We start from the raw sequence: 112,646 nt of genomic DNA, 5'->3' as shown, positions 1-112,646 counted from the left end.
AAGTTTTTTCCACCCTTTTTTGTTAACCTGGCATTTTTCTCCTCCGTGTTTGTTTTCGCTGCATTGTCTGCCCAGTTCTCTAAAAAAACAAAAACCAATCATTTCTCCCTACTTTTCCAGCCACGCATTTCTCTCTCTAAGCTCCCGCTGCCTCACTGGTGTAGCGCATGGTGCAGGTAATATTTCTGAAAATATTATCTGAAGAGATCCTTTCCCTAAGTTTGCCATCTAGTGCTGTGAAATCTTGTTAAGCATCCCCACGTGCCATTGACTTTGTTCTTGGTGCCAATGTGGACAATGACTGCTGCATCATCACCAGCCCTTCCCAACAATCTGTCCACCCAGTCCACAACATCATGCTAAAAACAAAGGCCGTTCCTCTTTAAGCAATTGGGAAACATGTCAGCCATATTACACATTAGCTATGGGGAATAGATTGGGGGTCCTATTTAATCTGTCCATGCTATGATGGAGCAGGGATAGGCAAAGTGGAGAAGAGCACCAGTGTTTGTGGCAAGGATTGTGAGGTCCACTGGACATCATTAAATTGTCCACCACAGACCCCAGTAAATGTCCACCATAAGCTATGTTGGTGCCTAACCCTGTGATGGGGGCTAATTTTGCACATTTAGATTTTTTTAGGGAGCGGCTGGGATGGCGGTTTTCAATTTCTAGATTAGAAAGGGTGGGATACATATTTTTTTGCAAATATCTGGTGCTGTTGCTTTCTGTCTCACATTTTTACAATGTATCATAATATTGCTGTTCCACAGTAAAAATTCCTGTAAATTAATTTGTATGTAAGCACATATTTTGTCTGTAGCTTCCCTATGTTAATCATGTTAGAACTGACAAGCAAAACCAAACCATGCGAATTTCTGTAAACTTTACAATTGTCTTTCTCTAGTAATTTTTCCCAATATCAAATTTAGGATGACGTTAATTTCCTATTAGTCCTCGTTCGCGGAGATCTGAGAACAAGGGCTTCTGGGAAACGAATGAATATTTTTAACTGAATATATGACATTTGTTAAGATGCTCTTTTGCAAGCAAGCGGCATTTTGGAAGGTCTGTTGCTATCATGTTATACTGTGAATATAGTAATCTCATGTAGCATGACATTAATTTAATAATTCCATTCTCTAGTGTCCGTGTCAGATGAAATAAATGTTTGATACGCTGATGACAGGTTCTCTGCTTGACAAAGTATTACAACTTCTGCACCAGACTAAGGTTTATCTGTTCTTCAAACATGTCAAAGATTGAGTAACTACCTTCACTCATCCTTCGTGTCGTTTTATCCACAGAGATGCAACATATTGAAAATAATTGTGCATGATTTTTTGTGTATTTCTTGCTAAAAAAAATATATAGGGTCCCTGGATGTTTAATTTTAGTCTTTGATAGGTACTTTGTACCATCTCCACCCAACAGCTTCCACATCCCTATACCTGAGATCCCACAACCTCCAGCCAATGCTTTAATATATGTCCCAAAGTGGCTTTGTTTACAATGAAGTCATCCTCACCCAAGAAGTCCCTTACCTTCTGTCCCACTCCACTCAAGCTCCTAATAGACTGTATACTTACAGCATGGTCCTCTTATTCTCCAGTACCAACACATCCTCTATACATACATACTGTATATGTTTATTGTTAATTTAAATATTATTGTTAATTTTGCATTCTCCACTCATTATAATTTGCTATAGAATCTGCTGATGATCTATAAATAAAATGTAGTGTAAAATGTGGCTGTGTATCCTCCTCCGTTGAGTGAGAACGTGACTAATGCTGACAGTCCAACAACAAGCTGAGCACTAACAAATTTATGTTTTTTTTCTATATTCATCTTCTTACACCATACAACCAGTTTATTGCACTAAAAAAAACCTCCTTCATGCTATAAATGACTTTTTGTGCGTCATTAGTTCCTTCAGTTGCCAGAGAAGCCTACAATTTATCATTATACCACTTCATTCAGTTCTGGCACCCAAGAGGTTAAGCCGAGATAATGCACGTAGCATTTCTAATTGTTGAATGGAGTCTTTTGTTAGGCAGATTTATTGATGCAGACAAATTTATTGGTATACATTATTGCATGCCTATAATCTACAAGACAACATATCGTTCTGCCAAGCTATCTGAGCGTGATGCCCTCTCTGAGTTTGTCATGTGAAAGCAGAACATCTGGAATCCAAGGTGGAACAGCTGATGTTTAATGACTCTTCTGTAAAAGAAATGGTGCTGGGCTGTGAAAATATAGGTTTACTGGTTTTAAGCAGGAGATTCCAGGTTCTGTTTGTCCTATTTAATGTCCACAAATCAAGAATTGAGGTCAAATAAAAGACTTTTGTACTGCACAACTTCGCCCTACAGAGTAAAAATCAATAGCATTGTTTTGTATAACCTCTCATAGCGTCATCTATTGTTCTACGTGATCATTCAATCTAAAACATGTTTACTTTATAATTCTCTCGAATTCAGAATCTTCTTTTCTATTGTTCCACACTTGTGTTACTGGGATCACCATACACAGGGCTGGAAAATGTGGCACATGGATCACCATTAATGGACTCCCCAAAGCTAAACGTCTTGGACTGGTAGAGAAGGTACTAAAAGTAATCCCTTAATCTTTTTTGGTACGTAAGGTCTGGTTTTGACACTATGAATGGCTGTACTTGCTAATTTCCTTTCTCTTCATTTTTTTATTTTATACATCCATGTTATCAATACTGTTTTTAAGTTCAGACTACAAATCACAAATAATAATTGCTCCTTTTGTTCACTTGCATTGTGTAAGACAGAGCTGCTCTGTCTCCCACCTGCCTCGTACACTCCTTCACCAGCCTGTGTATAACTAATCATCCTTCATTTCCACACCTAGGGAATTTGCTCTGCCAAACTGGGGCAGAGAACTGGGAGAAATGTTGACAATTTGCATTTTGTACACAGGTAGTCATTAAAACCAGTAACTCCTTCAGGACCAACCAGGTTTTCACTGAATCCAGAGGTTCCTCTGTGGAGGGTACCTCCTGAGCACACCTGCATGTTTCTTTAGAAAAACATATTGTGTAGGGAGGCATTGTCCCACTTTTTCCAATCTTGTCCCAGTTTTCTTTTTATGATCATTTATAATGGTAGAGATAGTTGGTTTGGTCTAATTACATTGGGTAAGAATAGGACAAAGCCACATCTTATGTGCAATTGTGTGCAGTTGATGTAAATAATTTGTTTTTTCCCTTTCCATCATCAAATCAAATAACTTGTATTAATAAAACTGTATATTGTAGGGCTCTTTTAAAGTACTGAGTGAATATAAAAGTGTGGTCCTCCCTTCTGCCTGGCTGATTCCTCCTTTTGGACAAACAACATTGAAGCCTAGCTATTTGAGGTTAAGCATTTACAAAGGACCCGCCATCTGTAAATGCTTAACCTCAAATAGCTAGGTTGGGCAACTGTTGAATTGCCCAACAATGATCACTCCAATTTTAAGGTTAATGTTTAGGTTAATCCTATACAAAATCAATATTAGCCCCCACCACTGTTCACGCTCTATCCAGTGACACACAAAGCCTCACCTACACTATATGGACAAAAGTATTGGGACACCTGATCATTAGGCCAGCAGGGACTTTTATGAAATCATATTCTAAATACATAGACGTTAATATGCAATTGGTCCCCTGTTACAGCTTCCACTCTTCTGGGAAGGCTTTTGCAGTGTTTTGGTGGGAACTAGTGTCCATTCATCCAGTAGAGCATTTATGAGGCCAGGCACTGATGTTGGCTCGCAATCTCCATTCCAGTTTATCCCAAAGGTGTTTGATGGGATTGAGGTCAGGGCTCTGTGCGGCCGGTCAAGTTCTTCACCACCATACTCATCCAACCATGCCTTTATGAACCTTGCTTTGTGCAAGTCGTGCTGGAATAGAAAAGAATAGAATAGAAAAGTGCCTTCCCCAAACTGTTGGAAGCATAGCATTGTCCAAAATGTCTTGGTATGCTAAATGGGTAGCAATAGTATAAGGCTATCTTGGATTATATGAAGAGAGAAAAAGCAATTGAGGCTGCCGAAATACACAGAACTGTGGTTAGTTTTCCAAGATTTTTGGAACAATCTACCTACTGAGTCCCTTAGAAACTGTATGTAGGAATTGATGCTGTTTTGAAGTCAAATGGTGGCCACACCAAATACTTATTTGACTTTTGTTAACTCACTTTGCATTTTGTGAAATGATAAAAATAAACTATTAACATGTCTACTTCTGAAAGCATTCTTACTTTACAGCATTGTTTTCATATGTGCCAAAAACACATACAATAACGACTTCCCAACATCACATAATTATCCACAGATCATATATTATATAATAATTGTGCTCTAAAGTAACCTTTAGTATCTGCTTATAATTTATCAGAACACCAATGTTATACCCTAATGCAAGGCATTCTGTATTATTTATTTATTTTTTCGTCTTTAAGGCTCTCTGTGAAAATTTTAATCCTAAAATACGCTTTATAAATCCCTACTAGGTTTTAAATAATATTTTAATTTAAAACTAATTGGCACAGAACATAATGTACAGCTTCATTTTTTTCTAATTTGTTTCACCGAATTACCTTAATTCCCCAATGATCCATTATTATTTTTTTTTTAAGAGCACAAAAAAAAAATCCCTAAAAGACTGGATTTGGAACTATTACTCTTGTTTGAGGCTGTTGACAGGTTGCGGTATCCAGCAACTCCAACTAATTAGTTTGGACCGACCAGTACTTAAGTCAAATGAGTTATTGCAGGAAAAGCTTTGTAATAAATATACAGCATTTACACTTAACATTGACCTCTGGTCCAAGCAAGCCGAGTTTCTTCAATGAGAACGGAGAGAAAGGTCAAAAGGTTGAGAAGCCAAATGTATAGGGATCTGCGAGCAATGCATTAAGATGACTTACTATACCCTGCCTGTGTTTATTATAGAAGCAATGGCGCACCGTTCCTCTCGTCCACTCCAATAACCGAGTGGTTACCTCGCAGCATTGACTTGGAGGATTAAGGCGTATTTATGGCAAATGTTTAATGGACATGGGAACTTGATACCAACTTCATATATTAAACCCTGGAAAAAAATAAAGACACAATGAACTTCAATTATGACCTAGTGAAAATGGAATTTTAACATCTGGATTTCATTAAGAGTATATTTTTTTTCGGTGTAAAATGAGTAAATTAACAAGGATTTGAAAGTGGAAACTGCTTCGTCTAAGACATGCAAAATGGATAAGGTGTGATCTGATTGCTTCCTTTCCAAGACTAAGATTGTTATTCTGCATTTAAAAAAATAGTCCACTTAACTAATGGCTTGTCGGTATGGTAACCTAACTCTGAAATACCTTCTATGGTCTTTATCTTAAAAAGAAATACTGCATACTCAGATAAAATTGTCCTTTTTATTTATTTTCCTAAGTAATCATAACTTCAGTATAATTGTCCAGAAAATATAGAAAAAAAAACTACCTAGAGTTTAAGAACCACATGTTTTCTGGTCACAAAGAGATCACTTTTTGTACCCGTTTAAAATTCAATCAAATTGATTATGAAATTCAATCTCATTGATGAGAACAGCAAAACGTGATAATTACAACAGAGGTGTCCTTGCACTCCAAAGAGTCATTAGCGCTGCTGAACAAAGACATATCAATGAAGATTAATAAGATGTAGATTCCAGAACGGTATCCATGTTTGAAGATGAAAATGAGGAATTTAATATATCGACATATTATCGTACTGTTACAATCAACATGTCCATAGGGCTATTCCATGGAAATGGGGAGCAAAAGGAAACTGGCAATCTGTGATAGTACTTTTGGGGCCACAAGGATCGGTTCTTTTAGGTTGAAAGAGGGTACAGGGCTTTAGAGCTAGTGGGTGATGGGTATGTCCTCTCTCTCCTAGTTTCTTGGCTATATACAGTATAGAGTAAGACTGGCCCTTGGTACCCCTTGAATATTGCCTTTTGCAGTTTTTCCGTTATTTTAAGGAAAATTATTTTATAATTATGTGGTTTATTCTGTAAGACAAAACAATAAGTTCTAAACAGCTCCAAACCAGTGGTTCTCAACTCATGGGTCCTGTCTTCAATGGGTCGCGGAGGGTCAGGGCCGGACTGGAGGCATACCAGGAAAATTGTACACATTCTAGCGGCAATCCGCGAGCCGCAGGCTGTCAGGACCGCAGCCGCAACAATCAGGGCCATCAGGCAGCCTCCTGTCTGGCATGTACTTTAGTATTACTCCCCGACCGCAAAGCAAGTTGCTTGACGGTCGCTGTCTGCTCCTAGTGGGAGCTGAATAAAGTTTTTCTCTTATTGCTCCTCCCCTCTTCCTGCTGCAGCCCGCGGGCAGCCTTTCCACTCCCTCATCTTTTCTGAGGTAAGTATATATTTTTTTAGTGTACTAATTATGTATATATATTTATATATTATATTCTGCTGTCCCTATTGCCTCTGTCCCCCACTAGGACACAGGCCCTGTTACCCCACCAAATCCCCTTTTACCCCCACTACAGCCCCAGTTACCACCATCACAGTCCCTGCCCCCAACACACTCCTTGTCCCCTACTCCCCACCACAGCCCCTATGCACCCCCTCAGCCCCAGTTACCCAGACACCACAACCCCTGTCCCCCCACCCCCTGTGATTACTGCATTATTCATTGTGCAAAGTATCTGTTTGTTTGTTTACTTTTTGTTTACAGTTTAAAAAGTGCATATACATATATATATATATATATATGTGGACTACTGCACAAGTTGTTTTATGGAATAAAATATAATGTTTCGGAAATTAAATTATTTGTGGGTCGCGACTTAATGACCAAAGACAAATGTGGGTCCTGAGGATACATGGGTTGAGAACCACTGCTCTAAACGATGTCCCTAAGAGAGTGTAAGGCAAGGTAGCGTGGGAATCTAGTAGGCCTCGCATTTCCATCTGTGGAGCACTGTCTCGCAGTGATTTGAACAAAGTCAAGTTTTGTTTTCACAAGAAAATGCTGAAAAGAGCTTTTCTTGTGGTGTTTACTGACATGAGTGAGAGTGCAGGGCCAGAGTGACTGCCGTGTTTCAGCTTTGTAGGAGAGACAGTCCTGACTATAGACGCTGGCTACTGCAACGAGTTGCTCCTCAGGTTTAGCGCAGTCAAAGTTTCTACAGCCAACCATAGAAACAGCTTTGCTTTTCAAGTATTTTTTCAACCCAATAAATACCACAATTTAGGAAATTATACAGTGACATAACCTTGGTTCCTCGTGTACACGTGAATGAATAAAATGAAAAAGAGACAACTGTACAATACCGCCATCAAATAAGGGTGCAAACCAGGTGAAAAAGGATGAAAATGGGGAAATAGATGACATTGCTTAAATTTTGTCTTTTCTCTCCATGCATTGAGAACTTTTATGTAAACTATAGCACTTAACAGAGGCACATAGTCAATCAACTGCATTGTTTGTACATAGCATATATAAACTACAAAGCACCCCAAACCTTTCATACAGTGCCCTTCATTTCTTTGGAGCAACCCCAATCACACATACCCAATATCTGCACATAATCCACAGGATATATTTTTTTATGCCTCATACCGCTACGGAGAATATCATTCAATACCATTTCTAAAATGATTAGCCCCTTTTCATTATACATTATTATCCCCAGGCTTCTCTTGTTCCTGTCGCTACATTACCTTTTTTTTTTTTGCAGTTATCGTGATACGTATAGATTTGGCTTTCCCAGAATAAAATGATTCATACATTAAAACTGTATTATAATTTTTTTTAGTGAAGAAACTTGTAAACATTTCTCATTTGGATGGCAGAAATCTTTTCAGCTGTCGTGCAAAATTAAAAAGCCAACGAGCACGCACTTTCTCTCTGACTTTTTTTTTTCCCCAGCATAATCTCTGCAGGTTGGGAAAGCCAGCATAACCTGATAAATTGCAGATTAAATGACTGCCACACAGCACTTCAGTCCCCCTGCTGTTAATTTCACACGCTGTACAATTCACCGCATCTCAGGCTCTGTCAATTCCGGCTAATGGCAGAAGGCAGTAAAATACTCTGGCCCTGACAGTCCCAGATCAGGGGCTCCTAACTCCTAACTCAGGTGGACTGCGCTCATCACTTATGCACAAATCAGCAATGTGCCAGGGAGAGGGATTATGTCAAATGACAGCGCAGACATGAGCTGCAGATAGAAGGCAGGCATGGTGTCGGGCTGCCCTGACAGATTACGCTGAGGTGCTGTGCAGTTTGTAAGGAGCGTGGCATCTCTCCCCCTCCTCGCTGAGTAACACCCCGCCTGGGGAAAGCTTTAAAATGCTGATTTCTCCCTTGGTTCCACTTGTAAATTCAACAATTCCCCTGAAGACTGAAGGGATGGAATAAAATGCTCCACATCAGCTTTTATATCAGCTCCTTATCTCTGTACAGTATCGTACTGCATAGAAATCTGTGCCTGCGTCCCATTATATATATATAGAGAGAGAGATAAATAGATAGAGAGGTAGATAGATAGATAGATAGATAGAGAGATAGATAGAGAGATAGAGAGGTAGATAGACAGAGATAGATAGATAGATAGATAGATAGATAGATAGATAGATAGATAGATAGATAGATATATAGATAGATAGATAGATAGATAGATAGATAGATAGATAGATAGAGAGAGAGAGAGAGAGAGAGAGAGATAGATAGATAGATAGATAGATAGATAGATAGATAGATAGATAGATAGATAGATAGATAGATAGATAGATAGATAGATATAGAGATGTCAGGGTTTTTCTGTTACAGTGAAATCTAATTGTGTTTTTTTCTATTATCTAGATATGTTACTTCTCTTTATACAAATAATCAAAGTCTGAGGATGTTAGTGATGGCTTTGAATGGACCAACATATTCACAGAGTAGGATGTAGAATCACAAAAGCCTTCAAGACCTCAGAAATCCCTTGGTTCAGATAAGGACAACCATGAGGGACCTCTAGGGTCTTGAAAGCTTAAGTGATTGCTTTACCTCAGGGAAGCCAATATCTCTGGTAAAAATTAGCATAACTAATCAATTTACATTCCTGAAGTCCTTTACTGTATCTTCAGCCCTCGTCTTGCAATGGCTTCCACCGTCCATTAAAGAGCAATAGTTACTTAGCAAATGAGAATAATGGAATAATCAAGCAGCCTTTCAGAACATGAAGTAAAAGGGACAAGCTACTGCTTTCAAACATCCTCACCTCTCACGCTCTCACACAATGAGTCACGCTCTCATCTCTTATGCTCTCTCAATATCTCCCTACCTTCTCCCCTAGTGCTTCCATGTTCCGTGTCTATTTATGCAGCTCTACTTCTTCTCTTGCCTCTTCTTGTTCTTCTGTCTTCTTTCTTCGTCTGCTTCTCCACAAACCAGGCCTTCTGGGTAACTTCGGCAAAAGGGTGAAACCTCCTAATCAAAAATGGGGAGACCCTGTCCCCATGGCTCCGCCCACTTGTAGAAGTACTCCAAGAGGCCTGTATAATGAAGACAGATTGGCGGAGGAAGAGAGGTCTGTCCTATCAAATATGATTTGGGACAGAATTTGAATAATCTAGGTAACTCTACAGATTTGCCCTAGAGTTTTCTTCTGGCGCAATGTCTTGTTCGGTTCCTGTCCCATTTTAACTAGACTTCTGCTTATTATGCTACAAATTGCATACTTGCCAGCCTTATCTTTCCTGAGGTAAAGTAATATCTCCCTTTATTCGTGATATCACAACAGATGCCATCAATACCCATACATGGGAACTTCATCGAGCAGGCTACCTGGGTTGCTCCCTCTTCTAGGCGTGGCTTCTTGTAGGGGTAAGGCTAGTCCTGTAAGTTCCTTTCATGGGGGTCAATCAGGGAGAGTGAGTAGGCACAACTTGGGAATGGATGTAGTCATTCACAGCCTCCCAGCCCAGAGAATTAGAGACCTGATTTAGAGGTCATTGATTTAGAGACCTGAGGAATAAGGACTTCCCCCAGAAACTCCCAAGTCAAACCCAAAGAGGTCCCAACTATGCCTGTGTTACATGAGCTGATCCTATCATACATTGCCCACATAACACTCTAGCACTGCATGTGTAAGCAGTGGCCCAGTTGCCAGCAGTTGTCAGACAACTGGCAGTCACATTGTTGGGACAAATGCAGTATTATCTATTAAGCAGTCTAGGCATATGTCTAGGGGTCCTAGAGCCCTGGTACTAAAACAGATAATCCTACAACCACACTGCCATCAGCTGCATAGTAGTATGCTTCCTACTGCGGGCAGGTACTCTTATATAACGTCGCCCCACACACTAATCCCCCGGCACGGCAGGAGGAGAGGAGCCACATGCCAAAAACATAAGAACATTCTGCATGTGTATGACAACAAATGGTTTGGGCAGTTGGTAACTATGTCTATACCATACACTAAAAACGTGAATCCATTGGGTCACAGATCTACTGGCGTAGAGGCTTAGGGTGTGCCACGATAAAGTGCGGTCATCTCTAACTACCCAACAATTTATCAATAGCCATCAATATATCAAAATTAGTGACACTTGATGAGGAACAAGAGTTTAATATGTTTACTTTAAAACTCAGTATATAAAATCTGGCATGTACATGTTTTGATGCTTCATGGTTCCACATGATTTTTATAGACGGCGTTTCTATTAATAATGTGCAACCATACTTTAAAAAATTGTGCAAAGATGATGTCTCCTTTCGTGCCATATGCTAGTGCTTTTTAAGAGTGAAGATTACAATGAGCGACGGAAAAATCAATGAGATTACTATAAGAAAAATAATTATCTTAAAGCAATTTAGGTGAAGTCTTAGGGAAAGAGTGTTATCTAAACAAGACACAGCGGTTTTTGATAGTATGAAAGATTGGCAAATAGGAGAAAAATTACCACTTCAGAAAATATGGCTTAGTTGGCAGTATTAGTCTCTGTTCATAATTTTTCATTTAAATTAAAAAAAAAAAAAAAAATGCGATGCAAATTTATTCAAGCAGCATGAAAAAAAAAACGTGGACATGTCTGATTAGGTATAATTTTAGCTCTTCGGCTCTTGTGTTAACACTAAGCGATGCCTTACTCTATGTTCGTTAAAAGTAAAATTAATGGCAGGCAGGCAGCTTCTCATTTATAATTGCTTCATTATGCTGTTGCATCCTCTAGACAATTATGACTTGCTGATATTGTACCGGTGCAACACACATGGTTCTCCGTGTATACACACACGTTTAGAGTGCTACACATGGAAAACACACACACATATGTATATACTCTATACTGTATATATGTACACAGACATATACATACAAACATACATTTTGAAACAATAACGTGTCTACATGTGATTGTTTTGTATATATATATATATATATATGTATATATATATATATATATATATATATATATATATATATATATATATATATATATATATATATATGTATATATATATATATATATATATATACATATATATATATATATATAGACTCACATACATACATCTCATATACATTTCCAATCTTTTTAATGTACACAGACACACTCCACGAGTGGTTGATCATATCATTGTTCATGTTCTCCATATCTACAAATTCTTGTGCACATAATCATCATTACCTATTCAGTACATGAATTATTTTTTATTATCACACAAACATATTCATACATGTTTTTTTTTTTTTTATCTTAACATAATTACGTGTATCGAGTAACTATAAACCCGCAGCCAGAATGCAACGCTCTGAGAGCGTAAGGGACGAGACCCCCGAAATATGCGATGGCGCTAGCTTGCAGAATAGGAGATACGATTCTGCACGCAACCACATCGAGTGTTTGCCGGAGAGGTTTTTTTTTTTTAACAAAAGCTTTGAGGAAAAGCCCCAAGAGACGCGAGGCTAGTTATAAAACAGAGACATAGCTCTCTCTCTCTCTCTCCTCTTTTCACATCTCAGCAGCAATGCCTAGGCTTTAACATTTCCCTCGCCATAGTCTCTGATCCTTAAAAAGTTTAAATTAATGACAACCTTGGAGTATCTCATTAATAATTGCTTCATTATGCAATTGCACACTCTTGACAATAACGGTGTTTGGTGGTGTATTTCTAATTATGTGGCATTTTCAGCTCGCTAATAAGGCCTGGATAATTCCATGATGAAAAAAGGGTTTTCTCCCCCGAGTGCCAATTTTCCTACTCAGCGCATTATGCAGCAGTGACGCTGTCCCCCCCGCTGGAAACATTTTTAGTCCCACTTTTACAACACAAGCAGATCTACTAAATAAAAGCTCCTTGAAAATTCTACACGTTTCTAATTTTTTTATATAAAATATACACCTTCCCACTGCTTTTGCACATATTTTCTAAGTTACAACCCAAATATATACTGTATTCTATATTGATATTATGGATTTGGTCTCTGCTGTTATATTTGAAAATAATTTTTTCAATATGAACTAACCTCATTCTTGCACTTAAAGAGAATTATGTATCACCTTCCGTATGCAGCTATGCATACCATACTTCACTTAAGTTCATTGAAACAAAAAAATACCAGATGTTGATTTTCTTATTTTGCCCAGACTAAACTTGTTTCCTTATTTCTTAACGTAGAATTGTGTGTTTAGCTTGATAGCTTAGTCTAAGGTCATCTCAAATACAGATCCCTCTTACTTTTTTATCTTAAAGACTGAATTTTTAAATAAATAAATAATAATAAAAAAAATATTTAATGGGAGTCGCACATTCTTGGTGATCTCAAGGACCATGCAATTCTCTGATGGATTCTCTGGCAGACAAAGGGTTCATGCAGTAATTGGAATAGTGGAAACAAAAAGATTAAAGAAGAGCTAATCACGGATGTGGGTCTTTTACCTATTGTATTGGAAAATGTAGCTTCAGTTATAATATCTGCTGGTTTATGGTCTTAGGGACTTAAATATCTATTAAGATCATTAATAAAACTGCCTTCTGGAGTGGGTTTAATTAAAATCTCTAACACTGTAATAATTTATTAAGGGGCATGAAATACGCCTACAAAACCTTTCTAGAAAGAGAGAAATTAAACTTCCACTGTACAATCCTATTATTTCATATTAATTAAATTGAGAATTTGCTATAATATGTGTATAATGAGATAGTTACTGAGTGATGACATCATATGTGCCTGATTGAACTTTTGAACAAAATTTTCACAATTATCTCAACATGAACACAACACAGCAGAAACACCTTCATATCTAGAGTCTAAATGTCTACATTTATGACAATTAGCCATTTTATTCGGAATTGTCACCTTATTTCTCCTTTGTCCCAATCCCGTATTTATCTTGAAAAGTTTCAGCAGACAGGCAGTTTGTGATACTCTTTTATTAATGGGACACCCCAGCCATATATATGATGTTTAATGCGTATGAAAGCCGAGGTCTAATGAGAAAGAAGTATTCCTTTACTGAGAGGGTCGTAGATAAATGGAACAGCCTCCCATTAGAAGTGGTAGAGGCTAATACAGTGAGAGAATTTAAACATGCATAGGGTAAGCATACGGATATCCTGAATCTAAGACAAGACCAAGAACAGATTACAGTCTAAGTCTTTACATCAGGAAAATTGGCAGACGAGATGAGCAGAATTTGTAGGTTTTTGCCATAGAAATTGAAAAAAAAGCTTCTTAAAAAAATCTGTTTTATGGGATTAAACTTTTTAAAGGAAATAATTCAATCACTGATCATAATGTTTTAATCTTTTTCCTGCCTGCACATGTACCTCGAAAATCAATATGGATCATTGTCAACAACTTGCATGGTATCACACCTAAATAAATAAAACATATATCTGCCTGGAAGGGTTACGAGGTGTCCTGGCATGCTGCATATATTACCTGCTTCTTAAAAAAAAGGTAAATGTCTTATTTTCATATTATTTGAAGTTATTCTGTGAATAATTGTTGAAAATGTATATTTTTTTTTTACATCGCCCTATGTGCGACCTATTTAAAGAAACCCAATCTGCAGTGTACTGTGATATGCACAAACTGAGACACACAGACTTGTTAAATTAAGTCCACTGCACGGTATAATAAGCACACGCTTTAAATGAATTTCAGTCTGTGGCGTATAATGTACACTCAATTTGGTCGCAAGGTAATGGTGCAGAACAGCTTCTGTGCACCAAACACCTTTAAAATAAATGAATCTATGGTCCAACTATCAGAATATACAGAATCATTTATCCATCAGGAGATAGTTCTTCTTCTCTAAGTCAGAGCTTGATAAATCCCAGGAAACAAGTAGCTGTTGCTCTTAGATTTTTAGATCTGACTCCAAACTTTTGTGCCATTTTATATTGACTTCCAGGGGTGGACTGAGACCATCCAGTCATGGGTTCCTCTGGTGATGTCACACCCTATCATGGCCATACCTCTTCTTGGTTAAGCCCTTCCCTTGTGGTTACACCCCCTCATATCTACTTTTCAGTATTTGTAGAAATAAAAATGATAACTTTTAAACAGTGTAAACTTATAATCATAAATATATAAATACAAAAAACTATAAAAGTAAATATATTTACGATTAAATAACTACCATCAATATATACTGTGCCAGACTTTAACAGTGGTACAGCATAACTGCCATCACTATATACTGAGCCAGACATTAACAGTGGTACAGCATAACTGCCATCACTATATACTGAGCCAGACATTGATGGTGGTACCGCATAACTGCTGTCACTATATACTGTGCCAGACATTGAAGGTGGTACAGCATAACTGTATCACTATATACTGAGCCAGGCACTGATGGTAGTACACAATCAGTGATGGGAGTTATTGTGTACCACCATCAGAGGGCCATCACACACATGATTCATGCATTCTCACAATGTTTCCTTATTTTTCCTGTTTTTTCCATACAGTGTATTTGTAGGTGCCATAAACAGATATACCCATAGAAATCAACAGGGGCGGACTGACCCATTGGGTACTCGAGGGTTGGGATGGGGTCTGCGGGAGCAGGGCCGGTCAGGGGGAGATAATGGATCTCTGCAGGAGAGGAGACAGAGACGCATTATCTCCCCCTAACCGGCTTTAAATAGGAAACATTTGGGTAATTTGCTCATCCTGCATCACAACCAGAAGTTACTTATGAGGCTCATTATTACAAGTCCCCTTCTTCTTCTTCTTCTGGTTTATATTTAACAATGTTTACTGCATTTTTGTATATTTAAAGTTTGAATTAATTAGATATTTTTCCAAGCATGTGTCATATGGGACACAAGTCTTAAACCGACCCATCCTCAATGTACAACTTGGACCTAAATTATGAATATTTACTATTTTATGTCATGTTGTTTATTCCTCAGTCATTTGGATGAATAAGCCCTACAGACCATATCGGGACCAAGTAATAACTCTCTTCCATCAGATAAATAAGAAGCTGTGATGTATATGCTCATATAGCATTTAGTTTTGTGTGCTTCAATTGACAGTAGAAAGTGATAACAACAGGTTAAGATGATGCATTCAAGGGCAAGTGGGCACTTACTTTGGTTTATTTCACGCATAGTGTGACACCAAATTATTGTCTTGCTTTTATAAGAAAGAAATAGATCTTCCAGTAGAAAAATGGGTTTCTGTAAAGAGGAATTGCAGATCAAATCCTAAAATAAATTAAATACATCAAGTAACTTAAATTTGAGTTAAAAATCCATTTTTTAATATATATATTTCCTATAGATTGATAAGACTAAGCAGCAAATCACTGTTCTGATCCGAGGAAGATACAGAAGAGACACATGTTGTGTTATAAGGTCCTAGTTCAGCTCCGATTCTCCGAGCCTTTGCCCCTTGCAGTTGGATTCGGCCACAAACCCAGTGTCTTACTGTCTCTACCACAACCCCTGAACCCTGACTGATTTAAAGAGAAGTGGACTAATATCAGCCATAATTCTGCATTCAACTCCACTTAAAGCAAATCTTGTTAAAAGTACGTTAACTAATTTCAGGTGTTTTCAGGGCTTAACTTGTATAAGCACTATCTATATACATCTCACTATCTTCATATAGATATGCCATTGGAAATTGACATTTAACAGCATCTACATACGTTTTAGGCATGCAGAGGGTGAATTTAGCTGCTGCTGTTCTGATTGGGTTAGCACTAGGAGCCCAATGGCATTGTGACATTGTGAGATGACAAGTGATGTAGCCTGTGTGTATATGTGTGCTTTGCTACCCACTACTCAGTGTATATATATATATATATATATATATATATATATATATATACACTGTATATATCTGCCTATAGGGATCATTGAAGTCCCTGTCCTCTAGGTGAAGTCTGTGGTGAGTGCTTCAGGGTCACGGTGATTGTGACAATAGGTAGGCAGAATATAAAGGAACACAGAAGAAGGTCCCCATGCAAGCATACGGAGTCCCGAGAATGTATATATCGTGGTATAGATCTATCCTTCTTTCTAGAGGGAGCTGTTGCCTTTGCACGTTGAAGTGTAACGAAATTAATAACTGAACTACCTATAACGTGTGCTTGTTTCTCACTCAGTGTATGGTATTTACCATTTGTCTAGAAGAAAACCTAAGAAGGTTGCAGAAGTGCTGATATTCCATTCTATGTAACACTCGTATCAGTGATGGAATGGGATAGAAAATGTGTGCAGTAGGTTTTGGCCAGGTCCTTACGCAGTGGTCCACTTGGGTCCCAGTGTCCTGTATGATTAGTTTGAGTTACGATCCCCAAGATCACCATTTCCGCATACTAGCTCAGAATAAAGATTACTGTGATCTGTTTTCACAATCTCCCTTCAAATGAAGTATGGTACAGACCATCTTATAACCCTGATTGGGTTTCCACATCCCGGGCTTCATTCAATACACATGTTTTTCCAAAGTGTAGAGACAGAATTACCCCAGGGGTGCTTGTGTTGTATTCTTTGGGTAAGTTCTGCTGTGAGAGCTGCTGTCTGAAGTCTTAATTAGTTGCACAGAGAAGTGTTGCGCTTAGTTAAGTTCCAGGTTTGCTAATTACCAGGTAGCAGTGTAATTTTGTTTTTTCCCCACGAGGGCAATGGGATACAGGGCTCTGCATTTAGCTGATTCTCAAGGATAACGGTGGTCTCCGGCACACTACGAACTGCATGTGTCAGACTAATTATCACTGCAAAAATGCATTCCCCTAAATTTACCTCTTCTTTATGAGTTTAAGATTACATTAGATGTCACCTGTACCTCTAGGACAGGTTCACAACTTGTACGTAGAAGCAGTCCTAGAAATTCAAGAACTCTGTTTAGAAACAGCAATGCTATTAATAAGCGAAGTCTCTTTGTATCGTTTGTTTTACGCTTCATTAGATATTAGTTATAACTTATTATGAGAAAAGGCTTTGACACTTGGCACCTTAGTCTGCCCCTTTATCCCAATGGTACAAGTACATGATGTACCCGCTTGGACTTACAGCCAGCAGACCCCAATCTCCCAGAAATCTCATTAGTTTGCTGAGCAATTCTTTACCGTAATGAAAACAATAGCTTGCAGTAAGTACTAAATCAATCCTAATCCCATTCATTTTTTTTTTGCATAACTCATGTCTTGTGCTTTATTCCGACCGTGTGTAAATGAACCCATTTATTTACAAAGGGGTTTATAGGCAGTTAACCCTATCAATGACAGATGTGCCAGTTAGTTTGTCATCAAGCGTTACATAAGGCAAACATGTGATTTTTGTTTTAGACTGCATTACTCCGCAGAACTCTCATCTTTATGCCAAGAGCAGATACGTTTTTCCGGGTTTATGCGGGAAATCTGAATTGTTTGCTGTGAGACCCACAAGAATGTTTATTGCTTTTCTATAACAAATCTACAATGTAATATTATAGTTATGTTTGGTGTTTTTCATTTTTTTCTCATATGGTACCAGACTAATTGACCCATTCTCCTCCACAAATGGCAAGATGGTGGTGAGATGTTCCTAAGGGATCCTCTGCAGGATTATATTACCTGAGTTACCCTGCTGGGAGGCTGTTTCACTCATCTACCATCCTCACAGTAAAGTAAGTAACTGAGAGACTATTTGTGAATATGCTAGAGGTGTGCAGGCTTCAATTGTCAGTTCTATGATGGCCAACCCTGGTGGATAAACTCCAAGGGGGTAATAGTTGCGGGATGGATTCCATTTCAGTGACCAAGGAACCTCATGCCAATACCAAAGTTTAAAGGCTCTTTCCAGGGGTCGGCACCAACATTTCTCATGGTGGACATTAATTGGGGTCTGTGGTGGCTAATTTAATGATGTTCTATGTACACACAAACCTTGCCATGGACACTGCTTTCCTTGTACAGACACTTTGCTTATCCCTGGCCTCTTTCCAATCGAGATGAGACACCTGATCAGTCAGTTTTAATTGAAGAGATAAATAGTTTACATGAGTGTGTGTGTTACGATTAGCTTTGGCATTACATTCCCTTAGAGGTTTGGTGTCTTTGTGGTCTACTCATATCTTGTTAATATTTATTTTCTGCTGTTCATTTTAGACTAGGCATCTGGCTATTAAGGCCGGTAGCCTGTCTCACATAAGGAGGTAGTTGACTGGTTCATATAGTACTGCGCAATGGCAGTCCTTGATAACTGCAAACAAGTCACAATGTTTGGACACAAGCATCTCAATTATATATATATTATATAGATACTAAACTACTTGTCTTCAGGCAGGGATACACAGAATACCCTTCCTGTTTGCAGCCCTTCTGGACTTGAGGGCATTCTTGATCTAATAAGTGTAATCCATGTAGAAGACTCATGGTTGGGTTAGAATAATTTGCATATCATTATTTCTCTGTTTTCTTATGCAACAAACCTCCAGCAGTGCCAGCATATGACCCATAAGGATGTTTGTGTGTTACTATTCATTGTAGATTTGGGTCCATGTAAAGTGGAGGAATGCAGTGCACTCTCTATCAACGTTCCCTCCCATCACTTGGGTATCTGCCCAACTTTACTACCACACAAAGGGGGCTATTCAATAACGAAAGAAACGTTGATCATTCCAACACCCTGATATACCTTAAGTATGCGTCTCCTGCATAAAGTGCTGAGTTAGCTCTGCATAATACGTAAGAAATGCAGGGAACCATGATTTAACCGTGCATTATTCAGATAGAAGCCCACTGGTGTTTGACCTTGATACTGTATAGTGTTGTCAAGGAGTTTCCTTTTGACTTTCCTACAAACTTCCTCTTTAGTTAATAGACCCCAAAGTATTACTACTCTACTTAACTTTAGTTAAGGACCGGGACGCTCTGGGGAGCGATCACGTGGGGCCCCTGGAGCATTACAGCAGCACTGTTCAAGCGAAGTAAGAGGCCTTTGATAGCTTTTTAAGCTCACTGAATGCCACGATGTGCCAGACATGTCAATGGTCGTTAATCGACCGTTTTTTGTGACATGCGTGACACTCATTAGTGGTTGAAGAGTTAAACCTAGAGTAAACTAAGATTATACCAACACTTATGATTTTCAAGTAGTACACAGCTGTGTAAGTTACATTTGATGCAATCTGCCCTTGAGAAGAATGATTCATACCAAGCATTTGACAATACACAATGTCACTTGGTACACGAAAGCAGTGTAGGAGTTTTCAGATAGTTTTGGAATGAATTGATGGGATCTCAGACAGGTACACGTTCCTACTTACTTTATTATAGAAATCCAATTCTATAACAGCCCAAGTCTTTACACCAGTTTCAATGGCTTACCAGTAAAAAAAAGTGTGGGTATGATGGGCTGAATTCCAGCATATCCACCTGTATACGATTATTCAGAGGCTGATCCTTTTGAGGCGACAGACGTAAGATTACCTGCGTATCACATCTGTGTGTGACAGCAGCAAGGAAAAGCAGTGGGATGTTTATTGGAAAAATCCTCAATACAGGAAAGGGTTAAAATTTGACTTTGGGTTGTACATGTCGCTCCGTCGCCATAATCAGATTCGTGACTGACGTTTCCGTGTGTCCTTAGAGAGCGCAGGTAGCATGAGACTACACTGCCTGAGGGGTCTGGAGTCCTGTATGCCCACCTCAGGGCCCAGCTTGTCCTTCTAGCCTGCCTTCTTCTCCTTTTGGAAGCTGAAGCTGGTTCTTCTAGTGAGTTTCCTTTGTTTCTGGGCAAAATAATCTGCTCGGGCTGTACTGGCCCGTGACTCCAGGATGTAATTAACCTATACAAGAGAAAAACAAATATGTCACAAGTACTCACATAAAAAGGGGGAGTAAGAGAAGTGCCATTTCATAAGAAGCTGAAGAAATGATGCATTGCAGTGTCGATGGAAAGTCAGATGTTCCGTTATGGGGACAGTAATACAAACGTCACTAAAATTGCACAAAATAACCAGTATGACTTCTTAAATGTAACAACCCAGTACTGCTTTATTTTTTATAGTAACAATTACCTTTTTGAGAACAGCAGGGCTTAGGATAATTCTACATAATTTGGAAGATCACAAATGGCTACATTTTAGAGAACATTTGCAAAATATCAAGCTAATGCATACATACTTCTAAGAAAGTTTGGTAAAGATGATACCTTTATTGGCTAACCGACATATAATGGATTGCAAGCTTATGAGACGATTTAGGTCTCTTCTTTAGGCATGCCAATAATAAGGTATCATCTTTACTAAATTTGCTTTCTCTCTTTCAAGGGCTAACACGGTACAAATCTATACCTATATGCATCCTATAAAAGAAAATATATCACAAGAACCCTTCAACCTGCCTTAGTTCCACTTCCTATGAATTGAAGATGTCTTTTTGTATCTACATGGAGGAGTGACTTTACCACCACTTCTACTCACCACCGCTGGCCTCCTCAATCCCAGAGGAGGAAAAAAAGAGCAGTAACTGAACCATTAACCGAAAATGTTAAACATTATCTCAAAAACCTTGCATCTTTCTCTGATATCAATAAACAAACCCAATGGGTGGCACCATCACTTATGATGCTGCCTGCATTTTCTGAAGACACCAACACCTTTTAACACATGGTTCAGTTGAATCGTGATATTAAGCGTCAGTCTCGTAGCTCATACATCTCCTTAAGGACAAAAATACATATTGGTATGGGATGTAATTTTAGGTCAATAAAACATAAAGACATCTAATAGACACTTATATTAGTTATAACGCTAACATACATTTAAGGGTACAATTTCCATGACAGATTCCCTTTAACTACACAGATAATGAAGGCAGTTTTATGCTGGCTATTAATATCGTCAGAGTGCATCTAAAAGCTGTAATTAACCATTCGATTAGGTCTGTTACTAATTATCCCGGCTGCTGTATACACATGAAGTTAACATTCCGCCTGCTTGGATCACATTAGCCGCTGAAAGACTTTCGATAACGAGTATCATTCCCCGTATTAGTCCAGGCAGCCTGTGCAATAATACTTTACATAGAATTCAGCTACAAGGACCAAGTTTGGCTTGTTAGAGAGAATAACTGTGAACTGTCTTCTTCATTTGCTTTTAGCAGAATGTAAGAAGAGGGCAAAGTAGTAAAGGTTCTTTTGAAATCGGCCACATTAATACCAACCTTTAGCACAATCTCGTTGACCGTGGCAGCATCAGACTCAAAGTATAGGTGTTTGTAGTCGTGGTTACTCAAGTAGGTGAGCTTGAACATTGCATGGCCTGGTGAAGACAACAAATTGTTAAACGAGTGCTCACTATCACAATAAATACTATTTGTGAGCGTTCTATCCACAGTACCAAAATGTAGCTGTTTACAGACATATTATCAGTGTTCACTATTTTCATCAATATACTGCAACATTAAATCTATATCGAAAAAAATGGAAAACCTTGATTGGTCAACACCCGGCAGTTCTCTTTTATCTTGACACTGAATGCAAGTCAAAGCAATCGTCTAATAAAAGGCGTGAAATATGCACTTTGTAATTCTTAACAAATTCTGGGCCTCAACCACCAAACATTATCGCAACAAAATGTGCTGGTTTCCTGGGTGTACTTTATCCCCATATACGGAAGGTACTTTGGTTACCCCCCAAGCCCACAATTCTTCTTAAAATTAGTTCATCTCAATCTTCTTCTCTTCATAGTGGCTTCTCAAGAGTCCCTCCACCCTCTCTCCAATCCTTGATTTTCTCTCTCAGATGATGATGGGGATACACTCTCTGCAAATCCATTGAAAATTTAGCCAGGCAAAGTCGCCATGGGTCTATGATGGATCATTAAGATTAAATAACCCCACAATGGCATTAATATGCTTAAGAATGGAACCTGTAGACACATCACCAATGGCCACTTGTCTAAAAACCAAAAATAGTGGCACTGTTGGTCAGAAGGAACTGCTGCTGTTTTAGTCTCCTGTTTTTTCAGGGACTTGGGGAGCATTCCCTTCTGCTCTTCAGTAACCCTGTTCCTTTCTACTGTATAATTACTTGCCCTGATTACACAAGCCAGTACTCATTATCAGCGTATAGATATTTCTTGTGCTTGTACAAAGCTTTATATTCTTTTTCAGCATTATAATGATTTATATGTTAACTTGAGCTGGAAAAGTTGGAATTTCTGCAAACACAATCCCCCACCCCCTCCCCACTATGTTTTATTATATTTTGCAATCTCTGAACACAGTACATTTTTCCCAGAATAGTAATTAAACATCTTTAGAACACATTAATCTTTATCCATTAATATGCCTAATGATTTAAAGAGGGGGGAACAAATATATAACTTCTTTAAATCATTCCACAAATTAAACTTTGGTTGCTTCATATTTTTTCGGCTGCCTGAAGCAGGCTAATCTGTTTCTGCTGCGTAGTGTAATCAGGAGGATATGTGAGGGTTTACCGCGAACAAACTCTGTGCATTGAACGTCCTTCACAAATATCTATATATTCGCCCTGTCTTTTCCACTTTAATGCTAAATCGTGTTCCCAAGCAGAAACTGAAGCTAGATTATATATCAGAGTAAGGCTTGACACGTCTGCTGTACATGCAAGAGACAGCCACACAACGCAGGAGGTTCCATACTACTACCTCAGAATCACATGGCACTGGGATCCACCTTGCGCCAGCGCATACTAGGGAAGAAACCAGTTGCTGGCCACACGAACCAGTTAAGTATAGAGCCAGTTTGTGCGATCAGCAACTGTAAGACACCATGATGCAATTGATAGTCAACATGGTGGCCTGGCTGTTATGTTTCCTCAAGCATTAATGGCTTCACTATGCATTATGAAGAACATACACTAACAAGCTTCTGGGTAAGACATCTTGCTAATTTACCTAAGCATTATACAAGACCAGGCAAGCAGAAGCTCACTTGGGTTGGACCTTCATAATGTATATTGAAATCACGGTGCTGAAACACAATACTTCTCCAACATGGAGTCTCTACTCTACTCTACTCATCAAGACTTATAGGTTTCTCGAACATACGCAGCGACATAATTTAACACACTTCATTGTTTAGGCCTTCTTTACGACTGAGAATACACTGAGCGCATCACGAACACCGTGGCAGCTCTGTTGAAATATTTCACGATTTATAAGAAATCCACACCTCTCCTGGACAGTACAGAGATTATCTCGTCACATTACTGCACAGTTATAAAATCACTGCCTATTTTATCAGCTGTTGTGACAGACTGACAGCTGGAGCCACATTGCAGCACATCTTACGTGTCAGGGCCCAAACCTGCTAACACATCCCATTATCTTAATAAGGACGAGTTGTGACTTTCCTCATGGTTTATCCTAAATGTTTGTTTCAGTGAAGGACCGTTTCACTGGATTCAACCTGAGGCAATAGAGGACAGATGGGGTGAAAGGAGGACAAGTAATAAAACTTAGATGAGGGTAGAAGGAAACCAATAATGAAGAAAAAATGAGAAAGGTGGAAAGCACCAGAAATTAAAGAGGCAGACAAGTGTCTGACAAGGGGTAGAGGAGTATTTTGATACAATAGCATCGAAGAAAATGGGGAGACGCAGTAAAATAAAAGTGCGTAGACTGGAAAATAGTTCATGGGCAACATCACCTTTATATAGCATGTTTCCAGTCCTTATTGTCACCAGATGGGCACAAATCTATGTCATTCTTATCCAAGCATGATCGCCTTGCAACACTCATAGTATGCAATTGTTGTGATATGGAAACTACAATAGCATACATAAATCCGAGGTAATGCACTTTGGAGAAAACGGAGGAGGCATTACAATTTTCCAAAAAATGGCCATTTCATGGAAAACTTTTGCGGCTGAGATGGTGGAAACCAAATTCAACAACATTTATGCATGTTCTTAAATGGGAAAAAAAATCCCCCCAAAAAAATCAAGCTTGAGAAAAAAAATGTAAATATAGCAGAGGTCCCTCTAGCAGAAAAAAGTCTAAATGTTCCAAACTTAGAATGTACTTGAGAACTGCAAGATATTACTAGGTTACACTATAACTGCTGCTCAGTTTGATGCAACATGAAAAGATTCAATTTGCAAAAGGGCACCACTCGTATTTACATGATAGCAATTCAGACTGAGACTGTGATGTGGTGCAAACGGATCTGGCTGCGGAGACATGCCAGGAAATCCTCTGACCTTTTACATATAGCTAATTAAAAATAAATTACCGCCATTCACATGTGAGACACCAGAACAGCTAGTTTTATACATGAATACTTCAAATGCTTTTGATAACTGTTTTTAAACTTTTCCTGTACCTGGAAGATTATCCTTATCTTGAAAATGTGTTTGGGAAATGCAAAGAAAAAAACCCTGGGTCTTGGGGAGAAGATAAAAAGAGCCTTATACACAAAGTAGTTTAATATGGCATTGGAGGCATACATGCCAATATATAATTATATATATACACACACATACACCAATCAGCCATAAAATGATGACCACCTGCCTATTATTGTGCCCTTTTTGCCAGCAAAACAGCCCTGACCCGAGGCAAGGACTCCACTAGACCTCTGAAGGTGTGCTGTGGTATCTGGAACCAAGCATTAGCAGCAGATTCTTTAAGTCCTCTAAATTGCGAGGTGGGGCCTCCATGGATGCATCCTGGTGCCGCGTGTTCTCCAGGTAAGCGACGCACCCGGCCATCCACGTGATGTAAAAGAAAACGTGATTCATCAGACCAGCCACCTTCTTCCATGGCTCTGTGGTCCAGTTCTTATGCCCACATGTCCATTGTAGGGGATTTCAGCAGTGGACAGGGGTCAGGCACCCTGACTGATCTGCGGCTACGCAGCCCCATACGCAACAAACTCTGATACACTGTGTGTTCCGACACCTTTCTGTCAGAACCAGCATTAACTGTTTCAGCAATTTGAGCTACAGGAGCCCGTCTGTTGGATTTGACCACACGGGCCAGCTTTCGTCCCCACGTGCATCAATAAGCCTTGGCCACCTACCCATGACCCATGTTGCCGGTTCATCGCTTTTCCTTCCTACTGACCACTGCAGATCGGAAACACCCCACAAGAGATGTGGGACAACTAGTCCCAGGACACTTGGTGTAATAACAGTATATGAAAAACTCACCGTTCTCCAGAATATTTAACAGTAACATAGAGCTAGAGTTGGAAATTGCATTATTGTACAGAAAAAAACCCACTGCTTATGCAAAGTAAGCAGTCTGTCTACATTTTATCTAATATATATTAATGTATGTAACATCATTTTTGTGTCTCTGACCGTGTTCATTATGATTCAGTGTCCCCATTCTTTTTGTGTCTCGGTGTGTATTATCTGTGTTTCTTGATGCGTCCCTGTACATATGTCTGTTTGGGTGTATGTGTGCAGTGAACGGCATAGAGACACCTCTTTGGCAAGAGACATCAATCAAACTGTCACAGTGCGTGACAGCTGCCGACAGAAGGCAGGGGTTAGAGGTTACAGGATAAAGAAAGGAAGAAAGAGGGAGAAAGCTGTACTACCCCCTCCACACGCACTTCACTGGGACAGGCAATGGTAGTGGCCTGATATCTGCTGTCTTCATCAATCTTCTTGCCACCTCCTCCTGCTTGGCCGTGTGGAACTTCTGCATACAGACGTATAACAGGAGGGGCTGGCAGCCAATCATTGACTGGTACATGACAGGGTATCGGAAGGAACATGAATCCTCTTCCCTTCCCATAAAAAAGCATTATGGGGAGAGGAGACAGAGACGACAAGCATAGTTTCTGGATCAGAAGTATCCGGCTTTCTGTTGTTGGCTCTTGTTGTGCATACCTCAACGTCTCTCTCTTTAGGAGAACATTTGGTGGACAAATCTTAGGGTTCTACAGCCCTAAAACTTACAAAACGATATAAATATAGATTTCATCTTGGGAACGTCTTTTCAACAGCCAGTAGATAAAGGTCTTGGTAAAGCTTTGTCCCCCAAGCCATGGCTGTCCCCAATAGCCCCATAAACAAAGGTGTCCCACTTTGGCAGTTTGAAGTTTTGGCAGGTATGCTGGTGGGTTCACAGCTAAAACCACCTATTATATTCATATGTAATCTTTTAAAATAATACACGCTATTGCATCCATAATGATTCACTTCAGGAGTTATTTGCTGCATAGTATAACCAAAACAAACTCCTTTGGAAGACCAAAGACTATTTAATGCTGCCATCTTAAAATGTCTGCTGAAAGCAGAGTTGCTCTACAGAAGGAACCTCTCAAAGAATTCTCTTTCCTATCTCTTGGTTGACTAACTGTGACAATATCAACAGATTTAAGCTGGACATTTCAGCACGTCTGTTGCTATCCCAGATGGCGGAGATGTTTTTAATGGATGAACTCTCACAGCTGCATTTAACCCCTGCACAGCAGAGGCAGCCAGTGAAGAAATTTGATGGAGTTAGATGCTAGATAACACACATAACGCTAGGCCATCTTTTTTGGGGGATACAAAGTCATTATGTAGCACTTTCAATTTCATTCTATTTCCAAGGCAGATAGCCTAGCTTGTCAGAGGCACGGAAGGAATAAGAGAGGATGCTGATTGATTTACTCAGGAGAGCGGGACTCACAGGGGTGAGTAATAGTGTGAGTTTGGAAGGGCTAATGTTTCGGCAGTAGTCATTCTGAGGCCGGTAGCCTGATGCAATCACATTATTATCATATACACTTAATAACTCCTCTCCGCATAGCCTAGCATCTCTAAAGCATATGCTGCCATACTAGAGTAAATATTATTTATATTATTAGAATATTATACATGCCTAAACCTGCAGGAACAAGCAATATAAAATAGATTGTAAGGTCACAAGAGCACAGCCCTTTGTACCAGTCTGCCTTATAGTGCCGATTTTGTATTATGTCAATTATAATGTTATTGTTAATTTTAACTCTCCCTTATTGTAATAGCGCTATGGAATCTGTAGGCGCTCCATAAATAAGCACAAAATACTGAAAAAAAGAAGATACGTCACTTTTTGATTGCTTACACATGGTTACATGGACTCTCTCTCATTGGTATAGGCCAGCTGATTTACACATGGGATTGCATGAATCTGATCTTAAATATATAACACACGCTTATACAAAGAAATGATGGCCACATAGTGATAGAACATATTCTTTACAAGAACACACAATTCTAAATTCATTTTCATTTGTCTTGTAACTGCTGGGGCATATTAATATAATACATTGAATGTCCCAGCGCATGTAGCGCTAACCCCATAATGTCACATCACGGAACATCACTTGCTGTAGAAAATAATGTTGTGGGAAGCATCTTTCTGACTGTCATTAACATAAAAAAATATATAAAGTCAACAGAGTATTATCAAAGAAACTTTCTATTATCATAGCGAGGCAAAAAGTTTGGAAACGCAGAGAAAAACGTGACCTTGCCGGACAAAGAACGCACAAAAATGCCGTGGCTGCCTTATAAATTAGATGGGGACAGTCCCAGCACGAGAACAATCTCTTACCGGACTGACATCTTCATTCTGACAGCCATACAATTAACCCTGGTCTTCCTGTGTTTGGCTGCATGCATTAATACAATTTATAATATCACCCGGCGCTAGATAGGCTAAGCTTGTGTTACTAGAGATAAAACACAGAAAAAAAGGATATATTGCACAAGTCTGAGCTCTTATCTATTCCCCATCCTCTCCTCCTCTCTCATAATTCATTCAAGAAGGACCCCAGGAATCATTTTTTTGATGTAAGCTGTGCAGTAAGACATACATCACTGGCCGATAATAATCACGCTCAAAACTTGTGGAACTGTGAGTCTGGAAACAAGCGGCGATAATGCTCAGCACCCCCTCAACATTTTCATGTATTCGGGTTTTTTTTAAAATAAATAAACTTTGCTGATCAAAGGTATCTCGCATGTAGCTCGTGAGCCTAAAAAACAGTGACATTAAATGCACAAACATAAAATAGAATGATCCAGTTTAGGAGAGGTATTCATATTTTTACGCTCTTCTTGCTGACGGGTGCTTGGGCTGATCTGGGGTTGCCGTATACACCGCTAACCACTGTAGTGATGTCATAAGACTGCAGCTTTTTCTTGAAAATTTCCAACCTAATGCCATATACCCTTTTTTAAATAAATACAGTAGGAGCTTAAAGTGTTACACAGGTCATTGGCATTGACCAAGAGGGACTGACCATGTCCAATCTCATTAACCTGCATGTAATGCATTTACGTTAAAGTAAAAATAACAATTAAAAAAATAAACTGAGGGTGATGGCCTATATATCAGAGCACCCCAAACACCAGCCTGGAACAATGGCATCTTAATGTGTAGATTAGCAACAAGGCACCCACAATATAAACTCATAAACAAGATCATAGAGTAGAACGTATGCAGGGATATGTCTTATGTCACGTCACTTACTAGGACTTTTTTCTTCCGCAAGGTCGCATGCACACAGCAGGTCAGAATCAATGGAGATCGGCTTTTGTTTAATCCAGAACTTGGTGCTGGTTTTCTGATTGGTCACTGGGTCAATCTCAACCTTCTCACCAGAGATTCCTGTAAAGACAGACGGAAGCTGTAATAAATTCCACAGACTCAAATATTTTATGCCCAAGTAATCTTAACAAAGTTAAGCCTATGGCCTGCTACAAACTTGGGGTATGCAGATATGATCAAGCATAATCTCTCACCAGACACAGCTTTTATGTGTCAACAAACATTATGAAGTCCAAATATATACTATAAAGATACTAAGAATGTGTACATACCCTCATACACTATTAAAAATAAAAGCAGCATATGCTCCGCATCAGGAGTAAGATGAGGAATAGTAAACAATGATAAACAATATGAAACCTATTCAGTTAAACTGACATACCAATGATTTAAACCTATATCTATAGCTCTGTGAAAAAGTATTTGCCCCTTCCAGATTTGTTAAATGTTTGCTTATTTGTCACATTTCAATGTTTCAAATCATCCAACTAACTGTAATATAAGACAATGATCATTTCATTTATTGAAAGTAAAGAATTAGTCAAAACCTTTATTACCCATGTGAAAAAAGTAATTGCCCCCCTAAACCTAAAACCTAATATATGAGTGTGGAGGAATTTTGGCCCGCTCATCTAAACATTAAAATTTAAACAATTCTGCCAGGTTGGAGGGTTTTCGAGCACAGACTGCGGTTCTAAGGTCATGCCACAGTATCTCAATCACATTCAAGTCAGAACTTTGACTAGGTCTCTCCAAAGCCTTCATTTTGTTTTCTGCGAGGCTTTCAGAGGTGAACTTGCTTGTGTGCTTCGGATCATTCTCCTGCTGTATAACGCAACTGCACTTGAACTTAAGGTCACAACCTGATGGCTGGATATTCTTCAGGATTTTCTGGTATGGAGAGCATGGTTCCATAAATTAGGCAAGTCACACCCAGGTCCCGAAGCAGCTCCATACCATAACACTATCACCACTGTGTAGTTACTGCTGTTCCGATGTTCTTATTATTCTCATATGTAATTCTGTGTTAGTTTTATGCCAGATGCAACATGCCCCATGTCTTCCAAAAAGTTCCACTTTTGACTAATCAGTCCATAGAGTATTATCCCAAAAGTCTTGGGGGGCCATCGAGAGGTTTTTTTGGCAAATGACAGTTGAATCTGTGTGTTCTTTTTGGTCAGCAGTGGTTTTTGCCTTGCAACTCTCTTATAGATTAGATTTTTGCAGTCTCTTTCTTATTGTGGAATCCTAAACACTGGTCTTAGCTGAGGAAAGTGAGGCCTGGAGTTCTTTAGATGATAGCATTGGTTCTTTTGTGACCTCCTCAATGAGTCGTTGGTAGGTCAGCCACTCCTAGGAAGGTTCACCACCGTTCCACGTTTCCTCTGTTTGTAGATAATGGGTCTCACTGTGGTTCACTCGAGTCCCAAAGCCTTGGAAATGGCTTTGTAGCCATTTCCAGATGCCAATGACTTTGGCATCATGTGCTGCTTTTTGAGACCTGTTACCCTACTTCACTTTACAAGAGAGGGTCTATCAAATACTTTTTTAAAGCACTGTAAAGTAAGTCTTGACAAAAAAGTTCTAATTCTTTAAAACCAAAGGAAAATGTATTAGTTTGCCCAATGATTTTCCTTCTTACTCCTCCTCAGGATTTCCTTACCTACATACATGTGTATATATAATATAAGCAGCTGTAAGAACCATATTTCTTTTTATTTAGGGGTATGTGGTTTTGTGGCTGACATTTTAATAAATCTCCAACATTAATGGTTTCCACGAGCTATTACGCTGACACACGTTTGTACGAACACTTTGTCTATCCCTCATTCTATCCTTGTTATAAGGTAAGACGATGAGTAGTAGGCCTTCCTCTTTACATTAAATGGTATTGATGTCTACAAACAGCAGCAGGGAGTGTATCCATTATGGCAGCAATACAGCGCACTGAACCTCTGTTTATGCATCATTAACGCTGTCTGTATCAAGGGAGGCAATAATGTACAGCTTAACCCTTGGGCAACAAAAGAGCCAAGGTCTGTTAATTTGATGGCCTCTCTCATGAAATATCACCAGGAATAGGGATATTATATAGTAGGTAAAAAAAAAACAACCAACCAAACAAACAAAAACAATAAGATAGCAAACTCTTCCAGATGAACAGATGATGCTGGAGATTTGAACCTGGAGTGATTTTTCGACAGTAGGCGAATACAAACCAGCAGTGACACCTAAAGTGGCTGCTGATTTATGGCCACAGTGAGTTTGGGCCTGCGTCCCCATGAATATTAGCACTACAAATCTGGGCCCATTTAGCAGAGAGAGCCTGGTACATACATCACCAGCTCCTGCTCCTAGCCAAGGTCACCATCAGAGCCATCAATCTTTCCAGCAAGGGGCAAGTGGGCCAGGCGTGGAGTTGTGCGAAGGGAAAAACAGCAGCTCCTGTCCCTCTCATCTGCCTTTTTATCATGTGAAGTGCGTGCAAACTTCTATTATTTTTATCTGCTGGGTAGTTCCAGCCTAGTCCATTTATTACTCCCTGTATCTTTATGAACGATGCCTCCACCTTATGAAGGGTTACTGGGGTCTGCTTTCTGCCAGTATACAGATGTACTGATTTAGTAACAAACCTGTTTATTTTCCTATATGTATGATATGTTGATAAAAATACACATCACTGAAAAACCCCAAAACCTTATTTAAGCCGCTGTGAGTGTTCAATCGCTGTATGTAAATGTGGTATATCTGGGACAGATGTCAGGCATTTCTAGTCTGTAACTAATTACACTTTTTACAGCATGAGGTGTATTTCAGTTGTTTTGTACAACAGGCAGAAGTGATTGTATAAAGCCATCTCCAAACACAATAAAATTAAAATCATTTTAATTTCCAGTAGAAACCTTTCCGCCGGCAATTTATGTGCCATCTGTAACCACTTAGAATGTTTTACAAAGACAATATTTTTGAAAACAATTGGTAAAAAATCTAAAGTTAAATAAGCCTGGCTGAAGTCCTTGGTCAGAAGATAAATAATAAGGTTAACGAGGTTAATCATAACTAATAGCACTGATGAATGGGGGAGCTGGGAACAGTGGTGATGCCACCAAGCCTGAGATAGGGTACTAACTTAGTGCCACCAGAGCTTGCCGCCGCATACTTAATTTAAGGTATAGGGGGCCACAGGGACATGCTATGGCCCATTCCAGCACTCACATTTAGCCAGCGGCATAAGTTACCTTGTGGTTTATCTCCCTTTCAACTGACTAAGAATAAGTGCTAACATTTCTCAATGAATGACTGTTAACTGTTTTGTCTTGCTAATTGGTGCTACCGATTAAAGACGTGCTAACAAAACTTAATTTGCAAGATTTTGAATATTTGTGATGGTTGCCCACTGGGGACAGGGCAGCAATTATGGCTCTAAATACTCTGGTGTTAGGCTGCTAACATTTGCTGCAGGTCAGCGCCGTTCAGTTGAGTTTATGCCAGATAGATGAGATGAAGAGAAATAAAAGCATCTTCAGTCTTGCCTATTGGGATGAGAGAATGGAGCATTCCCAGTCCACCATCTCACTGGGACTTTATGTTTCTTTTATTTTGTTGATGTAAACCTACAGGGAAGAGGTGATGCCGTGAAATGAACAGATGGAGACTGTTCTCATACCCATGAAAAACTTGCACGACATCTAAAGGGTTCAATCTGAAAACAAGAGGTTTACTCCAACCCAAAGGACATCGTCTGCACAGCTGCTGTTTAGCTGATGTCTCAATCTTAATGGTCCCAGTATGTAAATGGACAAACGCCTGCGCCAGTAAGGAAAGAGTACCCCAATATCCACTGTGTCAAATTGGGATTTTCTATGCAAGCAGTTTTATGCTGCTGTTTCTGTTTTCTGTGCGACTTGTCTACCTATTTCTATAGTATTTGTTAATAATATATTAATGTCATTTAGCTCATAACATATTTCATAATTTAGCATAATTACAGCTGATATGCTGTTTTCGTGGACTATTGTGAAGCATGGTCTAGTCCAATGATGATCCCCGGTACTGTTCTGTGCACCGTAGGCAGGGCCATTGCTGGAAATACTTCATACAGTCTCCCCGTCACTCAACAGCAACTCCCGCAGGCTCAATATATGATCAATAAAAGCGGCTGGCTGGAAATCAATAGCTCTTGTGAAGCAGATTTCCCAAATATAATTGTCCGTGTGTTTCTATATGACAGACGGGTCACTTTGACGGATTCTAGCTACATGGGTTTATTATAGAACTGTCCAGGGTTTCTTAAGAGATTTTTTTGTGCTCTACATGACATGAACAGTAAAATGACACACTGATGGTTAGGCAGGTATGAAAGAGGCAAGAGGGTTCCTTAGACACGTACTGCGTAATGTCTTGGAAATTCCATTATATCCCTTGTTTTGCCATTCTGGACAATGGTGCCAACACAATCTGTCCATTACAATTTGGAATTTATTTTTTTTGTTAACAGAATCTGCCACCATTGGATCGTTTATCTTAACAATGAGGAACCTAGCAATGTGTAGTAAGTGGTTTTTTTTTTTTTTTTTGTTTGTAAAGAAATAAACAAAAGGAAGAAAAAGAGGGAACACACAAAAAAGGGAGGGGGGGGAGTGGGAAGGGACGAGTTTCAGTTAACACATAAGAAAAAAACAACATACATCAAAGCCCTGGCCCAGCAGGACCACACACATGGTAATACATAAATATAAAGCCATAGCATTCCCAAAGTACCAAAGAATTTAAGCTAAAAGGGCCCGTGTCGAGGGATCAGCCACGAAGTGGGACCAATAAAACCATGTTCTCCCATGTCTTCCCTCGTGCCCCGTAGCTCTGGCCACCAACTCCTCCAGAACCTGCACAGAACCCACCTGCCTCACTAAACTAGTTGAAAGCTGATGAGGGTGGGAAGTGTCCAGTTAAACTCACCCAGCTGGACGTCTGTTGTGAACCTCAGCCGATGGATCATGCTGACTTTGAATGACTTGTAGTGGTGACTGCTCAGCATGTCCTGCACGGTGGCTATATCTATCTGGGTCTCTTCCTCTTGGGGTTCTTCACCTCGGGAACCTGTGTGCAAAAGGAGCTAGAGCTGTGAAATGAGATAAACACTTAGCAAACCAGTTAAAATAAAACATAATTTGCTCATTAGGTTGCCAAATAGGACATGGATGGACCATAACTGGTTCAGTGCAGGACGGTAAAGTTCTAGGTTCAGCGCTGGTGCAGAGACTGATGCATACAGACACAAACAGGGTTAGACAATCGGGAAGAAAGAAGCACCGAAGACAAACAAAACAGAATAAGTGATCTCATGTAGTCTTTTCTGGCAGCTAAGGAGTGAAATCAGTGATTTCCCTTATTGACAAATGATTTAGACACTGCATGGTTTTAACAACTTTTTCCCATAAAGCTGCCATTGTCCCCATTAACGACATCGTATATCCTTTACCAATACCCTATTTTTTTTTTCTTGCAAGCTATTAGTTATAATGAAGGTAACCACTCATTAAGCCAAAATGTCAATTACTTTAAAAATAAAGCGAAGGAATGCCAGACATTTTCTCCCTTTTTTATGATATTTTGGATTACTACCAATTTGAAAATGAGGGTTTCTGATGGATTTTTGTTTAAACATAGCCCCCACAATGCCAGAGCTGGGAGCCGGGAAATAATCAGTCAGATGCTTTTAAATAAAGTGCTGTATAAAATATAGCAGAAGCGGTGATTTAGCCTCCTACACAGACAGCCTGACATGCCGCTTACTACACCGGCTAATGCGGAGACCTAAAACCCGCAATCTCTGGATTTCAACGATAGATTAATGAAGACGTCATTGTTTTGTTTAAGTGGAAAATGCCTCGTGATGTGTGAGCAAATAAAGCAGCCTTTCTGTGCAGTATTAATTTTAACATCTATTTATACAGCGCCAATATATTCCGTGGTTCCAGACAGCTGGGGGTTATTAATTACAAACACAAACGGCTAACAAACAATAACAAAGATTAATACGGAATAATATTTAGGCTCTGTCCTCAGAACATTCACACCCGACGGAGACCTGTTGGCACAGATTTGGGAAAAGCGCGACTTGGTCTTGCCAAATGACGGGAAATCAGCGGATGCGGCTTTGTCTGAGGGCAGCTGAACAAATTTGGGGAGAAAATGGCAGAAATATCCCTTTTGCAGATTTTTTTTGTTCTAGTTGAAACATAGATTAAGTATTCTAGATTTCAAAAGAGAAAAGAGAAAGGGATCTAAGCATCTGATACTTTCCTAGTAGGCGTCTTCATTTTTTTGGTTACAACATGGTTGGTTTGGCACATCTCTATTGGTAATTGTTTAAAGTGTCTGCTCTTTTGTCCACCATGTACTTCCCGTAATTCTCATACCTGCTCGATTCCTGGAGACTCAGCCTGGGTTTTTTCCCTCATGCCCGTAGGGCACCACACCAGAAACACTTCAATAAATAAACCCCAATATTCTCAATATAATTATTACAGGGACACACATTAAGTTTTTATGGATTAGTGAAAAAATGTGTGAGGGCTAAAAAATTGAATAACTGCTCCTTTAATGTCCATGTCCAGTGTATATGTGCCATGCCCTACTTTACTACTCCCCGCATCCCTCTTAATTCAGACGTGTCCTATGATGAAGGTCCTCACCTGTTGCTGGATGTAGACACAGATACCAAGTTAATATCACATAGGCTCAATAATTTTAACTGTCTGGCACTTATCAATGTGCAACGAGAATTTCAACATGGGAGAACTTATAGTCCCACAGGAAAAATATATATATGTGTGTAAGTAAGTTTTTTTTGCCTTCTTTTGGATCAAGAGTAGGAAGCTTAGGTAGAAGGGTTGAACTTGATGGACTTAGGTCTTTTTTTCAGCCTTATGTACTATGTAACTAAAATCAACCCAACACGGATGTCACTCTTCTTCACAAACATATTTCCTGGGAAGTATGTATGCTATACAGTATACAAATGCATCAATGGTGGCCCTTAATAGACAGGACTCTAGGCAGGAAAAAAAAATGCGGCTTATCATTTTAATGTACTGGTATTTTGCTTAATGAAAATTCTTAATTGTAATTCAATTAATTACATACACCCAGTCCCTAGTCACATTTTCCAATAAGACACTAGCTTTTCAAACAGGTCTAAAGGCACTTAACCAATTTTAATATATTAAGACCAATTTCCCTTGAATACTAATTAGCTCTTAATGATAAGATGAGAAGGGGAGCGTCGTGGAAAGCAAGCGGCGGGATATAAAATTCAATTAGCCGTGGAGCGGACGTACTTCTGCACAACTTGCATTTTAAGGGGTGGAAAGGGCTGAATGCAGAGCTAGTAAATCTCTGATATATTTAGGGAACGGGGCAGGTTCAGCCTATTTAATGATGTATGGAGGCAGGTACTGCTTTGTCTGTAATAACGACACAACAGCCGTATACAATACAAAGCATAACGACAGATACAAACAACAATTTGTGTCTTATGGATACGTAAACTGCTTTGTGAATAAACAAGCGCATCGATATTTTATTCTCTACTGTATATAGCACACAAGCGTTCACCTTCTCCAAAGACGTCCAGATACGAGCACTGCTCTGTGTGTTATACAGATACACTTGCAACATACTCTGTGTTGTGTATATCATGTAGATACACACACACTTGTATAACAGACACCCAAGCCATTTTCTGCTTCTAATTCCAATATGGGCAGAGCTCTGTGCGCTTTGCATTAACGTGTAATGTATTCGGTTTCCATCTGCTCACGACCCCTTCATCAGTTATCTTGGGATTCTCATTTCAGCCGCGCAGGAGTCAGACCCTCTGTACAGATCCGTCACAACCGAGATAAACAGGAAGACGATGCTTATTTACAGCGGGAGTCGATCAATCACAGGTTTACGGACACCTAATCCTGGGACTCCAGGCAAACCCCACAAAAGTAATAAAGCCGCATTAAGACTGGACGCAGGGAAATATGCGAGGCTATCGATGAGGTTAAGAGGCTACGTACTGTTCTCTCGCACCAGGCAGAACTCCAGGGAATTCTGATTTTCCAGGGTGCTGTCCAGATCTACAGAGACGTTCGGCTGACTCTGCTTCTCCAACCTGTACTGCGGACCTGAAACACCAAACAAGGAAACATATTTAAAATCTACATTATATTATCGGCCATATATTAGATAATATACCAATGCACCACCACCTGATTTCATGGATTGCGCATCACTCATAAGCACAGATTGGGGGATGCAGACAATATAAAAATAGTAAATACAGTAAAGACTTGGGTTCTCGGGGCGCCACCAGAACCAACAATGAATTGAATAATCTATTCCTTCGCCTTACTGTGTAATACGTATAATATCTAAAAAAAGAACAGGGAAGATAATTGAAAAAAACTGCATCCCTCCCCTCTATCACTTGTCACGCTACAACTCCCATTCGCCTCAACCAAAAAGAGTTGACGTAACAGGAGTTGTAACCTTGATGTTGATACAGTGGTTTCCCTTTTTTTTTCTAAATAAACAGAAAAACAGTCTAATGTGGAATGTGAAAGGTTAACAGTCTCACGATATGAGAGCAGGCTCTGGGGAGTTCCTACGTTGTAGCGTTTATTGCCGGAGCAGGACTGGGGTCTGCGGGTGACACCGTGCTCAGAACTGCAGGCCTCCTGTACCCTTTACAGAGACCTTAAAAATGTCAGCGGCCCGAGAAGAAACAAGTTTGTTTATGTGGCCGCGGGAGGCATTTATGTGAAGCAGTAATACGGCCGTCAGGAGAAAGCCGGACGGAATGATTGATTTCACGGACAAACAGGCTCGGTTATGGTCCAGGAACAGATTCTAGCTCTTGGCTCTCTCTGCCAAAGCCTGAATGAGGGTGGCTGATGTAGGCTGCAGCCTGATGACCCCATAGTCATTGCAACAGTTGTTTGTAGTAATTAAAAAGAAACCACTGGTAAATTTACCGGGATCCGTCAAATGATGGTACTTACTACCCAGCAGAAGCAGCAAAGGAACTCAGCAAAATATACACATAATATAAGCATTATTTATTTGGAAAAATACAGTATGGTTGTTCATTCTAGAAAAGGCAAATCACACCATATACTTACATGGTCGTAAAAACAAGTTCATTAGTACTAAAAAAAATATATATTTATATAATTGCATTTGTCAAAAAGAAAACGGAATCCTTAGTTGAAGTTAACACCTCTTTTGGGCCTACACAGAAAAAGATATAACGTTAATAAGCTTACAGGACTTCAAATCTCTCTTCTTCATCTGAAGAAGGTCGCAAAAGCTTCAGTAACTTTACATCTCTTGTACCTTAGTGAATAATACCCTGAAGGAAGATCTGTACACACATTAATGAGACAAAGGTGTGCATCAACTCCACCAGTGGTCGGCAAGGTGTCCGTTCACGTATCTGTGTCTGCGACAAAGAATTCCGATGTCCGCCACTCGGACTACCAGAAAACTTAAATCTGCCAACTTGTTTACTATGGTAATATATTTCATGGTTTAGGATAATAGGGCTTAGAGTACATAGAAGCCTAGAGAGTTATATATACGCTTTTTATAGATTTAAAGAATCCTGAAAAGCAACATTTTAACATTTTTTTTTAATGATTTCTTTTTTTAAATGGTGATTATGGTGATTACAATTTTATTCTAAACACGTGGTTAATTAATACATTTGTAAGTAAGGGAAACTATTAAGGATTGTTTTAAATGAAATAAAATTGATGGTGTTTCCCAGTTGGCTTTGAAAAGGTCCACCATGAAACATGTCGGTGCCTATCCTTGAGCTTGACCTAGCACAATAACATTTATTATTAAAAATAACCTCATATAATTAGTCCATCCAATGGCACATGACTGCTGCTATGATCCACATGATACAGTAGCCATTTTGCGTGTGACATTACACAGAATTCCACTAACTCTGTAGGAACCATGAATGGTTCCTCCAAACAAAATACCAAGCTCAAAGTAAGATAGGGGATAAAATAAAAACAAAGCGGGTTGTACGGCCAGTTGTGGCCAGATGTCAGGAATCATGTTGGAAATTCCTTTGTTACCGTCAGTTCTTATTTGAAGGGAAAAAAGTTATCCTTTCAGTCAAGGCTTTTAAAAAGAAATAGAAAAAAAGGCTTAGTCTAACTTTTATCTAAGATAGTGATGTCTGTAAACTCTATCTCTCTTTTCTGCTGACAAGCAGCGGCTGAGATAAGATTGGAAGCGAGGCTCACTTTGCTGGGATAAATAAATAATCAATACTCATCTAAATGGAAATGAGGAACAGCACCCCCCCTACTTTCTGATAACAGGACCCCTTATCAGGGATCCAATTTTTCAGGCTTGGGTCTTATCAACATCACTCAGCTCCGAGGTAATGTGCAGGAGGGAAGGGGGAAAAAATCCTGCTGCTAAATTGAAGCGATTGAATGAGATCAGTTTAGTGAGGTGTTGGTTACCCGCAGTTCAAATGTTTAGAAATGCAATTTTGCTCCCATTATGTAGCAGAGGAGGTGAAAGATACACAGGGAAATGCCGGGGTCATTAAACTGACAGCAGCTTAACTCTTTTCAGCCCCGCAGAGGACTTCATTGCTGGCCAGGTTATCTTCGGTGAACTATTGCTTTTAACCACTAAACGTAACGACTTTGCAACGACCCTAAGAGTGTGTTCACAAAATGGCCGCACTACTTGCTTATAAGAAAGCTGCAGTGTTTTGAGGAATTGTCATATTGACGAAATAGTGACTCTCGGCTGGATTTCAACAACCTGCTGGGACGCTCATTTTTTTCTATGTGCTGGCAGCAAACATTATTATTACTTTTTTTTTTTTTTTTTTTTAAGAAAAAGAAAACATAGACCATAAGGACAAAGGGAGCTTGTGAAATGTTTTAAACATTAAAAAAATAACCCACATGACCTGATATCATGAAACGGGTTTCCTTGGCTGAGCAGCTGCATGCAAGCCTCACATCACCAAGTACAATGCCAGGCATCGGGTCGAGGGGTCTAAAGCATGTGGCCACTGGACCGAGTGATGGATCGCGCTTCTCTGTTTGGCAGTCTGATGGGTGAGTCTGGGTTTGGCAGATGCCAGAAGAACATAACCTGCCTGACTGCATTGTGCCAAGTGGAAAGTTTGGTGGAGGTGGGATAATGGTATGGAACTGTTCAGGGCTTGGGACCCTTACTACCAATACCGTTTGAACAATGCTATGTTTCCAACATTGTGGGAACAGTTTGGGGGAAGGCCCTTTTCTATTCCAACATGCCTGTGCACCAGTACACAAAGCAAGGTCCATAAAGACATGGTTGGATCAGTTTGGTGTGGAAGAACTTGACCGGCCACACAGAGTCCTGACCTCAACCCCATCGAACACCTTTGGGATGAACTGGAACAGAGATCGCAAGCCAGGCCTTCTCATCACTGACTTCACAAATGCTCTACTGGATAAATGGGCAAAATTCCAGACGAAACACTCGAAAATCTTGTGGAAAGCCTTCCTAGAAGAGTGGAAGCTGTTATAGCTGCAAAGGGGGAACCAACTACATATTAATGTCTATGTATTTAGAATGCCATTTCATTAAAGTCCCTGTTGGTGTAATGGTCAGGTGTCCCAATACTTTTGTCCATACAGTGTATCTGAAACTTATTTAGGGTTTTGGGGTTTCCATGGACAAGCAGGACTGCCATAAAGAATTCACTCAATGTCATCCAAAACATAGAAAAGGTACGTAAAATATCACATGACTGACAATTGTAGCCTCCAGGTTTATAGATAAAGGTGGTGTATTGGAAAAAAATGTGATAAATCAGAGTTTTAATCAATGCTAACCCAATATGACTGAATACAAACTTACTTTATACTCAAGGAGGAAAATATAACTGATAGGGGACCACTTCAACAAGTTTCAAGGACCAAGAATAAAAGCCATTTTTTTTTTTTTTTTTTTTTTTTTTTTTAGAGAAGAAGGTCACACAGAGGAACAAGGGAATAAATACAGTAGTTATAGGAGTAATTAAAGGAGTAGAACATTTACAGGAGTAGCTTGTATACGTAGTTAAAGGACTCTACAGTTCAATGTGGGATATTAAGGTGAGGGATTGTTGGAACCACTGGTATAGAAATTTTAGGGAACTGTTATGTGTATTAATAATACAGTAGACCTAGAGAGGGCTTTAAAGATAGACGTTATAGCTGTTAGAGGAGCTTTTTCAGGATAGTTAATAGAAATCAGGGGATTATGTTTCTGTTTGTGATGCTTGATTAAACATTTTATAAGTAGAATAAAAGGTTGAATGCCTTTTTTAAGAAAGAGGATGGCTGCAAATATGACTGGTTCTTGCTCATATTTTCCAGTGTGTTGTAAGAATTGTTAATCCAGATTTGATCATACAAAGCCCTTTGCGTGCCAGGAGCTGCCCATCTGATGTCTGGTATCACCGACTTCCCCACTTCCTGGTTGAGATAATATGCTTACTCGTGTCGCAGACGGTTTTTGGCTATTTTTATGTCACTTTAGACAATTTAGGATGAGAAGCCTGACAGCTGTGACATGACTTCTAAACAGATGTTTTCATTTACACTGAAAGGTATTCGCTGTTCAACGGCTGCATCATAATAACTTTCTGTGACCTGTGGAAAATTCAGGTCACTCCAGAGAAATGTTGGCAGGGGACCTTGTTTAACAATTAAACTTGGAGAGCAGTTTGTACTTAAAAGGATTAAGTATCCCTCGTCTGGGATGTTTACAGACTGGATCTGCACCAGAATGAGAAATAGGTACTATTTTAGTAAGGCATATAAATATAGAATTGCTTATCTGGCACATTGTGTCCAAAATACGCTTTTTTTCAAGGTGTAGGGGGACATCTTTTTGTTTGGGTGAAATACAAGCAGTTTTATGTGACTGCATTTTAAGAGCAAAGCCTCCTTCACTGGATGGAACACGGGATGTAATAAGGATCCAGACTTACTCTACATACACTCTAGCCTTCGTATGAAGTGTAATGCATACACAACCTCAGTGTTATCTCGTAAAGGCATTTTTTACATGCAAATGTATATAGGGATTCCTCAAAATCTGCCCCCAGGTCCTGTCCCTTGGATGGGGTGCATTTCGCAAATGCATCTCCTCCAGAGATACCAATGACCAGCCTCCTCTGGCTCGTGCGAGATTTCCAGGTGGTATAACCAGACTCTGTTGCCCATGCATAAGCATCTTTTCAGGTTTGAAACACATGTTGAATTTCATGTTTGTTGAGGTAGTTTTGGGACAGTAGAAGGATACATACATCGATTAGCCAGAACATTACGGCCACCTGCCTAATATTGAGTTGGTCCCCCTTTTGCTGCCAAAACAGCCATGATCCGCTCAGGCATGGACTCTACTTGACCTCTGAAGGTGTGCTGTATCTGGCACCAAGACGTTAGCAACAGATCCTGTAATGGATGCATCCTGGTGCCGTGTGTTCTTCAGGTAACCGATGCACCTGGCCATCCAAGGGAGGTAAAAGAAAATGTGATTCATCAGACCAGGCCACCTTCTTCCATTGCTCCGTGGTCCAGTTTTTATGCTCACATGCATTAACCTTTTCATAAATTTGAGCTACAGTAGCTCCTCTGTTGCATTTGACCACACAGGTCAGCCTTCGCCTCCCTTGTGCATCAATGTGCCTTGGCCGCCCATGATCCGGTCGTTGGTTCACCACTTTTCCTTCTTTAGACCACTTTTGACTGACCACTGCAGACTGTGGGAAATACCCCACAAGAGCTGCAGTTTTGAAGATGTTCTGACCCAGTCATCTAGCCTCCACAATTTGACCCTTGTCAAAGTCGCTCACCTGCCCATTTTTCCTGCTTATAACACATCAACTTTGAGGACAAAATGTTCACTTGCTGCCTAATATATCCCACCCACTGACAGGTGCCATGATAACAAGATTATCAGTGTTATTCACTTCACCTGCCAGTGGTCATAATGTTATGGCTGATCGGTGTATGTATTATGGTGATGAATCTGGACAAATGATAATGAAACATGTAAACTTAGGACTCAGAATCCTACTTAGTCTTAGCCACATGGAAGGTTTATCTCAGGAAACTACATTTCCCAGCAGGCAAAACATCAGGTACAGACTACTAACGAGATATATGGGCACCTAATTAAAAGGTGTATTTAAAAAAACCAAAGTAGCAAAAGTTCAATAATGTAATATCCCACCTGGAAGCAGAGAGGAAAAGTTGCATTTTAAAGATTTAATTCTATGCAATTGCCCATTATTTACATTGTACTTAGTTTTGGGTTGACTCTTCTTTAGTTGGTGCTCAGGAGGGAGCTAGCCTTTTTTTTGCTAGTTTCTGTCTTGTAAATGCACTGTTGGATTTAAAAAAATACTAAAATAAAAGCCTGGAATTAGTGAATATTGTGACACATCTATATATATATATATATATATATATATATATATATATATATAAACATACTTCACAAATGTGTATGTAACACATACGTGTAGTATGTAAGTTTACTAAGTATGTATGCAATTCATTGTGAGGATACTAAGTTAAACACTATATATTGTCCTAAATTACTATATATATATATATATATATATATATATATATATATATAAAATGCAATGTATTATTAGCGCCACATTACCGTAGCCTAGAAAATGGATCTCCACCGAAATACAGACTGTTATCTGCAAATATTAATAGTTTTCAGAAGATAAGATTTGTAATCAATATCCAAACATTTAAGAGAAAGCACAAAACATTGATGCTGTGGTAATAAATTACTTTGATCATCTTATGACTATTAAATTATCAGGTTGCCAGCATTAAATTCTTTCTTTACACACCAAATTGTTCCCTGCCAATCCGCCGTCCCCTTATAATAACGCGCATAAGTATTTCTACTCGGCAGCGCGAATGGGTCTTGTGTTTAAGCAGCTGGCCTTTGAAGTAGTCAAAACTTGCCATGACCTTGGGAAGAATTCAAGAACAAGGCTGCGGGTTCCTGGTCAGTGATTAATTGACCTGGTCTCACTTTCCTGTGAAACACAGCACTGAGGGATAATTTACAGATACACAAGATAAAGGCAAGCCTGTGAAAAGTGCACAGAAAACCAAAGAGAGAGAAGGAAAAAAAGAAGGAAAAGAAACTAGAAAATAGCAGCCCAGCAGACCATTTGCAGCAGCTAACGACTTGTTCATTATGAGTGATGATGGATAAAGACTTCTCATGCTGCGATGGGATAGAGATTTATATGCGTGGCTCTGTCTCCCAACTTGGGAGAGAGCTCATCATCATTTAATTCTATCTCAGCGGTCAGAGATGGGCGTCCGGAGGAGCCGGGTACCACGGCGTGCTGTCAGCTGGCACAATCTGAGTGCGTGCAGCTGGAACATCTGGAGCAGGCTGCCTACGGCCCAGGCTGAACAATAGACCCTGGAACTCTGCCAAATTGCTTGCAGACGTTGGCATCAGAAAGAAGCTTCTGTCCCTACTGACTCTCTCTCTCTCTGCCTTTACGAGGATCTGATCTCTCCCAGGCTCTGTTATCTCTCCCAGGGAATACGGCCTTGAGATCACTCTCCTGTGTCCTTCACTGCTTCATCCCTCGCTACTTTTATTATATATAAAAAAAAACACCTTCTTTTACTGAACCCTTTTCAATTGCTTGTTAAACTACTTGATGGATGGGGCAGTCGCTGTTGGTTGGACACAGCAGTTTATGGAGATTTGGGAACGTTCTGGGGCATGTTCACTGCAGGGGCAGCCAGATGGACCTAGAGACATTCTAAAGGGCATTGTTCTTTAGTTGACTCCTTCTTTTCACCATAGCCGATACCAAATTAATAACACAACTTCTTTTACATTTTTCTTTGGAAAAAGAAGCTATTATCTGTCTCTGACCAACCATGTTTTATCATGGCTCCGTTACATTGTTTTACTTTCCATAGGCTTGTGAACTAGGCAACATTTTCCATGTGGATCCTGTTTTATGAACTCAATCATGTAAATAAAAACAAATGCCTGGATTTGATGCCATGAAATCCTCAGCTGTTTGAGGTGGCTTATAATTGGTAGCATAACTAGTTGTGTCCCCATTCTATTGCAATTTATATTGATGGGTTCTTGACTGCTAAGCTCACACACCTGAATTTCTCTGAGATCCCTTCCTTCGCTTCAGGGCTTTTTCCAGGATCTCCCGCATGGTCACATTTGTACTGTCCACCTGGATCAAGGAGAAACCATGGGCTGCGTTTCTGTTGGAAAGATCGAGCAATACATTATTACAGATTCACATCATATAGCCCAAAAGAGAAGCAAATGCATTGCTATACAATGCCTCACAGAACCCATGTCACTGTGCCATAAAGTCCAAAACCTAAGAAAGTTATAGGGACGTCTGTTTCGTGCACACGTCTGCCCTGTATATCAAATATCTGCTTTTACATGATGTACCTGATTGAGGAACTGGTGGGATTATGAATTGCTCCTACTTGTGATGGACATTCATTATACGTTTGGGCGTCTCAGCCTACCTAGGGCATCCAATTTATACCGAATATACAGTATGCACTTAATTTACATAGTTACATCACATCTGCTTTTTTAATGCAATCATAACAAGAACATATTCTGGGGAAGCAGAAGAGAAGTTTGAATCCCAAAGCACAGCTAGTGAGGGATACTCTGGGTGTCTTCTAGGTTCAACACATTAGAGGGGGAACCGGTGGCTTTTCCCGAGTGAAGATACAGTATGCGCCCGCATTAGGCTTTGCTTTTGTTGCTGAATACATACAACGAATGCAGGACTCTGTATCCTTGGGCTATACCTGTAGAAGGCTCACCGACCTGCCGTGTATAAAGCTGGTAATGACAAGTGAAACCTCCTCCTGTCTTTAATGATCGTGATCATTCTCTGCTAACAGGTCTCTCCATCTTCCTTTATGGCTGTGGCCTGTTTCAGCTGGGGCAAGTAAGGAGGGGGCACGGAAGCCATGATTTACTAGGGGAGTCAGGGAGAGGAGGAGATGTGTTGCTGCTTGTCTGACATTCCTTCCAGGTCCAATTCAGATTTTATAAATTCCATTGATGCAATGAAGAGGAAGCCTATTGGCATACGCTCTACCTAACACCAATTCTACTACTTTCACTGGTTAGTAGTTACAAAAAATGTAAGTGGCTCATGCATAAGCTGACAGACCACAATTCTCATGGAAATGCAGGGACACATTGTGGAAATCCCTGGGGAGAACAGCTATTGGACTGAGGGGTACATACTAGACATTCGGATTCGCACAAATTGCCTATTTAACAAAATTTGCAGATTTCTTCAATTCATGCAAATCACCCAAAATAAGGCCTAACGAAACTAAGCAAAAAGTTCAGAATTTTTAGTCTGATTTCTCTGCCGACACCTTCTGTTTCCATGACTTGCAGTTCCGCTTCTGTGTCTCGGATCTTTATTTGACCTCCCATCGAACTTCCGCCAAAATGGTGGAGCTTCAGGTGACGTCCTCTACCCCAATCAGAGGGTCGTTGTAGAGGACCTCACCGGAAGCTCCTCCATTTTGCCCTAAGGTAACCACATGTAAACTTCCACCACAATGGCGGAGCTTCTTGCGATGTCCTCACCCCCAATTGGAGGATCAGAAGAGAGGAGGACACTGGAAGCGGCACAGTTTAGGCAGAAGTTCGCCGGAAAGTGGGCGAAGAAAAGAGAGAAGGAAGAAAGTGGAAGAAAGGAGAATAAGATACAAGGAAGCTGCAAGACACAGAAGTGGACACGGAAGAGTATGTGTGAGCATCGGACAACTAATTTAATTCCTGAATCTAAACTGCCCTGAGTTTTCATCGAAACGAACAGGCAGGAAATTGTTTTTGGACAATGAATTCAAACAGGCCAAAAACGAACTAAATTGTTTTTGCCCATTTCCCCATGTCTAGTAGATACCAGTTTGAAAAGATGATTAGGTTGAAATCATGCAGGAGAATGAAATTATAGTTTTTAGTGGTAGTGCTTTCATCTTCTTCATCAACAAACTAAACCAGTTCTGCTATAGTTTACAGAAAGCAAACCGTGTTGCAGCCCATGAGAACGAACACCACAAAGAAATTGTAAGCTGTATGGCGAGTAAGAGATAATACAACTACAATACCTGACTGTGTTTTCTGTCGGGAATTAAGTTTACACGCCATTGAGGCACCTATTTCCTCACCACATAGAAGGTGACTTTACCTTTACAACTTAGCAGAAAACCATGCTAAGATAGAGAGCGATGTATGGTATGCCGTGTTCATATTGCTTCTTTTGTAATAGTTTATCTGTGTTTTGCTACCGTAAAATACCTCAGAAACACTCACAATGAGACTGAACAGATACAGGGAACCAACTGACAATGCCAGCCTTGTTATCCTGTTCATTCGGCTGAAGCACATACGAGGCACAGATGTAATTCAGTTCCTGGCGTAGGAAAGACAGTTAGCGACCTTATCTAACGTTCTCACGGTCGGACATGGGCACTCTGCGTGTGAAATGACTGCCCCTCTTCTCATGGCTGATCTCCCTCAGTTATTGAATGTCTGCGGCAGATTCTCTGCAGACCACCTCTAGCCAAGGGACGCCAGCCATTCAGACTGGGCAAGCACTTCGTTTGCACTGGCATCAGTCGGGGCGCGGGCATCTTTGCACATGACTTCATTACAGGTCCAGTGACAGTATAAATGATTTGCAGTACACCGAGTCTTCTAAAATGGATTGCTTTACATGAGACAAAGGGCGGAATGGTATGTTTCATCAGGTATGTGCTTTATTTTTATTTTGGAAAAATGCATATTAAAGCACTCACAGAGTACTTTAGTATGAATTCTTCTTTACAGGTCATATTGGGGACATTAGCCTGTCCCCTTAATAATGCATCTAATAGCGTTCAGCGGTTTCATTAAAAAAAACAATACTTCCATGTGTAAGGCTAGTGAGAAAAAAACGGGAAGTCCAAAATGTACTTCTGTTAAATTGTGATACTTCGAGCCAAGCATCTGAAATTTGGCCTTGCGCCATATCATATTACATCGTAAAACTCTACTGAAGTATTTAACGTTAGTCTATAAAACCCTGACTACGACCCATATTATTGAAATCGGTGGTTATTGTGGCGAATCAAAGTACTGTGATGTGAGCTCATCTACGGTGGGGATTCGGAAGAGAGAAGAACCGGCTGCTCTTTTAGAATAGGCTATTGGCTACGGCCATCACTGCTGGCAAGAAGTTCCATTAGCGCACAGCATTTTCACCTTTTCAGCCAGCAATTAATGCGATCGAAGCTGGCAAGAACACCAAAAACATTTCAGCCGAGTTTTGGTCGACATCCGGACGGGAAACTTGGCAAAATATTCACAGACCGACAGTTTACACAAAAAGTATCACAGATTTCAGCCCAGCTCTGGCACCAGCCACTAGATCTGATCACACAGAAGTTTAAGCGTGTGTTTGTCCATCTCATTAGCAGGGAGGTGAGATAATTAAAAGAGCAATGAAAGCCACAAATTGGTCATTAATCATAGGAAATACAGATAACTCTAAGTGAAAGTGATCCCTCAGCAAACTATTCACCCCAATCTCCACGTTATTATAGCACAAGGAGCCGGACAACAAAAATCACACACAAAAGAACCATCAATACAACACAAACCAAACTGGCATGCCAACTGAATCTGATGAGCATTACGCAGAAAAGGAATCCAGATTGAAAAATTAACCAGTTCCAATGAGAAATGAGACGCATCTGGTACAACGAACCATTGCGTTCCATAAAATGTACTATTCTTTCAAATGGCTTTTGAGAAAATAATAGTTTCCCAGCTTCAGGCACAGGTGAACTTCTGTAGGTTCTTAATACTCTGAAGCGTCCACTACAGTTTACCCACCTTCGCTTATCGACCTCGGGGGGGCTGCAACTGAGGTTGTGGACGGCTTATCTGTAAGGTTGTGGGGGGCGCAGGTAGATTTGTGCTTCTGTTAATGCTGGACTTCTGATCCTGCCATCAGTTTGTGGATTTTTAGGGATAAAGATCCCAGGTTATTCCAGCAGAAGCTGGTACTCTAAGACCCTAATAAGTGTTACCACCAGTCAACTAAAGAGGTGCTGATGGAGATATGAACCTACTAGAGTATCCTGGGACACTAGGCCCAGCTACAGCCTTACCCCCCGCAACTAATATTTTTACATCAGGGGTTTTACATCCAGATCTATTCTTAAAATGGGGGGGGGGCTTTTTCCAACATACGATCACAAGTTATTCTGAAAGTTCATGATAACATACCATTCATGTCACATTTACCAAATAAATACTCATGCGATAACAGCAGTTAAACAATTTCAGCACAGTAAATGGCTGCACATTACACCGATGTTTGGGTGATTTCATGGATAATACAAATAAACTGCCACAAAGTTCTAAACTGTAACAAGCCAGACAATGCATTTCTAAAAGTTCAGCTGTCCAATGTGTTATTTTTCCCTTTAACACATTAAGTGCTGTTTAAAACATCAGTTGCTTGAAATCCCCTTATTTTGGCCAGTCCTCCCCATACACATTTGCCCTCCTGGGTGGGCCTACGTTTTTCTTCTGATCAAAGGACTGAAGATGCTGAAAGTGGATTAAGACCCACGCTGGACCAACACAACTGAATACAATTTCATCATAAATTGCCTTAATGACGCTCTCAATTGCTGTCATTACATACCATCCACACAGCTATGAACAGTCATATTTCACTTTCTTCCTTTGGGTCACCTGTTTTTATTGCAATGAAGGTAAAACAGTAACGGCCCTCATTATCACAAGATACTTACATCTTGACGAAGAGCGACTGCTTTGCAGCCAGTCCAGGGGAAGAATACTTCTCCACGAGAGCCAGGGTGCTGAATCCAAACTTGTGTATGGGTTCATTGGAGTCCAAAGGGGGGAAATCTGTATCAACTTCTCCATCGTCCTCAGCAATATGCAGGCAGTACGAGTCCACGTTATCACTGCAAAATATAACCACTGTCAGCAAAGGACACGGTCTTAGGGGTATTGTATCAATAAAAAAGGGTCTGTGGGATTTAGATGATATAACACCAGAGGCATACGGAGTCTTCTTTTGGAATGCAAGATGGTCTACCCAAGAATATTTGCCCATTGAAATATCTCAGATTAGATTTGATTCTTGGTCCTATCACACAGCATATCTCAAAGTTGCCCATATGAATCTTGGTCTTAACAGCAAATTCAAAGCTTATATGATGTATTAAAAAATGACACAAAACAATATTACATGATTAGGTACATCATACAGGTAGTTTGTGCGGATTAATGACAATTTTCTTTTGAGATGACAAAAACAACACTATATGGTAAAAAGTATTTAATTCCCCTCCTAATTATTGAGTTTCAGCCATACTCATTGCAGGTGAGTATTGCAGGTATCAAGCACAGTCATCTCCATTGACAAACACTGGCAGATGAATGGGTCATACTGAACCACATGGCACTGTCGTAGGATGCCACCTTTGCCACAAGTCAGTTTGTGAAACCTCTTGCCTACTAAATCTGCCCACGGTCCACTGTAAGGGCTATTATTGTGAAGAGGAAGCGTTCCACCACTACTGGGTAGGCTACTGAGAGAGCGCGGCTGCCGAGCGCTGAAGAATGTAGCGTGTAAAAATTGTCTGTCCTCTGTAGCATCACTCAATACCGAGCTCCAAACTGCCTCTAGACGCAACATCAGCACAATCACTGTTCGTCAGGAGCTTCATGAAATGTCCCTTTACTGGGTAGCTACTGCTGCGATAACTGGGGCAATGGGGCCATAAGATTTGTTAACTACAAATCAAGGACTTTACACCTGATCTCAAGGATCATTCCCTGTCAAAGCTTCAAGACACAAAATCAAAGAAGGGAAGGGATGGATAGTCAGCCATTAAGTAGGAACCACGCAGAGCCCAGGGAGATGGCCACAAGTGTCTATAAAAAGAGTAGGACCAGCTTTCACTGCAAGCGCCTATGAAACAATAGGGACCTCATCATAATGTGGATAAAATCTTCTTCGCTGTAGAAACAGGGCTATAATTCAGCTGTGCAGAGTGTCGGGGGAAACATCCGCTGCTAAACATTCCATGGAAATGCTTCATCCAAATAAAAGAAGAGAGGTTCGAAAGGTTTCATTAAATTGATGTATGCGGTGTTCAGCATCTCAATCATACGGGCAGCAGAAACAATGTGCTCTGCGGTCTCTTCGCAGGGAGAGAAAGCTTTAAAATCCCCGGCTGGCACATCTTGCACGGGGTACTGCTGGGTTTTTGGTGTACTAGGAACTACTACTTTACCCAAACGAGGATGTTTTAAAGCTATTTTGGATGGGAACGATATATACAATGGTGTTTATGGCTGAAACGCATGTGTATTTAGAAGCTCATCTTACGCGTAAAGTATGGCAGCACCAGAAATATTCCTATTTTTCAAAAATGTTTAAAAAAAAAAAAATTGCGCTGGGGGTGGTGGTAATTGGTCCTCCAGCATAATTCCCACTTAACGCTTGCTTCTATATGTTCTCCTATTAAGTCTGCTATTATACTTTCACTGTTAGTTAAAGCAATGTTCAGAATTAAAACAAAAAAAGGATAATAAAAACAAGTTCTTTGAAGGGGCAAAATGATCATGCCTTCAGTCCTACTGAAGGATACAAGAGCAAAACTTCACACAATCACCAATATTGCATATCCATGGGCAGCTAATACCATATTCATATATTATATGGTGGGTGGTCACTGACTGTAATTCCATATCTAAAGCTTTGTAAACAACACCGGGATGGGGTTTAGCTACTGCCTAAGGCGTTTACTTGGGTGTTTATTGCAATTCCGCATAATGGGATCATTTACCCCAACCTGATCCTTTCTGTGATACCTGTATGTGCCTTTTATGTCACCTCTTTCGGTCAATGTGTATAAGACAGGCCGGCATCGTGCCATTAAATATATATTCTGCCATATGTTATTTGGGGCGGTATATATGGCTGGAACACTCGACTAGCCCTTCCCAAGCGTTCTCATTTTTATACGTTTTACATTTTCTTGCCATGAACTGCTTGCTCTTCTGCTACTTTAACTTACTCACCAGCATCCAAACTCCTCCATTTAGAATGTGGAGTTTTAATTGCATGATTGATGCAGAAATTAATTAATCGCAAAGTGCATGCTAATTGTTTAATTGCTCGCTTGATCTATATGGATCATTTTCGGGAATTAAAAGGAACTGATTTACTCTGGCTATTGATTGAATGTGGCACTGAGTTATTTCGCAAGCTACCTGATTTGAAATTCCCTCAATTAATTCCCAAAACCTTTTGCTTCGCAGGCTGCTGGATGAGTTTGCCCCTTCTGGCTGCTCTGTACTAACCTGTCACGCTTAAGAGATATTTATTATTAGATCCGGCAAGTAATAATGACACATTAATATTAGCAGGAGCTGTTCATTTCTACAGAATGGATTGTCAATGAGGAATTAAAACCGATATATTTGTCAGTATCAATTTTCTCAAATTCTGCTGTGACCTGGATGGACAAATTATTGGGCACTTCTTCTTCACGGACAGCTTTTCAACAGCCATTAGCCAGGAAAAAGCTCTCTGCCACGTAGCAGTGCTCAAGCGGTATTTCACCATTATTTGTCAGGTCTTAGCTCAAAGCTATGGACTTCTCAGAAGATAGCTTGTTTTATATATATCTGTATTTATATAATTACAGACACACCGCAATTTCGTGAACAGATTGGTAAAGGTCACTCATTTACTATAAATTTGCATAAAGCATTATAGAGCATTATTCACAGAACTTTTTGGAATTGTACCCTGCGAACGTCATGGTCAGTGAACAGAACACTCAGGTGCAATGCGGTACCAAATAAGGAATAAGTCAACTGAATTATTATTATTACCCCTGATTGTCTCTCAAATCCTGCTTTCAGGATATCTTATGCTTAAAATCACATACATCCGACAAACCTATCAACATTCTGCTCCCCAGTGGTACGATATCCATCAGGAATGGAGAGCAGCACGTATCACACTCAGGTCACACACATTACACTAGGACATAAACCTGGTCATTCAAGAAGTGTATTTAGGTGGGTCACTGCTGACCCCAACAGCCCCTGTCTGACACCTCTTCCTCTGGCCATGTGGTCTCTAGCAGGGTGTCGGAATGTGAAATTACATCCAATGTTCTGCCCCTGAAGGATGTGGAAGACGGGACAAAATAGTACATCTACAGTAGCTAGGCACAGACCTCTTTAGTGTAAATTGGCTGGCTACAAGAGATCTCAACAACACGAGTTGTACAAGAGTAAACCAGATTCCCAATAGGGCAATCTCCCCCTGGAAATGCATCAGAGGGGTGGCAGCACCCATTACCCTCAGGTAGGCGAGTGTAAGCCATCTGAAACCCAAAGATAATCAAGAAGGAATTCACACGATTTTGTACTTCATGGATCTGCGCGAACATGGAAATCTTTGTCATAGACCAGTTGCAAGAATTAAATAAAAATGTCTTCATCAAAGATCCATCTAACAAGGAATACGGTTGAAAACGTCACGTTTTAGCCTATAGTAATGTTTTATACACCCCACTAATGCACTAGGTTTGTGCTATACTGATGGCTTATGCTCTTTGAATACTGTAGTAGTAGTAGATGCAGGAAGCCGTTACTTGAGTTTAGGCTCCCGTCCCTCGGTTGTGTACTGCCAGCAGATGAGGCCGATGAGGTCGTGGACCTTGGCGTTCGCAATGGTCACCACAGTCATGGGAAGTAGCTTGTCCTGGCTGGTTTGCATGGAGAGGTATACATCAATTTTCTTAGTGGCTGTGGTTCCAACGTGGCCCTGTAGGAGAAACGCAAAGGGAGATTTTTTTACACTGCAGATAGCGCAGTGGAGAGACCTGCGAGGCTTTAAGCGTTCGTTCAGGAGACATGGGGAAAAAAATCAGATTTATATTCTTCATAGAAGAGAAGAGATTTATCAAACTGTGATAAAGCATTCTTAATTCATGTCTCATGTGGCAGTGTTTGACCTACCTGCAAAATGTACGGACAAGTAAACCCTTTCAATATTAATGCTAATGTTGACAGACAAATGGTTCTAATAACCGTTCTTATGAAAACCATTATTTGCCGGAAAGTACACGCATTGTGAATTAAATCACCTATATTTAATCAGATACCATAGAATATGAAGGAGCCAGATCAAGCCTGCAAGTAATGAGACACAGTCCCCGAGACCCTGACTCCTCTGCCACTCTTACTTATATATGACTTACATTTCTCTATAAATATATCCTCGTTCCAGAGTCTTACGTCACCTAACAGCCCAGTGTCCTACTTGAGGGGGATCAGTGTTCCATTTTTTGTTAGAAATAAAGAATATTGCTGGGTACGAGTTAAATCTCTATTGTCCTAAAAGTCACAATAAAGTGTCGAAAAACAGAAAATGTATTAACCCCTTAAGGACAATGGGCGGGCCCTAAACCCATTGAAAACAATGCATTTTGAGCCCGTACATGTACGGGCTGTGTCATTAAGGGGTTAATAAACTGACCAATGCAAATAAATGCATTACTCTTCTTCCAAAAGCCTTAGGTTATAGAAATAGCTACCAATGGGTAGTAAAATCACAAAAAAAATTCTAGATAAAGCCCGGCCCTCTAGCACCATGCCTAAAAAAAAACAAAAAAAACAATAGCTCTTCACCGGCCATTTGAAATATTGGGGAAACTCTGACATATTACAAGCAAAGCAAAAATGCTGAAATTACAAGTAAAAATATTAAAACGTGGTTGGCTAGGAACACAAAAAGCACTTTATTAATAGTTCATGCGCATGCTAAAAGTGGAAAAGAGCATCCCTAACTAGCTCTAATAATCCGATCTGTTAGAAAGCAGGGCTATTGCTTCGTTTCCGCGTATAAGGGGAATGCTTGCTAATATTGCGGGCATCCCAGTAGGATCATTTGCAAGATTTATACTCAATTTTCACAAATATTCCCAATTATTTCTAGCGCCCTTGCTTTACAGAAAAGTGCACCTGCACGTGTGATGGTATTTGCCCTTCAGAGGTCTGTGTGTTTTATTTAGATCGCCAACCGAGGAAAGTAGAGTACTCTTTATTACAATGTCTTCTTACATTTATATTCCAGACTGTAAAAGTTACTTGCTCCTAGAGCGCACTACACATACATGTTATTTGCGGCTGTTACATATACATATATGTATATATATACACAGCACATATGTTTTATCAATGGGAAAGAGCATGTTTACTGGGAAGATTGTTCCTGCTTCCCTGGTGCGTCAGTATATCAGAGTCTTTACTCAACGGTGATAACTTTTTATTACGCAAATAGAAACATCATGTAAGCTTTAAGGACCTCAGAGGTCTCTTCAGAAAGCAATATGAAGAAAAGACCTCGGAGGGTCTGAATGCTTGTGTGGCTACATTCTTCTCTCGTCTGATCCAATAAAAAGTACCAACGTCGAGTAAAGACCCCTTTTTCTACGGCTTAATCCATTTTCCTTATCCGTTATGTCTGCATGATTTACATGATACAATTTCATAAAATTGATACATTTCTTGGGGAAGGGAAAATGCAAAGACAAGAGGTCGTAGCCTAACATTTTGGGGTGAGAGTCTTAGATGTAATGTAAGAAAGTTTTTTCTCGCCTGGAGTGTGATGGACACATGGTATGGCCTGAAAAAGTTGCGTTTAATAAAAGTGCATTAAAACATACGTTTGTCTTGAACAAAGTATATACTCACAAGCCATCTAGGGAGCCACGTTGGTCCAGAGGAACATGCGGGATGTGCTGCATGGCTACTCTCTAATACATGCGCACTGGTGTGATCACATGGGGCCCTGCATGCACATTGCTCAAGTAAAGTTGCCAGCAGTCCCTACCTGGTTGCTGGGACTGTCTCACCGAATTCAGAACTGCTGGCAGTTATAAGAAGCATATGAGATATTACAGCAGGTAGAGCAACTGGGGAGGACAAACTCTCTCCATGTTGTGTCACTGGACTACACACATCTGTATTATCAAAGTTTTAGAACTTTATGGCTAGTGCTATCTACCGTCCTCGGTTTCTGGCAATATATATAATATATAATATAGGACATCTCCCATAATGCTCTTTCACCTAAGGGGCTGGCTGAGGAGCATGGGAGATGTAGTCCTGCAGCAGCTGGAGGGCCGCAGGTTGGACGCCCCTGATATAGGAGGTAAAAGCTACACTTGCCTACCTGTTTAGCCAACGCAATTGCTAAACAAATAATTTTCCTTGTTAACAGAACCCAATAATCCCACCTTTTTCGTTTTTTACGCGCAGACATAGCTTCCCGCCGTTATTTATGTCGCGGGTTGATACAACTCAGTGAAATAAAGCGCACGTATCTGTTGCCCCCCCCCACGCGCACTTTCTTTTACAGGCTTGTAAATAAACTTGCATCACGAGTAAGCGAGTTCATTAGAGATCTAGACATTAAACCAAAGGAAAACAGCCACATAAAAAAAATGATTTGCTGCCTATCTACATGGCCAAGCGAAGTGTTGCAAGTTAACCGTTTTCCGGCCAAAATGGACATTATCTTCTCCCATATGGGGGAGGCTTAATTAGGTTATTAGGCCTAGTAAGCCGTGTATTGTTTTTACCCTGGGGGAGGCAGTGATGTAAAGGAAAGCAACGCATTTAACTATATAAATATATAACAAAAGTTCAGGATGGCTTAAATTGACCCTACAGTCCAAGGCTAAAAATTAGTATTTCTTAGTTTGTATTAATTATATTCACTGCTTTAATACCCAAAGTAAACATGCCATATCATGTGTACCCCTAATAATTCATTAACGGTAAAAGGGGCTTTGAATGGGGTCTAAAATTAAGGCTACAGAACAAGAGTCGGCAAGAGTCGATCTTCATTGTGGTCGCTAGATTTGTGACATTTTATGGCACTTGGCTATGTTACATAAAGGAAACTGTAAATAAATATTTGCCACAATGTCACTGTGATCAACACAATCTATATTGTATCATCTTCTCCTTTGCTGCTAAAATATTTAGTGTAATAGTAGCCGGTTACGACGAAGGTCTTTCCATAAAGAAAAATATGACTTCGGCAACAAAGCTGTAACTTAATGAGAAATTCTAGATTTAGGGAGAGTGGCGACAAACGAACAAACAACAACAACAAAATATGTAAATACAATATTTAAATTGTCCGTTATGCATCCCACACCGGTATAAAAACAAGAATTACATGAGGACTGAGGGGTGGGAGAGGGTGGCAGTATATCTATTTAATTCCAACCCCCCCCTTCACAATACTAGGCGTGTGGCAGGATTTAATGAAAGTCCGCTGGGGAATGCGTTCCTCTTCTCCATTACTGGCTGATGGGTCTTGTGGAAAGGTTACGAAGTAGTCATTAACACGCTCCTAAATTATACGGCAAATTTAGAGCAATCTTGAAATGACCTCTAAGACAATTTAATTCTAGACTTGCTGGGAAAGTGCTTTTAATGCGAGACTGCTCAAACAGAAGGTTTTTGGGTTTGTGTGTATTGTATAATATTTATATATATATATTATATAATATTTATATATATATATTATAAAAATATATACACACACACACATGTACACACACACACACACACACACACATGTACACACACACGGTCTAATAACTATATCAGATCTACATGGCTGTAATAACTCAAAAAAACCCATAATAGGTATTATTTAGGTTTTTTTTTTTTCAAACAATAAATTGGGCTAACCAGATGGCTTATAAAAATAATGCATCTTCCAGATCAGCAACGATATTAATGAGGCATTACAATTAGTGATGTCTAATGGTTTAAAACTATGTGCATCACAGCAGATTCATTAAACAACCCAGCAGCGGCAATATTTCTCCATGCTCCATGCGCAGAGGTAGACCGTATATATATATATATATATATATATATATATATACACGCAGACAAATCTTATCTATCTGCAGAAGTTTCGAAGGAAAAAAAAAAAAAAAGTCAAGTAGTAGGCATGCCTCACAAGGACGAAAACCCCCCAAAAACGTACTTCAAGACATAGGAGCGATGAAAATAACCAGCAACGTGATCAAAAATTTAGGGAGAAAACCAGCGGTTACTTTTTGTGGAGAATAAGTGTGAAATAAATAAGATCCTCAAATTCGGACTTCTGGAACAAGACTATCATATACTACATGCACAAAAACCGAATCGTACATAGGAGCGTTCCAGGCGGATCAAATAATTTCTTATCAATTAGAATTTTACACTCCACGTTGGGTGGCGGGAGGGGGGCTAACATCGCTCAGTACCACGGCTATTATTTAATTATGGGGCCAGATGGTTTAAGGCTCCGTTAGGCAGAATCTTCCGTGACAAATACTTTATCTCCATTGCAATCATCGCTACAACATCAGCTCCAGGGCTGAACTAACGTTCATGTTTTATTCCAGCCACTGTTCCTAGAGTACAACTTAATTCATGTAGCAAAAAAAAGACGTGTTTCGCTTTTACGGAAACGGCCAATATGCACTTCAAAAGAGGCATATGGTAAAAATACAAACATGAATGTGTTACACTAGCGTAATAAGTTTTAAGCAAAAATATATCCAGTTTTTTTTCTGATCGGTATTATTAGGAAACAGACCCAAAAGTATCGGCGCTCCTAAGCTTTGAATAGTTTAAAGTATAATTTGGAAAAATCGGAATCTGTTCTGCGGTAATAATAATCTGTAACGTACCGTCATTTCTGTCCGACTATGTCTAAAATATATACATTAATCTACAGGGCGGGAGAAATTCCTCTGGGCAATGGAGTAAGAGAATCTAGCAGGCATACGGTGAATTACATACAATATATATATATAACAATGGGCTGGCTAGTAACTTCTTCCCGGGAATATATTGTGCGTGGCACGCGCATGCGTATATGTAAATTCCGATAATAAAGCCGGCCAAAAACACCCTATACTGTTTGTTTTAATGTAAACGGAAACGCCGTTATTTGTATCCATTTCCGCGCACGCGAGCATAAATCCCCTCTGCCGGGCTGAACAGGATGCTACTCCATTGTCTTAAATAAATATCAAATGCCTGCAAATCATTGTGTTAATTAACCAGTGGTGAGAGCGGCCCAGCGGATGGAGGAGACAGAGCTCGCTGAATAGATGGTCCAGGTGCTACCTCAGCTGGATCTCTGTTCCAGTTGCCAAAGAAAAAAAAAAACACGTCTTTTTTCATTAATATTCTCCCGCTGTAGCAGAAAGCATACAAACGGCGCATAGGTTTACCTGAAAGGGTCAGTCCCCGGCAGGGACACACAGTGACAAGGATGTGATCGCTATTAGGATGCATAATATCCAGAAAATAAAGTCTATAATCCAGAAGCCAGACAGAAAAGTTAATAGAATATTACATTTTTACTCGAGAGATTCATTCATTTTTACATGAAGGTTCATCCTAAGAACCATACAGATTCCATGTAGAATACAAGAAAGAAACCATTAATAACAAAACAAACAAAAACTCAGTTTTTTACATGAAGATGCTTCATACATACAGAGCGATGGCAGAAGAGGAACAACGGATCCATGTAGTCGATATTTAGATCACCTCTTACCATTAATACTTTAGAACAGTTTTATGCTTTCTTCAACTCACGTTCTGCTGTCTGAATGGAAGTCTGTTTATGGAAGGTGTCTATTTCCCTTTTCTCTAGCAAAAATGCATTTTATTTGTTGTTTTATGAAATACATGGATTTCTACATCTAGGTAATTCATCCTCAAATGTATTGCTTATCATGTGCTTTAAATGCCTGCTCGCTAACATATTTAACATACCTGTATATATATAAAAAAATATAGTATATAATTGGGCAAACTTATATAATTAACTATAAAAATATATACATATATATATATATTTAATTATTATAAATAACGCAAAATGCAAAAAATACTTAAGCCGAGCTGCACAGTCCCGTTAATGAATCAGTTAAACTTATGACTTTTGTGACGTATCAGCGAACACAGCTTATACCGTAACTAAATTCATTAAAACTGTAAATTTGTGATTTTTAGATGAAGATGGGTCTTCTAAAACCTCAACTGTGAGACTTTAAGCTGGGAAAATGCGTTCAGAATCCTAACCCGTGTGTACAACTCCTATCCAGCCGCTTTAATCCCTTTTTTTAACACACACCAAAATGTCCCGTCTTATTTTGTTACAATAATCTCTTCATTACAGTTTGAAACGTGTAAGACGGGTTGTCACATCTGGTATTTTAGGACTACAATTAAAGCCTTCCAAGGTTTGCTAACCTGGTTGTTCCATCCTGAAATGTATATCTAACATGCGTTCTTCATCTAGGGTTGCGCAATGATTGCTTCCTAGTTTTAACTAGAAAAACTAATTTTCAGCAACGTCGGGGGGAAAAAGGACAACGTTGCTGTTGATCCAGGAGAAGGCAAAAAAAGAAAACCCACCAACATTGAAGAGATTTCCAATTCTGCCTCAAAAAGGGAAACAAATCCTCCTGGGACTCCAAACTGAGAGTAGAGTGGAAAGTGTACTGGCAACCAGCTTACTCAACTTGGGACGCAACCTGACCTAGGTACCTTGATAGGTGTAAAGAGCCATCTCTCATCCATTATATATAAAACATCCCCCTTCAAACTCTGGTGGGAGACTCTTTGTTTATTGGCACTCATAAGTTGGCCAACTACAGCTATGGAACGCAAGAAAGAAGAACGTTCATAGACCTACATTCAGATGCACTTTTCAAACGGGAATTGAGTATAATTAAAAAGGAAAGGAATAAAAGCTATACCAGTAAGTCAATGACAATCCTAACATGTATGTGCATTGCTAGGAGAACATAGACAACGTTCCTGGAACAACGTATAGATCATTGTTCTCTCTAGTGAAACTAACGCGTTACATATAAAGGGTCCCCTTTAAAAGGATAGTCTCCCTTACCCGAAAAATATTCAACACAAACTCCTGTTTTAAACGATTTACCCCCACGATGCCCTTCACTTTGAGAACGTCGTACTGAATATTTGGCTAAAGGTTTCCCCCCGGAGAAGCCCTCCGCAGCATCCTCTATCAAGTGGTTTAATTGTACCTTTCCACTTTCTGCCTTGCCCTAAGAACCAGGTGAAGCCTCGCGCATTAATACACTGGGATCCGATGTGTTAATTTGATGTAACTTTTTTCCTCCTTTGACAATGTGTCATTAATTTGTTCGTGGGCCGTGCTTGCTCCGGAGCGGTGACAGATTCAAATGCTGGGTTTCTTTCTCCCCGTCTCCTTTCTTCTTTCTCCCGGCACGCCCCAGCCTGCTGCTTTCCTACGGACCGCTGTTAATTTGTAATGAAGTGGCATTCAGGAGGGCGCCTTGATTTTTAATTCCAACTGTGTCAGATCCTTCAGGAAAATTACAAGTTTCCCTAGTTGCAATTACTGCCAAGCTCCGCTGATGAGAGGTTTACAGAAACTGCGCCTTTGTGGAGCAGGTTGGATGTAATCAGCTGAAGCGGGTTTATCTCGACAGAAAAAAAAATACAAAAAAAAAAGAAAAAAAACAACAAAATGCTGCTTTTTTTTCTCCTCCATTTAAAAGGCATCTCTTAACCCTTGGAAACTCGGGGGGGGGAATAAAAACCTCTATGAAATCCCAATTTTGCTGTCAAGTTAATTAGCGAGTACTGTAGGATAAGAGTGGTAAATAGCTCCACATTAGCATAACATGCCACAAATACTGTAATGTGGAAAACAGAAAGCGCCGGCGAACAAAGGAGGGATTTCTGAAAGGTTCTGAACCTTATACTCATAACTATATAAACACAGCCTTTTCTTGAAGGCTCTCAATCATTAAATCGAGGTTCATTTCCACCAGGAAACATGCAATTTAGAACATTTTAAGCACACTAAGAACCGGTCAGACATGTTTTTTTTCTCCAAAAATGTCCAGATTTATATTAATTAATTAATTAATGCACGGCCCGTCTCTGGCACTCAAAGGGAAAGTTCCTTGTGATCAGTAAAGCAATCTATGTACGCCAGGTATAAGAGTCGCCCTCTTCCCCCTATTGCGCTGGAGAACCTGAGCCTACTACCTCCTAGCATCATCAGCATTAGGAATGGGCTCATACTAGCCATGGCAATGATCACAGGGCATTTTCCCTTTGGGGCTAGAGCCAGGCACCTAGGTCAGCTGCAAAGCCAAGGTGGAACGTATATCTAAGTCGCGGCAGGGGTTAGGGTACAGCGCAAGGTGTCCCATTAAAACACGCAAAAAATAAGCTCTACTCTTCTACCCAAAAAGCTGAAAAAATGATTCTTCAGCTTCTTCTAGCGCTATAAGGCCCTATAGCGCTATAGGATTTTTTTTCTTGGGCAGATTTTTTCCAGGATTACGGGAGATCCCGTTAACAAGTGTCCCCGTTAAATCCTCACCAATCCATGCAACAAGGTTCTTTTTGTTTTCCCAGCAATCCCATATCTTTCCAGTTATCACCAATGCTTTAACGTGCAATAAAGAATGATTAGCTGCATTAATGCAATATCCAGGTAACATAACTTTTTTTTTTTTTCTTTTTCTTCAGGGAAAAAAGGGAGAGTGATGGAAAACGATTCTTAATTTTCCCGTTGTCCTGCTCTATTAAAGCTCATTATAATTCCTCTTTTTTATAAGAGCTTTTTAAAACCATTACCTGCAGGGAAGTTAAAGACAGAGCTATTAAAAGGTTACTTTAATGTGAATAATAGCCTCCCCGATATACTCCAGTTAATTACTATTGGAAACTGGTTCTATTTTAATTTAGGGCTCAGCGTTTAATGAAGGATATGCCAGGGTAGCAATAATGACAACAAAAAAATTATTCATGGTCAACAGACCTATTACCGCTGTCTCGTTTAAAGAGATAATATCTTTTCCTGGTTCCGCATAACTGCGTTCCGCAATCAAAAATGACATTTTTTTGCCATTTCTCCTCTTGTCTGTCAAATTAGAAAGAAGAAAACTGATTGATATTGCTGGCTTTCGGATTGTATAAATTGATTTCCAATGACAGAGCGAAGGCCTTTCTGAGATTGGGGAGAAGGTAAAAGGGACAAGCCTTTCTACAGAGCGGTAATGGGTATGACCTGCTTTTGAAATGCGCAGCTTAAGACATATTACGCCCAATAATATTTTTCATTGCCCATACGCAGCACATACTCAACGCCAAAAAAATACATCGGTAGCCGGAAGCCAAAACTAAATAGGATGCTGTGCACGTATTTACTTATGTAGTATGTATCAACGTAGAAGCTAAATTCATGTACGATTAGATATTTCAAACTGTTAACTCTTTCAGCGTCAGGCGGTAGGTACTATATGTTATGTCCCGTTTACCCATTGTACAGCGCTACAGAATACGATGGCACTTTATAAATCAATAGCTATATCCTCCGATCCGACGGAACTTTGTTATAAGAATACAGGAAAGTGGATTAAGAAACTTTTTTGGAATTTTATTTTGTATCGTTTCATTGTGTTTAACCCTTTCAGCGCCAGGTTTTTACGTGGGGGGGGCTTCTTCTCTTTCTGGCAGCTGTTTTCCGGGTTATCTTTTCTCCAGTTCTTCTATACTTCAGTTTACTCATCTAAGCATCTTTTCATCAAACCAAAGGGTGTCCTCAGCCCCGGCGTATAACTTTACATGAGTTCCACAACACAGATACAGTAAAGCGCTGTGAGAAAAGCAGGCATGCGCAGAATATGAAGGCGATGTCGCTGTGACAGGGATGTCTTATTCAAGTTCCGCTTTAAACGACGGCAGTCCTAATTATGTGATTGGTGCTCGATGAAGAGAGCAGCAGGCAAAAAGTGGTATTTAAAGACGGCACATCCCAAAATGCTGCTAAAAGCCATTAACCAGTGAGTGTTAATTGAAGCCATATTCATATTCATTTGCACTCCGGGCCCTGATAAAAATATTTCCCAAGGTACGCTTTAAAAGGAGTCTTAATTTAAGGAACTGCTACAATCAACACTTATGAAAATTAACAGCTGAGTAATTAGCGCTCATGAATTATGCCATAGCCCTCGCTCGCAGGCATGGGGATGTTAGAGCTGATGAACCGGTTGGGCCTTATGGGGGTCCCCAGGATGATCGAATATGATTAACCCTGTAGCGACAGACAAGGGTGAAATGGGGGTTGTTAATGCTTCCTGATTGCCCTGTGCATATGCAGCAATATTGATTTAAATCTATCTCTGTGTCTCCCTCTGCTGGGTTGCTAACCTGTGCACCTGCTACTATTTAAGCAAGCAGTAGTGCCTCTTGTTAATTTAAATTAGCCTTTATCCCTTTTTAGTGTTAACTAGTATTCTTTTACTTAGAAAATATTTTACAAGGAATACTGTATTGAGATTTAATTATTTTGCCTTTTCATTCTAGATTCCAAAGAGCAGGATACATTTATTTTGTTCTTGCTTTAAGAATATCGGAAATCTAGTGTGTGTGTGTGTGTGTGTGTGTGTGTGTGTGTGTGTGTGTGTGTGTGTGTGTGTGTGTGTGTGTGTGTGTGTGTGTGTGCGCGTGTGTGTGTGTGCGCGCGTGTGTGTGTGCGCGTGTGTGTGTGTGCGCATGGCAGCCACTATATATCATTAGCAGGGGTCAAAGCAGCTCTGTTATATGAAAACACACCTCTAAACATAAACTCTAATGCAAAATTGCCTTTCATAGCCCATTTCGAAGGTCATACCGCCTTCTTTGGAATCCATACACCTCCATCCCATTCCTTTCCCTGATGTCCCTCTTTTCTGGGAGCTCAAAATGTTTGGTGTATTTAAGTCTTAACAGAAACCAGCTGCCAGACAGAGAAGAATCTCCCATGTAAAACCTCACAAAAAGCCAAATAATACAAAGAAAACTCTGGGTGCTGAAAGTTGATACCGTTAGTTGCGCCAACATAGAAAAAGTAAGGTTACATAAGCTTTTGGGCCCTGGGATGTCCTCTTCAGATGGAATAATGTGTATAGAAACAGCAGAAAATGTTTGTGTAAATATCAATAATAATGAGTTAAAACTACACAGCAGCTATCAATGAGTCACTGCTGCCTAAAAAAGTATTGGCAAAGCCTCATCCCCAATCATACCTTTAACCCCTTCCGCTAAGACAAATGTCCCTCTTCCGTCAATTGAGATGCTAGAAGAAAATGCTTAAGAGAGAAATCTCTTACCCTGCACCCTAACGCGGTTTACAGGCCATCTGACGTTCTTTATGTAGCAACTTTAAAGCTCTGAGCCACATGTACTGTAGTCTGGAGGAGATTCAAGAAAAAGATATGTGCCATTGGCGGCACAGACCGCTCTGCTCCCTCCAAGCAACCCTAAGACAGTGGCTCGGAGAACATTGTAGGCTATTGTAGGCTATTGGGTGAAATCCCTTGAGCGTTCTGCCTCCGACAGTGTTTATGAATTCAACATTCAACTTTAGAATAAGTCTTCAGATATAATAGATAGGCGTATAATTAAAGAGACAGTGCATGAAGCCCCTGTAAATAAGGATGCATGGGCGAGAAGTGACGCCCTAGGTACTCAGCCTCAATATTGAACTCAACACCACAATATAGTAGTGCGCATTAAAGTACTTAAAAGTGGATTCTTTGTTGGGAGCACGTACTTTCATTTAACCACTTGGTACCTTTTTGTATCTACACACCACTTGACACAGTACAACTAAATATGTATGTATCTTTATCCATAAAAAAACAACCACACACATAAACACTATAATCTGTGTAAGGATGATTGCAGAGCTTCTTCCATTCTGTAGGGGAACGTAGGGCAACCAGTGACCCATGTGGCTGTTTTTGGACTCAATTGATCATTTTCAGATATAATAATAAAATGTAATAATAGCTAGACTGCTGGTGGTTCATTTTAATCAGGCTGTATACACCATGGCAGCATTACAGTATTTTTAGCAACCTAAACATTGCTTGACTTAAACCTCTTGGCGGTTGTAGGGATAACATCAGCGGCACGTCCTTGCCCGGGCTGCCTTACTAGAAGTTGATTGTCATATTGAGATTTAGTTCCCTTGTGCTCGGCAGCTCTCAATGGGCTGATCAGAAGATTTCCATGACATTGGTCCATTGAAACGGGATGCCTGCGCAGACTATAATAGTATTTCTACTACCCAAGTCGGAGTACGGTTATAAGACATCATCACAAAAGGATGCCCTCGCATAGTAGGGCAGGGGGCAAGGCCTTGTATGAACCCTTGGGCAACAGCCCACAAATACATCACAGAATAACCATGGATTTGACATGCCTCTTGAATTTTGCATCATGAACCTCACCTTGCCATCGAATTTGGAGTACTCATTAAATGGGTTGTTTAGCTGTAAGGGACACTGTTCCAGACGCACAGACAGTATAGACGGCTTTCCGGAGCTTAACACTTTCTCCTTGAAGTTTTTCTTTTCAAACAATGAGCTCAACTCTTCAGCTGCAAGGAAACCAAATCAGTATAAGTGCAAAATAAGCGATACCCATCTTCTCTCTACTACTTTATCCCTACAGCTAGAATAGAAACAAATGCCACTAATACAGAGCATCCACATTCTTACCTTACTGCAATTCACACAAATATCATACTTCTATTTTAGACAAGGTCTTAAAGGAACAGTTGAATCCTCGAAATTTTACATTAAAACACATGAAAACCGGAACATGGATTGTTAGGTCCAATTCCAATGATTCATTTAACCACATCCCCATCCCCAGATGATTCTAGCGACACCAGGAAGCATTAGTATGTATACTTCTTATATAAAATACACAATTCTGTCGGTAGTTTAGAGTTTGCATTGTGCTGCCCAGCGTACTGCATACCCTACAGCTTGAGCAATAGCTACTCTTTTCCCGTCACATTAGGAAACGTGAAGAGCAATCATCTATGGTTTTACTCTTTAAGGGTGGAAAAAGAATCCTGTTAGCGCCCGTACATTCACCCCTAAAATCAGTACTGTTTAGTTGATTTCCATAAAGTCACCAATATTGTTAAACAATGTAGAAATATGTTAAATTATGGGTGTATATAATGCTGTTGCATGTCAAATAGAACAAAATTATCTATATTAGACAGACAGCATCACAATAAGGATCGTATGAAGGATGATGGGAGTTAATTGTTAATAATGGCTGACCAAACCGTGAGACAAAAAAGATGGAGAACCCTTGTTCATTCCAAGGGCCAAGACGGCTGCAGGGTCTCTAGGGGCCAAAAAGTGGACTTCTGGCAACTGTATGTTTTCTTTTATTTCCAATGTAACTAAATGTATGCATTTGTATTTATTTTGTCTTGTCGGTTGTCCCGTAATTACTCTTTTTAGATACATTGCTTTAACGTTTAGATGTTTAACTATATAACTTTACATTACAACTGTCTGTGTGTTGTATTCTATACAAGGTATTCAATCAATATATCTTTAAAATAAATCATCGTAGTTGGCGGGTGTTACAAATAATACAAATTGTATATATCAAGATTTTACGATGTATTGGAGTTTAGAAACGAAAAAGTGATTCTGCTGAAAAAGTTTCAAAGTGATCTTATTATTGGAACCAATGTAACAGTCCAATTAGCAGGAACAGTCTATTGGTTGCTATAGTGATAAGGCCACTTTTAAAAGTTTGCACCAGAATCACTTTTTATAGATAGCCATGTAGTGTTTTGGATGGCAAATGCTGGCTTGACTTTTCCACTCTGTTCCCTTATGGGAGTCCAATTTAGGGACCAAAATAGCAAATACTATACTACCAAAAATAAACAAATAAATATGCAACTTGGGGTAGAAATAATAATTACCGGAGTGACTTGTGTTCCGATCCTTCCATTGCACGTTCTTACACTTAATCTGACTCTGTCTTTCTTTTCGCAGACGTTCCAGTTTCTGAGCTTGAAAAGAAGAACGGGGTTGGGGGGGGGGAGATAAGGGTACATGAGAGACAGAATTAGTTTGTCAATGAAGTTTCCTGTGAACAAGGATCTAAATTAATTCCGATTTCATGAATATTTCATACGGTGCGAATTGGAAGATGGGGAAGGGGGAGGGAAGCCTTTTGCACGGGAGGAGGGAAAGCATAAAATTGTTGAAAGCTGACACCAAGTTCAGAAAATACTAACAAAAACAGGAAAATGTTCTTGATTTATAATTGAAATTAGGGGACATAAAACATTAATACAGACCATAAAGATAGTATTAACATAGAAGGGAATCATAAAATGTGAAAACTTGCGTGATTAATAGGACAGTTCGTTATATAAATCATTAATAACGGTCTTAAAGGAATTTTAATGTACAAATGAAGTCCCGTGAACGATACAGAGTGTGCATAAAATTACCGATATGAATTACGTGCCCCTGTTTCAAAAATTAAAGATAAATGAACTCGGGCTCAACTATTAAAGTTTTAAATGTAGAATCCTTTATCTGAAAATCAGGAAAAAAATTATAAAATGTCACCGCTATATAAATTAGCGGCGTTTTTCTATGGTAGGACGGAACGGTTTATAGGTAATAAAGGAGGTGATTTGTATCCGTGGCAACATTAGTCAAATGTGTGCGGCGAGCGAGAAACGAAGGACCGTTTTTATTTTATATACCCTTAAAGACGCAGGGTAACCCACCGTAAGGGGAGCCTAGCGCTTTGATATCCGGGGGGCTCATTTGTGTTTGATCTGGGAGATCCTACCAGACATTAGTGATTTACCTTCATTTTTAATCTACAGCCCATCTTTTATGGATCCCCGAACCCCCCAGTAGCCAATATATACTTAATTTATCTTTGCAATAAAATCCAAGGTAGCCAAGCGTACTCTAATTGTGTTTCGTTTAGAATTTTATATCCAAATAATCAATAAAAAAATGATTTTGACATAAAATGCCGTTTTGGAGATTGTAATCATTATATAGGAAAAAGGTTGAAACCTTCAGATGTCACAATTCATAATTAAAACACGGATCATCATCAGGCAGTATTTGAGAGCGGATCATGTATAAGGTAGCAGCTCATAAATGCAAAACGCGTCCCAAGATTTTTCAGAATACACAAACATTACAGAAACATATGCTATAAACAAAAAAAAACCCCATAAAATATCATTTATAAAACTTCAGACACTAAACACACCTTAAATTAAAGAGGATAGTATGATAATATTTTTCTATAATGCTCCGAAGCCAACGCGAAGCAACTACACACTGGTGCATTTTCTTAACCCCTTAAAGACAATGGGCGGTCCCTAAACCCATTGAAAACAATGCATTTTGAGCCCGTACATGTACGGGCTTTGTCACTAAGGGGTTAAGTATACAGTTAATTATGTTTGTTCAGCCTTCCTTCCCTTCTGCCATTTAACCCCGTCTGGACTGACATGGGACCGCGTTTAAACTGCCCTGATAACACACAGAAGCTCACTAAGGTTTTTTTCCTATTTAAGTTTTATGGAATTAGCAGATTTACAGAAATAAATGAAGACAGATGTGTATATATCTGTCCCCTGGCAGGCCTTAACATTTATTTGATGGTTTTTAACAGGAGGCACGCAGCCTTAATTAAGGGACCTATACGGAGTACGTGTAGAACAGGGAAGCAGTAATAATTTGTGAGTTATGGTAAGGACCAGGCTTATCCTAGAACATCGTGAGCTGATGAGGCTGTAAGTTGGCAATTTTGAAGGTACTTACTGAAGAAAACCAGTCGAGACAAGAATACCAGTTTTACAAGCTGGTAAGATATTAGATAACGAAGCCTTAAAATTCTCCACCTCTACAAATAATATACAGAGACATTAAAACCTGCAACTCAGACTGGTTAAAACCTGAAGATGTGGTTATTAATTCCATTTGGGGCTCAAGAGGAAAATATTCATTGCAAATCGGCTGCACTACATCAAGGGACCTTTTTGCCCACATCTACTCTGACAAAGCCAACACTATATGGCCTATGGTCCCCATATACATGTATAAACCCTGAGAGACTGTGACTGAGCACTGATGAAACTTTTTTTTTATCAGTTATCTAGACTTTTTAACACCCCAATGGAGGCCATGATTTAAGGAGTATCATAGCTGCACTACAAGTCCACAAGACATAGAGATAGTTCTGCCGCTACACTTTAACTACAAAGGACTATATTGCAGACCCATTTTTTTCCGCCTGGGACTTCCATCAGATCTAACCACTCAAACTTCTCACCTCAAGAAACTACTGAACAAACATAATGTTTCTGTGAGTCAAATTGTTATGTCCCGTTTACCCAGTGTACAGTGCTACAGAATATGATGGCACTATATAAAACAATAATAATAATAATACCTGTAGCTACCTTCTTGATTAACCAAAAGTAGAATTTGCACCGATATGATATGTAATAGTATGTAATACACTTCTGCATAAATCTGTGAAATACAACTTTTTCCATGAAAGACTTACCCGTGTTTGACCTTCTTCTTATTCCAAAATCCCAGCTTGACGTGATATCTACAGACTGGGCATAGACAAAGCCCTGAGTCTCTCCTCCATTCCCTTGGGTCTGTGTAGCGTTATCTCCAGGAAATGACGACGGATACAGCTTCTCCAAATCCACATCATGGTCAATGAGAACCATTTCGCACATGCCAGTGTCATCGCTGGTGACATGGGATTGGCGGATGTGGGCCAATATTATCAGGGGGTTGTCCAGAAAGGCCATTCTCTGCGCCTGTTAAACAGAGGTTTCCTACCATGAGCTCCTGTGATCCATGTAGATGTTTTGCCCTGTAAAGTAAAGTAGTGCTATTAAGGCTTTGACAAGCATAAAAATACAGTTCCGTTATTCCCTTATTTCGTCAAAATAGTAGAGATCTGAACTAATGTTTTGTCTTGAACAGAACCGTTAAATGTGTGATAAATGTACATTGTCTAAAAGCAAATGTCAGGCTAAAACTATGAGCACCAAGGAATTACCCATTGCCCTCACCGGTATACATGTAGCAAGAGAGTCTCTATATGTTAGATGAATACACATTTCTTAGACATAACATAACCCAAGAACTTGGCATGCGTTCTCCACTAAACTAACCGCTTGCCAAACCTGGAAGAATACTACGGATACTACGGTGTCCTCTAAACAATAAATGCATACTTTGTAAGTAATTTTATACACATTCATTTAGTATAAAAAAAAAAACAAAAACGAATATCTTAGGGAGAAGCTGCAGCTCCCTGCTTGGAAACCTTTAAGCAGCCAATCAGTGACAAGAAAATGCTCCTATTGCAGTGTTTGCCGAGCCAGCACTCGAGCCAAACATCTACTTGACGTAAAAATAGCTGGTGGCGTGGAAAGGGGCAAATGAAACTCTGCCATATAAGAAAAGGCTTGGGGATTTTTAGGAACGTATTGCTTCATACTGGTGAGATGACAATTACATAGAGTACACAATATATAAGGCCAAACTGCCTGTTGATGTAGGAGAAGCTTGCCGGGCCCACCATAACCCGTAATGAAGTGGGGGAGTTCAATGCTTTACTACCTTAACACATTGTTTATTAAACACATTGTCTTAGTGTGCTGCTGCATAGAAGTCCTCTTGTTATAAAAGTCGGACATTACTAGGCGTGGGTAAACCTCTCGAGAATGAGATGAATAAATGTCAAAGGGCCTCTGATGTAACTGCTGTAAAACCAGCTTTTCACAAGAAAACTGCAATTATAGCATTATACAAAATATAGACAACTTTGCAGCAAATAATTCAGAGAAGAAAAAAACCATCCACATATACGATGGGAATACGGATATAAAGATACAAATACATCGACACGCTTGTCATTCATGATCCAATCCATGCATGCATCCTTTCCCATGGCTCAGCTTAGCGAGTGCTATGATAGACACACAAATCCTAAATTAAAGTAGACAAACGTGCCCAGCTTGCACGCCGCCTTCTATCAATACGGCAAAATGCTAATTTCCTAATTAACAACCTAATTAGGTAATTATGGCATTGCAGAAGGATGCCGCAATGAAATATGACAACATGGTCACCTCTTTATATAGCACCTGTGGGGCCTTTTCAGCTGTTACCGGCAAAGCCTGCAGTATCAATCGGAGAGCAGATGTCAAAAAGACCTTGGCATTTCTCAGACTGGGAGATGACGGAGAGTTTGAGACAGAAATGGTTTAACTCTTTCACCGAAGCCCAAAGAGACGCAAAGCAGCTCATCACTCGGCAGCAAAGCGCCAACTTTGATAAAAGAGTTGACAAAAACATCTGGGTAATATTACAAATATTAAAATATTGTTAAAAATATGCATGTACATAGAGTATAGGGATATCGTCAGAGTTGTGGGCATTATATTCTCTTTCTATACCAGTTATACCGGTGTATATATATATATATATATATATATATATATATATATATATAGATGTCCTGATGAAAGTTTGTAATAAACAAGACTGAAACGTTGACTTGAAAACCAAAGTTGTTTGTGTGGTTATTTGGAAAGTCCCTGGAGTGCCGGTAACTATTTTTTGGACTTATATATATATATATATATATATATATATATATATAATCTATCTTTCACATGCTTTTTTTTTTTTTTTAAAGAGCCCTAATTTTAATCATAACTTTATTTATCAAGACCACCTATAACTTGTAGTTTTCTTTTGAATCAGTCTCATTGTTCTGGACAGTTTTGAGACCTGTGAAAAAACAGGCAATTATGGCAAATGTAATCATTTACCAGTCCTGAACTTTTCTGCGTTCTAACCATAATCCATTCCTATAGCTGCCTGTAACAACCCTACTTGCACCCCAATGAACCTCTAGACAGATTACTGACTTCCACAGCATATTATCGCCTTTGACATTTTATATTATATTTTTATTACTTATACACATAAAATTGTTCTTAACGCTCGTTTTCATTCTCACAGCATAATAGAGGGTTTATGACATCATATTAATGTAACTTAAGTTTGACTTTATTTACGTGCACATGATGACGCTCCTTAAAGGGGAGCTCCTTTTTTTTTTTCTTCTGTAGGTATTTTTGAAACTTGAAACAGAAAAGCAAGAAAAAAGTAGATAAAGTTAAGCATGGGTGCACTCTAGTTAGTCCATCACACCTAGTTTACAAGTGTGATTTACCCGCTGTAAATCCAGTGAACGCTGGATTTACTTTTCCTAGCAGGACTTCATACATTAAACAGCGTTACTGGTGTGAGCTGTAGCGAGATGTGCCTTAAGGGAAGCCAGAGCATTGTTGCAAACAGAGACACATTTTGCTCCAATACACGGCTTGTGGAAGGGTCTATGATGTCATGGGCAGCAATTCTGTTTAATGTGATGCAATCAGTACCATGTTCTGACCTCCAAGAGGCTTCCAAGTCTTGATCATGTTACCATTTAGGGCATGTTTTGCAACAAATATGACACTTACATTCCTTACAATCATAGGGCAGTAACTGAAGGATATAAATGTATGGTGGGAGTACCCCTTTAAACGTATTATTATTGATGATATTATTATATGCCACAGCCATGTATGGTGGTAAGCATGATCGCTGAATATTAAGATGTGCCAATATCATATAAGATGTCAACCTTAGTAAGAAATAACCAACGATGGGGATCAGAGAAGCCAACGAATACTAAATGCCCTGAGCATTAATTACAAGGGATTTGCAACCTTCCCTGATAACAATCCTCCCTGGACAAACTGTACGCCAATAGAAAAGCTAAGAGCATGGCAGATGCATGATGAGAAAGATACATGTCATTACATAGCAAACATGTTATTAAAAAGTTTCATGTGTTATCGCAACATATTACATGAGTTTCCCTGTTATTATTGTATTTATGAAGCGCCAACAACTTGGCAAAACTTGGGGTCTGACAAAACTAGATGACAGACTAAGGCAAGCCCATATACAAATAGAGTTATTTATTGAGATATTGGAAGTGATCACATTCCTCTGTGTGGTAACTGATGCAGCCTGTATGAACACAGCTGACATCATTACTTATAAGATTCTGTGATCTTATGAGAAGGGCTGTCATCATAAGCTGGTTATGCGTTATGCACGTATCTAGGACCCCGATCTCGCGGGGGCCCGGTGCTATAGGTAACCGGGCTGCATACCATTAATCCGGCGCCCCGCGCCCTTCATATACTGGCGTAATTCTTCATCCACACGGTTGCTCTTTTCAGGCGTCCAGTGCGATTCTTCCGGTATCCGAGGCAGCTGCTTCCGGTAGGTGGACTGAGCCAATGCGCATGCGCTGGATTGCACCGGAAGAAGACTAGTGGCTGTAGGTCCGCTTCAAGGAGCCGGTCTTCGTTTTTCTCATGTTCGTAAATGATGTCTACGACACGCATATTTTGCATAGCACCGGTTTAGAGACAGACCTGGCACTCTCCTGTATGTCTCGCTTTGGGAAGTTGTGTACTTGGCGGAGTGTCATGCTGTCACTGAAATCTGCTAGCTTTCCTAATGCTAAACTGTAATTTGCCGCAGATATGAAACAAAAAGTTTGAGATTACACTGCACGCTCCATAATAGCTCTAGAAATACATAGGAAACCTAAAAGTACGTCCTATTTTATAGCTTTACGAGTATGTCCTCTCCTAGGTACAAATAAAGTTTTTGTTGCTAGACGGTAAGCTGTGTGAGGCAAGAATCTAGTTTCCTTAGGAGTTTATAACAGTTGTACCCTGCGAAAAAATGTCTGCTTAATAATGAATGACTGCATGAAATCTTCCAAATATATATTTTTCAGAGCAAATGAAGTAGAAGGTACCATTAGCGGAGCCGAGTCTTGTGTTTAAAGACACTTCGTCCGCTACAGTCGCACACACGAAGCATATTAAAGCAGTGGATTAAAAAAGTAAAGATGGTAGTAAATTTACTAACCTTTAGCGCTCCTCTAGGCCGGACAGCAGTGCCCTAAAAACACTTCCCTGTGCCCGTTGTCCTTACTGTTCTGTGTACAACACCTGGGAACATCATCCCGTGGAGGCACCCTAGGCCTAGTTTGCATGTCTCTTAAAGAGGGTAGGGTCTTTAAATATATATACATATATGTATATATATTTACTTTAATTGTTTGGGTGACATGTTTTACCATTATATTTTGTGGTGGAATGCATGGCTTGCCCTGAAGTAGGTATTTATGAATAATTTAACTTTTCTCGAGCTATACACATAGGTTTCCCTAAGTAAGCTGTTTATAAGTTTAGGACGCCTGCACTGCCAGCTACAGATATGTTACTATTTTTTTATTTTTGTTGCTCGATTAAATAATTGTAAAGTCATAGATTAGGTGAATTGTTGCAAATATGAGGTGTATATTTTGATCACAGTGGAGAGATGTGATTGTGTAACATTATTGATTTTTTTGTTTTGTTTTGTTACAAACAAAATATAGCCTCAATCTGATTTTTATTCATATTTCTGAATGGCACCATACTTTTCATATTTTATTTTAAATGGATTGCATGCTGCCAAGTCATATAGTCTGACATTGCGAATGTAATGTTAGCATTTAATCTACTTTTTGTTCTCTCTCTCTCTCTATCTTCATAGAGACTGTTGCAAATTAACAGAAGTTAACAGAAGATGCCACAAAGTTACTGTATTTTAGTATCTGGTATGTATGTTTTGTGTATTTTATATGTTTAGAATGTTTTAGATGACCTTTTGTAAAGCCGGATATTAATACTGAGACAAGAATGATAAGAGAACCAATAGTAATTTTGACAAGATAACAATACACACTTTCTGTGTAGAGTATCTTTTAATTTCTGGGTCCCCAGCTATCCGTAGCAGCCACTCCCCCTCAATTCCGTCCGCGTGATCGCTTTGAAGCATGGAATTAAAATATTTTTTAAAAAAATGCGGTCTTCAAGGGAAGACGCAGTACGCAAACGCCGGCCCTGAAGGGGTTAAACTCCAGTATTAAGTTTTTTGCTAAATGTTTTTGGGAAGATTTGGGTTTCTGTAAGCTGAGATCTGGTTATGCAATGTAAGGTCATTTGCGCTACAAAGGGTTTGGAACAAAGGCTCCAACAGATATGCCGTACCCCCAAGCAGAAGCAGAAGATGTATTTTGACATAGATGTGTGTGTTTTCACATAGACTATCTATCTCCTCCATGATTGGGTCATACAGGAAATCTCTGGAAAGAGGGGTCAGGTGAACCACTTTCTGGGAGGTACAAGGAATTCTGGAATGACTAGTTAGGGGCTGCAATAGTCAGAAGAGTAAGAAAAGAGAGCGCAGTAATGCTGGGTCAGGAGACTCATTACGAAGCTATGCAAGATGTCGTCTGGGAGAAGCATGTGAGCTGAGAGAGGTTTTCCAAGGATGTGCTTGAATATCTCTTTTGTATTTTTCATCAAGTGTTTTGTGTATGTTATATGTTTTACAACAGCGCTTGTATTTGTGCTTTATTCATCACACATTCCCTAAAAGAATAACCCTGTAAGAGGGTCATAATTTCTTACACAGACACTAATGGGGGTACAGTATAGCTTTTATCATAATACAATGGTCCAGACAGATAGTAGTACAGCTTGACTCCTATCATTATATAGTGATCCAGACAGTGGCAGTGTTCCCTCTAAGCTGTGCGCTTGTGCGCGCGCACATGACTTTTCGAGGGAGCGCACACGTCCTAAAATTGTGCGCACGGGGAGCTGGGGGGGACGGGCAGTCCGTCCAGGGTGGCGCTGGCAATCCTCCAGAGACGGACAGATTTTTGGTCTCCCCAACCGGCTTAAAATCAATCCGATACTGCTCCCTTGCGATGCGCGCGGCAACTGATGCTGTGCGTCGGGATTTGGTGTCATATGCCGGCGCACAGCACTGAAGCCACGCCCACCGTCTTTACTGCACCGGAAGGACAGGACACAGAAGAAGAGGCAAGAGGAAGAACGAGGAGGAGGAAAAGTAACTAACAGAGGAAAGGTAGGAAAACATTAAGTGAGAGTGGATTAGTAAGCGTGTGAGAGTGATGGGTGTTATGCTGTAGTTTATGCTGAATGTTTGTGAATGCGTGTTTGTGTGATAGCATTGATGTGTAAGTGGGGGGGTAGCATAGCATGGCATAGGGAGGCTGTAATCACATTAATATTATGCCCAGGTTCCAGCATGTACTGGCTGCCTGGGCATGATAGGAGTGTGATTGCTGAAGCGGTAGGTCTACACCACATCAATGGTTGGCTTAGTATATAGTGATAGGGGTTATGCTACATTATTGGCAATGTCTGGCTCAGTGTATAGTGATAGGTGTTGTGCTGTACCACCGTCAGTGCATGCCTCAGTATATAGTTATAGGTGTTATGCTGCCCCACCGTCAATGTTTGCCTCAGTATATAGTGATAGCAGTTATGCTGTACCACCGTCAATGAGTGCCTCAGTAAATAATAAGTTATGCTGCACCACTGTCAATATTTGCTTCAGTATATAATGATAGAAGTTATGCTGCAACACCGTCAATGTCTGGCTCGGTATATAGTGATAGATGGTATGCTGTACCCCTGTCAATGGTTGCCTAACGACAGAAGCTATGCAGTTTTTCCCAATAAAAAAAAATTATATATTATAGATCTTTTATGCAGCCCGGAGCCCCCACTCGTGATTCACTCATAATTAACTTTTGCAGTTTTGTTTTTTTTTCCCAGCTCCACCAACCTAGCTTTATATGGACTGTAGAAGCATATTGTGAGCACAAAATTTTGGCTCTGGGAAAAATTTTGCACAACAGAAATTTTTTGCGCACACCACCCAAGAAAAATTAGAGGGAACAATGGACAGTGGTACAGCTTGACTCCTATCATTATATAGTGATCAAGACATGGAGGGTGGTGCAGCCTCCCTCCCATCTGTAACGAGACTGTTGAGACGTACTCTATAAAGCAGAGAGGGTCAGAGCTGATAACTAGAACTGGAGATGCCCCAGTCTTGGACTGAATTCTTAATATAGGAAGCAAGATCAAACGTAGTTGGGTAAGATCAGACAATAAGAACAGTAGAGGTGTAGCACACGTAGACGCTATTTATGTCGGTTGCGATGATGTCACCTTGCTTCCCATTAGCCAGTTCTCCATTTTTCCCACCTTTGTCCCTGTTTAAACCTGCTTTACCCGTTGTTCAGTGCCCGTTCAAAGAGTCACTTTTGTGTTACTCTGGGTTCTCGTTTATTCCTTAATTCCTGTTTCTGATTGACGTTCGTGTACTAGACCTTTGGCTTTGCTTCCCGACTTGGATCCTGTGCTGTCTGCTCCGATCTCGGAATATCCTGTATACGATTCTCTACCGCTGACCCTGTACTGCCTGTTAGCCTTGGATTTACCACCTGAGCTTACCGTTCTGTGAAAATGCTACCGTCTCTGCATACTGGGTACATCACCTGTGTTGTCCTAGGTCCCGCTTAACAGGGAGACTGGGAATAGGTAGTGGTAAAAGTTGAACAGAGGTGTTCTGTGAGACCTAATAGAGGCACGTGCATGACATGCTTTGATAAAGTCCATAGCATCAGTCCTCCATAAGTCCTTACACAATCATTATACAGTGAGCGAGATACAGACAGTGGTACAGCATGACTCCTATCACTATACAGTGAGCCAGACAAAGATGGTGGTACAGTTTGACTCCTATCTTTATATAGTTAACCAAACACTGATCCTGATATAGCAAGGCAGACACAGATGGTAGTACAGCATAACTCCCATCACTGCATACCGAGTCAGGCGCTGACCATGGGACACCATAACTCCCATCACTATATACTAAGCCAGACATTGACTGTGGTACAGCATAACTCCTATTTCCCATCATCATAATTTTAGCTTGAATATCGTTGCTTTTGAACTCTCACTCGCTATTACTCATACTCTCCCTTACTCTTATTCTCTCCCACACTCTCTCCCAGTCTTACTCTCTTTCACACGCTCTCAATGTCTCCCTACCTTTTCTGCCAGCCACTTCCGCGTCTCCTTTCCTGCAGCTCTGCTTCTTCTCTTGCCACTTCTTTCTTTATCTGTTTCATCCTTGTTTCAGCTCCATTGACAAGCCTTTCTGGGCACTTCCGAATAAAGTCCTTTCAAGGAAGCACTCCAGGGGGCCTGGTCAGTGGAACTGAGACCCAGTATTTTACGTATGCCAGGTCCAGAGGGTTGATTACCGGATGTGTGTAAAATACAGGCCGTGTGGCAACCCTACTTGCCTCATAAAAAGAAAAATGTGTCACAAAGTCAGTTTGTTTTTAGTTATAGTCACAACACTTTACCAGGTAGTTCTACTAATACTTGAAAGCTTGATTGTTAGGTAGGTTTTTCCTCCCTTGAAGTTTCTTCATGTCATTTGAATACAACAAAATATAAGGTTTTTCTGCTTTCAATTACACTGGAAGTAGGTGTTACTTTTCTTAGACATATGCGATGACAAGTCATCTGTAATGGATAGATTCATGAAATTCATATCGAAAAACAATATGCAAGCTTATGATTTGTGCAATCATTGAAAGGCTACATGCATTTATGTGAGGTTCGTCTTACAGATAACACCTTTAAAAAAGTAAAATCTTGTAAATTGTCTTTCTGGCACAAGGTGGTCTGCAACTTATGCAGATATGAAGGCACATCAAATTATATAGGTGTATTTAAAACGCTGAACATTTTACATGATGTTGCTGATCAAAATAGTGACACTCATAGCTAAGAATACGTTAGCAAAATTATTTGAACGTGAGGTTACCTTACTTTGTTCTGACGTTTTAGAACAAATTCACAGATTTAACTTAAAGCGACAATGTCAGGGTCTTATGCTAAGCAATGTTATAGAGTATGTTAATTAATTTCATTTATAGTCAAGTATAAAGTCCAAATGCCTGGAGAAACAAATCTCCCAGGCTATAAAAGCTATTGATGCAATGGGTACTTGATGGGCACTTTCCATGACAGTATAAATTATGCATGCGGAGTTATTCTTGCCCTTTACTGTGTAAAAACAAAATCACCAAAAAATTTTAAATATCCTGGGTCTACTTTTTAAAAATATGTACATATGGGAAGTGATTCAGGGATTCATGACAGATATCAATATTATAATGTCACTAATTTTGAAGAAAGAAAAGTTTTGAAATAGCAATATGCTACTTGTACTTATTGTCTTGCAAAAAAAAAAAAAAACCATTGGGTATTTGTAAACTCATGACAAATATTAGAATCTATTTAGCAGGGTTTTTTTTATTAAATAATGTGTAATTAAGAGAGTGGGTAGAGCAATGCATTTCTTATTCAACCTATAGAAAGGACTCTTACCGTACCTGGGAAATTTCAAAGTGAGCTGACCCTGACACTCTTGAAATAGCTCATTTTGAAGATTATATGTAGTGACTTTTCATATGTGTTAACCAAATGGCTCTAATACCAGTTCTCATGGAAACACGGATTTGTCATTTTTTAAAGATACACTTAATTGAGTCGCTTGCATTAAAGCAGGGATATCAATCATAACATAGTGATAGCAAAAACACCAAGTGGAAGTCCTTTATATGATCACCGCACTATAGAATAGGAAGGAGTCAGCCAGACTTTGTGACACTAACAATGTGCCCCTTCACCCTAAGATTGGGGCAACATTCTAAGACTAAGAGGTCCCAGGAATGGCTCTTACCCTTTTCTGACACATAATAGGTCATATGAGCTTGTAGTCTGTTTTACATACTCATTCTGCAAATGCATAGTTCAGAGATTCAGAACTCGCTGTAAGAAATAAACCTTTCTCCGCAAGCTGAGTATTTTTTTTTAAATATATATAAACACAATTTATATCATCCTAAGGACGACAATGAAGGGTTCTCAAGACCCCTGTTGGTCTGAAGAACTTTTGAGATCTACTACAATAAACCCAGTGGAGAGCTTTACTGTCATCTATTACAGTTTCTTCCTCCCACATTTTCCCTGGCATGCACAATAAAATAGTTTTCTTCTGTTACAAAGGAGACTTTACCTTTCCAACATTTATATGTCTCAGTCATTCTCTTCAGTTTCAAACCTAACATCCTTTAACTCTTTATATTGTATAAGCTGTTGTCATATCACCCAAACTACACATGAAGTGCATTAGCAAGCCATTGGCTGCTCAATGGGATTGTTATATTTCCTTTCTACAAGTATGGTGCTTTTTTTTATTCACTCATAGACAGTCAGAGCACAATTTAGCTGCGCCTGGAGATCTCCAAACGGTATCATGCCCGAGAATCATAATCCAGGGGACAGGTACGGAGTCATAGACAAAACTGGGGAGCGAGGCATCATGCAAAGCAATTTTTTGTTCCCACAAAACAGCATGTATGAATGTCTGACATAATCAAATACCCATCAGGTAAACCAGTATAAAAACAAATCTTTCATTCTGTCCTAGGACTATAATAAAAATAGCCAGTCCATTGCTTTTGAGCTTAAAAGTTTTTTTAGGTCAATGGTTAGATCCCAGCACGAATATGCTACGCAAGTCTCTGCACCTGTTCATAACTACTAAATAGATGTCTTAACATGGGCTGGACGATTTTTTTTTTTATTTTTGATTTTTTTTGCAAAACAGGGATAGAATTGGTTAGAAGGGAATTATTTGCTGTAGCTTGTTGATTATATGAGATCACATTTTGGACTCTGGAAGAAATGTCCCCATTTTTTTAAGCACAATTAGAAATTGCTTCCATGTGTTTTTTTTGCCACCTTCTGGGTCAACAGCAAAGTTGAACTTGATAGACTTGTGTCTTTTTTTCAACCTAAATTACAATGTTACTATGTTGAAATTGGCCTGTGACATCGCACACCCACATTCACTTGACGTGAGTTACAAAATTACAAATAACCTTGGATTTTTACCAAAAACATGCCAGGATCTGGCACAAAATGTTGCTGTAAGAAGAAAAATTATTTTGCTAGCTGATTGACAAGTAATTAATTAGAGTGGAATGTGACGTTTAATTTTCTATGATTTCTATGCTTTTCTGTTTTAATTTCCCGATATATGAATAGTTATGCGTTTGGGCTATGTGTATCAAGAGAACCCAGAGCCTACTTTCCATTTTGTTACAGTGGGCTAAAGTAATCAGTGAAGCAGCCAGTGCTACAAACCTTTTACTTCCTTATGTAATGTAAATTTAGGAAGGTTGTAAACGAAAAGGAGACCTGAAGACCGGTAACTTGGCTTAAGGCCCTGCTCCAGTACAGTTCACCCAAGAAAAAAATAAGTCTGGCTTTATTGTCTCTTTAAACTTGACAGGCTTACAAGACCTGCCTTATTGTTCTACCTCCAAAGATGTTTGTAATATCTTTAAGCGAGGACTTGGGAGCTTATATAGCTCTATATCTAATTCTATGAGCACTGACACACTAAGCATCTTTTGACTATCTTCTCTGGGACCAATATGGCAATATGAATTTTCATGTTATCACATAAGGTAGGAGTCAACCATATGGAACGCTGAACGTTCTTTGGTTGTCATGGCAATGCAGTTAAGAATACTCAGGAGACTCGTAAACTTGATCTCTACCACTGCAGTTCCAAAACTTGGAAGAGTTATCTTCCTGGTCTAGAACATCTTCAAATAAATATTGTTGTTATAAAAAATAACCATTCTTTTAAACTCTATTTGCAATTGTTATTATCCAATGAAGGCCATGGATTCCTCAACCTTTCCATGGGTCCCAAAACTTTACGTACGTCCGACACGGAGATCAGTGGATGGTTTTTGGAATTTTATTATGAATTAGTGCCATGTCCTTGCTTCTAACAGTTGAAATAGCTAACACGATCTCCTTGATAAATGTATTTTTTTGTTTCTATTGAACCATTGTAAGAGTTTAGAACTCTTTTAAGGAACATTGCAACCATAATTATCACCATGTAGTGATCCTCTTTCCTCGTATGTAGCTGGTAAGAATTACATATGAGGAAAGAGGTCCCAGAATTTGAACACATACAAAGGCATATTGCAAATAATTATAACTTTGTTACTTACACTAATTACCAGACACAATTGGGGAAGCTGAATGGGATTCTGAAAGACTATCATGGAACATGAAGCAGTAGGAAAAGTATACTAACACTTGTGGGTAGCTTAGTCTAGGCATGCTAATGCTGCCATTTTAACATTAATAATCACATACAACATTCATTACTGCTATTAAACCTGTCGATGTGGCCTTTGCTTTCACATGGCGGAGAAACTAAAAGCTTTACAAATGTGTGAGATTGCTTTGTGTATCCATCTGCTTTAATAGCTGCAGCAGCGAGGTGAGACAGCGCCTCGGCTTAAAATCTTCTCTGCAGCCTTAATTAACAGCAGGGACGTCACAATTTCTCTTTCCCTGTAAATCCTCCGGGGTGTTTTAATAAACAAAAGACACACAGGCTTTTGTCTGGTTGCTGATTATCTGACTGCAGTATATTGCATGTCAGTGAGAGCGCTCAGGCATGTAACACTGTTCAAAATAAGATTTGATTAACCCCTCTGTTGCCTGAGATGCAGCGTAACACCAGGGGTGAGAATGTCAACTAAAACAGAAGTGCCAGAATTGATAAGCTGGCTCTCATAGCTAATATGTGTCTAAGAGCACTCGGGGTTAATTCTGTCAGCATCGATTTAGTCAAATTCCAAAATGGTGTTTAAATTAGGTGATTTAGGCCATAAGGGATACAATTTGAAAATTGAATTGGACAAATGCATTGTGTCTTTAAAAGCTCACATAATAATGCCAATCCATTAAAAGGTATCAGAACCTGCAAAGGAGCAATTCCCTATGCTGATGCATATTTAGAAGAACCATCAAATGGTTCATGGTTAGACATTCTGCGAGCCGAAGGCTAGAAGAGATTGTCCTATCATTATAATCTCATCTCAGGCACGGAATACACACTTCGGTAATAGCCTCCAGTGCAGATGATATGAACTACACACATATTGCACTGTGGGCTAGGAAACGGAGATGTTCAAATTTACATTATTTTGTCCACTCAGGAAATATTGCTAGTTCTAAGGGATTTATGGCTTTTGGGAAATAAGTGTTTCATTAAATAAAACTCACCTGGCTGGTAAATATTTGAATCTCAAGATGTGAGCTTCAGATCTTTTGCATTTCAGTGCAAACATTGTAAATGTGATGAGATCTCCATTTAAAGTGGACAACAGACAAACTATCTTGTTAAGGATGTAGTGAGCTGACGTGAAGCAGAAAAACAATACTTGAGGCAAAGCTACATTCTAGGTAAATAATGTTTGTGATAAGCCTTTGACTTGCCCTGCAACATTATGAAATGTGAAAATAAATTTGCAGTCATAATGAGATTAATTACTAGGAATGGGCTGACACAGGGACAGGCATCCAAAGACCCTGAAGTTTGGAGAATACAAGTTATCACACACAGGTCTAGGCTTTGTAATAAAAGTCATTAAAAGTATGAATTTAGGGTTTTTTTGGCAGCATTTCGACCATAAATGGTCAGCGGTAACTTGGGTTCCACAGTACTGACCAATATATATTAATCTCATTGTAAAATCTGTATAGCATTTGGCTGGCTAGCATAGAGAATAGTTGGCAACAGCTGGAATGAAACAGATCAACCATCTCTGCGTCACAGGACAAATATATATAATATATATAATGTTTCTCAGGATCAATTGATACTGGCCATCTATTTTACCCCTGGATAAATGGCGTGACCACTTATCCATGCTCTGTTATGATGTTGTGAGCCATTTAATTTATGAGGTTGCAGGAGATCTATGGCATTTCAACAGAGCCTGTAATCTTTTTATATAATAGAATAAAACACAAATTTCCATATTTTAGGTCGCACATGTAATACCTTTCCTACAAATTTTAAATCCCCACACTACTCCACATAGGACAGAAACCTATCACTGTCTAAAATAACATAAAAGAGGTGCATAATACTTGATTTGTAATCTGTAATCACTGGATGCATTCTTTTTTATATTTATGTAATGATATATATGTATTTTGTTTTAAATCTTAAATCCAAAAGCAGTCAACAAAGTAGATTAAAAATAATCATGTTTTTATTTATTTGTTTGTAAAGTACAGATTTTCACTAATAAACATCCAGTCTTTTAAGAAGACCAGATTTATTTAAAAAATTCATATATAAAAACAAAAATGACAATCTGCGTAAAGAGACAAAAACACTTATTAAACAAACATTTAAATCTTGTTGCCGCCAAAAGGAGATTAGGGTCAGCCTAGCAAAAAAAAAAAGAAAAAAAATCTAAAATTAATTTAAGATTTAGAGTCTAATTTATTAATCCAATCATTCCACATATCATAGTATCGTCCATTCAAGTGGTCTTGGCCAGAGATAACTCTCCCCGTTCTACATTGAAACGGTACTTCACAGCCGTTATTCTAAAGAATATGCAGCTCAATCTGGATTGGGCCGTAGTGTATAGCTTTGCGTTTATACATGTTACACATGTTGTACAAGTACCCCATGCTGCAGGAATATTTTTTCCAGGTGCATTAAGAATAAGCTGCTTCCAAACAATGCATTTTACCCACTACTGAGTAGTGTAGGGCTTCCTCAAGGTGTGTCCAAGACATATCTTGCGTTCCACTAACCTCTCTCTGGTGCACCATTATGCACATTTCTTAGAGGTGATCTCATTAGCAGCCCCAATCTGCCTAATTAATAGTGATATTTTTCAAGTTATAATTAGATGACTTTCTTAGCAAAAGAAAGATGGTCTCCATGAAGCCAAGAACAAAATCATTTAACCAAAACATGCAAAAAAATGGACTTTTTGTAATAAGTAGTAAGCAAGTTTCTATTTTATTAATATTTTTCTTGTGGTCAGAAACTCAAACATACAATGAAAATTAAACAAACTCCTATTTCTTTCAACAAAGCTCAACATCACGTCTGATGGGAAGAATAATAGAACATAGCAAATGAAAATCATCTATAAATACAAAAAAGACAGCTCTAGCCTTGGCTTTGTGATGGTTCAATTCTTTGCATCTTCTGTGGTTGCGCTTTTTTTCGAGTTTTTCTTATTTTTTATTTCAATGCTTCAAATTTAGATTGTAAGCTCTACTAATCAAGCAATAATAGCGAAGAATATCTGCAGTGCTATGGCAGGTGACGATATATACACAATTTATATGTTGTAAAAGTAGCAATATCCATTTTTTAAATAGCGTGCAGGATTCGAGTAGAACATAATAATCATTTATATTTTCACGCAGTGATTCAAATATATTACCCAGCAGAATGAAACACCTGCCTACTGTAAAATTGATAAACCTGCCTGATCCATCTGGGTGTATTCCTTCTGCATTGCCTGGTAAAATGATACAAATGTCACAGCGCTTCATTTTATTTCTCAGGGTGAATAAGAGTCAGAGCAATATGTTTAGTGAGTGTGTTGATATACAGTGTGGCAGAGGGTTTAATGTATCTCGTAATGTCATGTCTATACGTGTCCTTCGCGGAGAAGTATAGCATAGCACCGTAGTTCTGTTTCTGCAGCGAGAAGGTCAGGTCGTTATTAGAGGAGTCTGAAACAACCCTTTGCACAATGACTGACATTTTACCCTTCCGGATTTATCATTGCAAGGATCTACAATGCATTAAAGCTGCAGGCTCTGTTTATTATTATTCTGTTCCTTATAATGCTTTAGCGTATTCTGAGATTTTGTTCGATTTGATAAATCCATCAGTTGAGCACCGACAGGCATTATGTTTATTTTTTCCATTTCTTAGTAATCTAAGACTGTATCACACTTGACAGAGGTATATGTACAATCGAAGAACTGGTAGAGCAGTAATGCTGTGTGTAATGGGCACTGGACCCTTGTTTTAGGAAAATTATCGGGACTGCAATTTTTCATTCACCTGCAGGGGTAAAGTTTTTTTGTGTTTGTGTTTTAAAAATGTCAATGCTTAAATAGGTGTTACACTTCCCGAATTCCATTACAACTGTTGTGTATTTGCCATTGTTGTCTGTGTGATGGGAATTGTCTGTGTTAATCGTGTTAATCTGTTCCTGTTTCCTGATGTAATACTTTTACTAGTATGGCTGGTCTATCCCTAACAACGGCACTTTTACCTATTGTGTAATACACCCAACTCCCTCTAGACTGTAAGCTCGTTTTGAGCAGGGCCCTCCTCACCTGTTGTCTCTGTAAGTCAACTTGTTATGTTACATCCTACTTGTTATGTCCTGTCTACCCATTGTACAGCGCTACGGAATTTGATGGCGGTATATAAAACAATAAATAATAATAATGTATGTCAACTTTTCCCCTCACAGTGTTTCTTTATAAATCATGCCCAGTTCCAATAAAGTGTGTGTTGGTGACTGGTATGTAATGTCGTGGCTGGTGGTACGGTTCTTTAAGGATACATTATCCTGAGAACCAGAGTGGCTACCCAGTTGTAGACGGCATGGACTGCAAGGAAGGCAGTATTGATGGCCAGGAACCATCCAGTCTACCTGACTCCCGTTACACCATGCACATTGAAGCATTTGGTTCTAATGCACTCCTAGATCTAGTTTTAGCTATAACTACACGTCTAGTATAGTATAATTTACCAATATGCCACCTCTGACATGGGTGTCAGCACAATATATGTGTTCTGGTGTCTTATGCATATACCTAGGAACAGCCTAGCCCCTGTAGAGCTCTGTGTCCTCATCCTTATAGGGGGCTCCAGTCCAAAACCATGTACTATAGAATTGCACTGTGGGCTAGCGAACGCATATATATTCACATTGTTTTTGCTACTTAAGGAGTCATAGTGTTCATTGTTCTTGTGGCTGTAGTTGCTGGGTGCTATGTCATCAATGTGCTGCTGTTCCTCAGTGTCTGAACATCTTAAGAAAATCACAAAGTGAACACCCAAACAACTTTTTGAAGATGAAACATTGGTTGGATCGACCTAAAACATTTGTGAAGGTTTAGCCTTTAGTTCTAATGTATCATGAACAGTCATGTGACATATCATGATGCTTGTGAAAACCCAGGGAAATACAGCAGCTGGAGCTTGAGTGGACCCAAGAGACGGCTAAGGATCTCTCAGGTGAGTCTGGCCGCAAGACAGCTGCTCCTTTTCCCCCACGTTAAAGATGCTCTTGGAAACCACGCACTTTTAAAATCAAAGCCAATAGACATTAAATAATACACAGTAGCCTGACTGTCAATGATGCCCACAAACAAATTGCAGCCTTTTCCCGACTTTGCTTTATCCTTCACAATGACAACCTCAAACCTTCAGACCATATCCTCCAAATACAAATACTATGCTGAAATGTTGTCAACATTATTACCGGGGGAAAAAAGAATATGAAAGTTAATTGTATTCACTTGTGATAAAAAAAAAAAACTTGAATTATGTGTGTGTATGTATATGTGTGTATATATCTCTACATATACATATCTTTTTTTAGAGCTTGGTTTATCTTTGGCACTAGTTTAACCTAACTTAATTCTTACCTAAATTTGGACCAGATTCTATTTTTTCTTGTACAGTGGACTCTCCAGTTGCATAATTTAAACTTACTATATCAGCTGCCAAAAATCAAGACGATACCTTTGGCTCCAAAATATTTTAAATTTGAGATTGGACACTATATAATAGGGTACATGACGGGACAATGGGCTCGGTCTTAAAGGGACATAATTGGAGACAAAGTTTTCCATAAGGGCACATATGGTTTTATCTGGATGGTGATGAAGGATTTTTTTTTTTTTTTTGCTTAAGGCCAGTCTCGGCTAATGTGCTATTGTTCTGTAAATAGACCCTGTTCACTTTGCGCTGCCAGGCTGCCACCTTGAGTTTGAAAGCAGAACATGCTTCTCTAGTTGCATTCTATCTTTGTTGATAGCTGTGATATACTACTTCTTGTTAGAATACAAAAGTATTAAGATCACAACTTATGCTGCATATTGCAACTCGGTCTAGGCATGAAGTTTTGATCATCTGCTGGTAGGAAGTTGGAACTTTGGTGGTACTTCATAGATCCGTAAAGAACAATGTTACTTTGTTACAACCGATTAGCAGAATTAAGAAAATATATATTCTTTTTTGTGCTGGACAAAATATTCAGAACAAAATATGTTCCATTCAGTGCTATGTATAGTGCTTAACATGGATCTGACCTTAAGACCCAGTGCATAAATTCTGTGTTATGAATCTAAATATATTTCTTCTTGACAACGGCTAATTCAAGCAGTCGCTCAATAACTCTGAATTGCCTGGGTCCAAGTACTGCTTTAATGGTGCTAATGGTTGTAAATGGAAGGCTTTAACAACAGTCAATCGGAGCAGGGCTTGGAGGAGGCAAATCTAGGCTTGCATTTTATCATCTGAAAAAAGAAAAGTGAAATTTAAAAAATACCCGGCACCTCACATGAATTGATTGACTGACCAGGTTGGCATACCCCTGTATTTTGTTCTTTTGAATACCAATGGTGCTTCCTTGCTTGTCACAAACAATAATGATCTTAAAGTATCTCTCAATGTGTTATATTTCATAAGAGTAAAAAACTCAATTATATAGTTTTATCACAAAAAAATTGAAACAGGAATTAGTTTTAGTGGCTAGATATAGAGCCTAAAGATTTGGGTATAGGAGAACTTGTTTGTAGTCCGATACTGGTTGATGTTTGGATCCACAAGAAACGTTAACGTCAATGAGCAGGATAAAGGTTAATTCCAAGGTCTGGAATAACTGGCTGGCTACTAAACAGAGTGGGATAGATTGCTGGAGAATGACATGACTCTCTTGGAATCATTATTGGTCTTATTAATGATAAACTGTGCCACTACCTACCTATACCAGCCTTTGTGGCTCTTGTGTGACATGTGTACAGGCCTGTGACATACTGTATGACTTTGTTATATGACAAGATAGAGAAAAGACCTGCTTCTTCCACTTTTCTTCTATACCAGTGGATTTGCGCTTCTATTCAAGCTGTCACTCCTTCTAAAGTTTTCATGATGCACGTGTCTAAGATGACAGGAATATTTGCATACATACACCTGTCTGGACCTGTCATGTCTATAAACATCATCCAATCCACCTGTCAAAAGGTACATATGACACTAAATTGTAGAGTAATCTTTCCTGGTTTTCATTTATCAGTATCCCATAAAATATCACATATTGGTGAGTGACACATTTGTAAAGAAAGTACCGTAACAGAATGCAAGCTCTTTTTAGCCCTGGAAATAGCGCTCACCCAGAGACTTCAGGTCAAACCATCAGTGTTCCCTTGTATGATCGTGGCTGTCTGACCCCAGTCCAATATTTTGTCTCAATGCAGGACTTCGGGTCATGATTAGTCTAATATTAACAATGGCAATTTCTGCCCTAGGTTGACTAGGCCTAGGACAGCGGGTTGGTGGGGGGGGGGGTGCTGAAGTCTTTGTGCCACTTTATCTGGGGCTCTTGGAGGACTAACTTTGAACCTGTTAATGACTCCAATTCTATAGACTGGGCCCCTAGGCTTGGATACCAACTTGTGGCCTACGGAAAAAGACCAACCATGTTCACGGCAACCTGCATATATGTTTCCAAGACAATCTCACCAGAAGAGACTGAAGGAAAGAAATCCAGGTGTGAAGGAAATTCTGTTTAAATGCTTTCGAGACCCATGTGGACTGGTTGATAAAACAAACAAAAGATACTGGGATCGTTAGACCCTATAATGTTCATTCCATGAGAATAGACTCTGAATATAGTCTACTACTTCCAGAATTTCTATAAAAAAATCATTGGATCCAGCCTACCCCATTCAGTCTCTTGCATGTACCTGTATTGCAAATGGCAAACCTGCCTGGTATGCGTTCAGTTATTGCTCCATGTTTACTAATGAATATTAAGTATCTAATTACATATTCATTGGTATTATATTTATTGTCACATTTGATAAGTTGGGTAGTAATGAGCTCATATGACATTTACTAATTTCTTGTACAGTGCAGCGAGGGAAAACTCCCTGAGAAATGTTACCATGCATATTTATGAAGGTGTGAAATTATGTAGTTTTTGGTTTCAAAATGTTTTTGCCGTATTTTATTTTTTTTCCCAAAAATGTCTTTTCTTTTATCATACACATTATCTCTCTTAATATCAGGAATTTGATATGGCTTTAAAAACTAATCCGGGTCCCTGTTAGGAAGCGCATGTGCAGTAGAACACGAGGAGGAGAAGGCACAACAATATATCAAAGTTTCTTTTCATAAATAAGATAATATGAATTAAGGCATCGTTTTCAGTAGACGCTGCCTTGATAAATAAAGCCGCTGACTAAGGTACCGTATTACTGGCAGGCAGAAAACTGGTGACACCAACTGGTGTTATTTTTTTCCAGTAAAGGTTACAGCATTGCTCATAAACATTGCATATTACTGGTTCATCTCCATGCACCGTCTCATTATTAATCACTTTTTATTCAACGTTGATCCCTTACATTGGGCCAACACAGAAAAAGATATAAAGTTACAAAAGCTTTTCGGACTCAGAGGTCTCTTCTTCGTTGGAATCAATACCATTTTCAAATTTTTAATCACAATTGTTTCACCTAAAGCCCTATCTATCCTATCTATGTATCCTATCTATCTATCTATCTATCTATCTATCTATCTATCTATCTATCTATCTATAACACATTTGTCTACCTTCCAAGATATTTCTGTCTATCATTTGACTTCCTCACTCTGTCTATCTCTATTTCTGTCTATTTCCATCAGTTTAGTATCTATCTCTTTATGGATCTTCCTATATATCTGTCAGTTATTTTTATTGCACAACTATTTATCTGCCTCCCTATCTTTTTTTCTCTCTCTATTTGCCTTTCTGTCTGCAGGCAATTGACAGTCTTATCTATGCAGCAATATTAAATAAATCTATAACGTTATATCTCTGCGTAGACTGCCAATATTGCCTGTATTTAGAATTCTGTGAATTTATCAAAGAAAGTATCTTTCACTAATTTAAAGCTAATTATATTACAAGATTAAAGGCTCATTTCCCGCAGATCATCTACCAAAGGATTTTCTTGTAGTATAGAATAAAACTGATTCACCAAGAAAAAAAAAGAAAAGAGAGAAATGATTATAAAACATTAGCTTTATTTTTCTCCATTCATTTCAGAATGAGTGGCTTTTATTCATACAAATAATACTTCTTAAAAATCATGTTATCAGCAATATTTAGACTCAAATCAGCATCTTACACACACATACAAAGTACTAAAAAGAGCTTTATGTCTAATAAATGTAACCCGGTGCCTTGACGAAAATTAAAATATCAAATTTTAGAGAAATGTTTAAAATACTTATGCCTTTTTAATATACCATTTATCTTTATTTGCTACTGTGCAAGTAATGTTATATGTGTTCTTATGGGAAATAGTCTTTACATGATTCCGTTAAAACGACGTGTTTCTGCCTTAAAAGTGGAAACTGTAAGAATGATGCATTCGACTTGTTTGTACAACATATTTGTGTGCATTGGAAATCCAGTCGAAGTATTACCGGTATGTTGTCCACGTTCTTATGGACATCAACAATTTAAACCTGCACAATAACATAGATTAATTAAACAATTAAACCTCACTAACTTGGGTGATGGGTATTCTTTCCAAAAAAAAAAAAAAAAAATTCTAGATTTATCGGTATTACCCTCTTTTAGCTATATTTTAGCATGGTTAATTCCATACTAAATGTTTAAATTATTATTTGAGAAAATAAGCTGAGAGCCCAAATATATCCATTTCAATTCATTAGTAAATTTCTAATTCTGTATTTTATGGCAAGGTGTGTGTGTGTGTGTGTGTGTGTGTATATATATATATATATATATATATATATATATATATATATATAATCCTTCAGCATTCACTATGGATATGTTAAAGCCCTAGAATCACCTTAAAAGAAAAAAAATTACAGCAAAATTGTTATATATCGACGCTAAGTGGCTAAGTAGCCTCAAAGCCGCCAGCCAGGACCCTTTTAATATAGACAAACTTACTATATATTTTGTTTAAAATCCATTTAGGTCCTTGCATTAAGACTGGCCGTTAGCTTGAAGAGTTCACGCATTTCTAAGTGATGTGGATTTCCACTGTGTGATTTCAATGTCACTAGAATAACTGCCTTGAGCTATTTTTACATCTTTATGCATTAACTCAACATGAATACATAAGAAATATTGCATTGCTAATTCATTTTAAAATGATAAAAATTTGTCTATATTATAATATTTAAGCCCCTGGGTTTCTGAGAGCTAAAAATATTTTAATGTCATATTTCCATGTAAATTTTGCTTGGAAATTTAATACCCTTTTAACATACATTAAATTTTCAGTATTTTGCAGACAGTTGGGTGTTTTAACAGATTCATTTTCTGTGTGTTAGCCGGGAAACGAATTGTCTGAAAGCTGTAAATTGAAAAACAAAGTCTCTGGTAATATGAGTAAATGGCTTGCTGTCCAGAAAGGTGAAACCTTATGAAATGACTTCATATTTCCCTGTAATTTTACATGGGGAAATTTAATTCATGCTTGTCAAATATATATTTGTAAAAAAAAATTCTGCCTCTATCAACGCACTCAGAGCTAAGAACCAAAGCCGCTTTATAACAAAGGATCCCCTCTGAAGCTAGTGCTTTCCAGCAATGTATTGGTTCCTAAAATTCTACGGGAGCAACAAAATAATCACTTTGCCCCCTTGTGACTCTTGCTGCTGCCAATGTCTCTTTGGTTGACGTACGTCGTAGGTCACTAAATCACTGACAACGCTTAACACTAATGGCATTGATCAATGAACCTTTGCAACAGCAAGAGATGTTGTGTTCTTGAGGTCAAATTCACTTTTAAGTTTCCCCATCCCTAAATAATAAGGTGTGTGTGTGTGTGTGTGTGTGTGTGTATGTGTATATATATATATATATATATATATATATATATATATATATATATATATAAGCACTCGCTGGACTTCATATTAGAACACAAAAATGTTTATTAATTTAGGTCATATCGACATTTCAGTCTCCTACACAGGGCCTTCATCAGGATATATATATATATCTTTTATGTATATAGCGCCAACATTTTACGCAGCGATTCATACAATACTTATATTTTTAATATACATTAGGTGGAGAGAGTGCGGCTCACAAGCTTACAATATATATATTAGAGTAGAGGTTGTAGCCGTATTAGAAGCTTGTCATTCCAAGATACTTATTATTTCATATATATAATATAGTGAAATGTACAGCCCCAGGGAGATGTTTTGTTGTATTTTATACATGGCTCAAGTGCATTTGGAGAGCAAGGTTGGTGAATTCCCCAGCCCCATTATTGAAACAGTCTAGATGCCCAGGCCAGAAAGCACAATCCAGTCCAGGATTTTAATGAACCCTGCAATGAAATGCCCGGAAGCTGCATAATCGAGGAGACTGTTAAGGGGAAAGGAAGTCCCTCTCTGCTCACAGGGCAAGGAGAGGCCCCCGAAGAAAATAAATCCCTGACCCAATTGCAGCATTATCTTCCGGGACCGGCGTGTTTTGTCTGGGGGGGGGGAGGTTGTTCAGAGCCTGGCTTAGCTGGGCTGGCTAAGAGGCTGAGATAAGTTTTGGGCCTGGTGTTGGGCAGCAAAATATAACCAGAGAGGGCTCTGGTGATTACGAGCGAAACGGGTAAGGCGTTCAACCTACCAGGTGTCGATACCTTACTAAGGTTTGCCGAATGAGGTAAGTAAATTGACACGTTGAAGTGCAGTACCTTGTTTGAAGGTTATTTCTTCCGGAGTTGTTTGATTTTTGAAACCCAGACCATATGTCAAAGCGTTGATTTGATAAACATATTTTGCATAAAAAAGAAGCTTGTGCCCCAAAAGAAAAGCTGGCAAATGCAAAATGCAGTAGATGGGCTGAGTGTTTTTTTTTTTTTTTACCTGCTGTTGAATTCTACAGTATATGTTCTATATATAAGTGACCTTCCTAATCTCATTCAGGTTCACCAAATCCTCCGCTAATGGCTCATTCCAAAAGCCACACCGTTTCAATAACTCATCAGCTCAACAGTGACGCAGCTTTCTGCTCTTCCGCTGCTGTATTTGGTTACCCGAGATAGTGGGTTTACTTTTCTGTAATAAATGGGGAAAATGGGAAGGCATAATCTCTTGGGTATAATGCATTAATTAATAGTGCTTAACTTTAATGTCCTATTAAAGATAATGCAAATTGTTAGGTTTTATAGCTTTTTTTTTTTTATTGATGGGAATTCCATGACATAGTTTCCATACAATATAAGCAGAGTAAGGGGGTTACACTTGAAGGATCAACAGATGATAAGAAAAATAAATCTGCCTGAAAATGCAACATGGAGAAAAGTATTAGAAGGGATAGAACGTATCCACCTGTTGGTACTGATGTCCCAATCGGTGTCTAATTCAGTATCAAGTTGGGATAAAATTGGGAGACTGTACTGAGGCACGGGTTTGTCCACATAAGGCGAAGGCTAACACCAACTATCATTTTTTAATACATTATTGGGTTGCCCCTTGTGCTTTGTTATTATTTGAGTACAATGTGCCCTCAAACACCCATAACTGCTACAGTATTGTTAACTTTCAATAGGTTTTGTGTCACAATTTCACTCTTGCTTCACTTCTTCCTCTTCAGGCTGGAAACATTATATTTATATGGAATCATACTAATAAAAATGTAATAATCTGGTTGTAACACTGATGTGGCATGCAGTGTTTAGCTATCCATGGCAATGAGATTTGTAAGCACTGGAACTACAGGAAAACCCAGTTTTACCAACATTTTGGCTTGCAGTTTATGTATTTGTATTGTTTATTTCAGAAATAAAAAAAAACAACAAAAATAAAAAACAAAATTGCTCAGGGAGACAACATTAGTCACGCAGGTACATTTTAGGATCTTGCAACTTCAACCTGATAGATGTTTTTTGAATTACACATTTCTACTGCCATGTTTCTTCTACTTATAAGTCAAAGCTTTCTGTCTCGACAAAATGCTATCTATTCCTGAATATAAATAAATTACTAACAAACTTGCTGAGTCAGTTTAATTTTCAAAAGAAAGTATATACAAGTTTTCAGTTGTGTTGATTTAAATACGGTTTAAATGCTAACTTTTTGCCCAGCTATCTAATATCAAAGTAAAAGCTGACACACCTACATCATTTTATTATAGCAATGGACAGATGGCGTTTTTCAAACATGATCTTAATGAATCGAAATACACACCTAAGTGTCTGATCTGCATACATGGATTTTTTTTCCAGTCTTAATGACATCTATTTACTAAAGGGAGAGTGGATAGGAGGGTTTGCTAGACAGCTTATACAGTCAGTATACTATGAAAGCCCAACCCCAGTGAGCTTCTGCTGCAATGAAGGGCTTGGGTGACCCTGTATAATACATTGTTACATCTGTGATATTTCTTTAGTCTTCTCATCATTAAGTAATGCTCTATATTTCTTAGATGTATGGCATAGTTGACACTACTTTCACTCACTGATTAATGTAATCATATTTATTTTTCTACATATTCATGTTTATACAAATACAGATACATTTATTAAAAAGTTAATGCACACACAAGAATCATTTTTTTAATTAAATAATTGACTCCTGCTCTATTACCATTGAGTGAGCCTAAAGTTTGGCACCTATGTGCAGTATTTCTTTGGTGCCTTACCCTCCATAAGTAAAACACATACTAACAAGCAAACTCACCCTAACACCAACTTACACACCACTAAACTAAGGCTCATCCCAACACTCTAGTACTATACTCTGACACACATATTCACACTAACACTATACACACATATATACACTCACTGGACAGAACCAATATCAGTAAAACTGGTTCCAAGCGGGTCTGTCACAGGTACTGTGATCCACAATGAAAAGCAATGGAGCATTGCAAACATAAAATATAACATATGAAATGTAAAAAAATAAAAGAATAGGTAAATATATAAAAAAGAAAGAAAAATAGATGCTCAGACAACTTTGCCTCTCCCACAAGAAATATACATTAAAAAAATAGCCCTTTCTTGCACCCAAAGTACATAAATAAGAAAAAATTGTGTAGAATGTAAGGAGGCATTTTACACCCTTATAAAATGACAATACGCTACTTGTACTTACTGCCCTATAACTTGCAAAAAAAAAACAACAAAAACTCAGAACAAATATTTGAATATATTTAGCAGGGTTTTCTTTCATTCTATTTTGTAAACATTTTTTTATATAGAATTAAAAAATCAAACTTTTTGGAAAAAATCACCATATTTTATTATTTTTTTTATAATATAATATATGGTATGATCAAAATAATGGTATCAAAGGAAAGTCCTTTGTGTGCTGAAAAAAATATATAATTTGTGTGGGTACAGTAGATGAGAGAGAAGAAAATCATAGCTAAACAAAAACACAGTAGAAATGTTAAAACAGCCATTGTCATGAAAGTGACAACATTTCATGTTTGGAAAGGGCCTTTTAATTATTGGCATTATGTGTTTTTAGAGAATATATTTTCATGGAACAGCTTAAAACTATGTCTGAAAAGTCATTTGAATGTAGCAGTTGTACTAAAGGGTGGTATAACAATAGACTTTCCCTGGTAACTACATCAATCATGATCTTATGATCTTAGGCAGTGAATCAGTGAAACGGTTATAGTGCGTGGAATTGTGCTGTAAGAATTCAGGCTCTTGTATATATAACATGGCTATACAAGCACAGTGAATGGAGCAGGTGCTGATCTCCCTATAGATCTGCAATGCATGTCTCTCTGCTAACCAGCTGTTGCAAGTGTATGGGTATAAAACAGGTCACCAGACAGCCTCGAGGTTTCAGCATCTGCTGCCCCAGCTCTGACTGTGAGATGCTTTCATACATCACAATGCAAACGGGGAATTGACCTTAGAAAGCCTTAACCCCGTTACTTCTAGAGGAAGCTCCGAAACACTATATTACTTGAATGCTCCTTATTTTAATTAATGGTTTAAGTCATATTTCTTATGTTATCAGGGTTTCAGAACTACCTTTCAACTTTACTTATTTGCAGAGCCAAGCCTAGCCTCTGAATAGCATGGGTGCTTCAGGAGGGGAATGGAGAACAAGGTGTGAAGTCTATGCTGGCTGTATTAGGCACAGACTTCATGCTCAAGCCCCTCACCCACACCCCCTTCTTTAAAATCAGTGACACATTCAGTGCAATGCTATTTGGGGGATGTCACTGACAATGTGTTTGGGCACAAATCTGGCACTGACAGGCTGTTTGGGTGCAAATATGACACTGACAGGCTGTTTGGGTGCAAATATGGCACTGGCAAGCTGTTTGCCTCACGGTAAGGGACCCATCCAGTTTTTCCAGTCCATCTGTGGTTTCTGTTGTAGTACAGGAGCTGTCATAATTACTATACCTATTGTATCTATAAAGGTTACTTAATTTATCTATTACTCTAAGGAAACACAATTAAAAATTGGCAGTGATAGCTTTTTACAATGCAGCATGTAATGACTTACAAAAAATGCACAAGAAGTGGCTTTTAAGGAGTCATATTGAAATATATGCCCCAGATTTAGCACAAGAATAATTTGTGAAAGTTCATCACAAATGCTGATCTCAAGTCTAATCAAAAAATAGGTGTTTGCAAAATGAATCCCATTTAAATAAAATACATCATTCACCCCTGAGCCGCTCAGCCTTTTTTCCAACAATTAATTCCAAAGTGCGATATTGATCAGCTCCCATATTTCCGGTCTCGGCTGACAATTATTAACCATAATATGAAATTTATAATGTGGGGAGCTGGAATCCTGTGAGATTAAAATGCTTCTGACTTTCAGTCTTGGCAAATAATACAAAACATTGATCGTCGGTGAGCGATATGTTTCAATGCTCCTGACAGCGTGTGTGTATGTGGTTATTAAAAGGATTTCCTATTTGACAAAGACAAAGCTCCAGATTTCACATGTAGGAAGATCAGAATTACACTTGTAATGTCTAGCGAAAGCATTGAATGTGCTTCACAGAAACACAAACTGTGATAAGGGATCTACATTGCTTTGCCACCCCGTCTGTTTTTTTTTCTTACCTACACCCCATGCCTTAAGTTTATTGTTAAGGGTACTCTATTTGCATGGGTTCCATATATTTATATATATGGAGGCTTTTGTTATCAATGTATTTTTGATTGAAAGGACCTCCGGTGATCTCTATGCCTGGAACTCGAGACTCCATATCACCTGCGTAATATCACTGTAAATCCTGCTTTTCTTACATGGCATTGTAACATTACATTAGATTAGATTAATTTAGAGCTCCCCTGACTCAATAGCACTATTACAATGGAATGAGAGTGAAATCTAACAATGACGTTAAGACTGACAATATACAATAAAAACATGGCGTTCTGGTACAGAAGTAGAAGAGGGTCTTGCTCTTGCAAGGTTACAATCTATAAGACGTTGAGCAGAAATGAGACCGGATAGAATTGCCTAGGTGAGGATGATTTGATTGTAGTAAGGCTGAAGTGGAGAAGTAAGAGGTGGGTAAAAGAGATGATTTCTTTTAGGATGCAGGTTGTAAGTATCAGGAGGATAGATTGTATGCAGGTACATCACTGGTAAAATCCCGGATATGTAAGTTTAATGACATTTTAACATTAAACATAGGTAAGTGGATATAACAGCCGGTACATGTTAAATGTAACTTAATCTAATGGCCCATTACAAATATGCTAACATGATACATAACATTTTATCGTATTTTAACATATTTCTAAACATCTTTCATGTGGATCACTGTAGAATGAATCAAAATGATATTGAACAAGCAAGCACAGAACCAATAAGTCACCCCAGTACAGTTAAGGAAGCCTTTACACTCCTATCAAGCATGCTTCTACACTATTATAGATATAATTTATTAATTCAATTTGCTTACTGCTGGGAAAATGTTTAATTTCACAAAGGAGTGTTTTACTGGCATATCTACGTACACAATCCAATCGCATCTCTAGGTTTTCTCTGTTTAATGACATTGTGGCTTATTCACTAACATGTTTTGTATCAATCTCAAACATATGGTGTCTTTTCAGTACTCGGGGACTGTGTTGGATACCCTTGTGTCACAAAATGTGTCCAGTTAACTTTATGATGCATATTGTAAAAATAAAATATATGCTTAGGATACACAATGTACCCCCAGATACCATAACACTGATCTGCCTGCACTTGTTGGGAAAATGTTGATTTTTGACAAATACATCTTTATCAGATAAAAGGGCTTATCCGGTGGAAATCCCAGTTGCTGGTGACTCTAATTAGTGCGCGCAAATAATGTGACCGTTACACCCATTCATTAGTGGCATTGCTGGTGCATTTAATGACAACCATGATGACTAAGCAAGAGTAGTATTTTGTTTTATTTGTAAATTCTTTGAACGAAAAATATAGCTTACTTTAGATATAGATGGGATGCAGAGCTTGGGGATCCTTGAAGAAACATTATCAGTAGCATCCCTAGAGGGACCAGAGGGGACCATGGACCCCCTACATAATATTGTACCCCCCCCAATGAAACACCGTTGGCCACTGCCCACTGGAGGAGGAGGGCCGGTTGGAGAGATCATAGATAAAATAAAGGAAGTGCCAGGTCTGTTCAGACTTCTGTCTCCCTACTTCTTAATGAAGCGCGTTGGCTATTAATGCTGAGCGCCGGGAGATGATGTCATATCTCGGCGCGCACAGCTTCAGTGCTGAGATGGAGCAGCAAGACAGAGGTACACAGGAGAAAGAAGAGCTATTGAGGAGAGAAAGGGGAGCGATAGAGGAAAAAGGGAATGAGAAGGAAGAGATAATGAGAAATATAATAGGTAACAAGAGATAATGAGAAAGATGAAATATAAACATATGGCTACTTAAAGCATTTATGCAGGTGTACCTAGGAGAACTGATGCTGTTTTAAAGGCAAAGGGTGGTTGCACCAAATATTTTTTTTTATATTTGTTCTCTCACATTGCATTTTGTTAAATGATAAAAAAAAAAAAAATTCACACCTGCCTAAAACTTTTGCAATACTGTAGAAATAGAACTTGGGTATTTCTAGCAATTAGATTGCTAAAAGAGAATATGCATCATTAACTCAATGTATCTGTCCCATGAGGTCCATTTTTAATGGATAACTTTTCATTTTTGTTGGTCTAAAGATGTAGTTGTTTTGAAGATGTTTTGGTTTAAAAGTCTGTTACTTATGGAAGCTAGAATAATTGTCAGAAGATGCAACTTTCCTTTCTTAATATTATCTTCACCCTCTCTTATCCTTAGAAAGGTGGCCAGAAACACAGCTGCCACCAAAAAAGTAACTTAGCCAAAGAAAATAAATTAGTTAATGAGGAGAAATCATCATGCAACTTTTTAGTACAGAAAGTTTCTACCAGTGGAATTCATAAATATTGCTTATTTTAATCTATTCACATCATTAGTGGTGCAGAGAATTGTAAAGTATAATACTCGAGAAAACTTGGGCTTTAAAGATGTTTTTTTTTATAAAACAAATTGATCATGAAAATACACAATTCTATTTTTATATATATTTCAACCTTCATTACAGGTTTCGCTGTTCCAAGCTCTCATAAGATGCCATAGAAGAGCGACAGTGCTTACCATGAAATATTTATCATTTTCTGCAGAGTGTATATAACCTCTTCAAATAATAATTTCTTACGGATATCAATAATGGATGCTCTACGTTAAAGCACTGTCACTAATCAACCAGCCAGGAATGCTTCTACATACGTGCATCTAATACTCAAGTTGGTGCTTTCATGTGCTGCTTCCTAGGACATTGGACATTAGATAATTAAGGGTTCAATCAACTAAAACTTACATAGGGTGGTTAAGGAACAAGTTAGACAAAGGGACAACACAATCACAGGGGCCATTTTCTATCATATGCTAAAATAAGCATAGTAAGTATAGTCTGAACAGCCCCCCTGGGGTGCTGTCCTGCTTTTCCAGAGGTGTAAGGCAGCTTTCTCAAGTAAAGTCAGATTTTTTTCTAGGAACTACTAGCTAGTTTGCATTACCAATGCCTACTTCATGATAAAACAGGTACAAATGGGTGAAATTGGATGTGACATACTGCATACTGCAACATGATGGTAAAATTCCATGAGCTCAAATTGGTTTCGAGTGGAATATCATTTTGTTGGACACTGGTAAGGGTTCTACAGACACTTTGCCTATCCCTGATTTTTTTTTTTTTACCCAGCATTGAGGCTGGGTTAAAAAAATCAGGGATAGGCAAAGTGTCTGTAGAAGGACACCAATGTATGTGGCACGGCTTGTGAAGGTCCATAAAATATCATTAAATTGTCCACCACAGACCCCCGTAAATGTCCACCATGAGCAATGTTGGTGCCTAACCCTGGAAAAAAGGGCATATGCACCAAACTACAAAAGTGATCTAATTTCTAATACAGTTGTTCTAGTCCTGGCCCTTTTTATCACAAATCCAAATTAGATCCCAAATATCCTTAAAAGAATTCAACTGATTAGAAATATATAAAATGTTATACTTTTATTTTGGGTTTTTTTAGTTATGCTAAAAGCTGTGAATGTGATCATTCCCTTTAAGTCAAAATATGTAAAAAGTAATTTAAGCAAATAAATAAAACGCTCAAATGGATGGTTACATCTTGGTTGCATATGGTACTCCGGACCCCTTCTAAATAACATGTCAGAGGAAAATCTGTTGAGATCTCTAGGCTCCAGCTGGAATGCACCGCGCTCTCTCCCTATGCTGTCTGCTAATGCAGGTGGTGTTCACTATGACCTGTCATCAGCAGCAGCCCTTGCACATCTCAACGTCAGACACTGTGCATCTTCTATTAGCTTCCACCTTCTGGAAGGAAAAGCTGGAGATGAGCTGAACAAGATGGCACTGTTAGCCTAAAGCAAGCAGCGAGAGGAGGGAAGGGGGGAGGAATGACCCACAAAATAACATATTTACCATGATTTAATTGTTAATTTATCATAACATTAGGATCACATTGCACTGTAGATGCCTCTCTCAGTCATGACAAATATTGAATTCTTGTATTTGCTAGAAATGTGGGTTAATCCACTCAGTTATTAATTTTTGGTGGATTGTAGTCAAATGGAAAATTTTGTTGAATTTAGAAGTTATTTTTTGCACAAGGGCCAAAACCTAGCAACTTTCTATAAAGAGGACCACGTTGAACCGCATGGATAGTTAATAAATTGAAATGTTTGAAGGGCTGGCCCCTCTGTTTGAGTCTGTAGGGGTCACTGGCTTGAGGTTCATTCCAATGTTAGCAAGCTGTATGGGATAGAGTTGAGTCAGAAACATAGTTTGCCTAGTGGGCTAGAAACCCTTTAGTTATTTTCATTACTAAAACCTGAGCTTTTCTCATCTTGAAGTTGAAATGTCCATGGCCAGCTTTATAAGCCATTCTCCTTTTGGCTCAAAGGGAGGTATAAAATGATGTAGACTTGAGTCAAAATCAGAGTGGAAGTGAGCCGTTTGCTCAAAATGGGCAGCGGTATGAGAGTAGTAGGCTGCACCTACCATTAAATGGACAATTTAATTTCCCTGACACCCCCATTAAAAAGGAATTCATATTAAAGTACAATTATTAGTACTTTCATATCCATTCTTCAAAAACCAAAAATAGAACACGTCATCATTCTTTGCCACTGATCAGCTAATCAGCGTCAGAAAAGAGCGCCCATTGATTTCTGTCCCATTCAGTGAATGACTGGCCATGTGGGCAAGTGACCAACAAATCAGCTTCTAGGGAGAATAGAACAGGCTACATTGGGTGCCAATCTAAAACTTCCACAATTCTGAAGGTTGACTTTGTGTATACTTACCGGCTGTCACAGATTCTTCAGGACTGTTGTGTTAGACAGTGCTTTGGAGATGCAAAGTACATTGCTAAGCCCGCTTTCCATATATCATTGATTGTGCCTGACTGGCTGTCAAGCTCCATGTCGGCTCAATACACACTTCACCTGTCTGAAGCTAGGCCCGTGGGTCACGTTTAGATACTTGTGAAACCTTAAAGGTATCCTTAAGGTTCCTTTCAATAAATATATATGCATTATATATGTTTTCTAAACATCTGCAGCATTAATGATGGGAGGTACAAGGAGGCCCACTATTTAAGCTCTGCTCCTGACCTACCATGTGGACCTTACAACTTGATGTACATTTACCAGTTCTTAAAAATAACACAGATAGCAAATCCTTTATGCTGCTGAACATTAAATTCCAGTAATTCAGATATGTGATTTTTTTTTCTACAAAGTCCCGATACACTGTGACTTTCAGACGTCCTTGCTGATGACAGAGTAGCAAGAGAAATTGTGCTTTTGATACCACGTCTGTTAATACATAGCAAGCTTCAAGGTCTGGAGATATGCCACGGTTCATAAAGAAAAATCCCAAAGTTGTGTTTTAAAAGCTGAGCTACAAGAAGTGGCGAAAAAGAATTTACTCTCCATTTATATTTTCCATTTTTGAAAGCCGACGTTAAATCATAAAGAACGGACATCAGATAAGAGAAGGAACCATCCAAACATTTTAATGCTCCTCTTAATACAAAAATATACTCACTGCTTCCGCTCAAGCATCTGCCATAAAAAGTTTTGGAACAGAGTATAAAATAGGACTTGGGAGCAACTGTTTTACTGTCTGAAGGTCACAGTGCCTGAATCTTGGTAGATAGGAGGCAGCCTGAGAAATATTCATCCTCTTCTCGTACAGTGAGATGGGAGGAGGGAAGAGATTTCTAGTGAATGAAGTAAACCACAGTTTTTATGTCAGGTCTGCTGTTGACTGCTGATAACTACTACATATAGGTTGAGATGTCTTTTTATGAATAAGGTCATCACAGCTCTTATAGAATTGTCAGATAATCTCCTTTGCCTCACTAGTCATTCCCTCACTTGGATTGAATATCTATAACTCACCATAACTGGTAGAATGAGAATAAAAAGCGATCTAGAAATTCCCTTTTGGCTACCACTTGGGCTTTAGGTAGAGGTAAGGTAATTCATTTGACTATTGAGGTGGAGGGGTAGCAGATGGTAGCAATTTGCATTATTGTACCCTGCCCAATGGGGTTCATGTGTGAGGTTGTCATTACTAGACCACCTTTGGTTGGAGCAGGATTATTTGACACCTAGGGTCTAATACATACAAAAATGTTAGTGTTTCTGCCACATGCCGTCTCCAAAAACAACGTTTTAAAGTATTCTTTGTACTGGAGCCTATTTAAAGTTGTGTCATCATAATACATTTCTTGATGTATTCATGGTTGTTACTACTGGAAAATGCTAAATTGGATTTGTTGCCAATATACACGACCTGAGCTTGCCTTTAGTTGGTGTCTATTATTCTAGGATATGTCTTCCTTACATATCTGTTATAACTTTTTAAAAGTTCCATGAGAAGTCCTGATGCATATGAGCGCTAAGTAGTCGTTCGACACTGTGGAGTCTATTCACTAGTTTCTGTTAATTATTCAGCATGAACCTGAGCCAAGTTCCAATTGAAATGGGTAATGGGTACTGAAGTCAGGACACCTCATCAACCCAGGAGAAACTCAGCAAATTGTGTTAATTGACTGCATTGGATTTTATTATCCAAAACCCATGGAGTTTTAGTAAATCTGAGCGTTATTATAAACTGTAAGGTTATACTTTTACATGCAAACAAATTAAAGAGACACCCCAGTGTCCCAGGCAGCCTCCTTAACAATGTGCATATTAAAGTACTTTGAAAGTATTTTAATATGCATTTACTTACGCTGAAAAAAATCAGTCACTTACATTAAGGTGAACCTGCAGCACAATGCCTCCTCTTTGGTCTGATGTTTTGTGCCACTGGTTATAGCAGCCAATCAGTGGCAGGAACCTGCTCCCACCGAAATCATTTGGGGCTCACTCCACCACCCCCTGGAACCTAGCTAGAGCTGAGTATATCACATAGCATGATTTGCAAACCAAGTAGTGTAGGGAGGAGGGGCAAATGGATATTGTTATTGTATGCATTAAAGGGGAAATTCACAATTTTTATTACTAGTAGCTGAATAAAATTAAGTTTCCAAAACTATTTCTGTTTCCTTTTTAATGTAGTTTTTGCATATTATTATGTTTTATCGGCTTATTAGCTATTTGCATATGTTCTAGCTATGTTATTTTAGTCCAATCTACTAGACAAACAACCCAGGGGCATAATTAGAAACCGCAGGGCCCTGGTGCGAAAATTGCCCCATCGGCCCCAATTTCACCATGCAACATGTCCCACAGTGCCACCTTTGCCCTCAAACAGCTTGTGAGTGCCACCTTTCCCCAAGCAGCTTATCAGTACCCCCAAACAGCCTGTGTCATCTTTGCTCCAGCTTGTCAGTGCCCCCAAACAGCTTGTCTGTGCCATTATAGCTCCTTGGCACACTATGGCACACATATGTAAACCTACTTGCACAAAGTATTACACATTGCATTGTGAGCCCGTACATGTATGGGCTTTGTCGTGAAGGGGTTAATAGACATTTGTTTGGAACAAACAAAGACAAAAGCATTTTTATTTTTGCCAATTACTGTATACACCACTGACTTTTATGTTAAAGTTGAAAAATATTTTACCCATGGGACTTCCCTTTTAAAGTGCATATGATGGCTATCTGTAAGAAGATAGCAGTCAAACCACTTTCAAATATGCAAGTTTCTAATGTACAATGTATAAAAGAATAGCAATACAAAATAGGATTCCATCTTTATCTTTATTATTCCTTACAGAATAGTGTGTATTATAAACAGCAAATAAATATGACATTTTAAAGAATAAACAATTTTAGAGAATCTGCAGTCACAGCCCATGCTTCAACTATTGTACATTAAATAAAACTCTGAAATACTTTTTTTTTCAGGGTGGGGGTGGCCATCATGTATAAGGAATAAAGTAGTTTTGTAGATATGATTGTACGTTATATACTGTCTCTAAAAATTCCAAAGTTCAACAGTACTTTTGTGTGTATCATAAGTCTGTCAAACACCAAACTCTCTTTCACATTTAGGCTGTGGACAAATGCTCCGCTGTGGGTTTGAAATCTTCTCCCATGGAACAAGACAGTGTAATGAATTGTAAGCAGATGGCTCTATGGAGAGTTACAATTCATGCTTTGCTGATCTGTCTGTCTCAGTCAGAGGAAAAATAACATACTGGGTTTTACATGTCCGTTCTGTGAATCGCAGAGTTAACTCTTTAAAAGCCACAGATCTGGCCCCTATGAATTCAGTATGTCTACAATATTATATAAAACGGTACCAAAGGTTGTTGTATTGTTTGTTTTTTAAAATACTATTTTGTATTTTTAGTTTAATTTTCTTTTCCAGAAATAATGAATGTGTTACAAAGAACCATACAATTTGCCTTCATAGAGAGATCACTGCTTCTGTAAAATGCAAAACTGTTAGTGAGCCACGTGGCAGAAGCATTCTTTTCCTGAAATTATCACTTGAATAAGCGTGCTAAAAATATAATAGTACAAATTATTGGTGAAAGGTTTTCTATTGACAAGTAGGTTACTTTTAGCTGTAAATGGGGGTTCATTTAAAGGAAACTCAAACACATTAGTGCACTTATTCAGAATGCTCTACCCTTGATTTAAATTAGAGCACGTTTCTGCCGCTGTTTAGCTGCTTCAAGTTTCACCATATTTAACCGTAGGCATGAGGTACTTTTCCATATGGCTTCCTCTTTGTATGCACCAAACCCACCTATGGTGTTCATTTCCAAAAAGCTTTATTTTGGTTTCATATGACCGTAGAACCCAATCCCATTTGAAGTTCCAGTAGTATCTGGCAAACTGAGGATGAGTGAGTTTGTTTTTGAGTGAGAGTAGAGGCTTTATTTTCTTGAAACCCTCCCAAACAACCTGTGGTGATGCATGTGACATTGGATTGTAGTTTTGGAGGCTTTCTGACCCCAAGATGCAACGAACTTCTGCAATTCCCCAGCTGTGATCCTTGGAGATTTTTTGGCCACTCGAACCATCCTCTTCACAATGCGTTAAGACAATATAAACACACGTTCTCTTCCAGGTTGATTCATAACATTTCCAGTTGACTGGAACTTCTTAATTATTGCCTTCATGGTAGAAATATTTTAGGCATTTTAATTCTTTTGCCATTTCTTGTAGCCATTTCCAATTTCGTTAGGCTCAGCAACCTTTTGCCGCACATCACAGATATATTCTTTGGTCTTACCCATTGTTATGAATCGCTAACGGAATTAGGCCTATGTGTTCCCTAATATTTATACCCCTATGAAACAGGAAGTCATGGTTGAACAATTTCCTGTTCCTAGTCACCCAGGTGTACTAAAAAATGTAAAATCTCAATTTCTCATATGAATTCATAGGGGTGCCAATAATTGTGACACATATATTTAACATTGTTTAAATTGTTTGATATCCATGAGAGTAGAATATATTTGTGTATCAAAACGTTAAACAACTTTTTTGCATATTTATAAAGGGTGCCAATATTAGTGGAGGGCATATACCCCACTAATATGAAAACAAGGGACTATAACCCATTAATACAAAGGGCATCTGCAGAAGGGAGAAGAGATGTTTTGCCACACTAGCACACGGTGCCGCCAAAATGTGTGCAACTCATATCCATTTTCCTGTACTGGACCCCACACATAGAGTTCTACCTCTGTACCATGTATATGTATCATATACATAGCTACACAACATACATCTATATTGAGCGATCTCCCCTTGGTAACAAACGCTCCACGAGGAACAAAATGTGAGGCTGATCTGACGGCCTGTGAAATTTATTTAACAGAACAGGTCATTGATTTGCTTCGGCCCTGACTCACATCTCCTTGTATCCCAGGGCAGATTATATTTACAAGTGATGGTGATGAATTTGCTGTGTGATATATATTAGCATAATTTTACATATTAAAAGGGTTTGTCTCTCGCTGTCATACTGGGTTTTAACACAACTAGAAGGCAGGGCATTTATGGGAAACAACAGGCTGCAACTTGGTGAGATTCTACAGATATGTTCATTTTTAAAATGTGTATATGAGAAATAGTACACATAAATATATCTAAACGCATTTAAAGGTTAAGGAACATTATAGGAAAGTAGAGATTAATTGGGGGGGCATTTAGAAATAAAAATTACGAATATAGATTTACTTGGCATTAAATTGGCAAAGGATAACATAATGTCATGCATAATATTCAAAACATGGGAAGGGTAATCTTATGTCACACCCATGTGTAACATCGATGCCAGATTCTGTGTTGCCAAGGAAATAAATTGTTAATTTCATGTCCTGCCACAATATTTTCTACTGGATATATTGGCTGATGAAAGGATGGCTGGACATTTTCCTGTGGAATTCTCTGATACAAATTGGAATTTATGGTTCTTTTAATTATGGAAAGTTTTCCAGGTCCTGATGCAAAAAAAACTTTTACAAAACTATGACATTGCCAACACATTGCCTAACTCTTGATATGAGGTCCGTAATGTGTAATGCAGTATTGGCTTTCTCTTCATTGGGGACTTTAACATCCCCGTAGACATCTCTTTGATCCCTCCAGCCTATAAATTCCTTTCTATTACCTCCTCCTTTCATCTTACGCAGTATACTAACTTCCCTACTCACAATGAGTATTTTTTCTACCATATGCTTACTCTTAACCTGCATTTCCCCCTCTCTGACTGCCACTTTTGGTCCTGCTTACTTACTCCTACTGCTTCCCGCTGCTCCCAACAAAGACCTTGGCTCTCTCAATCCGCAGCAGTTCTTTACTGACCTACTTCCTCTCCTTTGTCCCATCTTGAACTCTCTACATCTGCTGAAGGACAACACTCACGTTTCCAACCCTGGCACACAACATTAACCTGGCATTTTCAACATTGTTGCAGTACTGTTGAACTTAGAAGTATCATTCTGTCTCTGACTTCCTGCACTAAATTCATGCTACGTTCATATTACTTTGCTCATACTCTTGTTAGGGAAACCTACCTCACCTCACCTCACTTATAACCATAATAAGGTTTCATAACCATAAATGCCTCTTCAGTACCGTCAATTCTCTTTTTCACCCTGACACAACTATCTCTTCCACTTGCCTTACTCCACCAACTTTGCCACCTACTTTAACAATAAAGTTAAGACAATCAGATGTGAAAAACCATCACAGTCTCCCTGCTCTTAGCCCCTCCTTGTCTCTGCTCCCTCACACACACACACATAAAACACTTCCACATCCTCTACATTAAACCACTTGCCTCTGGTCAGTGAAGATGAGGTTTTTACTCTTCTCCTTTCCACTTACCCAACCATAAGTCCTTAGATTCTATCCTCTCTGACCTAACCTGCTATCACTGATTCACTCTTGTCTCAACTCTAACTTATATCTTGAAATTTTCCCTCTCTACTGGAACCTCCTTCAAGCATGCAATCATAACTCTAATCTTGCAAAACCCCTCCCTTGACTACACCAATCTGACAAAGACAAAATTGGCCCATCTCTACTTCCCCCACCTCTTGAGCGACTTGAATTCACCCAACTAACTAACTTTTTCCAACTTCAACTCTTTACTTGCCTCTCTTCAATCTTAAAACTTAGAGCTCCCTTACTAAAGTGACCAGTAATTTACTCAGTGCTAAATCCAAGGGCTGTTACCAGAGCCGTAGCTAGCTCCATTTGCGCCTGAGGCAAGAATAGAAAGTTGTGCCCCCCCAGCTATTTTTTTTTACAGAGGTTATTTTAGTTACACTGCTTTTACACACTGCCGTTACACACACCTGTCCATAAACACACATACACTGCCCTTACACACGACTGGCCTTACACACACCTGCCCATTAACACACATATACACATACACTGCCCGTACACACTGCCTTTACACACATGTGCCCATTAACACACATATACACATACACTGCCCTTACACACGCCTGTCCATACACACGTGTATACACATACACTGCCTCACACTCCCCTGCCTTTACACACACATATACACAAACACACAAATACCTACACTTTTCCATTCCACATACACTGTCCATACACATACCAGCTTACAAAAAATTGCTGTTTATACCTTAAAAACACTTCCCACATTTGCCCCTTCCTAACACAAGATGTAACTAAGGTGATCAAGCCCAGTTAGTGGCCACTGGTGCTACTGGCTTAGATTTGAAACAGGAATTGTATATAATTATATTTCACCAAGAATCAAATTATAATGTTAATTAAGATAAATAGTGGAAAATTAAACAGAGATGTTAACTAGTATTTCAAATACAAATTTTAATCTTTATGCTAAATAACTCTTTTTACTGACTTTTTTTTTAAAAAAGAAAAATAGCAAGATGCAGAAAAGTGGAAAAAAGCTCCTGAATTAAAATGAAGGATTGTTGTGAGTTGTGTGTCACATACTTACTGACAGTGCCCTTACTTTGTGATACGTGAAGTAATCCTACAAACTGTAGCCATTATACTAATTCCCATCTGGTCTGTCATTTTGCCCTAATCCAGGGACATATTTTTATTTAGTTTTTCCGTTGCAAGTTGTTACTAAGCATATCATAATTTGATGTGCCAACAGCAAACATCTTTCGGGCAAATAAACACTGGGCTGAATATGTTAAGTTCCCATAGAGAGTGATCTAGAGACACCAGGGATCTTTTTACAAGTTTGTAAGTAGTTAACCTATTTAGTTCAAAAATTCCAAACTTCAGATGAGTATACCCACTATATACGGTAAATTGACAATTACTGGCAATTGCACTTTTTTTTTTTGTACCGCATGGAGGCACCAGTAGTCTTTATGCCTATGGACATCTACAATATGAATCCAGACATATCATATTGTGGTTGAATGGTTGTGCTCTCCTCGGTGTGCAGCAATATGTGAAATCATGAAATCACCCAGTATATCATAATGTCACGCAAAATGATGACAATTGGGAAACCTGTTGGGTGGCACTTTAATAACTGGGGCTGAGCCAGACAGAGTTGAGATGCATGCTTAAGCTCATCTGCCACATACAGTATGTCAAGCCTTAAACATAATACTAATATTTGAGCTAGCTCAGACTTCTTCATTCTTGTTGAGCTGCCTCATATTGCACA

At 39.0% G+C, this 112,646-nt stretch overlaps 1 protein-coding gene across 1 annotated transcript; it reads right to left on the bottom strand.

Annotated features, from left to right (window-relative positions):
- Positions 1–19,762: 19,762 nt before the first annotated feature.
- Positions 19,763–74,610, bottom strand: MAPKAP1 (MAPK associated protein 1). The gene is made up of 12 exons (XM_053473798.1): positions 74,468–74,610; positions 70,771–71,094; positions 68,141–68,230; positions 66,630–66,778; positions 53,898–54,070; positions 50,004–50,180; positions 45,298–45,407; positions 37,119–37,226; positions 34,006–34,146; positions 28,972–29,109; positions 21,689–21,786; positions 19,763–20,310 (listed from the first exon to the last, which is right to left on the bottom strand). The coding sequence occupies exons 2-12, from the start codon at positions 71,027–71,029 to the stop codon at positions 20,191–20,193; spliced, it is 1,563 nt and encodes a 520-aa protein (XP_053329773.1). The 5' UTR covers positions 71,030–71,094; positions 74,468–74,610; the 3' UTR covers positions 19,763–20,190.
- Positions 74,611–112,646: the final 38,036 nt, after the last annotated feature.

Source organism: Spea bombifrons, chromosome 8 (assembly GCF_027358695.1).
Source record: "Spea bombifrons isolate aSpeBom1 chromosome 8, aSpeBom1.2.pri, whole genome shotgun sequence".
Lineage (NCBI taxonomy): Eukaryota > Metazoa > Chordata > Amphibia > Anura > Pelobatidae > Spea > Spea bombifrons.
This window is presented reverse-complemented; position numbering and strand designations above follow the sequence as displayed.

Coding starts and splice junctions, on each gene's coding strand:
- MAPKAP1 (XM_053473798.1), bottom strand. CDS start 71,029: ATGGCCTTTCTGGACAACCCCCTGATAATATTGGCCCACATCCGCCAA. Junction 50,181..53,897: donor GGACGGGAGCCTAAACTCAA/GTAACGGCTTCC, acceptor TATATTTTGCAG/TGATAACGTGGACTCGTACT. Junction 37,227..45,297: donor GGGATCTCAGAGAAATTCAG/GTGTGTGAGCTT, acceptor TTGGTGTTTCAG/GTCCGCAGTACAGGTTGGAG.